Here is a 111089-nt window from a genome sequence, read left to right as displayed (position 1 = left end):
TTATTGGGTCATAAACATCTATAAGGTTCAAATAATGATGATCCACGCTTCTTTGAAAATCTATATAATAATTGATCAAGCAATACAAGACTATTATTATGGTGGGAGATTATAATACAGTTTTAAATACCTCTATGGACCGTAAAGGAAATCACACTACAAACTATTAGCCTCATGCACTTAACAAAATCACAAATATAGATATATTGGAACTAGTGGATATATGGAGGCTTAAATATCCTGACCTAGTGAGATATACATGGCTGAGGCTCAATCAATCTAGTTGTCTTGACTACTTTCTTATGTCATTCTCTCTGGCACCAAAAGTTTAAAAAGTGTTGATGAGACAGAATACGGTCGGACCATCAAATATATATATATATATTTTTACATTTTAGTCATTTAGCAGACGCTCTTATAAAGAGTGACTTACAGTTAGTGCATTCTAAGGTAGCTAGGTGGGACAACCACATATCACAGGCATAGAATGTACATTTTTCCTAAATAACGTAGCTGTCAGTAGAGTCACAGCTAAAAGGGTGGGGTGGGGGGGTCAAGTGCAACTGGTTAAATGTGGTTTGAGGTGGTGGGCCAAACTGAGGTGGTGGGCCGACATCCAAGTTGAGATATCTGCCAGGCACGCAGAGATGCGTGTCGCCACCTGGGTGTCAGAAGGGGGGAAAGAGAAAAGTACTTGATTATCATCCGCATAGCAATATTAGGAGAGACCATGTGAGGATATGGCGGAGCCGAGTGACTTGATGTATAGAGAGAAGAGGAGATGGCCTAGAACCAAGCCCTGGGGGACACCAGTAGTGAGAGTACGTAGTGCAGACACAGATCCTCTCCACGTCACCTGGTAGGAGTTGCCTGCCAAGTAAGATGCAATCCAAGAGTGTGCATAGCCTGAGACGCCCAGCCCGGAGAGTGTGGAGAGAAGGATCTGATGGTTCACGGTGTCAAAGGCAGGGGATAGATCCAGGAGTGTAAGAACAGAGGAAATAGAAGAGTCAGCTTTCGCAGTGCAGAGAGCCTCCGTGACACAGAGAAGAGCAATCTCGGTTGAGTGACACGTCTTTAAGCCTGACTGGTTGGGGTCAAGAAGATCGTTCTTAGTGAGATAACGAGAAAGTTGATCCAAGACAGCATGCTCAAGTGTTTAGGACAGAAAAGAAAGAAGGGATACAGGTCTATGGTTTTTGACGTCAAATGAGTTGAGTGTTGGTTTATTGAGGGGAGGAGCAACTCGGGCCATTTTGAAGTCAGAGGGGACACAGCCAGTGGTCTGAGATGAGTTGATGAGGGAAGTTAAGAATGGGAGAAGGTCTCCAGAGATAGTCTGGAGAAAGGAGGGGATGGGGTTGAGTGGGCAGGTTAAATAGCGGCCAGACCTCTGGCAGGATGTCATCTGGAGAGAGACGGGAGAAAGAGGTCAAGGCGTAGGGTAGTTCTGTGTGAGTGAGACCAGTGGACTCAATAGGCTGAGTGAATGAGTAGCAGAAGTCGTCAACCTTTTTTTCAAAGTGGTTGACAAAGTCATCCGCAGAGAGGGAGGGGTGGATTAAGGAGGTAGAAGGTAGAAAATAGTTTCCTAGGGTTAGAGGCAGAAGCTTGACATTTAGTGGTAGAAAGTGGCTTTAGCAGTGGATACAGAAGAAGAGAAGGTAGAGAGGATGGAGTGAAAGGATGATAGGTCCCACAGAAATGTAGTTTTCCTCAATTTTCACTCAGCTGCCCACAGCCCTGAGCAGCCCACAGCATGGAGCAGGAGGGGAGGGCCGAGCCAGTCAGGAAGTAAGGAGACAGTGCGAGTTATAGGATGCGGAAAGGGTGGAGAGTAGGGTCGAAGAGGCAGAATCAGGAGACAGAAGGGAGAATGATTTAGCAGAAGGGAGAGATGATAGGATAGATGAGAAGAGAGAGCGAAGATTACGACTGCACATGACCATCTGGGTAGGGTCTGAGTGGTTAGGGTTGGAGGAAAGGGAGACAGAAAAGGAAACAAAGTAGTGATCAGATACTTGGTGGAGGGGTGTTGCAGTGAGATTAGTAGGCGAGCAGCCTCTAGTAAATATGAGGTCAAGCGTAGTTGGAAAGGATTGGGAAATGGTGAGGTCAAAAGAGGCAAGGAGGGGAAAGAGAGAGTTGGAAATAAATGAATCGAATGCAGACGTCGGGAGGTTGAAGTCGCCAAGTACGAAGAGCAGTGAGCCATCGTCAGAAAATGAGCTTATCAAGGTGTCAAGGCACTCTCCAATGGCACCTGGTGGGCGATAGATGACATTAATGTTAAGCTGGAGTGAACAAGTGACAGGGACAGCATGGAATTCAAATGAGGAGCTGGACAGATGAGAAAAGAGAAAATCTCCACAGGAGAAATTAGTAGACCTGTGCCACCACTGCGATGACCAGATGCTCTAGGATAGGTACAATGCTGTCGGGGGTACGCCAAATAAAAATGTGATACATTTTCAAACAGTACATTTATATTTTCAAACGGGGCTATACATTTGATTGAGTTTGTTTTCCTCACCTGAGTAGCCTCGTTTCACTGCCAAAAACAAAATGAAACCATCTAGTGTTCAGCGAAATAACAACACAGTGTCAAATACAGGTAGCTTAGTCAAATAATTAACATCCAGTCACATTAACCGTTACTCTCTCGTGAGAAACCTTCACTCTTGCGCAGACATTTAGAAACGAAACATGACAATTTGAAAAATAAGCCACATGACTCTGAGCGAGAATGAAGACGACTTTCAAGTACTAAGACATGTATAAAAGCAACAGATACCATTAATAAGAAGGGTCTAGAAGCGTCTTATATGGTGAGCTATCGAGTGGCTAGGACAGGCAAGCCCCATACTATTGTGGAGGACTTAATTATTCCTGCTGCCGTGGATATGGCTGGGACAATGCTGGGGGAAAAGGCCCCAAAAAACTATACAAACAATGCCTTCATCAAACAACATTGTTTCACGACACAGTGACATGGCAGGAGATGTTTTCGTGGTCCCGTGTGGCTCAGTTGGTAGAGCATGGCGCTTGCAACGCCAGGGTTGTGGGTTCAATTCCCACGGGGGGACCAGGGTTCAATTCCCACGGGGGGACCAGGATGAATATGTATGAACTTTCCAATTTGTAAGTCGCTCTGGATAAGAGTGTCTGCTAAATGACTTAAATGTAAACAATTACTGCTCCGCATACAAGCCAGTGAATTATATGTGTTACAGCTGGATGAGTCAACAGACGTGGCGGGCCTGGCACAGCTCCTGGTATATGTCCGTTATGTTTATGGGAGTCAATTAAGGAAGACATCCTCTTCTGCAAACCAGGACAACATGAGAGGATATTTTTAAAGTACTGGACAGATTTGTGACATCAAATGGACTTTGGTGGTCAAGATGTGTTGGTATTTATACTGATGGCGCAAAAGCCATGACAGAGAGACATAGTGGAGTGGTAACGCGCATGCAAGCAGTTGCTCCCGATACCACTTGGGTACACTGCAGCGTCCACCAAGAGGCTCTTGCTTCCAAGGGATTGCCTGACAGCTTGAAAGACGTTTTGGACACTACAGTGAAAATGATTAACTTTGTTAAAGCAAGTCCCCTGAACTCTCGTGTATTTTCTGCACTATGCAATAATATGGGCAGCGACCATGTAACGCTTTTACAACATACAGAAGTGCGCTGGTTATCAAGGGTCTAAGTATTGACACGTTTTTTAAAAAATTGAGCTTAAAGTTTTCTTTACTGACCATAATTTTCACTTGTCTGACCGATTGCATGATGACGAGTTTCTCACACGACTGGCCTATCTGGGTGATGTTTTTTCTCGCCTGAATGATCTGAATCTAGGATTACAGAGACTCTCTGCAACTATGTTCAATGTGCAGGATAAAATAGATGCTATGATTAAGAAGTTGGAGAACTTTTCTGTCTGCATTAACAAGGACAACACACAGGTATTTCCATCATTGTATGATTTTTTTGTGTGCAAATTAAGCTTACGGACAATGTCAAATGTGATATAGCGACGCACCTGAGTAAGCTGGGTGCGGAATTACGCAGGTACTTTCCTGAAACGGACGACACAAAAAACTGGATTCGTTATCCCTTTCATGCCCTGCCTCCAGTCCACTTACTGATATCTGAACAAAGAGAGCCTCATTGAAATTGCAACAAGCGGTTCTGTGAAAATTGAATTTAATCAGAAGCCACTGCCAGATTTCTGGATAGGGCTGCGCTCAGAGTTTCTTGCCTTGGCAAATTGCGCTATTAAGACACTGATTCCCTTTGCAACCACGTACCTATGTGAGAGTGGATTATCGGCCCTCACTAGCATGAAAACTAAATACAGGCACAGACTGTGTGTGGAAAATGATTTAAGACTGAGACTCTCTCCAATACAACCAAACATTGCAGAGTTATGTGCATCCTTTCAAGCACACCCTTCTCATTAACCTGTGGTGAGTTATTCACAATTGTCGATGAACAAATAAAGTTTTACATGTAAGATGGCTAAATAACGAGCACATTTATTGATTATTATTATTATTATATTATTATTTGAGCCCTGGTCCTATAAGAGCTCTTTGTCACTTCCCACGAGCCAGGTTGTGACGACAACTCACACTCATTCTTATGTTTAATAAATGTATCATATAGTGTGTGTGTGGCAGGCTTACAATGATGGTAAAAAACAACATTTGAGAGTGCGCTGACCCTGGTGCTTCAATCAAAGCCTATTGGATGATAACTTGTTTTTAACTAGGACAGAAGAATTTATAACTAACTTTTCCCGAATTAACATAGGTACATTAGATCCCCTTATTGTATGGGACACTTACATGTGCCTTTAGAGGCCATGCAATTTAGTACTCATCTCTTAAACAAAACCAATTTAGGTCAAAAGAGTCCATATTAACAAAAGAAATGGAAGGACTAACAGTACAGATAGCTAGCAGGCTCAGAATAAGTTAGAGGAAAAATAAATGGAGGAACTTATTCAAGAAAGATAAAGTGTAATATATTATAAAAAATAAAGTGAACTGGATGGAATATGGGGAAAAATGCACCAAATATTTTTTTTTGTCTTCAACATAGAAATGCTACCAAAAATAATTTACTGAAACGTATTAAAAATGGAGTCTCCCATGATTCACCAAACGATATTTTGAAAGAGGAAGTACTTTAAGCATATGTTTTCATTTTCAGTCTCCTTCATCTCCACTAACTGAAGCTAATTGTATGGATTTTCTATTAATAATGTAAAATTAACATCTGTACAGAAAGACTCATGTGAAGGCCAAAATACAGAGGAGGAACTTCTTTATGCAATTCAAGCCTTTAAGTCCAGGAAAACTCCAGGGCTGGATGGCATACCAGTGGAGGTATACCAAACCTTTTTTGATATACTCAGAGGACCATTATTAGCATGTTTTATCAGAGACTCAACAAGAAGGTCTGATTTCACTATTACTGAAACAGGATCCAAGTGGTAAATATAAAGATCCAGTCCATTAAAAAAAATTGGTGGCCCCTTCTAGCAAAAATTCGAGCAAAATGCATAGCGCATAGAATTAAAAAGGTATTGTTGGATATTATTCATCCTAATCAGACAGGTTTCTTACATGGACCATACATTGGAGATAATATAAGACAAGTACTGGAAACAATAGAACACTATGAAAAATCAGGGAAACCAGGCCTTGTATTCATAGCTGACTTTGAAAAGGCTTTTGATAAAGCATGACTGGAGTTAAGACCCATTTGCGACCAAGCTTTAACTTCCTGACTGATGTCTTGAGATGTTGCTTCAATATATCCATATAATTTTCTTTCCTCATGATGCCATCTATTTTGTGAAGTGCACCAGTCACTCTTGCAGCAAAGCATCCCCACAACATGATTCTGCCACCCCCGTGCTTCATGGTTGGGATGGTGTTCTTCGGCTTGCAAGCCTCTCCCTTTTTACTCCAAACATAACGATGGTCATTATGGCCAAACAGTTCTATTTTTGTTTCATCAGACCAGACGACATTTCTCCAAAAAGTCCGATCTTTGTCCCCATGTGCAGTTGCAAACCGTAGTCTGGCTTTTTATGGTGGTTTTGGAGCAGTGGCTTCTTCCTTGCTGAGCGGCCTTTCAGGTTATGTCGATATAGGACTCATTTTACTGTGGATATAGATACTTTTGTACCTGTTTCCTCCAGCATCTTCACAAGGTCCTTTGCTGCTGTTCTGGGATTGATTTGCACTTTTTGCAGCAAAGTATGTTCATCTCTAGGAGACAGAACACGTCTCCTTCCTGAGCGGTATGGCAGCTGCGTGTGGTCCCATGGTGTTTATACTTGCGTACTATTGTTTGTACAGATGAACGTGGTACCTTCAGGTGTTTGGAAATTGCTCCCAAGGATGAACCAGACTTGTGGAGGTCTACCATTTTTTTCTGAGGTCTTGGCTGATTTCTTTAGATTTTCCCATGATGTAAAGCAAAGTAGGCCTTGAAATAAATCCACAGGTACACTTCCAATTGACTCGAATGATGTCAGTTAGCCTATCAGAAGCTTCTAAAGCCATGACATAATTTTCTGGAATTTTCCAAGCTGTTTAAAGGCGCAGTCAATTTAGTGTATAAACTTCTGACACACTTGAATTGTGATACATTATAAGTTAAATAATCTGTCTGTAAACAATTGTTGGAAAAATTACTTGTGTCATGCACAAAGTAGATGTCCTAACCAACTTGCCAAAACTAGAGTTTATTAACAAGAAATTTGTTGAGTGGTTGAAAAACGAGTTTTAATGACTCCAACCTAAGTGTATGTAAACTTTCGACTTCAACTGTATGTGTACAGATAGTATCTAAACTGGTTACATGGTTTCAAAGAAATTCTGGAAAAACTCCAAGCCCTAGGGAAGATGAAAACCCTGCAAACTGCAGCAACCTTGTACTTGTTAATATGAATTATATTTTTAAACTAGACTTTCCTTTACACAGACACAACCACTACAATTGGATAATGTAACTCACAGGGCTGAGCTTGCTTTATGCAGGTTTGCATCATATAGGCCTATGCAACTCCAATTCAAAAGTAACTCACAGTCTATTTAGGTAATCAGTATTGTGTTGATTCAGTTTATAATTTGGATTGAAAAGGTCAAGGTAGCCTAGCTAGTCAGCCCAAGTTTGAATATAGCTTAAACGACATTTGATCACACTCACATTTGATCCTAAACACAAATAAATGGGCTATAAATAGACTACATACATTACCACTTCGATTACCCTAGCCAGAGGGCAGGAGGGGACAGGGCCCATTGGCTGTAGCCTATGCAGCTGTGGGCTGCTTGTTATCAGTAGCCTAGTTGATCAGACTGAGAAATCGTCTTGTTTAGGCTGCTGCAACATTTCTGTGAAGAGTTCTTGCTTGTGGTTGTTGGGAGTGATGTGTTGTCAAGTTTAGCTAAATAAATAACAGAGGACAGTCGAGCGGTGCATGCCTTGTTAGATGACATGCTTTGTGCCCGGTCTGCAGAACTTGTAATGTCCGTGAATCTGATTGATCAAGACACAGAACTAAACGCACAGAACCTGCAGCACTTCGATATATACGACAGATAGGCTTATGTAACAGTATAACTTTAGACCGTCCCCTCGCCCCGACACGGGCGCGAACCAGGGACCTTCTGCACACATCAACAACTGACACCCACGAAGCGTCATTACCCATCGCTCCACAAAAGCCGTGGCCCTTGCAGAGCAAGGGGAACCACTACTTCAACTCAAGGTCTCAAAGCGAGTGACGTAACCAATTGAAACGCTATTAGCACGGACCACCGCTAACTAGCTAGCCATTTCACATCCGTTACACTCACCCCCCTTTCGACCTCCTCCTTTTCCGCAGCAACCAGTGATCCGGGTCAACAGCATCAATGTAACAGTATAACTTTATGGCATCCCCTCGCCCCGGGCGCGAACCAGGGACCCTCTGCACACATCAACAACGGTCGCCCACGAAGCATCGTTACCCATCACTCCACAAAGGCCGCGGCCCTTGCAGAGCAAGGGGAAACCCTACTTCAAGTCTCAGAGCAAGTGACGTAACCGATTGAAATGCTATTAGCGCGTACCCGCTAACTAGCTAGCCATTTCACATCCGTTACACCTACATAGTGCGCGAGATGAGTCATAAAGCTCAAATTCAAGTTAAGTCACGAGTCATAGATGCTCAAATCGAAGTCGAGTAGTTTTTTTCTTTTTGCGACTGGAGTAGTTCTGGAATCCAAGTCACGTGAGAGTCACATCTCTGGGATTACTCTGTCCCAAATCTGTTTTTGTATTGAGGTCTATGAGAGAGTGTCGAATTACGTGATGTTTATTTGATCGAATAGAAGTTTCGTAATGGTTAGGCTGTTACAAATGTACTAATATAGAGTGACTTCAGAAGGTATTCATACCCCTTGACTTATACCACATTTTGTTGTGTTACAACCTGAATTTAAAATGGAATAAATAGATTGTTTTTCTCCCCATCTACACAGCGATTACAGCCAGTGGTGTAAAAATACTTGAAAGTACTACTTAAGTTGTTTTTTAAGGTATCTGTACTTTACTATTAAAATTTGACTACTTTTACTTCACTACATTCCTAAAGAAATGATATACTTTTTACTCCATACATTTTCCCTGACACCCAAAAGTACTCGTTACATTTGAAATGCTTATGTAACAGTTTAACTTTAGTCCGTCCCCTCGCCCGACCCGGGCGCGAACCAGGGACCCTCTGCACACATCAACAACAGTCACACACGAAGCATTGTTACCCATCGCTCCACAAAAGCTGCGGCCCTTGCAGAGCAAGGGGAACCACTACTTCAAGGTCTCAAAGCGAGTGACGTCACCGATTGAAACGCTATTAGCTCGCACCACCGCTAACTAGCTAGCCATTTCACATCGGTTACACTTAGCAGGACAGAAAAATTTACTAATTCACACAGTTACCAAGAGAACATCCCAGGTCATCCCTGCTGCCTCTGATGTGGCATATTCACTAAACACATGCTTCGTTTGTAAATGATGTCTGAGTGTGGGAGCATGCCCCTGGCTATCCGTAAAAAAAAAAAATCCTGTGATGTACTGGGCCGTACGCACTACCCTCTGTACTGGCTTGCGGTCGGAGGCCGAGCAGTTGCTGTACCAGGCAGTGATGCAACCAGGCAGGATGCTCTCGATGTTGCAGCTGTAGAACCTTTTGAGGATCTGAGGACCCATGCCAAATCTTTTCAGTCTCCTGAGGGGGAATAGGCTGTGTCGTGCCCTCTTCACGACCGTCTTAGTGTGTTTGGACCATGATAGTTTGTTGGTGATGTAGACACCAAGGAACTTGAAGCTTTCTATCTGTTCCACTACAGCCCCGTCGATGAGAATGGGGGCGTGCTCTGTCCTCCATTTCCTGTAATCCAATCATCTCCTTTGTCTTGATCACGTTGAGGGAGAGGTTGTTGTCCTGGCACCACATGACCAGGTCTCTGATCTCCTCCCTATAGGCTGTCTCATCGTTGTCGGTGGTGGACACTGTTGTGTCATCGGCAAACTTGATGATAGTGTTGGAGTCATGCCTGGCCATGCAGTCATGAGTGAACAGGGAGTACAGGAGGGGACTGAGCACGCACCCCTGAGGGGCCCACATGTTGAGAATCAGTGTGGCGGAACGTGTTGTTCCCTGCCCTTACCACCTGGGGTTGGCCCGTCAGGAAGTCCAGGATCCAGTTGCAGAGGGAGGTGTTTATTCCCAGGGTCCTTAGCTTAGTGATGAGCTTTGAGGGCACTATGGTGTTGAACGCTGAGCTGTAGTCAATGAATAGCATTCTCACATTGTCACGACTTCCGCCGAAGTTGGCTCCCCTGCCTGTTCGGGGGGTGCTCGGCGGTCGTGGTCACCGTACAACTAGCCGCCACCGATCCCTTTTTCGTTTGTCTGTTTGTTTTGTCTTATTAGTTTCACCTGTGTTTCTGCTTTCGGTTAATGAGCTTCCCTATATGTAGTAGGTAGACCCGCCCTTGTTTTGTGCGGGATTGTCTTTATGTTACGTGTGTGTGTTTTAGGTAGAGGTGTATTTATTTTTCTAATTACTTGGCACCCTGTGTTTTGGGTTATTCAAGTTGTTCGCTGCGCCCTGTATGTTTGGGCTTATTCATTTTTTGTGTGCTATAGTAAAGGAGCACTTTTCGCAATTGGAACTCTCTGCGTCTGATTCCTTCACCCACCTAGTCCCGCGTGACAGAATCCCGCACCTGTTATGGAATCAGCAGGAGCAGCAGCATCTCCTCTCCCATCGATGGAGGAAAGGGTCCTCCATCATACCAGTGTTCTCCACAGGATTGGTTCAGCTATGGACCAAATGATGGAGAGGATGGATCGATGGGAGAGGAGTGGCCTTCCCACCTCATCTCCAGCCCCCCTACTCCAGCACCTCCTGTTCCTGCTACCGCATCCAGCTCCGGGTCTCTTCGGCTGACGCTCCCACGGGAGTATGATGGAACGGCGGCTGGGTGTCAGGGTTTCCTTCTCCAACTGGAACTTTACCTGGCAACCGTTCGTCCTACTCCCTCCGAAGAGGAGAGCGTGAGCGCCCTCGTCTCCTGTTTGACTGGACGAGCTCTCGAGTGGGCCAACGCAGTGTGGAATGGCCCAGACTCGGCGAGGGATCATTACCATGAGTTCACCCGCAGATTCCGAGCTGTGTTTGACCACCCACCAGAGGGTCGTGCGGCGGGTGAACGGCTGTTCCACGGCCGACCGGTGCTGGAGGAACTTGTCTGGGGGTCGGGAGGGCAGGCGGAGCACTACTCGATCACCCCAGGTGAGTCAGCACCAGACTTACCCAGAGCTTCCTGTCGGTCATATGTATGTGTTAACCTCTTTCCCCGGGTTTTCTCCCTCTCTACAGCATAAGGCGCTAGTCGATTCAGGCGCAGCTGGGAATTTCATAGATCGGGGGCTCGCGTTAAAGCTAGGGATTCCCCTTGTGTCGTTAGACCTACCTTTCCCTGTGCACTCCTTAGATAGCCGACCATTAGGGTCAGGAATGGTCAGGGAGGCCACGGTACCACTGGACATGGTAACGCAGGGTAGTCATAAGGAGCAGATTAGTCTGTTCCTTATCGACTCACCTGCGTTTCCAGTGGTGTTGGGAATTCCCTGGCTAGCTCAGCACAACCCAGTGATTTCCTGGCGACAGGGGGCTCTTAAGGGGTGGTCAGAGGAGTGTTCAGGCAGGTGTATAGGAGTTGCCGTTGGTGCGACTACGGTGGAGAGTCCAGACCAGGTTTCCACCGTGCGCATTCCCTCTGAATATGCCGATTTGGCTATCGCCTTCAGTAAAAAGAAGGCGACCCAATTACCGCCCCATCGTCGAGGGGACTGCGCGATAAACCTCCTGGAGAACGCTGCACTTCCTAGGAGTCACGTGTATCCTTTGTCCCAGGAGGAGACAGTGGCTATGGAGACATATGTTACTGAATCACTGGGACAGGGATACATTTGGCCCTCTGCATCACCTGTCTCCTCGAGCTTCTTTTTTGTGAAGAAGAAAGATGGTGGTTTACGCCCGTGCATTGATTATCGAGGTCTAAATTCCATCACAGTGGGGTTTAGTTACCCACTACCTCTCATCGCTACGCCGGTGGAATCATTTCACGGGGCGCGCTTCTTCACAAAACTGGACCTGAGGAGTGCGTATAATCTGGTGGTGCGTATCCGGGGAGGAGATGAGTGGAAAACCGCATTTAGTACTACATCTGGCCATTATGAGTACCGCGTCATGCCATATGGGTTGAAAAATGCTCCAGCTGTCTTTCAATCCTTCGTAGATGAGATTCTCCGAGACCTGCTCGGGCAGGGAGTGGTAGTGTACATCGATGACATCTTGATCTACTCTGCCACACGTGCTGCGCATGTGTCTCTGGTGCGTAAGGTACTTGGGCGACTGCTGGAGCATGACCTGTATTGTAAGGCGGAGAAATGTGAGTTCTTCAAACAGGCCGTTTCCTTCCTGGGTTATCGTATTTCCACCTCCGGGGTGGTGATGGAGGATGACCGCGTTACAGCCGTGCGTAATTGGCCGACTCCGACCACGGTGAAAGAGGTGCAGCGGTTTTTAGGGTTTGCCAATTACTACCGGAGGTTTATCCGGGGTTTTGGTCAGGTGGCTGCTCCCATTACCTCACTGCTGAAGGGAGGACCGGTGCGCTTGCGTTGGTCAGCAGAGGCGGACAGAGCTTTCAGTCGTCTGAGGGAGCTGTTCACCAATGCGCCCGTGTTGGCGCATCCGGACCCCTCTTTAGCGTTCATAGTGGAGGTGGACGCGTCCGAGGCGGGGGTCGGGGCCATGCTGTCCCAGCGCTCGGGCGTACCATCCAAGCTCCGCCCTTGTGCCTTCTTTTCGAGGAAGCTCGGTCCGGCGGAGCGAAACTATGACGTGGGGGACCGGGAGTTGTTAGCTGTTGTCAAGGCTCTGAAGGTGTGGAGACATTGGCTTGAGGCTGCGAAACACCCTTTTCTCATCTGGACTGACCATCGTAATCTCGAGTACATCCGGGCAGCGAGGAGACTAAATCCGCGTCAGGCTAGATGGGCCATGTTTTTCACCTGGTTTCAGTTCACCATCTCATACCGACCAGGCTCCCAAAACACCAAAGCCGACGCGCTATCCCGCCTCTATGATACCGAGGAGCGGTCCGTTGAGCCAACTCCCATCATTCCACCTTCATGTCTCGTGGCACCGGTGGTATGGGAGGTGGACGCGGAGATAGAGAGAGCCTCACGGTTAGAGCCGGCCCCCCCTAACTGTCCAGCGGGGGCTCAGTACGTGCCAGGGGGGGTCCGGGATCATACTCTCCCCTCCTCGGGTCATCTTGGCATCGAGAGGACAGTGCGGAGTCTTAGAGGGAGATACTGGTGGCCCACGTTGGCTAAGGACGTGAGATTTTATGTCTCCTCCTGCTCAGTGTGCGCTCAGAGCAAGGCTCCTCGGCACTTGCCTAGAGGGAAGTTACAGCCCCTCCCCGTTCCACAACGGCCGTGGACACACTTATCGGTGGATTTTCTTACCGATCTTTCCCCGTCCCAGGGAAGTACTACGACCTTGGTCGTTGTGGATCGGTTTTCTAAGTCCTGCCGTCTCATCCCGTTGCCCGGTCTCCCTACGGCCCTGCAGACTGCGGAGGCCTTGTTTACCCATGTCTTCCGGCATTATGGGGTGCCTGAGGACATCGTTTCTGATCGGGGCCCCCAATTCACGTCCAGAGTTTGGAGGGCGTTTATGGAGAGACTGGGGGTCTCGGTCAGCTTGACCTCGGGTTTTCACCCCGAGAGTAATGGGCAGGTGGAGCGCGTAAACCAGGATGTGGGCAGGTTTCTGCGGTCATATTGCCGGGACCGGCCTGGTGAGTGGGCGAGGTATGTTCCTTGGGCTGAGCTCGCTCAGAACTCCCTCCGCCACTCCTCAACGAACATGTCCCCTTTTGAGTGTGTTAGGTTACCAGCCGGTCCTGGCCCCATGGCATCAGAGCCAGACCGAGGCTCCTGCGGTAGAGGAATGGGTACAGCGCTCCAAGGACACCTGGAAAGCCGTCCAGGAATCGCTAAGGTTAGCGGGACAACGGCAGAAGAGGAGCGCTGACTAGCACCGCAGTAAGGCCACCGTGTTCACACCAGGGGACAGGGTCTGGCTCTCGACCCGAAACCTGCCCCTCCGCCTGCCCTGTCGGAAGCTGGGGCCGCAGTGTGTGGGGCCGTTTAAAGTCCTGACGAGAATAAACGAGGTGTGTTATAGGTTACAACTTCCTAGGTATTACCGTATTAACCCCTCGTTTCATGTGTCTCTCCTCAGGCCGGTGGTGGCTGGTCCTCTGCAAGAAGGTGAGGTGCCTGAGGTCCCTCCGCCCCCTCTGGATATTGAGGGGTCCCCGGCGTACACAGTACGTGGCATTCTGGACTCGAGACGCCGGGTGAGGGGCCTACAGTACCTCGTGGACTGGGAGGGGTACGGTCCGGAGGAGAGATGCTGGGTTCCGGTGGGGGACATTTTGGATCCTTCTCTACTGAGAGACTTCCACCGCCTCTACCCGGATCGCCCGGCGCCTCACCCTCCGGGTCGTCCTCGAGGCCGGTGGCGGCGCGCTGCGGGAGCCTAGCGTCAGGAGGGGGGTACTGTCACAACTTCCGCCAAAGTTGGCTCCCCTGCCTGTTCGGGGGGTGCTCGGCGGTCGTCGTCACCGTCCTACTAGCCGCCACCGATCCCTTTTTCGTTTGTCTGTTTGTTTTGTCTTATTAGTTTCACCTGTGTTTCTGTTTTCGGTTAATGAGCTTCCCTATATGTAGTAGGTAGATCCGCCCTTGTTTTGTGCGGGATTGTCTTTATGTTACGTGTGTGTGTTTTAGGTAGAGGTGTATTTATTTTTCTAATTACTTGGCACCCTGTGTTTTGGGTTATTCAAGTTGTTCGCTGCGCCCTGTATGTTTGGGCTTATTCATTTTTTGTGTGCTATAGTAAAGGAGCACTTTTCGCAATTGGAACTCTCTGCGTCTGATTCCTTCACCCACCTAGTCCCACGTGACACACATACAGTAGGTGTTCCTTTTGTCCAGGTGGGAAAGAGCAGTGTTGAGTGCAATAGAGATTGCATCATCTGTGGATATGTTGGGGCGGTATGCAAATTGGAGTGGGCCTATGGTTTCTGAGATATTGGTGTTGATGTGAGCCATGACCAGCTTTTCAAAGCACTTCCCGGCTACAGACGTGAGTTCTACGGGTCGGTAGTAATTTAGGCAGGTTACCTTAGTGTTCTTGGGCACAGGGACTATGGTGGTCTGCTTGAAACATGTTGGTTTTACAGATTCAGTCAGGGACAGGTTGAAAATGTCAGTGAAGATACTTGCCAGTTGGTCAGCGCATGCTCGGAGTACACGTCCTGGTAATCCATCTGGCCCTGCGGCCTTGTGAATGTTGACCTTTTTAAAGGTCTTACTCACATCGGCTACGAAGAGCGTGATCCCACAGTCGTCCGGAACAGCTGGTGCTCTCATGCATGTTTCAATGAAACTTGCCTCGAAGCAAGCATAGAAGTAATTTAGCTCGTTTGGTAGGCTCGTGTTACTGGGCAGCTCGTGGCTGTGCTTCCCTTTGTAGTCTAATAGTTTGCAAACCCTGTCACATCCGACGAGCATCGGTGTAGTATGATTCGGTCTTAGTCCTGACGCTTTGCCTTTTTGATGGGTTGTCAGAGGGCATAGCGGGATTTCCTATAAGCTTCCCGGGTTTGCGTCCCGCTCCTTGAAAGCGGCTCTACCCTTTAGCTCAGTGCGGATGTTGTCTGTAAACCATGGTTTTTGGTTGGAGTATGTACGTATGGTCACTGTGGGGACTACGTCATCGATGCACTTATTGATGAAGCCAGTGACTGATGTGGTGTACTCCTCAATGCCATAGGAAGAATCCCGGAACATATTCCAGTCTGTGCTAGCAAAATAGTCATGTAGCTTAGCATCTGCTTATCTGACCAATTTCTATTGACCGAGTTACTGGTGTTTCCTGCTTTAGTTTTTGCTTGTAAGCAGGAATCAGGAGGATAGAAATATGGTCAGATTTGCCAAATGGGGGGCGAGGGAGAGCTTTGTACGCGTCTCTGTGTGTGGAGTAAAGGTGGTCTAGAGTTTTTTCCCCCCCTCTGGTTGCACATTTAACATGCAGTTAGAAATGAGATAAAACTGATTAGAGTTTCCCTGCATTAAAGTCTCCGGCACTAGGAGCATCGTTTGTGGATGAGGGTTTTCCTGTTTGCTTATGGCCGTATACACCTCATTGAGTGCGGTCATAGTGCCAGCATCGGTCTGTGGTGGGATATGGACAGCTACGAAAAATATAGATGTGAACTCTCTTGGTAAATAGTGTGGTCTACAGCTTATCATGAGATACTCTACCTCCGGCGAGCAAAACCTTGAGACTTCCTTAAATTTCGTGCACCAGCTTTTGTTTACAAATATGCATAGGCCACCGCCTCTTTTCTTACCAGAGGCCGCTGTTCTATCCTGCCGAAAAATATTAAAACCCGCCAGCTGTATGTTAATCATGTCGTCATTTAGCCACGACTCGGTGAAACATAAGATATTACGTTTTTTTAATGTCCTGTTGGTAGGATATACGTGCTCATAGTTCGTTTATGATGAGGGCCTTGTCATGTGTCTGGAGTAAATCCTTCCCGTCCGACTAGTTGAAGAAGAAGAATTCCTCCAGTATGGGGTGAGTAATCGCTGCTCTGATATCAAGAAGCTCTTTTCGGTCATAAGACACGGTGGCTGAAACATTATTTACAAAATAAGTTACTAATAACGCAATAAAACATACGCAATAGCACAATTGGTTACAGGATCGTAAAACGGAGGCTATCTCCTTCGGCGCCATTATTGAATATATTGCTGTGTCTGTTGGAAAGGAGACTGAAGCAGGTTTTCTTCTAGGATTTTGCATGTGCTTATAGTTGTATTCCATTTATTCGTATCCTAAAAAACTCCTTAGTCCTTGCCGATGACAAGCATACCCGTAACATAATGCAGCCACCACCATGCTTGAAAATATGAGGTGGTACTCAGTGATGTGTTGTGTTAGATTTGCCCCAAACATAATGCTTTGTATTCAGGACAAAAAGGTAATTTCTTTGCCAAATTCTTTGCAGTATTACTTAAGTGCCTTGTTGCAAACAGGATGCATTCTGCACAGGCTTCCTTCTTTTCACTCTGTTATTTAGGTTAGTATTGTTGAGTAACTACAATGTCGTTGATCCATCCTCAGTTTTCTCATATCACAACCATTAAACTCTGTAACTGTTTTAAAATCACCTTTGGCCTCATGGTGAAATCCTTGAGCATTTTCCGTCCTTTCAGGCAGCTGAGTTAGGAAGGACACCTGTATGTTTGTAGTGACTGGGAGTATTTATATAATATCCATAGTAGAATTCAGCATATGCTTTTTTAAATGTTCACACCTTTGCGAGTCATTGAAAAACCTCCCTGGTCTTTGTGGTTGAATCTGTGCTTGAAATTCACTACTCTATTAATCTGTGCTTGAAATTCACTACTCTATTAAGGGACCTTACAGATTATTGTGTGGGGTATAGAGATGAGGTAGTCATTCAAAAATCATGTTAACCCAGGGGTTCCCAAACTTTTTTTAGTCCACGGCCACATTTTGATGTCTTAAAAAATTATGTAATTAACAGCCAATGTTTACTTTTTATTTGGGACTATGGCAGTCAATTGAAAAACATTCTAACAGTATTTCTGGTTATCTTCTCAACTCACCATTACATACTTTTAATGTGGGGCTATGACAGTCAATTGCAAATTAATCTGACATAATGTCTCTTATCTCACCACCACTAATGAGATCGGTGTCCGACCAATCAACGCTGGTCCGACCAATCTGATTCCACGCTTCAAGACTGCTTCGATCACGTGGATTGGGATATGTTCTGCATTGCGTCCAACAACAACATTGACGAATAAGCTGATTCGGTGAGCGAGTTCATTAGAAAATGCATTGACGATGTCGTACCCACAGCAACGATTAAAACATTCCCAAACCAGAAACCGTGGATTGATGGCAGCATTCGCGTGAAACTGAAAGCGCGAACCACTGCTTTTAACCAGGGCAAGGTGACCGGAAACATGACCGAATACAAACAGTGTAGCTATTCCCTCCGCAAGGCAATCAAACAAGCTAAGTGCCAGTATAGAGACAAAGTAGAGTCGCAATTCAACAGCTCAGACACAAGAGGTATGTGGCAGGGTCTACAGTCAATCACAGATTACAAAAAGAAAACCAGCCCCGTCGCGGACCAGGATGTCTTGCTCCCAGACAGACTAAATAACTTTTTTGCTCGCTTTGAGGACAATACAGTGCCACTGACACAGCCCGCTACCAAAACCTGCGGTCTCTCCTTCACTGCAGCCGAGGTGAGTAAAACATTTAAACGTGTTAACCCTCGCAAGGCTGCAGGCCCAGACGGCATTCCCAGCCTCATAGCATGCGAAGACCAGCTGGCTGGTGTGTTTAAGGACATATTCAATCAATCCTTATCCCAGTCTGCTGTTCCCACATGCTTCAAGAGGGCCACCATTGTTCCTGTTCCCAAGAAAGCTAAGGTAACTGAGCTAAACGACTACCGCCCCGTAGCACTCACTTCCGTCATCATGAAGTGCTTTGAGACACTAGTCAAGGACCATATCACCTCCACCCTACCTGACACCCTAGACCCACTCCAATTTGCTTACCGACCCAATAGGTCCACAGACGACGCAATCGCAACCACACTGCACACTGCCCTAACCCATCTGGACAAGAGGAATACCTATGTGAGAATGCTGTTCATCGACTACAGCTCAGCATTTAACACCATAGTACCCTCCAAACTCGTCATCAAGCTCGAGACCCTGGGTCTCGACCCCGCCCTGTGCAACTGGGTCCTGGACTTCCTGACGGGCCGCCCCCAGGTGGTGAGGGTAGGTAACAACATCTCCACCCCGCTGATCCTCAACACTGGGGCCCCACAAGGGTGCGTTCTGAGCCCTCTCCTGTACTCCCTGTTCACCCACGACTGCTTAGCCATGCACGCCTCCAACTCAATCATCAAGTTTGCGGACGACACTACAGTGGTAGGCTTGATTACCAACAACGATGAGACGGCCTACAGGGAGGAGGTGAGGGCCCTCGGAGTGTGGTGTCAGGAAAATAACCTCACACTCAACGTCAACAAAACAAAGGAGATGATTGTGGACTTCAGGAAACAGCAGAGGGAGCACCCCCCTATCCACATCGACGGGACAGTAGTGGAAAAGGTGGAAAGTTTTAAGTTCCTCGGTGTACACATCACGGACAAACTGAATTGGTCCACCCACACAGACAGCGTTGTGAAGAAGGCGCAGCAGCGCCTCTTCAACCTCGAGAGGCTGAAGAAATTCGGCTTGTCACCAAAAGCACTCACAAACTTCTACAGATGCACAATCGAGAGCATCCTGTCGGGCTGTATCACCGCCTGGTACGGCAACTGCTCCGCCCACAACCGTAATGCTCTCCAGAGGGTAGTGAGGTCTGCACAACGCATCACCGGGGGCAAACTACCTGTCCTCCAGGACACCTACACCACCCGATGTCACAGGAAGGCCATAAAGATCATCAAGGACAACAACCACCCGAGCCACTGCCTGTTCACCCCGCTATCATCCAGAAGGCGAGGTCAGTACAGGTGCATCAAAGCAGGGACCGAGAAACTGAAAAACAGCTTCTATCTCAAGGCCATCAGACTGTTAAACAGCCACCACTAACATTTAGTGGCCGCTGCCAACATACTGACTCAACTCCAGCCACTTTAATAATGGGAATTGATGGAAATGATGTAAAAATGTATCACTAGCCACTTTAAACAATGCCACTTAATATAATGTTTACATACCCTACATTACTCATCTCATATGTATATGTATATACTATACTCTATATCATCTACTGCATCTTGCCATCTTTATGTAATACATGTATCACTAGCCACTTTAAACTATGCCACTTTATGTTTATATACCCTACATTACTCATCTCATATGTATATACTGTACTCTATACCATCTACTGCATCTTGCCTATGCCGTTCTGTACCATCACTCATTCATATATCTTTATGTACATATTCTTTATCCCTTTACACTTGTGTGTATAAGGTAGTAGTTGTGGAATTGTTAGGTTAGATTACTTGTTGGTTATTACTGCATTGTCGGAACTAGAAGCACAAGCATTTCGCTACACTCGCATTAACATCTGCTAACCATGTGTATGTGACAAATAACATTTGATTTGATTTGATTTGGTGTGTTTGATGCATGTCACGTCAGAGCTTCTCAAAGTCAGGGCGCGTGGTTGATAGCGCACACCTTATCTCTGCTGTCACATCTAACCTGGATTGATATTTGGTTTTAATGCAGAAGAGAGAACTGAATCCAGCTTCACACAGATGTGAGCTGGCGAAGGGTACCATGAGTTTTATGGTACTTTCAAGACAACTGGGAACTCTGAAGAATACGAGGTCAAATCATGACATCAGTGATCTTCAGGTTGGAAGGTCGGAGCTCTAGAAAGAGGCCCAGTTCCCGAGTTGGAATTCTGAGTTGGATGACCATTCAAAAAAAGAATCCCAGTCAGAGCTCGTTTTTTCCCCCTGAGTTTCCAGTTTTCTTGAACGCACGGAAGTCAGAAGTCTGAGATTTCCCAGTTCCCAGTTCCGTGTTCCCAGGTGTTTTGAAAGCCTCATTAATGCTCAGCGGGAGACGGCAGGGTATTCTCTTTGATCAGAAACCAAAACTCCTCCGTAGTGACCCGTGAATGTGTTGTCTGCAGCATTCGGTCACATGACAGCTCGAGCAACTGTTAGATTTCACGGACCTGCATGTCAACTGAGCCAGGATCACAGTCAAACGGATTGGGAAGTAAGTCCCAACCCAGCTAGCACAGTGGATCTGGGCCGATTTCGGCAGAGAGTCAGACTCGGTCGACGTCATGTGGCCCGAGTCTAGGCCGCCTTCGGCAATATTACTTACAATATGGCTGCGGGGGATGCGGGGATTGAGCTTGGGCCCGGGAACGGGCCCATTCCGGTGTGAGTTATCTGGCCCAAATGTATTACTTGGGGCTCGGGCCGATTGTGGCTACTCTACAGATGATTACACGGGGTGCTTTATAATTAACATTTCATTATTTATTTTTCCATATTTTCTCATTGTTTCTGTGATCAAAAAATACAATTAACATTTAAATGAAATTTAAAAGTCCTGTAGTATTTTAGTATTCTGATAATTTGTCCAAGGCAATTGATAAGCATTAAAAACTTTGGGGATGGAGCCTCCTGAGTGGCTCAGCGGTCTAAGACACTGTTTCACTGTGCAAACTGCGTTGCTACAGATGCAGATTCGAGACCTGTGCCGGCCTTGCCCAAGAGACCCATGAGGCGACGCACAATTGGCCTACCATCGTCCGAGTTAGGGGAGGGTTTGGCCGGCCGGGATGTCCTTGTCACAACGCGCTGTAGCGACTCCTGTGGCAAGCCAGGCACATGCACAGATTCATGGTCATCAAGTGTATGGTGTTTCCTCCCATACAATTTTTTTTTTTTTGTGGATTGGTAAAATTTGTATGTATAAAATGTATAATAGTAATATTTAAAATTACTAAATCGGGTAAATTTAATTACATTTATTTAAATTTGCATCGGGCCGCTTCTGGGGAGATTCTAGTAAGATGCCGGAAAAGTCAGCTGAATTACGGTAGACGGAAACGGCCTGATGTACTTGGGCCGATTCTGGGCAGTCATTCATTTTGATTCCGGGCCGAGTCCGACACCCGATTCCGGGCAGATTCAATCAGGGGCCGCTACTGGGCCGATTCCTCATTGCTAGCTGGGAAAGTGCTCTTCCAGGCGTTGGAGATGAGCAGTCACCATTCATGTGGGACAATAACAGTTATTGACTTACTGATGCTGTTTTCTGTGCACAGCCTAGGGAAGGGGGCATGGTTTGCTGTGGAAAGACTCTCCAATAAGAATTCGTTCCTCTGATCTGAATCCACTGATTCGCTACTCATCTAAAGAATGTTTTTGTATTCCCCCTGCATGCTTGTGTTCATTCAGTTCATTCAAATATGTCTATTACATAGGCAAGGAGACACATTTTCTTGCACAGAAAGTCAACCAACTCTTTTTTATATCCACTGTGAATGACAACAGTTCCTCTCTCAATGCTAAAAATATTTCCAACACTCCCCCTCAATAACCACCCAACCTCGGTGTGAAATAGAACATTGTCATGCTCTGATCCCATATCTCCACATAGTTTTGCCAACAGGCGTGCGCTCAGTGGATGTGGTTTGATGTAGTTTACAATCGAAGTTGCCTGCTGCAGCATATCTCAGAGTTCTGTGCTCAGTTCTTTTGCTGCCAGTTGCTCTACGTGTATCATATAATGCGTCCTTATGGCAGAAGGAGACACATTCATAACTAGTGTGCAGAGGCCTGCTCGCCGCCCCGCCATAGATGGAACATCTGTGCAAAAGCCCACCATTCGATCCCATGGAATCAGTTGTTCGTCAATATGGCCACGCAGCACACAAAACATCCCCTGTGCCTTTTCATGCTCGGGAATCGTGAGACAGAACAATTATGTCCTCGTGAATAGCATCCCCTGACATGTATAGTGAACAAAAGTCAATGCATGGGCATTTCGGCCCTCACAGCTAACGTCCATTTGGAGAGCATAAGCTGGGGAGTTTTTGAGTTGCTCAGTCAGTTTTCTCTTTATTGATAGCAATAGCATAAATTCTTAATTTAACAGTGTTATCTGACAAAGGTGTTGATGTGAATTTCTGTGCCTCTGCCTCCCCTCACCATATCAATTGCGGACAGTAATAACAAAGTCTTTGCAATAGTGTAGCAGGCCTAGCCATTCATCTTGGGAATGATTCAAGTGCAACAGTCAAATGCGGCCTTTTCCCATAAGGGCACTCTGGTTGATTGTTATGGTTAACCAATTACAATGATTTTGAGATACAAAGACGGTATTATAATGTATATATATTTTTGTTTATATATATTTTTTTCTCCAGGATTTTGGGAATTCTCCCACGACCCCATTTTCATATCAAGCGACCCTGACCGCTAGTTTGGGAACAGCTGTGTTAACCACTATTATTGAACACGGAATGAGTCCATGCAACTTATTATGCAATTTGTGCAGCACATTTTTACTCATGAACTTATTTAGACTTGCCATAACAAAGGAATTGAATACTTATTGACTCGAGACATTTTAGCTTTTAATGTTTTATTACTTTCTAAAATGTTCTACAAACAAAATTCCACTTTGACATTATTGGGTATTTTGTGTAGATCAATGACACATTCTCAATTCAATACATTTTAAATGGCTGTAATAGAACAAAATGTGGAAAAAGTTAAGGGTGTGAATACTTCATAAAGGCACTGTAAATGGATACATGTGGCATTCCGGCAACATTGAGAAAAATACTTTGTGTGCTTGTTGTTCACATGCGTATCTGCCTTCTCATTGGCTAGAATGGCCCCACCTAATCTCGCCTGCCTTCAATCATTGAAGACATGTATTTCTATAGTTAGAGCGGTCACTTGGCTATCTTGTCAATATAATAGATTATCTTTGACTGCACTGAAAAGCAGAAGGGAATGACATGACTACTTTAGGCAGCCCACCTTCCACTGATTCATGAAAGCTGAGTTAGCCAGCCCACTTTTAAGGGTGGTAATAGGACTCCTCAATAAGTCCCAATGTAACATTAAAGGTTTTGTTAATGGAATATGGACATCAATACGATGCTATTCGTTTTTCTTATAAAGAGAGTATGGAGGTGCCTAAATAACAGAAGGATTAACTTGACATGATTTCAATGGTCGAAATGGAATGAAATGCAAATCAGAGGTCGCTGACATATTCACCCAAATGTTGTGACTCACTGTAATAAAGTCTTGGGTGAGCTTGCTGCAAAACATACCAATTCCCTTGTTTGTGTAGTGGCTTCCGACAACCCATTGCCCTCAGTCAAATTAAAATCCCTGATTGCAGTCGTTCATTTGCTCTTGGGAACTCGCTGAAACGCACAAGAGACTGGCTCTTATTTGAACGAGGTGGTGAGATGGCATCAGATGAGCATCATTTGAAACAGATAGGCACATTTAGCTTCTCCTACATAATTATCTGTAGGAGAATGACAGAATATCATAGCATTCATAATGGGTCCAGACTCAGAGCTCACCATGGGTTTATTCTGCTGACCACCACCCTAATAATATTCTATACTCAAGCACCATCTAGTGGTCAGTTAACAGACATTTACTGGTATCTTGGCTTGGATGGTCTTTATTTCATCTGAGACCTCAAGAGCACAGCCCTTTAAGGTGTGAATAGTTCTCTGCCCGTAGTACAATGTCTGTCTGTAGGCCTATAATTGGCAATTATATACAGATATAGCATTTCTACAGACCAGTCCTATTAATACAATTGAATTGGTAGGGACCAAATAAACAATATTTACTGTAAATCAGGTATTTAGTTTATTTTATCATATCAATAGCTGTGTTAATATTTTTCATCAGTTCCAACACATTTATGACACCATTTAAATAAAATTGAATTTACTTTTGCCTGAATTAAGGCGTGATAACGGGGATATTGATATATTCATTGAAAAATACGTGATCAATGTGGGCAGCATGATATCATCGTGTCGATTATCCTTTTCTTTTTATTCTCCCATAGAAAAGTACAATGAATAATGTTAATGAATTGGTGGAATGAATGTTGAAGAAACCTGGGCAATTACCGAGTAAATAAAAGAGATAGACAAACAAGCAGGCTATATGCACGAAGCCCACAATTATGCACCTTTCAATCATTATTTCTAGCTCTTTGTTGGACAATTATATCGAAATCCCAAGGTGGAATGTACAAGAAATGTAGCTAGCCCAACTGAACGTGTAGTTGATAAACTGAAACTATCGACCCTGAGAGAGAGAACCTATTCCTTTGGCTTAAAAGAAATTGAGGTGGGCCTATCACGCTGGCCAGGACAAATGATTAATGTATACTTTAGAAGGGTCTCATCTATCTCAGAAGTTAGAACTAGCCATAGACAGGAGTCCTTAATAATAATCAGTATATTTACTTCACAAACACTAATTATACTAGTTGACTGCACATAGCATGGACACATAGTACTGACACTCCGCAGTGGTTTGGAACGGGCTGAACACCAGGGCCCAGACCACTTTACTATAGGAGACTACACATACTTACTCCCAAGAAATGTAAATACTGTTTCATTTAGTCCTAGTTGGGCATTACCAATGGAATGATAAGTCATTATATTATACAGTGGGCTCCAAAATTACTGGCACCCCTGACTGGCAATGCACAAACAATGCTTAAACAAATATAAACAATATAATTATAGAGATAAACTCAAAATACCAACATGTGAGAAATACTGTACTTTATTAATGTTTCAATGGAACCAACCAAAATAATTTATTGATTTAATTAAAAATCAATGTCCTCCAAATCAAGGTTTCACAATTAATGACACCCTTAAAGATTATTGTAAATAACATCTACCAAAATTAAACCACAAATTAAATTCCACTTATTTAAGTTTATCTAAGTCTTAAGGAACTATATTGAGCCATTACATCACTTCCTGTTTCACTAGGGTATAAAAATTAGGTAACACACATGCAATATCTCTTTGTCATCCAACACCATGAAGAAACAAAAGAACTAGCAGTTCAAAAGAGACAGATGGTCATAGACCTTCATAAATCTGGTCATGGCTACAAGAAGATCCACAAACAATTGAATATACCACTGAGCACTGTCAGGGCAATTATTAGAAAATTCTAAAGATATGGAACAGTTGAAAACCTCACGGGTAGAGGACGCAAATGCATTTTGCCCCCCAGGATAGGGAGGAGGATGGTGAGAGAAGCAACAAAATCCCCAAGAATCACTGTGAAAGAATTGCAGGCCTTGGTGGCGTCTTGGGGTCACCAGGTTTCAAAAAGCACCATCAGACGCCACCTCCACATCCACAGGCTCTTTGGAAGGTTTGCCAGAAGAAAGCCCTTTCTGACCCCAAGACACAGACGCAAGCGCTTGGAGTTTGCCAAACGTCATTTAAATTATGACTGGAAGAAGGTGCTCTGGTCAGATGAGACCAAAATTGAACATTTTGGTCAGATACAGCATCGGCATGTTTGGCGTCGAAACAGAGATGCATACAAGGAGAGGCACCTCATACCCACGGTGAAATATGGAGGGGGGTCAGTGATGTTTTGGGGCTGTTTTAATTCCAGAGTTCCAGGGGCACTGGTTAAGATTGATGGCATAATGAGTTCTACCAAGTATCAGGCAATTTTGCCTGACAATCTGGTTGCCTCTGCCAGAAGGCTGGGACTTGGCCGTAGGTGGACTTTCCAACAAGACAATGACCCGAAACATACCTCAAGATACACAGAGAAATGGTTCTGTGACAACAAAATCAATGTTCTGCCATGGCCATCTCAGTCGCCGGACCTCAATCCAATCGAAAACCTGTGGGCTGAGTGGAAGAGTGCAGTTGATAAGCGCAAACCCAAGAATGTGAAGGATCTTGAAAGGATCTGCATAGAGAAATGGTCCAAAATCTCTCCAAATGTGTTCCTTAACCTTGTCAAACATTACAGGAAAAGACTCCATGCTATTATCCTTGCCAGAGGTGGTTGCACTAAGTACTAAATGAGGAGGGACAATAATTATGAAACTTTGATTTTGGTTAAATTTATTTTGTATTAAATAATTGAATGATTTTAGTTGGTTCCATTGAAACATTAATAAAGTACAGTATTTCTCCCATGTTGGTATTTTGAGTTTATCTCTATAATTATATTGTTTATATTTGTTTAAGTATTGTTTGTGCATTGCCAGTCAGGGGTTCCAGTAATTTTGGAGCCCACTGTATATACAGTGCCTTCAGAAAGTATTTATACCCCTTGACTTATTCCAAATGTTGTGTACAGCCTGAATTCTAAAATAATAAACATTTTTTTACCCATCTACACACAATACCCCATAATGACAAAGTGAAAACATAATTTTATAAATTTTTGAAAATGTATTGAAAATGACATCCAGAAATACCTAGTTTCCAAAAGTATTCACACCCCTGTCAATACTTTGTAGAAGCACCTTTGGCAGCGATTACAGCTGTGAGTCTTTCTGGGTAAGTCTCCAAGTGCTTTCCAAACCTGGATTGTGCAACATCTGCCCATTATTCTTCAAAAAAAGTTAAGCTCTGTCAAATGTGTTGTTGATCATTGCTAGACAACCATTTTCAGGTCTTGCCATATGGTGAAATCCCTGAGTGGTGTTCCCCTTCCTCTCTAGCAACCGAGTTAGGAAGGATGCCTGTATCTTTGTAGTGACTGGGTGTATTGATACACCACCAAAGTGAAATTAACTTTACCAAGTCTGCTTTTTAAAATGTTTACCCATCTACCAATAGGTGTCCTTCTTTGCGAGGCATTGGAAAAACTCCCTGGTCTTTGTGGTTGAATCTGTTTGAAATTCACTGCTCGACTGAAGGACCTTACAGATAATTGTAAGCGTGGGGTACATAGATGAGGTAGTCATTCAAAAATCATGTTAAACACTTATTGGACACAGTTCATGCAACTTATGTGAATTATGCACATGTTTACTCCTGAACGTATTTAGACTTGCTATAACAAAGGGGTTGAAGTCTTGACTCAAGACATTTAATCTTTTCATTTTTAAATAATTTGTAAAAATGTCAAAAAATAATTCCACATTGACATAATGGGATATTGTCTGTAGGCCAGTGACCAAAAATATTAATTTAAAATTCAAGTTGTAACACAACAAAATGTGGAAAAAGTCATGGGGTGTAAATACTTTCTGAAGGCGCTGTCTGTGCTATAATTTAATTTTGTCTAGGAATTTATCTCCACGATTATGTCGTGTCTTGGTGATGTCGTGTCTTTGGCATCATTAAAGTGAAGACTGTTATTTTATCAAATCAATTCTCTGTAATTATTATTACGCGATTAAACGAATCATGTAAATGTAATTAACTAGGAAATCGGGGCACCGAGGAAAATCTTCAGATTACAAAGTTATAATTTTCCTAATATAACTTCAGATATTTTAATATCTGATCAATTAGTCTTCTAATTAATGACTTATTCTTACCTCACGTTAGTCTCATTTCAAATGTCGTAAATTGTTGGTTATCTGCACGAACCCAGCCTTTACTATGAATCATCCATACATCAATTGTCTTAATCATTTATTTCCTAACTAAATAATCACAGAAATGCATAAACAAACAGTAGATATGGTTACAAGGAAATGATAGGGGAGGTTCCCTAGTGGGCTAAGCCGATATGATGGCTTGGTGGACAAAGGGAAGTGGGTGTGTACTGAGAAGGCAGGGAAAGACAAAAAGGAGTCACTACACAGTTAATTATATTAATTGAAATGCTAATCCTTTGCACATGAACGCGCACTCGTTCGGAAATAATTGCAATCAATATATATTTACGCCCAGTGTGTCGTAGTGATCCCTGTTGGAATCGTCAGTCCTCTGTTGGAGTCAGCTCATCATCGTCTCTCTCTGCCTCCCTGAAGATCGTGTCTTCTGTGGTTAGAATGGATACTTCAGAGTAACATTCAGAAATGTTCTCATAGAATAGAAGTTTCGGCGGTTGTCGGTCTTCGCATCCCAGGTTGACATTTCTAGCTGCAGACTAGTAATTAGTATCTAAGATTTGCTCTTATTCTGTCGGAATCGATAGTCTGAGTTTAACCATTTCCACCCGTGTAGCCAATGCTCCACGTGGTATGGTTATGGATTCAACAACCATTGCAACCTTAGCGGAAGCTGAGGTTTTTGTGGTCTAAACTCAACCTGTGCCCCCTCAGCTGACCGAGGTAAGCATGGTCTGAAGAGGATTTCCTCAAGAGGGGGATTTATTCATAACAGTAGAAAAGGGCTGTTACATGACGCCAGATCATGTCTGTGCTCACGGGGGCGGGCCAGTGACTTAGTTTAATGAAAGAGAATTGTATTCCCTTTAACGTTTAAGGTTTAACATCCTTACATCATTTCACAAATAGTTTAATCTTTACTCATTTTTATACAAAAATTAGATGCAAACCCCATAATTGAGAAATGTACATTTCAGAGATATAGTCATGTGTGTTTCCTGTCCTCTCTGAGGTCACCAAATGAAACACACTCCTCATACCCATCCCTTAAATGTCCACGGACCATTCCCACAAGTGGACATTTTGTATCAAATCCTAATTTTGGGGATTTAGGAGTTCGCCATGTGAAATCCTTTGTTCTCTCTATTTCTGAATGGTGAGGGGGAGAGTCTCCTCCAGGAATTTACAACCTGAGATAACAGAACCTGGGTGTAGGAGAGAGGGGGAAGTCACTAGCTATACCCAAAAAGGGCCACGCCATGACAGTGATCAAGAGAAAGTTGTCATCTAGGTCTAATTGCTGCAAAAAAAAAATGTATAGCCATCAATTGGAAAGCCTCATTCACCCTCAATAACAACTGGATGACTGAACTATCTAGCTACTGTACATACTGTTGGATTTTGTATATTCTAAAGTTAAACAAAATCTGGAAGTGTTTAATGAAATTTGGAAACCATATGTTGATATCACCTTGGGTAATGTGTTGTATAGTGGGCGTTTCGTTTTGTTTGTGAGGTGCAATGTAAAAACAAAACACTAATTGTCAAAAGAAATTATTCAACCATTCACTGATTTGGGAAGATAGTCTTTATTGAATGAAGCAAAAATAATAAAATGGAAAGAATCTTAATCCACTATATGAAAATAAATAAATCATTTGCTTTCTTGTGGAGCCATTCAAACAAAAGGTGATATCCTGTTTTTTATTATTAGTTATGCAGCTAAAAAGACTCCTGTGGCAATTCATTCATACACCCTCAAAATTATGCTAAATGCTTGAAAACAAATTTGGCACAGGGGTTGCAAGAGGAAAATGAGTACATGAGTTGTTGAGAGACATCTAGAGGTGCCAGGTCTAGTTTATGTCATCTGGATGAGATCAGTGTTTAGCTAGAGTCATGAGAGGACTACATGTAGAGGGGGGGGGAGAATCAGCTCCAACCTGCTTGCCCTGTTCTGCAGTAGGACAACAAAACTAGTGGCCATGTATCTAAAGACAGAAGTTGCCCTGACAATGCTGTATGAACAATCCTTTACAAACGTCTCCTATGTGAATTTATATACAAGTGCAAACATGGTACCAACTCATTTGACCAGTTCAACCCTCCTTATATATAAATGCAAACATGGTACCAACTCATCTCACTGGTTCATCACTCCAATTTCCCTTATCTAAGTCTCAGCCTCTTTCGCGAGAAATGGTGCAAGATGGATAAAAGAGCATTTGTCATGTTAAATGTACTAGTATTTCACTGAACACAATGTGACAGTGAAAATATTTCCCGTTTCCCGCATTCAATACCTCTTATTCTAATAGGCATTACAAGAATGAGAAAGTTGATTTTAAACTGGTTGCAACAGTTGCCCCGTCCTTTGGCTATGTAAGGAGACCTGGGATGAAACGTGTAAGTTACGCTTTTCAAAAGGATGACATCATTGTGACAGAAACAGAATGAAACACACAGAAAAATATATAAAGCTTTATAAACAATGTGCTTTGGTTATACACACACACACACACACACACACACACACACACACACACACACACACACACACACACACACACACACACACACACACACACACACACACTGGGCTTAAGCAACACCCAACACAAGAAGGTTATAGTGTTGGTGAGTGGAGTGTTAACCAGAGAAATACAGGTATAGAAAATAAAAACCAAGATAAGGATCACTGACTGTACAAAGGTTCGCTTTCCTGACCCCTGACTGGCTGTCTACTGCTAAATGTGTGGTCTTGAGGCATGTGTCTGATGAAGGTGGGCTAGGGCACGCTGAGACAGGACTAGGGGGAGTCGATGAAGGAGGGCCTGGGTAGGGGAAGTTAGCAATGACTTAAATGAACAGGACTGTTGCCGTTGAGGGCTAGAGACAGAGACACCCACTAGGAGAGTAGGCTTGCTCTGAGCGCCAAGTCCAGGGGGTATGTGGGCATATGGGACGGAGGAGGAGAGGCCTCTGGGTTGCAGTGGAGGGTGAAGGATACCCCTTATCCTGGGACAGAGGAAGCGGGAAGAAAGAGTTACATCTGGTCCTTGAAGGCGTCCAGATCGAAGGCAGTGTCCAGGAAATTCTTCAGCTCCACCAGGTGGGCCTTCTTGTTTCCTGTGGCTGGGGCCGCAGCAGGAGGGCGACCAGCATACCTGAACACACACGTAATGGGAGAGAGTTTAATAAGAGTTTAACTAAACACAGACACACTTAGGAGAGAGGATAAGAGCAGATGAAGGGTTTGTTTACCAGACTGGCTTGGCGCGATCGATGGTGGTGCGCATGCGGGGTTTGACGTAGTCGTAGTAGCCCTGGTTCTTATGCTCCTCTTGGCACCACACCAGGTCGGCATTGGGGTACTTCTCGCTCTCAGCCTTCACCAGGTCAAAGGGGAAGGGGGACAGCTGCAAACAGAGACCACGTCATGTCATGAAGAAGAGTAAGGTAGCTCGGAAAGCCAAAGGGAGCACCAGTGGTGTTAGGGTGCCGTACACACAGACAATGTGTCAAACGCATTAGGTCAGGCAAAAGTTCAACTCCTTTCGGCTAAGCATTTTTCTAGAGCATACTGTGGGGGAGCCCTGAGGTGTTGAGTGTGTATGTAGCTACCTGCTCCATGCGAGCAATGGCGACCGTGTCCTCCATGCCGTGGGCTTTGCGTTCCTTGGTGAGTTCGTAGTACACCTTCCCTGTGCAGAAGACGATGCGCTTCACCCCGGCTGGGTTCTGGACCACTGGGCCATTATCTGGGATCAGGCGCTGGAAGTCTGTGCCTGGAGCACAGCAGGAAGACACAGCAACACTCACCCACTGCCAGACATCCAGAGGGCGTATACACCAGCACTGTCCTTCACAGACATACACACGCCCACACCAAACACACAGTCTTACCTGGCAGCATCTCGTCAAAGTTGGACCTTGCCTCGGGGTGGCGCAGCAGGGATTTGGGGGTGAAAACGATGAGCTAGGAAAAGAGGACAGATCAGAGGACAATGAGCTCTAATAAGCAGCTTTAGGGTAAAAATTTTGTTATTGACGGGGACTCACAGGCTTCCTGAAGGGCGCCAGAATCTGCCTCCTCAGCACGTGGAAGAAGTTGCCAGGGTTCGAACAGTTGACCACAATCCAGTTGCAGTCATGAAGCTGACGAATGGCAAAGTCTTCTGTGATGGTCTGGTGGAGAGGAGGGTGAGAGGAAAGGGTAAGGACTAAGGCTGTAACGGTGATTCCACGTGACCTGCGTGTCAGAGTAACTAGGCTTCTCAAAAACTGTGCTTTGATGCCGCTGATGGTCATTAGTAGCCTACCAAACTTGCTAACGGCCAGTCGCTAATGCTGGTACTCAGCACTATTGTCCATCTAATCACTATGCTGCAAATGCAAAAACCAAATCAAACACTTCATGAGAGTCCTGGCATTCAGAGTTTGAGTGGAATAGGATCACCTGTTGCGCAGCGAGAGCGAGCTCCTCATAGCTGGTTGACACATGGAATGAAATAAGTGTTCCTGTTAGGCAACATTTTTACAGGCAATGCTATGCAATTGCATGATAAAACAGAGTTGACCTCTATTAAAAAGAGGAGGATCCCATCAACTAGGCCTACTATATTTATTTCTTAACTTTCCATATATTAAGCACATTACTTCGCTTTTCAACCGGAGTAGCCTACATGGCTGGCATGAAAATGAACTGCGGAGAAAAGCTTTCTTCAAATACTATTCAAGTGCATATGGATGAAGTCTTTTTACCCTGTCCCAACAGGTGCATGATAATGGCCCATTCTAAATCAAAACTAATTTCACACATACAGTGCATTCGGAAAGTATTCAGACCCCTTCCTTTTCCCCACATTGTTACATTACAGCCTTATTCTGAAATAGATTAAATAGATTGTTTTACTCAATCTACACACAATACCCCATAATGACAAAGTGAAGAGTTTATTATAACTTCTGCAAATGTATAAAATGAAATAGTATTCTTTGCTATGCCACTCGAAATTTTGCTCAGGTGCAACCTGTTTCCATTTATCATCCTTGAGATGTTTCTTCAACTTGTAGTCCACCTATGGTAAATTCAATTGATTGGACATGATTTGGAAAGGCACACACATGTCTATCTATATAAGGTCCCACAGTTGACAGTGCATGTCAGAGCAAAAACCAAGCCATGAGGTCGAAGGAATTGTCCGTAGAGATCCTTGACAATATTGTGTCAAGGCACAGATCTGGGGAAGTGTACCAAAACATTTCTGCAGCATTGAAGATCTTCCATTCTTAAATGGAAGAAGTTTGGAACCACCAAGACTCTTCCTAGAGCTGGCCGCCTGTCAAACTGAGCAATCGGGGGAGAAGGGCCTTGGTCAGGGAGGTGACCAAGAACCAAATGGTCACTCTGAAAGAGCTCCAGAGTTCCTCTGTGGAGATGGGAGAACCTTCCAGAAGGACAAGCATCTCTGCAGCACTCAACCAATCAGGCCTTTATGGTAGAGCGGCCAGACGGAAGCCACTCTTCAGTAAAAGGCACATGACAGCCAGCTTCGAGTTTGCCAAAAGGCAACTAAAGGACTCTGACCATGAGAAACAAGATTCTCTGGTCTGATGAAACCAAGATTGAACTCTTTGGCCTGAATACCAAGCGTCATGTCTGGAGGAAACCTGGCACCATCCCTACGGTGAAGCATGGTGGTGGCAGCATCATTCTGAATTCGGCATTAACTCTGAATGGTCAAGGTAAGGGTTAAGGATTGGGATAGGCTTAAAACAAACATGGAAAGGTGGCATCCTATGAAGGTGCCACATTGAAAGTCACTGAGCTCTTCAGTAAGACCATTCTACTGCCAATATTTGTCTGTGAAGATTGCATGGCTGTGTGCTCGATTTTATACAACTGTCAGCAACGGAAATAGCCGAATCCACTCATTTGAAGGGGTGTCTACATACTTTTGTATATATAGTGAATATTAGTAGGCTATATGTAAAGACCAGATTAAATTGAGAATAGTCAGTGAAAATATTATCAAGTGCTTGTCAAATTGTGAATGATTGTGTTTGTGCAGCCCGCACAAGAAACAGAGCAGAGCGCTTGTCATTCATGACTCTTTTCAAATCATTAGTCGCAAAATATCCTTTCTATTTTATTCAGCTCATATTGGTCTTACTATAAAATAATACCACGGGAATTAAGCAAATCTTACCTGCTAAATGAACTAGTGTAGCCCACAACCATATGGCATAGCCAGATCAGGGCCTAACATAAGGACAACTCAGAATATGTTATGCTGTTCTTCTGAAATAGGCTACATTTTCTTCATGTCATAATGTTTCTTTACACCTGCCTAAAATAATGGATTTATTGTGATGGTGTAGGCTATATTAAATTGATTTATTAGACTTAAAAAATGTAGAGGTTGAAAAAGGTATGCATCAGCGGCTAATAGGTTATGCGTGGAAGCCAGAAATGCTAAACGTGTTATGTTAATTAATGGTCAATTACCGTGAGACTGGCATTTATTTGCATGACAATCACTGACTGACAAAATTTCAGAACCTCTACAGTCCTAGCAAGGACCAGTTCCGGTTTCATCCACATGCAGTCTTACATTTCCGCCGATTCTTTATTGTATTCTCACATTAAGTACCATGCCACTGAAGCTTTGGGGGTGTTTAAATTTGAATTTCATATTCTGTTTATGGCACTTCTATATTGTACCCCCTCAGTAGATGTGACCGACGTATACATTTGCTAGTACACAGTGTGCCGGAGACACTTCAACCACCTGTTTCCGTTGCAAAATTACCTTAATATTACCCTAGAGCAGTGGTATACAAAGTCGGGGTCGCGAGCCCCCCCCCCAAAATGTAGTAATAATAATAATAACAAAAAAAATACAGATTATTCTATGGGAAAATATACAAATGTTTTTGAAGATAATCTGAAGAATATAATTTTATTGAGTAAATATATTTATTGGTTTCTTTTCATGTTGATAAGAGATGAAAATGCAATAAATCGAAGGTTATTTGTTGATGTAAAAATAGAAATGTATAGATTTTAAGATTGTGTCATTAGCTTTGGGTTGCGAGAAATTCGTGGGGGAAAAATGTGGTCCCTGCTGAAAAAGTTTAAATACCACCGCCTTAGACATAGATTCCACTCTATTTGGAAGGAAATGTCAAGATATGTCAATGTCAGGCATGAACTAGAATACATGAACAGCCTTTTGGATACAAGAGGCAGTGCAGAATGATTAGGAGTGAGGGTTTGACCTACCGGGAGCACGTCAGGATCATCGTTGCACATCTGGAGAAATCTCTCTGGACGAGCAGAGGAGTGTTCTGGGCCCTGTGGAGGAGAGCAGTGAGGTCACTAGGGCTGGCACAGAAAACCAACGATTATGGAGGAATAAAATAACCATCATATTAACAATGTTTTTAAATCAACTTTATTTTCAAGTACAGTACCAGTCAAAAGTTTGGCCATCTACTCATTCAAGGGTTTTTCTTTATTTTTTACTAATTTCTACAATAGTAGTGAAGTGAAGACATCAAAACGATGAAATAACACATATGGAATCATGTAGTAACCAAAAAAGTGCAAAACAAATCAAAATATATTTTAGATTCTTCAAAATAGCCACCCTTTGAGTTGAGTTGAGTTTATTTTTTACAGGGACAGTGCACATTAATAATCAACGTTTCAGTAAAAGTGCCGGTTTTAGCCACCCGGCTAATTTTCAACCGCAGTCCCTGGGCAGGTTATTAAAAACAATTACAATTTAGACAATCATTGAGCAGTGAGCACACGCAGAGCAACATAGGACAAGCAAGACATAGCATACAGACAGAGCAACATAAGACAAGCAAGATGTAGCATACAGACAGAGCAACAAAAAACAAAAAGCAGCAAGACAAAATTCATAAAAGCAACAAAGTGTTTCCACACCTCACAAGCTACAGACAACAGACAACATGGAAAGCGGCAATACACAGCTAAGGATTATGTTCACAAATCTGATTGACCTTTAGCCATGTCTTCATGCATTTTGTGAAAGTGTGATATGTGGTGCAGTTATGTGTGTCTGATGGCAGTGTATTCCAGACATGGGAAGCGCTCACAGAGAAAGCGGATTTACTAATGGCAGACCTTGTGGATCTGCTGCCATATGTTTGGGTTTTCTGTTGAACAAAAATACTGAGTGGAGGGGGAGCCAGGCCATTTAGGATCTTGAATACAAGACATGCGTCAGTGTATTGCACAAGACTTTCCCAACTCAGGAGCTCATGCTTTCTGAGGATGTAACAGTGATGATGGCTATTGGGCTTCCTATCAAGCACTTTGAGAGCCTGTTTGTAGACAGATTGAATAGGTTTTAATGTTGTACAGCAAGCTTGGGCCCAACTAGTCAAGCAGTATGTTAAGTGGGGGAGAATCATAGATTTGAAGTACAGTTTTGCTACCTCTGTAGTCAAAATTTTTGTATAAATCGGAAATTAGCTAGGTTGAATTTGGTTATCTGAATTACCTTTTTCACATGCTTTTTAAAAGAGAGGTTGGAATCAAGTATGATGCCAAGGTACTTAAAATCAGATACCACCTGGAGCTTCTCCCCTGACACATAGACATCTGGCTCAGTAGCATCTATTGCCCTCTTTGTGAAGCACATGCAAACTGTTTTTTTCACATTGAGATGCAAACACGAGTCACTGAGCCACTTTGTAACCTGGACCATTACAGTAGTGAGTTCTTGTGCAGCTTGTTGTTTGCTCTTTGCATGCACATATATCACTGTATCATCTGCATACATTTGAACTTCAGACCCAGTACAGACAGAAGGCAGATCATTAATGTACAGGCTGAACAGGAGGGGCCCCAGTATTGACCCTTGGGGCACGCCCACATCATAGCTAAGAGTGGGCGACAGCTCATTGCTCACTGACACACTGAGTTCTGCCTTCAAGGTATGATTTCATCCATCTCAAGGCATTGTGGGAAAAGTTGAACTTGGACAATTTTGTGATGAGAATCTCATGGTTAACAGTATCAAAAGCTTTCCTTAGGTCCAGCCCCAACAACGCCCCCTTTGTCCATCTTGGACTTCACATTTTCCAGAAGAAAGCAGTTGGCCGTTAATGTTTCTTTGCCTTGACAGCTTTGCACACGCTTGGCATTCTCAACCAGCTTCCCTTGGAATGCTTTTCAAAAAGTCTTGAAGGTTCCCACATATGCTGAGCACAAACCATCTCAGTTGGATTGAGGTCGGGTGATTGTGGAGGCTAGGTCATCTGATCCAACACTCCATCACTGTCCTTCTTGGTCAAATAGCCCTTACACAGCCTGGAGGTGTGTTGGGTCATTGTCCTGCTGAAAAACAAATGATAGTCCCACGAAGCCCAAACCAGATGGGATGGCGTATCACTGCAGAATGCTGTGGTAGCCATGCTGGTTAAGTGTGCCTTGATTTCTAAATAAATCACTGACAGTGTCACCAGCAAAGCACCCCCACACCATTACACCACCTCCTCCATGCTTCATAGTGGGAACCACACATGCAGAGATCATCCGAAACAAAAACCTCTAATTTGGACTCAGACCAAAGGATTTCCACTGGTAAAATGTCCATTGCTCGTGTTTCATGGCCCAAGCAAGTCTTCTTATTATTGGTGTCCTTTAGTAGTGTTTTCTTTGGAGCAATTCAACCATGAAGGCCTGATTCACGCAGTCTCCTCTGAACAGTTGATATTGAGATGTGCCTATTACTTCAACTCTGTAAAGCATTTATTTGGGCTGCAATTTCTGAGGCTGGTAACTCTAATGAACTTATCCTCTGCAGCAGAGGTAACTCCGGGTCTTCCTTTCCTGTGGCGGTCCTCATGAGAGCCAGTTTCAATACAGCGCTTGATGGTTTTTGCGACTGCACTTGAAGAAACTGTCAAAGTTGTTGAAATTTTCCGGATTGACTGACCTTCATGTCTTAAAGTAATGATTGACTGTCGTTTTGCTTTGCTTATTTGAGCTGTTCTTGTCATAATATGGACTTGGTCTTTTACCAAATAGGGCAATCTTCTGTATACCACCCCTACCATGTCACAACACAAACGATTGGCTCAAACTAAAGAAATTCCACAATTTAACTTTTAACAAGGCACACCTGTTAACCTCTCTGGTTAACAGAGCGTCCCACATGGCCAACATCCAGTGAAAATTCAGAGCGCCAAATTCAAATAATTTACTATAAAAATTTAACTTTCATGAAATCACATGCAATACACCAAATTAAAGCTACACTGGTTGTGAATCCAGCCAACGTGTCAGATTTCAAAAAGGCCTTATGACGAAAGCACACCAAACAATTATGTTAGGTCAGTACAGTCACAGAACAACACAGCCATTTTTCCAGACAGAGAGGAGTCACAAAAAGCAGAAATAGAGTTAAAATGAATCACTAGCCTTTGATGATCTTCATCAGATGACACTCATAGGACTTCATGTTACACAATACATGTATGTTTTGTTCGATAAAGTTCATATTTATATCCAAAAATCTGTTTACATTGGCGCGTTACGTTCAGTAATGTTTTGCTTCCAAAACATCTGGTGATTTTGCAGAGAGCCACATCAATTTACAGAAATACTCATCATAAACATTGATAAAAGATACAAGTATCAAACATGGAACTTTAGATACACTTCTCCTTAATGCAACCGCTGTGTCAGATTTAAAAAAAAGCTTTACTGAAAAAGCACACCATGCAATAATCTGAGTACAGCGGTCAGACAACAAAACAAGCCATACAGATATCCGCCATGTTGTGGAGTCAACAAAGTCAGAAATAGCATTATAAATATTCACTTACCTTTGATGATCTTCATCAGAATGCACTCCCAGGAATCCCAGTTCCACAATAAACGTTTGATTTGTTCGATAAAGTCCATCATTTATGTCCAAATACCTCCTTTTTGTTTGCGTGTTTAGTACACAATCCAAACTCACGACGCGCGGGCAGGTCCAGGCGAAAGTTCAGACGAAAAGTCATATTACAGTTCGTAGAAACATGTCAAACGAAGTATAGAATCAATCTTTAGGATGTTTTTATCATAAATCTTCAATAATGTTCCAACCGGAGAATTCCTTTGTCTGTAAAAATGCAACGGAACACAGGTCGCTCTCACGTGAACGCGCATGACCAGCTCATGCCACTCTGGCAGACCTCTGACTCATTCAGCTCCCATTCCCCCGTCCTTCACAGTAGAAGCATCAAACAAGGTTCTAAAGACTGTTGACATCCAGTAGAAGCCTTAGGAAGTGCAATAACTGTATATTCGATAGGCAATGACTTGAAAAACTACAAACCTCAGATTTTTTCTCTGGTTTTTGCCTGCCATATGAGTTCTGTTATACTCACAGACATCATTCTAACAGTTTTTGAAACTTCAGTGTTTTCTATCCCAATCTACTAATAATATGCATATATTAGCAACTGGGCCTGAGTAGCAGGCAGTTTACTCTGGGCACCTTATTCATCCAAGCTACTCAATACTGCCCCATAGTCCCAAAGAAGTTAATTGAAATACATTCCAGGTGACTACCTCATGAAGCTGGTTGAGAAAATGCAGAGCTGTCATCAAGACAAAGGGTGGCTACTTTGGTAAATTGGTTATTGGTTACTACATGATTCCGTATGTGTTATTTCCTAGTTTTGATGTCTTCACTATTATTGTACAATTAATAAAATAGTAAAAATAAAGAAAAACCCTTAAATGAGCATGTAGTGTAAAGGAATGATTATGAACAATTGTTTGAAACGCCATCTCCTCCCTTCAACTGGTGCTCTGGGGTACTCACCATGCCCTCCATGCCGTGGGGCAGCAGCAGGACTATGCCATTCTGGCGGACCCACTTGGCCTGGCCGGGGCAAATGAACTGGTCGATGATGCACTGGGCTGTGTTGTGGAAGTCTCCGAACTGGGCCTCCCACAGGACCAGGGCATTGGGACTGGCCATGGCAAAGCCCAGCTCGAAACCTGACAACAGAGACCGAGGGAAAAAGAGAGAATGAGTGAGAATGAGAGAGAAAGAGAGGTTCCTAACTCAGGACTCATTTGCCGAGATAGTCAGCGATCAAGGTTAAAATCTCTCCGGGTTGGTGTATCGTTCAAACGGCATACATGAAGGCAGTTTTGTTGTTAATGCCAATCTCAAAGCTTGCTAGCAAGAGCTGCCCCCACCCAATTGGCTGTCGCGTCACTGAAATTTGAAATGTTGAATGTTGGTTGCTTGCGCTCTCGTCGCAGACAATTAGGTCGCTGTGTGTCTCCTTTCATACAAAATGACTGGTCGCTAGGTCCCCGATTATCTCGCCAAGTGTGAGTCCCCAGTTAGTAGCGGGTGGAGATAGTAGTAAGGGATTATTTGAATGAGAGTTACTGTGATATTTCCCAGTTTCTCTGAATCTGTTTCCATAGTAAATGTTTCCACAGTAAATGTGAGGGAGAGAGCGACTGACCCAGCACGCCGTACTCAGACAGGGAGCTGTTGCAGACGGTGTAGGGGGCCTGGTTGGGGGCCACGTGGTTCATGGGGATGCAAACTCTCTTGTCCACGTTCTGGTCGTGCAGCACATGGTGTCGGTGACTGGCAGGGAGGGAAACACACAGCAGGGACAATGAGGGACAAGAGACAAGATCTACATCCCAAATTGCAGCCTGTACCCTACTTTTGACCAGAGACCATCATTTGGGACACACTCAAGATGACATGCTCAAAAATGGAAACATTTTGTTTGCCTGGGACTGAAAGTCCCTCTCTCTCTCTGTCTCGTCACCTGAAGGTGCCCCTCTCTACGTCCTGGCCGCTGAGGCGAACGTGGATGCCCTCTTTGAGCAGAGAGCCAAAGGCCATGTATTCTCCCAGGGCCCAGTCTACCGTGCGGTTCTTGATCATCTCCCCTCGGGCCTTCAGGATACGGCTCAGACCTACGGAGGAGTGCAAACCAGACACTTGTCACCGGGTGTAAATCTTGCTGTGTGTACACAGAAAAATGTGTGTTTAAAGCCAGAGTTATTAAAAGAGCCATGTCTTCACTCTGCTCTTTAGCTTTTGACTCTCCCTCCATCAGAGGATTTAAAAGTTAAAAGGCATAGAGATGCCTAATATTATTATGTTCTTAATTCTATGGTTTAGAGTAGGTTTCCCACCTCCATGGATGGTGAAGTCTTCGACTGGCACTGAGGAGGCCACCTGTCCGATGTGGGTCAGCTCCTCCTCAGTCAGGCCAGTGGACGGACAGGTCAGGCTCTTGGGCTGGCCATCCAGGTTGAAAAAACCTACACACACACAGACACAGGTCCATTATTCACAACACACACACGGCATTGTGTATGTGTGTCTGTGAGCTGTTAACCCACTCACCAGGCCAGGGAGAGTCCAGCCAGTGTTTGATGTGGAGGATCTTCTCATCCTTGGAGCGAACATGTGCCTCCTCACAGATCTTATCATACTTTGCAATCTCCTCCTGTAGAGAGAGGGAAGGCAGAAGTGGAGAGGGTGACTCCTCGGCTCTACTCTATGGAGAGTGTGTGAGATATAGTCGAAGGGTTGAGCTCTGACCTCGTACTCCTGTCTCGTGACGACCCCCTCTGCGATGAGTTTCTCGCCATACTTCTGCATCACTCCCTTCTGCTTCTTGATCTGCTTGTACATCAGGGGCTGGGTGAACATGGGCTCGTCCATCTCGTTGTGTCCCAAACGCCGGTAGCACACCTGCCGACACACAAACATTGTTAATAAACACACACACAGACACAGACAGACCTGCCAACCTTGAAGAATTTTTATGAGCACCAGATCAACGCCGTGGCGGGACCCCCCTGCGACGGCGTGCGCGACACCCACACTGCCCAAATAATACGATTTTTTTAGGCCTAATAAGGTGGTTGGCACTGCAGGCTATAGACTTTATGGGTTCTTGATAATTAGCTGCTCTTCAGTAGCTAACTAGAAATACGTTTAAATGTACAAATCAGGGCTCTCACTAGGACTTTCTGACAAGGTGGTGCTGATGTAGGACTAAAGTTGGATAGAGGAGAGGTCCAGAGGGGGTTACTCAACTGTAACTGCCATTTCCTGAAACCTAAAGTCTTAAATTATATCAAACAACGTAGCCAACACAGAAGACTTGTGTATGATCCTAAATTAAATGGAGGTGGTCTCAATGACACATTTTTCTAGGTTAAATGTAGGGGTAATGACTATTCTAATTAATAGGTGTCTATGTGGATAGTCTAGTGTACTACGAAACAACTGAACTAGGCCTATAAACTTGTTTTAGATCTCCATCCCTGACCTAATCCATCAAGTTAGGTTTGACTATTGGCTACCATTCATTCAACATTTGTGAACTGACTATTATCACATCATTAGCAGTCTACTGTTGACATACAGATATATCAAGAGGACAGATCAAGAACTGATTAATTAACATTTACCTACTAATCTTTAAGTCCAATATAACTTCCTGTGAAGGACGCCATGAGCGGAACAGGTCTTCCATCCACGCAGTGACGCACACTGAACTACCGCAACAGCGCACATGTTTCCTTGCCCGTAAATGAGCTCGCGCCTACTACCTGGCAAGAAAGTGTTCTCGCTTAGTTGACTAAACACTGTAGCTAACTACCTTGTCGTATGACGCCTTAGCTAAGGTGCTAACTATGAAATAATAGTGGTTATGTGCTTGACTAACACAAAATTTAGGAAAATGTATTTAGTAAACAGTCATTCTCCATTTCCCCCCACCCTTTTCCCTCACACATCAGAGGTATCAGACGAAGTGAGGAGCTGCCGTCCAGTTCGAGGGAAGAAAATAGTACTAAGACGACGGGGGTCAGGCTGGAGCAGCTCAGCTAACTTCAGACGGTTGAGTCAAATATCACAATGTGCCAACTAAAAGCCTATTTTTGTGTATTTTAAATCACTTTGTCACATGCGCCGACTACAACAAGTGTTTACCTTACCGTGAAATGCTTACTTACATTTGCTTACTGATTTTAGGGTCGTTTTTCGTATCAGCATACTTTAACCTCAAATTACATGCATGGTACGCAAAATGCGTGCAAGTTGGCAGGTCTGCACACACAAACACACTGGTACTGACACTGATGTTGGCTGCTGTGGACGTCATAAGGCGGGGCTAAACTAACTGGTACTACTGTGTATGTGAGTAAGAAGCCTTCTTTCCCTATATATTTCCTCCTAACCTCTACTTAAGCAGACAGTGGGTTGATATGAACCATTGGGGAACTTTGGAGTAGGGTGAAGTTGCCCCTGATCTTGGGTCAGTTATGAATTTTCCCCCATGAATGGCTAAGGTTAGGATTGGGGGAAGGGAAGCTGATCCTAGATCTGTACCTAGGGAACTATACTCACCAGGTCCACCACCACGTCCTTGTGGAAGGTGGCTCTCCACTCGGCGGCCACGTTGCACACGTACACCACAGCCTCAGGGTCGTCAGCATTCACGTGGAAGATGGGAGCATTGACCACCCGGGCCACGTCAGTGGGGTACGGAGAGGAGCGCGCCATACGGGGGTCAGTGGTGAAGCCAATCTGGGGAAAGTTAGAGGTTGTGAGGGTTAGCACACCAGCCATTCACACAACCACTGGTTTTCTACCATGGCTGGAACAAAGACTATTTGTATCTTCTCCAGACCAGGTGTGGTCAGTGGTTAGATTGGTGTGTGTGTGCGCACACCTGGTTGTTGACAACCACATGCACCGTGCCGTGGGTGGAGTAGGACGGCAGGTCACTGAGATGGAAGGTCTCGTACACGACGCCCTGACCGGCGAAGGCAGCATCACCGTGCATTAGGATGGACATCACCTGGAACATAAACAATCCAACATCAAATGCAGAACACTTACAATCCATTCTTGAGGTAATAACTCATCAAATAAAGTCGGATTGGTGAAAGCGATATGGTGGAAACCATAGTTTCACTCATCCGGTACAGATCAATGTGTAAGTGAAGGGCAGAAAAAGGGGCGTCTTTCTTTTTATTTTTGTTGGTGCCTAAACCTGGGATCGAACCGAAAGGGTGCCTTTCTACAGTACATAAAAGGACTATGATCTCTGCAAGTACTCCCTTGTCACTTTGAGAAAAATAAATACGCCGGTATTGAAACCGTGTTCAAAATCAGCGGTGTCGGTCGGTACCTTGTGTCCCTCGGTGTCTCCGCAGTAGAACTGCTCGGCCTTGGTCTTGCCCTGCACCACGGGGTCCACAGCCTCCAGGTGGGAGGGGTTGGCCATGAGGGACAGAGTGATGTTGCGGTCCGTCACACGGTTGATCCTCCTGTGGTACATCCCCAGGTGGTACTTGACGTCACCAGAGCCCTGCAACAACAGAGTCAAACATACTAGCAGTAGAATACCGCTAGGCATCTACAATAGACCCACACATTCAGGCAATTCAGTAGTTGTGTTCCATTTAGTGCAGTCAAGAATTGTAGTGGGTGGGATAGATGGGACTCGCCTCATCAGCAGCCTCCAGCTTGGAGTCAAACTGGCAGAAGATCTGCTCCAGCTCCTTGCGGATGACGTTGGCCAGCACGTTCAGACGACCCCTAGGAGATTGTGAGCATGTGTCAGAGGAGAGAAGGCTGAAAGTCAAACCATGTTGCAGAAACTCAAGCATCCCCTCCCCTTGTGCTCCTTTTGTTATTACCCACCTGTGTGGCATGCCCATGACGACGTTCTCCACACCCTTCTCGCTGGACTTGTCGATGATGGTCTTGAGGGCGGGGATCAGAGACTCGCAGCCCTCCAGGCCGAAGCGCTTCTCTGACGACCACTTCCTCTGGAGGAACTCCTCGAACCTGTGGTACACAGCGCACGTCGTCAGCACACGGCCATATCCCTTTGGAGAGAAGGACTCCAGAAATCTCCTATGATATTAGTTTGCAGGAATGGTCCAATTCAGGGCCCCAGACAAAAAAAATCCCCTGGTGGCACTAACTTTTTCAGTTGGTGGTGCCACCCCATGATTTGTTCACACCAAAAATAATCTGTGGCGTGACGCAATAGAAAAATGTGTAATCATTTTATAAAGTCATTCACTGTGCTTTATTAGGGGTGTAAGACTAAGATGCTATTCAAGAAATATGTTGTTTCATCTAACATGTCCATGCAGGAATACATGACCAACAATATTTTTATGTGCAACCTAATCCAGTGACTGTCATGTATTTTGGATTGACAATTAGGCTATTGATATTACATTTTTTGTTCAATAGAGATTAATTTGCCTACATTTGTATTTGCACTATTATCATAGGCTAATATATTTGGGGCTAATTCACCTCCTGAGTAAGTAAAACGCAAAACACATTAGCTATATTGCTAACTCTAAACATAATACCCACTGCTGGTAGCCATGTATTAATAAAACAGTAAATTCAAAACCTTGGCTACTGCCCAATGACACCTGCACTCGCAAGGGCCGATGTGCATTTCGCACACTCAGCATCTCAAAGCCGAATCAATTATCTTGCTTGTAAAATAGTTGCTAGAGCTCAATATTTAGAGTTGAGAAATAAAAATGATTGACAGAAAGTTGACTCTCTCGTCATCAACATTGACAACAGTAGTTGCTTCTAGGGCTGCACAATGAATAGAATTGTAATCGAAATTGCAATATTGATGTGTGCTACTCAGTCCATTTGTATAGTTTATTCCATTTGATGTCTCTCTCCAGTCTCCACGTCTCTCAACTCAATTTCACTTTAAGGGGCTTTATTGGCATGGGAAACATATGTTTACATTGCAAAAGCGAGTGAAATATATAATAAACAACAGTAAAATAAACAAAAAATTAACAGTAAACATTACACTCACAAAAGCTCCAAAAGAATAAAGACATTTCAAATGCCATTATGTCTATATACAGTGTTGTAATGATGTGCAAATAGTGAAAGTACAAAATGGAAAATAAATAAACAAATATAGGTTGTGTTTACAATGGTGTTTGTTCTTCACTGGTTGCCCTTTTCTTGTGGCAGCAGGTCACAAATTTTGTTGCCATGATTGCACACTGGTATTTCACTCAATAGAAATGGGAGTTTATCAAAATGTGATGTTTTCGAAATCTTTGTGGATGTGTGTCATCTGAGGGAAATATGTCTCTCTAATATGGTCAAACATTTGGCAGGAGTTTTGGAAGTGCAGCTCAGTTTCCACCTCATTTTGTGGTCAGTGTGCACATAGCCTGTCTTCTCATGAGAGCCAGGTCTGCCTTTGGTGGCCTTTCTCAATTGCAAATCTGTAAGTGGAGTCAAAGATCCCCTTAATTTTGGGTCAGTCACAGTGGTCAGTTATTCTGCCACTGTGTACTCTGTTTAGGGCCAAATAGCATTCTAGTTTGACTTTTTTTTTTGTAAATTCTATCCAATGTGTCAAGTAATTATAGAAAGCGATGACGTGGCAGGTGGCAGCGTGGTAGGCACAGCTTGTCCCATGAATTAATCAAAAATTGAGGATGAACTGATAACTACGAAACAAACATTCTGTATAATATAGAGAATCTGGAACTATTTACTGATCAGCATTTTTATATGCTCGAAAAAGAAATGGATACATCGAAGTGAACAAGAGAAGACCTTTCCTCGAGTTCTGTGAGCGAAACGGGAGGAAAGCCGCAGTCTAAAATTCCAAACTTAACATTAGAGGGGACGTTTTTATAACCATGTTTCCAGAATATGGAGCATTGCTTACAAGCGAGCAGTTAAAAAAAACGGATTTATTGCCTGGGCTACTGGGGGAGGCTGAGGCCTTAAAAACAGGAATGGATTACAGTACTACAATGATGGAAGAAATACGAACGGAAAATAAGATATTGAAAACTACCGTGGACTCCCTAAAAGACACTACAGAGGCGCTACGGTATGATAAAACAACGAAAGCCGAATTACTTGATCTAAAGTGCAGAAGTATGAGAAATAATATTGTTATAATGGGAAAAAAGGAGGATGAAAACTATCAGTCAACGGAGGAAAAAGTCAAGGTGTTCATGAAACGTAATCTCAAGATGACGGACGAACAGGTGCAAACCATTGATTTTCAAAGAGCTCACCAGTTGGTGGCAGAGTAGAGGGAAGGCCCCGCCCGATCGTAGCTATGCTAACCCACTACAAAATTAAAATTGCCTTGTTACAACAGGGTAGAGAATTGAAAAACACCCCATTCTCTATTAATGAACCATTTCCTCATGAAATAGTGGAGTGACGACGTGCCCTGTACCCCACTTTCAAAAGGCTCCGAGCAGAGAAGCAGTGGTTGTGAGTGATAGCTATTTCCTGTGGAAGTAGTCCCCGATACATACTTGCACCGCAATACACAGGACAAATATGGATTCAGAGTTTATTTTTACAAACACATTTTTTGCATTAACAACTTTTTTGTTGTTTTTATTCATGCATTATGGAACCGTGGACTTAAAACAAGGTTGGATTTATGGTAATGTAGAATGGGTATGATGAACTTATCCTTTTTCTATTTAGGCAATATGGAACTTTGGACTATATGGACGTAATATCAGGTTTTGATTTAGGGGAAGGCGAGGATGGGTAAGGCTGACGTTTTCCCCCCCTGATTTTTTTATGCATTTAATTTGAAGATTGTACATTAGAAATACCAAGGTACTTTTTTGTTTGTTTAATATGATATGTCCTAATTGTAGAGGTCGGTTATATTATGACTTAAAACCTGTTATATAGTGCGGCCCTTGTTTGCCGATGAGAATCGGAATGATTAGCTTTTAAGATAAAACTTAATAAATATAAATACATGAATTATAGGGCTAGGATAAAGGATTATATAGTTAAAAACCTGCATAGGTTATCTATTGGAATAGGCCTACACGATCCTAAAATAATTGGTATTATCCTTTTACAGGGGGGCAGGTAGCCTAGTGGTTGGGCCAGTAACCGAAAGGTTGCTAGATCGAATCTCTGAGCTAACAAGGTATAAATCTGCTGTTCTGCCCCTGAATAAGGCAGTTAACCCACTGTTCCTAGGCCGTCATTGTAAATAAGAATTTGTTCTTAACTGACTTGCCTAGTTAAAGGTTAAATAAGTAATAATTAAAAAAGAAACATTTAAAAAATAATTCTCAATATAAAAAATATAAAGGGTGATTATTCTTCCGATACACACCGGCAAATGGATGTATTAGGTATTGTCAACAGGGTTGTTGTCTCTAGTGTGTGTGGACTGGTTAACACTGGGATAAAGTGATTAAAGTTAACGGTAAAACTAATGCAATAATTGGCTTATGCACTTCTCTAAGCGAGAGACGGGTGGGTGTATTATATATTTCTATATAAGCTATTTATGCTACCTTTTATATTCTTGATCCTAATGATATTGGCCTAGGTATAAAACAGCCGAGGTGATAGAGCAACGACCCTGGAATAAAAAACAATGTGTAGGGTGGAGAGAGGGTTGGTTTTACAGGTTTACTCGCTCTGGATTGTCAGTACTGCATGTGTTCTTGCATGTCGTGCCGTGGCTGTGTCGGAATCGATTGTGAGTTGAACTTGAGTATGCCTTCCCATAATGGAGTGATGTTTTTTCTTGCCTGAATGATCTGAATCTAGGATTACAGGGACTCTCCTCTCTCTCTCTGTCTGCATTAACACACAGGTCTTTCCATCATTGTATGATTTTTTGTATGCAAATGAACTCAAGCTTACGGACAATGTCAAATGTGATATAGCGAAGCACCTTAGTGAGTTGGGTGCGCAAATACTTTCCCGAAACGGATGACACAAACAACTGGATTCGTTATCCCTTTCTTGCCCTGCCTCCAGTCCACTTACCGATATCTGAACAAGAGCGCCTCATCGAAATTGCAACAAGCGGTTCTGTGAAAATGGAATTAAATCAGAAGCCACTGGATTGGGCTGCGCTCAGAGTATCCTGCCTTGGCAAATCGCGCTGTTAAGACACTGATGCCCTTCGCAACCACGTACCGATGTGAGAGTGGATTCTCGGCCCTCACTAGCATGAAAACTAAATACAGACACAGACTGTGTGGAAAATGATTTAAGACTGAGACTCTCCAATACAACACAACATTGCAGAGTTATGTGCATCCTTTCAAGCACACCCTTCTCATTAACCTGTGGTGAGTTATTCACAATTGTTGATGAACAAATAAAGTTTTACATGTAAGATGGCTAAATAAAGAGCAAATTTATTGATTATTATTATTTGTGCCCTGGTCCTATAAGAGCTCTGTCACTTGCCACGAGCCGGATTGTGACAAATCTCACACGCATTCTTATGTTGAATAAATGTGTCGTATCGTGTGTGGCAGGCTTAGAATGATGGGAAAACAACATTTGAGAGTGTGCTGACGCTGGTGCTAGAGGGGGTACGCCGCTGGAGGTTGAATGTTTTAAGGGGTACGGGACTATAAAAAGTTTGGGAACCACTGCTCTAGGGCAGCGGTGTCTAGATGGAATTTGATTTCATAGTCCTGGCAACTGGACCTTTTTTGGAACACCATTATTTTTGCCTTACTAAGATTTACTGTCAGGGCACAGGTCTGACAATCTGTGCAGAAGATCTAGGTGCTGCTGTAGGCCCTCCTTGGTTGGGGACAGACGTACCAGATCATCAGCAACAGTAGACATTTGACTGCAGCTGGGTGCTGCAGACTGTTCTAGTGCCCTCACCAATTCGTTGATATATGTTGAAGAGGGTTGGGCTTCAGCTGCATCCCTGTCTCACCCCTCGGTTATGTGGAATGAACGTTTTTTTTGTTGTTGCCAATTTTAACCGCACACTTGTTTGTGTACATAGATTTTATAATGTGTTTTTCCCCCAACACCACTTTCCATCAATTTGTATAGCAGACCCTCATGCCAAATTGAGTCAAAAGCTTTTTTGAAATCAACAAAGCATGAGAAGACTACCTTTGTTTTGGTTTGTTTGTTTGTCAATTAGGGTGTGCAGGGTGAATACGTGGTCTGTCGTACGGTAATTTGCAAAGAAGCCAATTTGACATTTGCTCAGTACATTGTTTCTGCTGAGGAAATGTACGAAATGTACATTGTTTCTGCAGAGGATTTTCCCAAGGTTGCTGCTGACGCATTTCCCCCGGTAGTTATTGGGGTCAAATATGTCTCCACTGGGCCTCCCGGGTGGCGCAGTGGTCTAGGGCACTGCATCGCAGTGCTAACTGCGCCACCAGAGTCTCTGGGTTCACGCCCAGGCTCTGTCGCAGCCGGCCGCGACCGGGAGGTCCGTGGGGCGACGCACAATTGGCATAGCATCGTCTGGGTTAGGGAGGGTTTGGCCGGTAGGGATATCCTTGTCTCATCGCGCTCCAGCGACTCCTGTGGCGGGCCGGGCGCAGTGCGCGCTAACCGAGGGGGCCAGGTGCACAGTGTTTCCTCTGGCTGGCTTTTCCTCTGGCTGGCTTCCGGGTTGGAGGCGCGCTGTGTTAAGAAGCAGTGCGGCTTGGTTGGGTTGTGCTTCGGAGGACGCATGGCTTTCGACCTTCGTCTCTCCCGAGCCCGTACGGGAGTTGTAGCGATGAGACAAGATAGTAATTACTAGCGATTGGATACCACGAAAATTGGGGAGAAAAATGGGATACAAATTTATATATAAAAAAAATATATATATATATGTCTCCACTTTTGTTGATTGGGGTGATCAGTCCTTGGTTCCAAATATTGGGGAAGAGGCCAGAGCTGAAGATGATGTTAAATAGTTTAAGTATAGCAAATTGGAATTTGTGGTCTGTATATTTTATCATTTCATTTAGGCCTTTTTGGGTTGGAGTGCTTTTTATTTTGTCCTGTAGTTCATTCAATGCAATTGGAGAATCCAGTGGGATCTGGTAGTCTTTAATAGTTGATTCTAAGATTTCTATTTGATCATGTAGATGTTTATGCTGTTTGTTCTTTGTTATAGAGCCAAAAATATTGGAAAAGTGTTTTACCCATACATCTCCATTTTGGATAGATCATTTTTCGTGTTGTTTGACCAGGAAATTGTCAAGGGATTGAATTTGTTGTTGCCGAATAGTTTGGTAGATTTCCACACTATTTTCCTTCCATTTATAGCATTTCTTAATATTATTCAGCCTCATGATTGAGCATAGCTCTGTTCAAGTTGAGTGTGATTTTGCTGTGTTCTGATAGGGGTGTCAGTGGGCTGACTGAACACTCTTGAGACTCTGGGTTGAGGTCAGTGATAAAGTAGTCTACAGTACTACTGTCAAGAGATGAGCTATAGGTGTACCTACCATTGGAGTACCCTCAAAGTCTACCATTGACTATGTACATACCCAGCTTCCGACAGAGCTGCTGGAGTTGTGACCCGTTTATATTGGTTATGTTGTCGTAGTTGTGTCTAGGGGGGCATATGGAAGAGGGAATGCTGTCACCTCCATGTAGGTGTTTGTGTGCTGAGTTCTTGTCCAGTTCTGGCATTTAGGTCACCACAGATTAGTACATGTCCCTGAGCCTGGAAATTGTTGATCTCCCCGTCTCCTCACTGCTTTCCCCACACACACCAAGCCTCGCCCACTATCACTCAAGCAGGCACAGTTAGAGTCAAGAATGCATGAAGTCAATAAACAAGAACGAAGCCGGTTTCAAATTTGGTTCTTCATATAAATCTAAGTTTTTCTGAGTTATACTATTGGTTTGTGTATCTTTATCTCTGCAAAACTTTAGTTTTAGCAAGCTTCACATGTTAATAGATCGCTTGTTGTATTACTTGTGAGGAAAATTGCAATCATTTGCGTTTTATTTTAGACTGATGGTGCCTGCATCTGATGGTCAGTTTTAGGAGAAAGAACATGAGCGAGTGAGAAGCAAAGAGGCTGCCTTTGACAGTCTCCTCCTTCCTCTGCGGACTGACCAAAAAGGGGACCCAGTCGTCCACACTTCATTATTTCTGACTCATGCACCAATTAATGTTGTATACTTACTCGTATGACCAAATAACCTTTGAATGAGTAGGTGTGTCCAAACATTTGACTGGGAATTAATGAATGAATACAAAATATATTAAGGGTGAAACGGTACGTGTATTCGTATTGCACGGTTCGGTACGCACTGTGAACAATCATATATTATATCATATATTATCGCTAGGGGAAAATATATATTTCATTGTAAAAAAAAAAATTGTGCATAAACCAATGGCGTATAAATGAAAGTGGGAAAAATATCCACATAGTAATAAAGTTGTCTTTAAAAAAAAAGAACAGAGCTGAGACCGTCGTAGCAGCAATTAGCTTATGAACGAATTAGCAGTTAGCTAAATGCAAAGGAGCAACATGGCGAGCCAGAACTAGAAGACGCCCCAGTATCATTCAGGTCTGCCATCTGGGAACATTTCGGTTTCCCTGTAAACTATAAGGGGCATTGCCAACGAGTGGTGGATAAAACTCCAACATGTAGACTCTGTTCATTGCCGATAGCCTATTCGAGTGGCAATACGAGTAACATGACTACTCATTTGCGCCGACATCACCCCAAAAGGGACAATTGGTAGGACTTGGTGAAAAAATAAACGGCAACCACTTCTTCCCACAGCCTTCGGGCAACAATATGCGGCCGACTCTGGTAGGGCTAAAGAAATCAATGCAGCGATAGCAAAATTCATAGATGGGCAAAAGAACACAGACACTGGACAGAGGAACTCTGCCTAGGCGGCCAGCATCCCGGAATCGCCTCTTCACTGTTGACATTGTCATTGCAGGCAATATCAACGCTGTGCGTTACAGGGAAGACATCCTCCTCCCTCATGTGGTACACTTCCTGCAGGCTCATCCTGACATGACCCTCCAGCATGACAATGCCACCAGCCATACTGCTTGTTCTGTGAGTGATTTCCTGCAAGACAAGAATGTCAGTGTTCTGCCATGGCCAGCGAAGAGCCAAGATCTCAATCCCATTGAGCACGTCTGGGACCTGTTGGATCGGAGGGTGAGGGCTAGGGCCATTCTCCCCAGAAATAACCAGGAACTCGCAGGTGCCTTGGTGGAAGAGTGGGGTAACATCTCACAGCAAGAACTGGCAAATCTGGTGCAGTCCATGAGGAGGAGATGCACTGCAGTACTTAATGCAGCTGGTGGCCACACCAGATACCGACTGTTACTTTTGATTTTGACACCCCCTTTGTTCAGGGACACATTATTCAATTTCTGTAAGTTACAAGTCTGTTTAACTTGTTCAGTTTATGTCTCAGTTGTTGAATCTTGTTATGTTCATACAAATATTTACACGTTAAGTTTGCTGAAAATAAACGCAGTTGACAGTGAGAGAACGTTTCTTTTTTTGCTGAGTTTATGTATTTGCCATTTAGCAGACGCTTTTATTCAAAGTGACTTACAAATATTTGTGCATACATTTCTTAACTATGGGTGTCCCGAGAATCGAACCCACTATCCTGGCGACACAAGTGTGTTGATCGAAATCGCAGTATTTTTTTGAGCAATTACATTTTTTTTGTCCATATCGTGCAGCCCTAGCTGCTTCCAAAGCTGTGCTTTTCCCGCAATTGGATTTTAAAACATCACATCCTACAATCAGAACAACTTTTATTTTTATTTTTTCCTAGAGTGTGGGGGAGGGGGTGTGAGTGGCTCGCTCTTCACAGCAGCAGGCCCAGAGAAACAGGCATGGGGCATTACAGAGACTTTCACTACAGGAATCATGAGGATAATGCACATTACTGTTTGACGAAATCATGGTTTCAGTAGCTTAAAAAAAATACTAAGGTTGGAGTGAGGTGAGCATGTAGAATGTGCAGCTCGCATCGATGCGACCAATAAATGTTTTTACTTGCACAGCTAAGTCAAAGGGTCATAAAATGTGACAAAATGGGTCGCAGTCTGGAGCCCTGCAATGACTGAAATCTGGACAAGCACTATGACAAGGTGGACTGTGAAAGCAATTCGTGACAACTGCTGACGTGAAAAGGACTTTATAAATGCATTTGATTAATTGATATTATTTGATGGGTAAGTGGGGGATGGAACTTTTTGGGGGGGGGGGCGTGGCTCTGACCTGGTGGAGCGAACCATGCGGGCCAGCAGGGTCCTCTTCTCCTCCAGGGTGAACTGCATGACGCCGGGCTTCTCAAACTTTTCCCGGATCCACTGGCACTGGTCTAGGTCATTGATGAACATGAACTCAACCCCGATGTGCTGGCAGTAGGCCATCTGAAAAAAATGGGACAGCGTGTCTCGTCACTGACTATGAAAATGAGCCTGAATGTACACTTTTCACTCGTTCAAGAGAAACGATTGGCAAGAACCCTACTTCGAGAGACAGACCGGTGTATGCGTGTGTGCGGTTTAGTTTGGATACCTCCAGGCGGCGGATTATCTCCCTCAGGGGCAAGGCGGTCTCAGTGCCCCCGATAAAGGTGGTGGTAGGCAGGCGGAACACTTTGTCCAAGTCCGACTCGTCCAGTCCATAAAAGCCTGTTCAGCACGCAGGGGGCAGCAGACCATCCAGAAGGGCAGAGTGGCAGGAGGGAGGGGGTGGCGGGGGTTGAGGGGGGCAGATGCGGGGACAGTCAGTCCAGAGGAGGAAACACAGGGGAAAGAATGTAGGCCACAAAGACATTCCCCATGGAAAGAAAACGAAACAAAACAAAACAAGCAGAGATGAGTTAGGGAGAAAAAGGAGGGCAATGATGGATGAAAACACAGGAATATGCCATATGGTTGATGGCACCATAACGGCAACATGGAGGCAATGCAGCAAAATCAAAGGTGGTGCAGCATCACAGGCAAACAAACAGGACAAAGGTGGAGGCATGCAACATGAAAGGATACACCGTGGATAGGAAAAGTAAATGAAGGGATGAGACATGAGCAGAGGGGAGCAGTGGGTAAAAACAAGCAGAGTATATTTGTGGGGTCCAAAAAAACAAAAAACAAACAAGAAAATATCATTAGTGTCATTGAAGCAAGAGTACTATTATCAATCTGATAAATGTTATCTATTCTAAAGTGGAATATTCACGCAAACTGCCCTTCCTGAACTAAACGGGGTGGCAGACAGATGAGTCCTTGTGATCTTAACACAGATGTAAACAGTCACTATTCTGGTATTTACAGGGTCTAGGAGAATGCACATGACTTAGGAAAAATATAATTTAAATTATCAATATCTTCTACACTTTAAGATCCAGTGAATCACGTAGGCCTATATATGTTCTGAAAATAGTGGTAACTGTCATTTACAAAGCTAATTTCAAAATGGTGTTTCCTGTGATGCGAGTCTGAGCCCATGTCTCTATGGTTTCAGTGCTTCTCTGGTATATGGCCATGATTTCGGTTGATTTGAGTTGAAAGCATATTAAAGAGAGGGTATGGAGTGGGTGATAGCATCTAAAATACGCAGATTGTCAATGAAGTAAGGGAAGGCTACCCCAGTTTTAGGTCACCAAATATCCACTTTAGGTTCTGTTTTTCAAAGACATATGGGCCTACCCTGGATTAGCGCATTCTCTACAAAACGTACAGACACTTTGAAAATCTGTTATTAAAACACTCACCAGGCAAACAATAGCTGGTAGGGGAAACATGAACGTGTTAAAACTCTACCCAACAATGCAAGCGTGGGGGGAAAACACACCTAACCAGCCACACACACGTCAATGCCTGCTTAAAATGAACAATTTAGATTTCCCCCATATTTTTATGGGGACTAGATTCTCCAGGAGATGAAAGCCAATTAAAAAATATATTTTGAGGCAGTCAAGAAAGGATGAGATGTCATGAGCTGAATTTGTAGTGTGGTATCTATGTGCCAGGAGGATAACTATAATTCAATTGATTGTTGATTTATGGTAGAGGTGACTCTTAGTTAAAATGCTGGTGCCAAAAAAGGTAATGAAATAGAATTCAGGGCAATCTAAGATAAACAGAGACACTTAATTTAATCTTATTTGATTGCCTCAAAAAAAAGAGAAAAGCAACATGTTGCAATCCCAAAATTAACAACTATGGAGTAGGCTAGTCGACGCATCAATGGCAAAGGATGTGTGAGTATTGGTGATACAGGAAATTAGAATTTAATAATGTTAATAGCTCTAGCAAGAAAAGGTTGGCAGTAATAGGGATTATATTAAATAGAAGAGAATAGCTCAAAGAAAAGAGAAATGAAAAATAATGTGTGTGTGGGTTTGTTCATGTGTGTTACTGAAATGTGTGTCAACGATGGAGACTTGAGTGATATCAAAGAGTATCCACGCAAAGAATAAGTTGAATGACAGAACAAAGGTTCAAATGACTGGACATGAGGCAGGAAAAACTATGGGTATCCTATAACGCTGAGACATCAGAAAAAAACAGCAATTAGCTGACCTGACAAGTAGAAGTAGAGTTTCTCCAAGGACATGGAGAGCAGCTTCTTGCAGACTCTGCACACTCACTAGCAAATTCACTTCCAACACCGCCAGCCCACAAGGCAACAATATGGCTGTTCCTAAATGCCTCCTAAACGCCACAGACAGAAGCACACTGCAAGGAATACACACTCTCTCGCTACATAGTGGAGAGAAGTGGCTCCCCAATGACCAGGTCATTGCCATCACCAGCCAGATGGCACACATCATCTATATACATTGTGTATCATGGGGGTTCCATGGAAGCCATCGCCTCGCATTAGTCTGGACCCAAGAATCATGCAGAAGTACAAAAGCATAATAGGTGCACCGAGATGTGGGTGATTTTATCGTCGCAGGGCAGCTGGTATCCTAGCGGTTAAGAGCGTTGGGCCAGTAACCAAAAGGTCGCTGGTTCATATCCCAAAGCCCACTAGGTGAAAAATGCCCTTGAGCAAGGCACTTGACCCTAATTGTTCCTGTAAGTCGCTCTGGATAAGAGCATCTGCTAAATTAACAAAATTTAAATATTCAAAACGTTATTCAGAGGCAGAATCCTGCTTTTCTACAGTATGTCGTCTTACACCAAGCGCAGGAAGTAAAGTACAAGAACATTAGTGTACATTTCCAAAAACAAAGCATCAACAGCATTTGGGTGCATGTTATGAGTAAGGAGTTGATTATACATAGAAACAAAAATATAACAGGTAACATGTAAAGTGTTGGTCCCATGATCTGATATGAAATAATCCCAGACATTGTCCATACGCACAAAACGCTGATGTTGAGATGTGTCTGTTACTTGAACTCTGTGAAGCATTTATTTGGGCTGCAATTTCTGAGGCTGGTAACTGTAATTAACTTATCCTCTGCAGCAGAGGTAACTCTGGGTCTTCCATTCCTGTGGCGGTCCTCATGAGAGCCAGTTTCATCATAGCATTTGATGTTTCTTGCGACTGCACTTGAAGAAACGTTCAAAGTTCTTGAAATGTTCCGTATCGACTGACCTTCATGTCTTAAAGTAATGATGGACTGTCGTTTCTCTTAGCTTATTTGAGCTGGTCTTGACATAATATGGACTTGGGCTTTTACCAAATAGAGACATTTCTGTATACCACCCCTACCTTGTTACAACACTACTGATTGGCTCAAACACATTGAGGAAAGAAATTCCACAAATTAACTATTAACTACTACCTCATGAAGCTGGTTGAGAGAATGCCAAGAGTGTGCAAAGCTGTCATCAAGGCAATTGGTGGCTATTCGAAGAATCTCAAAGGATAAAATATATTTGGATTTGTTTTAACAATTCTTTGGTTACTATATGATTCCATATGTATTATTTCATAGTTTATGTATTCACTATTAATCTACAATGTCAAAAATAGTACAAATAAAGAAAAACCCTTGAATGAGTAAGTGTTCTAAAACTTTTGACCGGTAGTGTATATACGTGCACACACACACACGGTCAAAAGTTTTAGAACACCTGAATACTTTCCGAAGGCACTATAATAAATAAATATATATAGTGCCTTCGAAAACTATTCAGACCCATTGACTAATTCCACTTTGTTACGTTACAGCCTTATTCTAAAATTGATTAAATGCTATCTACACACAATACCCCATAATAACAAAGTGAAATACCTTCTTTACGTAAGTATTCAGACCCTTTGTTATCAAACTTGAAATTGAGCTCATTCAATTGATTGGACATGATTTGGTCCCAAAGTTCACAGTGCATGTCAAAACAAAGACCAAGCCATGAGGTCAAAGGAATTGTCCATAGAGCTCCGAGACAGGATTGTGTTGAGGCACAGATCTGGGGAAGGGTAGCAAAACATTTCTGCAGCATTGAAGGTCATCAAGAACAGTGTCCTCCATCATTCCTAGAGCTGGCCGCACAGGCAACCTGAGCAATTGGGGGAGAAGGGCCTTGGTCAAGGAGGTGACCAAGTACTTGATGGTCACTCTGATTGGAGCTTTAGAGTTCCTCTGTGGAGATGGGAGAAACTTCCAGAAGGACAAACACCTCTGCAGCACACCATTCAGGCCTTCATGGTAGTGGCCAGACAGAAGGGATTATATTAAATAATGACAGCCCACTATACTACCAAAAAGCACCTAAATACTCTCACAGACCATGAGAAACAAGATTCTCTGGTCTGATGAAACCAAGATTGAACTCTTTGGCCTGAATGCCAAGCATCACGTCTGGAGGAAATTTGGCACCATCCCTACGGTGAAGCATGGTGGTGGCAGTATCATGCTGTGGGGATGTTTTTCAGCAGCAGGGACTGGGAGAATAGTCATGATCGAGGGAAAGATGAACAGAGCAATGTAGAGAGATCTTTGAAAACCTTCACCGTCGGGATGGTGCCAGGTTTCCTCCAGACGTGACGCTTGGCATTCAGACCAAAGAGCACAATCTTGGTTTCATCAGACCAGAGAATCTTGTTTCTCACGGTCTGAGTCTTTTGATGCCTTTTGGCAAACTTCAAGTGGGCCGCCATGTGCCTTTTACTGAGGAGTGGCTTCCATCTGGCCACTCCACCATAAAGGCCTGATTGGTGGAGTGCTGCAGAGATGGTTGTCCTTCTGGAAGATTCTCCCATCTCCACAGAGGAACTCTGGAGCTCCATCAGAGTGACCATCGGGTTCTCTAGGAAGAGTCTTGGTGGATCCAAACTTCTTCCATTTTCAGAATGATGGAGGCCGCTGTGTTTTGGGGGACCTTCAATGCTGCAGAAATGTTTTGGTACCCTTCCACAGGTCTGTGCCTCGACAGAATCCTGTCTCGGAGCTCTACGGACAACTCCTTTGACCTCATGGCTTGGTTTTTGCTCAGACATGCACTGTGAATTGTGGGACCTTAGACAGGCGTGTGCCTTTCCAAACCATGTCCAATCAGTTGAATTTACCACAGGTGGACTCCAATCAAGTTGTAGAAACTACACCTGAGCTCAAATTTGAGTCTGATAGCACAGGGTCTGAATATTTATGTAAATAAGGTATCCGTTTTTCATTTTTAATATATTTGCAAACATGTCGAAAAATCTGTTTTCGCTTTGTCATTATGAGGTATTGTGTGTAAATTGATGAGATTTTTTATTTTATTTAATCCATTTTAGAATAAGGCTGTAACACAACAAAATGTGGAAAAAGTTTTTAATACTTTCTGAATGCACTCGATCTATAATGCGTGGGAATATTTTGAAATGCTTGAGAAATATTTGGTACAGATTTCCTAAATAAACATTTGAGCTGATTTTGCTGGTGTCTTTAGTCTTATGTCAAAACTATTTTAAATAATAATTTGATTTGTTTTTGCTTAAAACCTGTGGGACAAAATAAAAATCTCCCACAGGACACCAGATGGGGATACCTGACCTAGTGTTTACCGAGAATGGTGAAACAAACAAAAAACATCCAGTCAGAGGAAGTCCTGTGGGCAAAAACAGCTAGTTGATGTTATTTTGAAGGAGAATGGCAAGAATCGTGTAAGCTAACAGGGTGGCCACAAAGAGGCAAATAACGGCGCAGTACAACAGTGGTGTGCAGAACGGCATCTGGGAATGCACAACTCGTTGGTCCGTGTCACAGATGGGCTATTCCCGCAGACGACCACACCTGATTCTACTTTATCAGCGAAAAACAACAATTAGTGGCTCCAGTTGGCACGCGGTCACGAATACTGGACAATTGAGTCTTGGAAAAACATTGCCTGGTCCGACAAATCAAGGATCCTGTTGCGTCATGCTGATGGCAGAGTTAGGATTTGGCGTAAGCAGCATGAGTTCATGGCCCCATCCTGCTGGTGTCAACAGTACAGGCTGGTGGCGGTGGTGTAATGGTGTGGGGAATGTTTTACTGGCACACGTTAGGTCCCTTGATACCAATTGAGCAATGTTTCCATGCCCCAAAGAATTCGGATGGGTGTACCGTAATTTCCGGACTATAAGCCGCTACTTTTTTCCCACGCTATGAACCTCGCGCTTTATACAATGACGCGGCTAATTTATGGATTTTTCCCGCTTTCACAAATTCATGCCGCCAAAAAACTGAGCACCGTCACATAATGTGACGCAAATCGAGCGCGCTCAAACTTGCCATCATTCTGATTACGGTAGTCATTTTGTCACCCTCATCATGGCAAAGACACGGAGAAATGCATATGATGCAGCTTTCAAGTTGAAGGCGATCGATCTGGCTGTTGGAAAGGGAAATAGAGCTGCTGCACGGGAGCTTGGCCTTAATGAGTCTATGATAAGACGTTGGAAACAGCAGCATGAGCAACTGACTCAGTGCAGAAAGACAACAAAAGCTTTCAGAGGGAAGAAAAGCAGATGGCCCGAACTAGAAAATGAGCTTGAAGACTGGGTCAACACACAGAGAGCAGACGGCCGAGGTGTTTCAACTGTGCAGATCCGACTGAAAGCCAAAACAATCGCCACTGCAATGAAGTTTGAGGATTTTAGAGGTGGACCATCGTGGTGTCTAAGATTTATGAGACGTAAAGGCCTGTCCATCAGGGTACGGACGAGTCTGTGTCAGCAGCTCCCTCCCGACTACGAGGAAAAAGTTTCAAACTTCCGTAAATTCACTGATGCAAAGATAGCGGAGCATTCCATCGGCCCGCACGACATCATAAATATGGACGAGGTTCCTCTGACGTTTGACCTGCCTCTCACTCGGACTGTCAACAGGAAAGGCGAATCATCCATCACGCTGAAAACTGGGCATGAAAAAACGCACTTCACCTGTGTTCTGAGCTGCACGGCATCGGGAGAAAAGCTTCCACCGATGTTGATTTTCAAACGCATGACGATGCCAAAAGAAAAATTCCCGAGAGGAATTGTTGTGAAAGTCAACAAGAAAGGATGGATGACGGAAAGCCTAATGCATGAATGGCATACGGAGTGTTACGGCAAGCGACCGGGAGGATTCTTTCACAAGAACAAGGCATTGCTCGTGTTGGACAGCATGAGGGCCCACATAACGGATTCTGTGAAAGAAGCCATCAAGAGGACAAACTCAATTCCAGCTGTGATTCCTGGGGGCACAACAAAGTATTTGCAGCCACTCGACATCAGTGTAAATCGTGCATTTAAGGTGGCGCTCCGTGTTCAGTGGGAGGCTTGGATGACAAGTGGGGAGAAATCCTTCACTAAAACGGGCCGCATGCGAAGAGCAACTTATGGTCAAGTCTGCCAGTGGGTCCTGACAGCGTGGAGCATTGTCAAAAGATCCACTATCATCAACGGGTTTCGAAAGGCTGGACTGCTGCGTGTTGAAGAGGGCAGCATGAGCTCAGCGGGGAATTTGCCTCCGGATGAAAGTGACGAGAGCGACAATGAAAACGATCCAACATCGGATGAAGCAATTCTGAGGCTATTCAACTCCGACACCGAAGGAGATGACTTCAGTGGTTTCAGTGCACAGGAGGAGGAAGATAGTGACCAATGACTTTCTTGGTAGGCTACTGTTTACTGCTATTTTTTTAATTTTTGTTACAAGCCGTGTTTCGTTAAAGCCTATTTATTTTTGTTACAAGCCGTGTTTCGTTTAAAAGCCTATTTATTTTTGTTACAAGCCGTGTTTCGTTTAAAGGCTGTGTAAAGTTCATTTGTTTCAATGTACCGGTAGGCACCTGCGGCTTATAGACACGTGCGGCTTATTTATGTACAAAATACATATTTTTTTTAAATTCAGTGGGTGCGGCTTATATTCAGGTGCGCTTAATAGTCCAGCAATTACGGTACCTAATAAACTGGCCACCGAGTGTATATATCTCCCAATGTTTGTCAGCTCTGAAATGTGATACGCAATCTGATTCTGAAACAAAGTTGTTTTACATGAAAATAAATGTATAATGTATTCTTCAACTGCGATCCAACTGGGACTTTGTGGTTGAAATGTTCTGCCAGATAATGTAAACAAATTTCACCACAGTTTGAGAGGAATGTGACTAGGTACTGTACCACTACACTAAACACTTTTGTAGTTTGAAATAAGCTTATCTATTACCTACCACTCCAAAACTGTCTACTCAGCTAGAGCTTCAACAGGAAAGCACTAAAGGAGTACACTGACATAAAGAGGAACATATTGTCTTAAGATGTTCGTGTTCTCCGACACCCACACACTGGGGCTGCTAGAGAGAGGCTCTAACTTTCTCCTATATTTCAGGGCTGCTGATGGCTTAGAATCCGATCATGTGATAAATAACCAAACATACCACCGAGAACACAAGCAGTTGTTTATCAAGTGTATTCCACTGAAAAGCCAACAAAAAAAAGATGTGAGAAAGATATAGCAAAAATTCCTACGCAAACAATACAAAAAGCAAATATTCAGGCACAGAGAAAGGGACAAAACTACAGGGAGACTTGTGTTTCCATACCTCCGACAGTTAGAATACTGAGACGGTCCTTGAACATTGCCAGGTCTGGAGGAGGCATCAGGGGGAGAGAAACCCGGAAAAGGTTAGTGACCCATGCCCCCATTCTCCATCATGGACATCAGGGTCAACTCTACCACTACTCAAACACACTGAAGGGGTCAGCAAACTAGAATCGAAGTGAAACTTTGGGTGGTTCTCGCAGACAATAAGAAGTCCTTCTCTCGAATTATACTCTCGGCGAAGAAGAGTTCTCGCCTACCACACACAGACTAAATGGCGCTACTGGCGCCGCTAGTATCTATTGCTGGTGATGTGTGTTCGTACGTAGCTAACTTGACTTGGTACTATTTAATTGATTTCTTGCCGGAAACCCTTTTTTTTTTTTTTAAAGGGACTAGGTGTGTTGATAGTTTAAAAAAAAGAGAGATTTGCTACTAGCAAAATAACCTAAGTAGGCACATTTATGGAACATTACGATGCCAGCTAACTATGGCTAAAGTTAGCTAATGTGATAAAAATAAATATACGGTGACATGTAACCAACAACAAAGTAGGCCGCTAGCTAGCTTGCCAAAACCACGTTTACGTCTAGTCAGTTTTCCAAAATACAACTTGTATAACTCGGAGCAACGAAATACGTTCATTCATGCGTTTCAAACTTGTTGAGAACGCTAAAGTACTGCCGAAGTAATTTCCTTAGTAGGGGACATTAGATTTTAGCATTTTGAATAACTCTGGGTACAGAGATGATTCCAACTTGTATTTACGACTAGTAAGCAGGTGAACGGTTTTCCAGACGGCCATAAGCTGATTTGGGCATTTTCCTACCAACTACATATAGCTAGCTAGCTATGCCGAGTAGCAAACCACAGCAAAGTTAGCTTGAAAGACTATAGCTAGCTACCTAGTTATGGAAAACTGCTTGTGTGAATGTAACACAGAGATAGTTTGATAATGTTTCCACCGTCTCTGCATACCAGAGGCCACCATCGTGATTTCTGCAGCCAGGGAAGGCAGAAGCCATCTGGAACCCTCCCACCACAGATGGTGGTGGTTTGGCATTGGCAAAGTAAAATTTCAGCTGCGCACTCCGCTGCGAGCAAACACCGATAGCACTTTATAAAGAGAGGATGGCAGTGGGGAAAGATAGGAGAGTTGTGTCAAAGGGCAGTAGGCCGGATTCAAATTTATGCAGACACTATAGACATGTGCCAGAGGCAGCGGTTTAGACCGCTAGGCCACTGGCTTGTTCTTTTAACTTCGATTTGTTTGCGAGAATCCCCCCCTCACAACGTCAATCACCACAGCAGCACCACTGACTGACTGCTTCTGAACTCTAGCGACAGCGCAGCACCAACCACAACAAGGGTGGCAAACACAGCTTTAAGTGCCAATTACATCTAGAAAATGCTGTACCTGCCTTGCTGCAGAATGCACAAATACAAACATCACACCCGGATCACAGCCAAACTGAAAAACGTCCCATGCAGACCGAGACGTGCTGTACTGGAACTAATAACCATCAGACATGCAGAAAGTATACAGATCTTGAGAGCACCACTAATTAGACTATTCAGTCATCAAGAAGAGGGGTACAAGGTTTAGGGGTATGCTGGTTCATAGAAATGTCCCTTCCCTCCCCTTTTTTCTTATAATCCATGTTGAAGGTGATTTACCTTTCCAAACAGTTAATATCTTACTGTTAAGAGTCATACTGTAGCTGTTGTTGTGAACAGTGAGTGAGAACTAAGGCCTAAAAGTTAGAGTTGGCAGCAGAGAAAACTCCTGCCCCCCCCCCTATACCGTACTTCAGAAGGAAACTACAAATGCGTTGAATAGCTGTTCATTTTTACTGAGAAGTAGATTGAAAGACGGGATTTTTTGGCCATACCCAAGAAAGGGTGTGAGTAATGTGAGGGAGAATGTGGTCCGGTCAAGCAAGATGGTTAGTAGATTTAGGAGATATGCCAGAAAATCTAGGAGGACTCTAAATATGTCCCGCCACTGATAGACAGGAGTGTAATGGGACACTTAAATCATGTCATTAAAACCAGTGATGCGACACTGGCTTCAAACTGGGGATGTAGCGGTGTCACTCAAGAAGGCTACTGTATGTGAACTTAATGGAGCACTCTAGACAATATTGTTATAACGGCATTTAACTTTCATTTCAATTTGTGCTTGGCTGCCTGCAGACAGAGAAGTCATACAGTACAGATCTGTCCTACAAAGAAGTGCTACCTAAGAAACTGCTATTTGTATTGATGCTTTTTGGACTGTCACTTTGTCGTGGTAAGAGGGCTTGTGTACCTCAACGACCGCTCAGAGCTATGCCAGTGGGAGATAACTCCCGGTAGGTCCAGACAAACTGGACAGGTCTAGAACGAGAGGTCAGACAAAGCACAGTCTTGATCATAGAGCATTGTAGAAAAATGATCGATTACCACTTCGGATAAGTTTTAATGTCACATTCACTAGTACAGTGAAATGCATTTCTTGCAAGCTCTAAACCCAACAACGCAGTAATCAATATCAATGTATTACTAAAAATAACATTAGGTGGAACAAAAACACACGAGAAATAAAAATAAGAACACGAGAAAGCAAGTAAGCTATATACAGGGTCAAATCCATGACCATATTTACCATGTGCAGGGATGCTGGAGTGATAGAGTTTGATATGTATAGGGTTAAGGTGACACAGCATCAGGATATATGACAGAATAGCAGCAGTGTATATGGTGGTTGTATGCGAGTAGTGTGTGGAGTCAGTATAAATGTACACTACATGAACAAAAGTATGTGGACACCTGCTCGTCAAACACCTCATTCCAAAATCATGGGCATTGATATGGAGTTGGTCCCTCCTTTGCTGCTATAACAGCCTCCACTCTTCTGGGAAGGGTTTCCACTAGATGTCGGAACATTGCTGCGTGGACTTGCTTCCATTCAGCCACAAGAGCATTAGTGAGGTCAGGCACTGATGTTGGGCGATAAGGCCTGGCTCGCAGTAAGTGTTCCAACTCATCCCAAAGGCCTTCGATGGGGTTGAGGTCAGGGCTCTGGGCAGGCCAGTCAAGTTCTTCCACACCAATCTCAAAGCATTTCTGTATGGACCTCGCTTTGTGCACGGGGGCATTGTCATGCAGAAACAGGAAAGGGCCTTCCCCAAACTGTTGCCACAAAGTTGGAAGCACAGAATCGTCTAGAATGTTATTGTATGCTGTAGCATTACGATTTCACTTCACTGGAACTAAGGGGCCTAGCCCAAACAGCCCCAGACCATTATTCCTCCTCTACCAAACTTTACAGTTGACACTATGCATTTGGGCAAGTAGCGTTCTACAGGCATCCGCCAAACCCATATTCGGACCACGAGATGGTGAAGCGTGATTCATCACTCCAGAGAACGCGTTTCCACTGCTCTAGAGTCCAATAGAGGTAAGCTTTACACCACTCCAGCCGACACTTGGCTTTGTGCATGGTGATTTTAGGCTTGTGTGTGGCTGCTTGGCCATGGAAACCCATTTCATGAAGCTCCCGACGAACAGTTATTGTGCTGTCGTTGCTCCAGAGGCAGTTTGGAACTCGGTATTGAGTCTAGCAACAGAGGATATATGATTTGTACGCGCTACACATTTCAGCACCTCGGTGGTCCCGTTCTGTGAGCTTGTGTGGCTTACCATTTCGCGGCTGAGCCGTTGTTGCTCCTCGACATTTCCACTTCACAATAACAGCACTTACAGTTGACTGGGGCAGCTCTACTATGACAGAAATTTGACAAAATGACTTGTTGGAAAGGTCGCATCCTGTGATGGTGCCATGTTGAAAGTTACTGAGCTCTTCAGTAAGGCCATTCTACTGGCAATGTTTGTCTATGGAGTTTGGAGTTTCTGTCAGCAACGGGTGTGGCGGAAATGTCCAAATCCATTCATTTGAAGGGGTGTTCACATACACTACATATACAAAAGTATGTGCATGTTAAGTGTGTGAGCAAATTAATTGAAGGTGTGTGAGTTGAAGTATCAGTGTGTGAGTGGAGTGTGCAGAGTCTTTTGAGTGTGCATAGAGATGGTGTAAAAATATAAATAAAATACAAGGGTCAACTCAGATCATCCGTCTAGCCATTTTGTTAGCTGCTCAGCAGTCTTATGGCTTGGGGAACAAGATGCTGTTCAGCAGCCTGTTGGTGTCAGATTTGATGCAACGGTACAGCTTGCCGTGTGAAAGCAGAGAGAACAGTCTATGGCTTGGGTGGCAGGAGTGTTAAACGATTTTCCGGACCTTCCTGATATGCAGGTCCTGGATGGCAGGGAGCTTGGCCACAGTGATGTACTGGCCTGCCGCACCACCCTTTGTAGTGCCATGAGATTGAGGGCGGTGCTGTTGCCATACCAAGCAGTGATGCAAACAGTCAAGATACTCTAAATTGGTAGAACTTTTGAGGGCCCATTCCAAACCTTTTCAACCTCCCAAGGAGTGTTTGTGGACCATTTTAAGTCCTTAGTGATTTGGACACCTAGGGCTCCCGAGTGGCGCAGCGGTCTAAGGCACTGCATCTCAGTGCAGAGACGTCACTGCAGTCCCTGGTTTGAATCCAGGCTGCATTACATCCGGCCGTGATTGGGAGTCCCATAGGGCAGCGCACACAAATGGCCCAGCGTCGTCCGGGTTTGGCCAGGTTGGAAGTCATTGTATTTGTTCTTAACCGACTTGCCTAGTTAAATAAATGTTAATGAATAAAATGTACAAAAATAAACTTGAAGCTCTTGACCCGCTCCCCTGCAGCCCCGTCGATGTGGAAAATAGCAAAGTAGGGCCAGAGCTCGCAAAACGGCGGCCATACAGTACGGCGACATCTTTATACAGAGGAAGGCCGGCGTAGGCCACACAAAAACCAGCATTTCATGCCAAACAGAGCTTGCTTAGCTACCCAGTCGACGGCGGATCTGTGAGTGGCTCATAGTGAGTGGCTCATTCTACTCACCAAGTTTATCCGAGGATGTTATAATGTAAATGGGGACGTGAGAGTCCAGATGGGCATCCATAATCCCCAGAGGGTACAGCTGAGCAACATGATAACAGTAGGCCCAGCTGTCTGGGCTAAATCACCCACCCAACGGTGAAAAAAAATTACTACAAAAACTGAACCATGGACACTCCTACGGTGGACGCCCTATACTCCCAAGGTGGCAAAGAGATTTAAGTCAAGTAAGTCAAAAAGCATCAATGCAAATATGTGGCATTTCAGGAAAACAAGGGGCAAGGAGCCCTTTCAGGGACAAATGGGCACATGTTTACAGAGAAGGTCAGTGTAGACCATACATAGACCAGCATTACATGCCAAACAGCGATTGCTCAGCTACCCAGCCGCCCGGAGGATCTGTAGTGAGTGGCTCATTCTCCTCACCGAGTTTATCCGAGGACGTTATAATGTCATTGGGGACGTGAGAGTCCAGATCGGCATCCATAATCCCCAGAGGGTCCAGCTGAGCAACATGGTGCCCACGGATCTAAAGAAACAGGTCCGAGGGGAAATGGAACAAAACATCCGACAGGTGGGGGTGAGAGGGGGGGGGGTGTGAGTGTAGAGAGACATAGAAGTGTTGAAAGGGATTTGAAAGAAAAATAAGAGAAGAGAGAGAAAGGAGGGAGGAAATGGGAAAGCAACATTAACACAAACAAGCTCATTATTGTCTCGCACAGATGTGAGGGAACATTTCTCACCGACATTCTGAACCCCAGTAGGTACTGGGGCATCATCAAAATTTATACAACTGATGCCAAGAGGATCGAGATCTGCGTTGTGATGGCCATTCAACTGGAAATAAGGTAACATTAGTCACATGGTAAAACAAGGTTTCAATTAAAACCACAACAATACAACAAAATAGAAATAGGAAACATTCAAGTGCACATTATAATAGGCATTTCAGTTAACATCATGAGGTCACAGTTCTTTATGGTATAAAAACAGACATCTCACCTTTGTCCCAGCTTTCAAATATCAACCATTTCAGCACAGGTACTTTACATCACTAAAATGTTAGTCCATTATCAGCATAGTTGGTATCATTAAGTCTGACGGTCAACTTTGTGGAAATATTTAGCTATGCTCACAGACAACAAAGATGGTCTATTTTAAACATCAAACTCAAAAGGTAGAGATTACTCAAATAGCGAGGAGGCAATATTGGTTATTTTCTTTGACTACAATAGTTTACTAACAATAGGTTCTGTGTTCTTGTCTTGTGTGCCACCACTAGATGCATTTTATAAAATATTTTTGTTAAACAGTCATAGCTTTCTGGCTGCTGAATGTTTTGTAATGGTAAAACTACTTGGCATGCTTACTAGTTGGCTCCCGAGTGGCGCAGCGGTTTAAGGCACGGCATCTCAGTGGTAGAGGCGTCACTACAGACCCTGGTTCTATCCCGGGCTGTACCACAGCCGTGGTAGGCCATCTTTGTAAACTAAGAATTTGTTCTTAACTGACTTGCCTAGTTAAATAAAGGTTAAAATACTAAAACCTTATAGACATGGTTGTCCTTGTTTTCAAATGTTGTAGCTCTGTGAGAGCCAGTGGTGGCTGACTGGTCTGACCTGGTAGGCACGAATGAGGGATTGGACAGCCAGGTGATCCTCCACCAGCTTCTCCACGTTGGGCTGAGCCCCCGCCAAAGACTGGGCTTGAGGGAGACCGGCCAGGCTCAGAGGGCTCTGGTGGGCCATGCCCGGGGGAGCACCTGCATTGGCATTGCGGAAGAAAACGTCCCAAGACTGCAAGAAAGAAAGAAAGAAAGAAGAGAAATGAGAATTGGGATTAATGAACATTGGTATGAAAGGAGATAGCCAACAAATCCATCTATGACAAATTTACATTTTATAAGAAGGTATAGCTTCATGACCTTTAGCAATGCTAGAAATATTAAATAAAAGTAACCTTATGTTACAGTTTCCATTTTCCCTTTGTGATGAAAACAACCTGTGTGATCAGTCTTATGCCATTCAAAACAACAATGGATGGCAAATTCCAACATTTTCCTGTTCTCCAACTGATTTGGTCATTCTAAAAAATGTCTATCAAGTCTCATATTAAGCAGCCAACAGCTTCCTTGGGGAAAATCTACTTCAATGTTTTATGGTAAACTGACAAAACTAGTAAGGCCCTCACTTATTCCACAATATGAAAACCAAAACACAATGCCATCCTCTGGTATTCGCTAAAAAAAATTGTTTTAATTTTTTTTAAAGTAATTTACTTCATACCAAAGGGATACTTGAAACTAACGCTAGTCACAAGATCCTTCATAGTAAACCTATATTTACATTTTAGAGATGCAGGAACGACAGTCCCAGCACCTGAATTACCACCCACCTGGTCAAAGATTTATACCAGTGCGATTAATGGTCAGCTGTGGCTGAAGTGATAGCATATCAGGCGGAAAGATTCCCTGGGGGAATCTTATAGGTTCAGCGTCACAGCCTCGGCTTCATTCAGTCAAATTTCCTCTCAAGTGGCTTGAGTTTAAGAAAACATGATGAGCTGGAACCATGTAAGGGCTTTACAAGCTGTGCATGAATCAAACTGAATTAGAGTTTTGAAGTTGGAGTCAAGAAAGTGGGTGTTGGTGACATCACACACATTTGCCTACTTTGTGTTGATACATTTACGCTACCTAAGAGTGAAGAGAGCCAAGAGCTGCGACCCAACTGACACCTTCTTCCCTATAGACTGAAATACTTTGATCAGGGCCCATAAGGGGATAGGGTGCCATTTGGAACACACACATGATATTCATCTTCCTCAGATAATAGGCCAACTGACCTTCAGCTATGCCCAATTCTAGTACATCGTTAAAACAAGTGGCAGGTTTTTTCTGCGTAGAAAAGTAGATGCGGGCAGCCTAAGTGTTTTTCGGGCCACCTATGTCCACCCAAAAAATGCAGGTTTTGGGGGGGGGGGGGGGGTAAAAACCTTTTCAGTGAAATCTCAAGACAAACCAAATAAAGGGTGTAGAAAAGATAATTGACCTATATATATTTTCTAAATAAGATATTTTAGAACCAACAATCACCAAAATAAAAGTTAGTCAGGGAGAATCTTTTATTCCAAAACTATGCATTCAGGATAAAAAAAAATATATGGCATGAGCCCCCAACTATACATTTCTCTCTCAGCCCCAGGGCTTGAAATTCACTTTAACCAACTGTCCTTTGGACAAGTAGGACAGATTTTTTTTAACTTGACCAAAAGCTAAAGTCACTTGCCCCCCCCCAAAAATGGTCTGTAACATCTAGGGCTGTGGCGATCACGAAACCGTTAATTAACATAAACACATTTAGCATCTCTTGGCTTCCACACAGCCTACGAGCCATTTTAAAAAGTCTAATAAATCCATGTATTATAGCCTACACCTTCACAATAAATCCATTATTTATTTTAGACAGGTCTAAAGAAGCATGATATGAAGAATATGTAGTCTATTTCAGAAGAAAAGAATAGCATACCCTGAGTTGTCCTTATGATGGGTCCTGATGTGGCTATGCCAAACGGCTGTGGGCTACACTAGTTCATTTAGCAGACAAGAATTTCTTATAATTCCGTGGCATTATTTTATAGTATGAAGAATACAATTGAACAAAGATTTGAGGAAGTGCGCGGTATTGAGCCGTTAAAACCTGTTTGGGATAGGGGGCAGCAGTTTCACTTTGGATGAATCGCGTGCCCATAGTGAACTGCCTCCTACTCTGTCCTAGATGCTAATATATGCATATTATTATTACTATTGGATAGAGAACACTCTGAAGTTTCTAAAACTGTTTGAATTATGTCTGTGAGTATAACAGAACTCATATGGCAGGCAAACTTCCAAACAGGAAGTGAGAATTCTGAGAAGGGTCGATGTTAAAGTTATCGCCTATTCAATTCCCTGTAATATATGGATCTGTTTGCACTTCCTACGCCTTCCACTAGATGTCAACAGTCTGTAGAACGTGGAATGAAGCCTCTAGTGTGATGTAGGGCCGGATGGCAGCTATTTGAGTCAGTGGTCTGGCAGAATGCTAGTTCCTGGTCACGTGCGCTAGTCATGATATGGCCATGTGTTCCATTACTTATACAGCCATGAAGAAATGCTCCGGTTGGAACGTTATTGGATATATATGATAACAACATCCTGAAGATTGATTCTCTACTTAATTTGACCAGTTTATTCGACCTGGAATATGACTTTTTGAAGTTTTCGTCCGAGTTCGCCTGGACCGGCACCAGCGTTTGGACATGTGAACTAAAAGTGCTAGCAAAAGTAGCTAATTGGACACTAGTAATGGACATTATCGAACAAAACAACGATTTATTGTGGAACTAGGATTCCTGGCACTGCATTCTGATGAAAGATCATCAAAGGTAAGGGAATATTTATGATGTAATTTCGTATTTCTGTTGACTCCAACATGGCGGAGAAATGTTGTGTATTTCTGAGCGCCGTCTCAGATTATTGCATGGTGTGCTTTTTCCTAAAGTTTAAAAAAAATCTGACACAGCGGTTGCATCAAGAACCAGTGTATTTTTAATTATATGTAAAACATGTATCTTTCATCAAAGTTTATGATGAGTATTTCTGTTATTTGACGTGGCTCTCTGTAATTACTCCGGATATTTTGGAGGCATTTCTGAACATGGCGCCAATGTAAACCGAGATTTGTGGATATAAATATGCACATTATCGAACAAAACATAAATGTATTGTGTAACATGATGTCCTATGAGTGTCATCTGATGAAGATTATCAAAGGTTAGTGATTAATTTAGGTTAGTGAAATATCTCTATTTCTGCTTTTGTGTGACTATCTTTGGCTGGGAAAAATGGCTGTGTGTTTTTTGGATTTGGCGGTGATCGCTGTAAAACATTTTTTTATTTATTTATTTATTTTTTTAAATCGGACACGATGGGTAGATTAACAAGATGTTTATCTTTCATTTGCTGTATTGGACTTGTTAATGTGTGAAAGTTACATATTTCTAAAAAATATTTTTGAATTTCGCGTGCTGCCTTTTCAGCGGAATGTGGGTGTTCAGCTAGCGTAACCCCTGGGCTAGAAAGGTTAACAAAGAAATAGGTACTCACATTTGCTTAATTTTGAGTTAATGTAACTTTAGTTCTACAAACATTTTGCTTTCCGATTAAATGTTTAATACATTGTAAGGCTGCATGATGAGACTAATGATGATTTTTTTAAAGTAGCTTGAAAGGCATGAGCACTGCTTAGTTTTTTGCGCAGGCTGTACACACTCCAATAGTCTCTTATTCACAATTTGACAAGCACTTGACAAGGCCTCAAATTTCACGGCGGTATCCCCATTGTGGCCGCAATGCACCCTAAAAAATCCATGCCTTTTGCGGCCGGAGTGCTGCATTGTGCCCTTCTGCCCGAGTGAGCTGCGCAATCCGAAGCGTCTCCGTCACGTGATTGGATCTCTCTCACAGGCTACATACAAGTGAAGACAGACATCGGGAATGCAACTACGTTCGTCCTTATCCAATTCCGAGGAGCATATTGAAGATATTGGAAGAACTGTCCACATTCACGTTTCGTCAGCCAACAAGAGGAGTAGGCCTAATGATCAGCAAAAGCACAAGCCTATGTCACTACTATCCCCCATAGTAAAAATGTTGACCTATTATATTCTGTGCGAGAAATAAATATTCCAAACAGTCTAGATGTGGGATGCGATAGATCCCAAATTAATTCAAAAAACTGTCGCTGACACAACAGATCAGAACATTTAGCTTAAAATGTTGATAAACTATTAGGCTATTTCTTCACATTATAAGCACAGCAATGTGCACATGGTAGTGGGTTATACGCGCGAATGTTCCATTTGAGGAAAACCCCATTATCAAAAGTGAACGCAAATACAATTACGCATTCCCAAACTTGAAACTAATGCGCTGCTTACGTATGCCAGTTAGACACAACACTAGAGCTCGACCAATCAGCATTTTTTTATTTTTTTTATTTATAATAATAACAATTACAACAATACTGAATTAACACTTATTTTAACTTTATATAATACATAAATAAAATATATTTAGTCTCAAATAAATAATGAAACATGTTCAATTTGGTTTAAATAATGCAAAAACACAATGTTAAAGAAAGTAAAAGTGCAATAGGTGCCATGTAAAAAAGCTAAAGTTAAAGATCCTTGCTCAGAACATGAGAACATATGAAAGCTGGTGGTTCCTTTTAACATGAGTCTTCAATATTCCAGGTAAGAAGTTTTAGGTTGTAGTTATTATAGGACTATTTCTCTCCATTTCTATACCATTTGTATTTCTTAAACCTTTGACTATTGGATGCTCTTATAGGCACTATAGTATTGCCAGCTTAATCTCCGGCGTTGATAGGCTTGAAGTCATAAACAGCGCTGTGCTTCAAGCATTGCAAAGAGCTGCTGGCAAACGCAGGAAAGTGCTGTTTGAATTAATGCTTACGAGCCTGTTGCTGCCTACCACCGCTCAGTCAGACTGCTCTATCAAATCATAGACTTAATTATAATATAATAAACACACAGAAATACGAGCCTTAGATCATTAGTATGGTCAAATCCGGAAACTATCATTTAGAAAACAAAACGTTTATTCTTTCAGTGAAATACGGAACCATTACGTATTTCACCGAACGTGTGGCAACCCTATGTTTAAATATTGCTGTTACATTGCTGTTACATTCAATGTTGTCATACTTACGTAAAATTGTGGCAAATTAATTAGTCTTTTTTAGGAAGAAACAGTTCGCAACTAGCCAGGCGGCCCAAACTGCTGCATATACCCTGACTCTGCTTGCACTGGAACGCAAGAGAAGTGACACAATTTCCCTAGTTAATATTGCCTGCTAACATGAATTTCTTTTAACTAAATATGCAGGTTTAAAAATATATACTTGTGTATTGATTTTAAGAAAGGCATTGATGTTCATGGTTAGGTACATTGGTGCTACAATTGTGCTTTTTTCACAAATGCGCTTTGGTTAAATTATCGCCCGTTTGGCAAAGTAGGCTGTGATTTGATGATAAATTAACAGGCACCGTATTGATTATTTGCAATGCAGGACAAGCTAGTTACACTAGTAATATCATAAACCATGTGTAGTTAACTAGTGATTATGTTAAGATGTTTTTTTTTGTTTTGTTTTTTTTACAATTAGTTTAATGCTAGCTAGCAACTTAACTTTGCTCCTTGCTGCACTCGCATAACAGCCTGCCTGATTGGACTGATGTCCAATCAAAGTAGGTCAACCTAATACTTTTAAATCTTAGTTAGCAAGCTAGCTAGACAAGCAGTCATGAATCGCATCAACAATTTACTAGCAAATCCTTATCATATGAAGAGAATTATAGATCGAATGTATAGGTGCTCCTCGGCCATAAACTGCAAGCATTGCAAAACAATCACTATTTGTCTTCCCCTGCCGGCTATTCAGTGGGGAGGGTGTGTGGTCCAAGTCTGGGTTTAACTTCTTATGGCTGCAGGGGCAGTATTGAGTAGCTTGGATGAAAGGTGCACAGAGGTGCCCAGAGTAAACGGCCTGCTCCTCAGTCATAGTTGCTAATATATGCATATTATTATTAGTATTGGATAGAAAACACTCTGAAGTTTCTAAAACTGTTTGAATTATGTCTGTGAGTATAACAGAACTAATATGGCAGGCAAAAACCTGAGAAGTTCCACTTCCTGTTTGGATTTTTTCTGAGGCTGGTGGATTTTCAAACAAGCTCCCATTGAAATTACAACGAGATATGGATGAGTTTTCACTTCCTACGGCTTCCACTAGATGTCAACAGTCAATAGAACTTTGTCTGATGACTCTACTGTGAAGGGGGGCCGAAGGAGACAGGAATGAGTAATCACTGCCATGAGGTGACCACGCATTGAACACGCGCGTTCACGTGAGAGGGAGCTCCGTTCCATCGCTCAACTGAAGTCAATGTAATTCTCCGGTTGGAACGTTATTCAAGATGTATGTTAACAACATTCTAAAGATTGATTCAGTACATCGTTTGACATGTTTTCTACTGACTTACGGAACTTTTGGACATTGTCACGTTATAGTGGACGCGCTTTGTGACTTTGGAATTGTTTACCAAACGCGCTAACCAAAGTAGCTAATTGGACATAAATAACGGACATTATCGAACAAATCAAGCATGTATTGTGGACCTGGGATTCCTAGGACTGCATTTATGAAACATTTATCATGTATTTTCTGGTTTCTGTTTACTCCAACATGGCCGCTAATTTTACTATTGTTCTGAGCTCCGTCTCAGATTATTGCATGGTTTGCTTTTTCCGTAAAAAAAATTTGAAATCTGACACAGCGGTTGCATTAAGGAGAGGTATATCTATAATTCCATGTGTATAACTTGTATTATCATCTACATTTATGATGAGTATTTCTGTTGAAACGATGTGGCTATGCACTACCACTGGATGTTTTTGGAACTAGTGACTAACGCGCCAATGTAAACTCCGATTTTTGGATATAAATATGAACTTCATCAAACAAAACATGCATGTATTGTGTAACATGAAGTCCTATGAGTGTCATCTGATGAAGATCAAAGGTTAGTGATTAATTTTATCTCTATTTGTGCTATTTGTGGCTCCTCTCTTTGGCTGGAAAAATGTCTGAATTTTTCTTTGAGTTGGTGGTGACCTAACATAATCGTTTGTGGTGCTTTTGCTGAAAAGCCTATTTGAAAATCGGACACTTTGGTGGGATTAACAACAAGATTACCTTTAAAATGGTATAAGACACATGTATGTTTGAGGGATTTTAATTATGAGATTTCTGTTTGAATTTGGCGCCCTGCACTTTGTCATATCGATCCCGTTACCGGGATTGCAGCCATATGAAGTTAAGGATTTAAAACATCTGTCTGAAAGGGTATCTTTTCAAAGCTTAAAACAAACATTCACTCAACACCATGGGCCATAAAATGTTGAATACATTGGCCATGCTATCAATCCAGCATGACTTCTGCCATGTTAAAAACAACTGGGAACTCAGAATTGGTAAATCTCAGACTTCAGAGCGTTCAAGACAACTAGGACCTCAGAAAAGAACTAGCACTGACTGGGAAAGTACGTTTTGAACCGTCATCCAACTCGGAATTCCAAGTCGGGAACTTGGGTCTCTTTCTAGAACTCCGACTTTCCGACCTGAAAATCACTGACGTCATGATGAAGCGGTTGTAGTCTTGACAGTGTCCCTTGCAAATTTTTGTCCCACAATCTTGTGCTCCTTAACCGCAAGGTGTGTTCCCTCCCTCAGAGTCAATTACAAAAAATGCCGCCGCTTTGGGGCATTTTTCAGCAGGGCCCGTGGAAGGACTCCAGATAACCTGAGTTTTACAAAGTGAAAAGGTCAAAAGAGAAAATGGGTAGACTAAATTGGTCTGGAAGGTACGCTGTGGTCCTCAAGCTACATCTAACTAGCTGTAACCCCACAACACAAACCCATGCAAAAGCTTCCCAATTCATGTTTATGCCATGCTTACTGTAATTCGTCAACGTGTAAATATTTTTGCCCATTTACCTTCCCCTTGTGCAGAGCAAGGGGTTGGAAACACATGCTGGTGGAATAAAATGATGTACCACCTACAACAAAAACACAATTTAAATCACCCCACTAAATTGTATTGATCTCTATTAAATTGTCTATCTTAGCACACCTAACATGGACATTTCAATATTATCAGCGAGTTAGCATCACTACATTGGCAGAAAGATTGCTAGCCAGCTGAGAACCAACTTACCACCCATAGCTATTTATCATTACTACCAACACACCGAGAGCGAGTTAGCTATTTCGACAATTCTATTTTTTTGTAACAGAGCGTTTTCCATAGAAGGGTGGAATAGATGGCTACCAGATTAAGTTACTCTTATTTTCTAACGTTAGCTAGCTTACATCAGCTAATGTTAGTCCGAAAGGCAGAACGAACAGACAAACATGTTTACTCTGCAGAAGGTATCTAGCTAGCTACCAGTCTAGAAGTGACTACCATGGCATGCGGGGAAATGATTTTCAGTGCGTATTCAAAAGATAACTAGCTATATGATTTAGTTGATGGATTTCAGGACTGTAACGTTAGCTAGCTAACGTACCTAGTCCAGCTAACGTTATGTTACCTCTACTGTAATTGAAAATCTTCGTTTTGAAGGGAGAAAACAATGGTACCGCATCACTTCTCAGGTCTCGTCGAAATGGATTCCCCATCTGTTCAGCCTGAAAATACTTATGATAATCTTTGGTCACCATAAGGATATAAGTATCATTCTTGATAGCCGAAAAACCACTGGCAGCATTGGGGTAAATACCTGGTATGTAGAACGGGACCTAATTTTTGTGCTTATTTGTAATTAGCACAGCCAGAAGGAACAAATGTTGTGTCAAGAAGCAGTGTGGCTTGGCAGGGTCGTGTTTCTTCGCCTCTCCCTAGTCCGCACGGGAGCTGCAGCGATGGGACAAGACAAACTACCAATTGAATATCACGAAATTGGTGAGAAAAAGGGGGTAAAATAAGTTACAAAATGAAAACGTATAAAATGCCTAGAGAAGTTCTGAGATTGTTTACTTAAAACAGCCAACACGCAATAATGTCGTTTCTACGAATGCTGGACTTTGTAGTTCACTATGAACAGATGAATAAACAGGAAGTCGAAACTTCCCAATTCTACCAGTGAAATGAAGATGCGCTCGTTCCAGCTTGGTGTTTGGATTAAGTTGATGTTAATGACAAAATCGTAATGTTGCTAATTTAGTAGAGACTAAATGCTGTGGCAGAGCCAGAGTAAAATTCACCTTTAACTAATTTCCTGCATGGTGATGTCACCATGGAACGCCAAAACTCCCTTTCACCGAAGTAGGCTGAAATTTCAGGCAGTCTATTCGAACAGCTCTTACACTAAAAAGGCATTATCTTCACAATTCTCCAGTATTATTCCAACCTCAGTGTGAAAAAATAACACAAAAAACATGATGTTCACTTTGACTGCACTGGGCCTTTAACAAAAAATTCAAAACCTGTTTAATACAGATGTAGAATGGGCAAATTCAGGAAAGTAGCCTCCAAATATTTTTTGCTTGGTATTGCTAGCAGTTTTTAAAATGAACAAAAAAAATTACCTCTGTGACCCGATTCAGGAAACTAGGCATATGTCGCAAGTCACGACTTCACAGGAGAGCTGTTTGAAAGTAAAAAATATTTGACCAAAATGTGTTTTTTGGCAGAAATGCCTTCTCGAACATGTGAACCTTAATATCAAACTTGTATGCCATCTGTACATACGAATAAAATTGTTAAATTAAGAGCCTAGCTGGTTAGCCACAGAAAAGGTGAGCAACCTTCCCGCTAGCCATGATTGGCTGAGATGAGTGGGCTGGACATGCCGAGAGATAAGTTTGGATTGGTCTGCCACATAGCAGGCGTCTGTCTATTGGAGCTGGTCAGTATGTTTAGGTAATCGTGTCAAACGCAGCTTTAAAAAAAAAAAAAAAATTGCATAAACCTAATGTCAAGTTAGTGTACTGTTAGCTAGCTAAGGTTAGCTGGCTGGCTTGCTAGCTAACGTTATGTGTATGCTCTCCACTTTCTGGAGAACCGAGTTTTGAAAGTAGAATTCGAGTATGATAGCTAAGGAGATGGAAAAAACAACAGTCTGGATAACATCGTAAAACTAAGGCAACCATGCATGGCATCACACAGGAGGCATCCAACCATAATGTATACTGGTAAAATTCAGATATTTCACGTTTCTAATTTTGACAGAAAGTGGTTTAATTTCAAGTGTACTGTTAACAAATTAACATTAGCTGTCTGGGTCGCTAGCTAACGTTATGTGTATGATCTTATTCTTTGCATCTCAGACACATTTGCTTAACTAGTTATAGCCATAGAACCTGGTTGGTTAGCTACCTGCATTCACGCAAGGTAGTAATGTCATGAGTTGTGATTATGGTCCATTGTTTAGCTAGCTAGCTACATATCTTAACAAAAGACTCCACTAATTTTGACAAAGTATTTTCATTTCAAGTTAAAGTGTACTGTTAGCTAGCTAGCTAACGTTAGCTGGCTGGCTTGCTAACTAATGTTACATCATGCGTTGGGATTCATTGTTTACCTAGCTAGCTAAATTTCTTAACAAAAGACTCTCGTCTTAGTGTGCCAGAGCGCAGAATAACTGATGCCTTTTTGAAAGCTCAACACCCGTTGAATATGTCTGGTGTCAGTGAACTTCGTCTACAAAGCGTTATTCAATTGTTGACAACAGCACAGTTACAGTCACCAACGCTCTGGATAACATGAAAAAAGCCTAACCAGCTCTGCTAGGGCAAGTAAAACGGTCAGAGTGGGGTGATCTCTCATTATGTGTCTGGAAGTAGCTAGCCAATGTTAGCCAGTTAGCTTAGGTGCTTGACTGTCGATGTGAGGTCAGAGCTTTCAGAACAACCCTACTTATTGGCCAGAGCGTCCAGTGTGCGCTCTGAACGTGAAACCACAGATAACGTGAGTAATGTTCAGTGAGCTGTTCGCTCTCTCTTAGATGTCTGGAAGTAGCTGGCAAGTTTGTACAGAACAGTGGGATCAACCCTCAAAGAGATGGGTGTGGCTAAGGCTTAAGAGGGTGTGAACAATGCTGAATGGGTATAGACAAAGAAGGGCTCTCCTCTCCAATAGTAGTACCAAAACATTGAAAGACCGTTCTCTCAATAACGAGGTGATCAGCTTTCAAAGCAGAATTACTTTCCCATTGTTTCCTCAAATGCAGTGTATGATAACCATTTTGTAGCTCTGAGTTTCTACTTCTATCCAATGTAAAAAAACAGAAATTCAAATGTTGCTACATAAGACCGAATCCAGGTGGTGAGTCACATATGCTGGGCTAATTATTGTCGATGTGTTAACAAAGCTGCATCTACCCCCCCCCCCACCCCAGAGACAGAAAGTGCAGGAACATCTCACTCTATAGGAGCTGGATGCCCATAGAGCACCTCACTCCTCCAGGGTTAAAGGGCCTTACCTTATGAACACTCTTGGGGTCCTCTAGCCATGAATAGTACATCTCCTCCACATAATTGGAGCTTGTTCCATTGAGGAAAGGCTCGGCAGCCACAGGTGCGGTGTAGCACCTAAATGGCTGAAAAGTCCTTGGTACGGCCGCACGCCTCTGCTGTGAAAAGTTCTGAGCAGTCTGAGAGGCTGTCAGCGGCCGCAGCCGGGCAGCGCAAGTCCTTAAGCGGTACATCGCAGTCCTTTAGCACACAACTCGCCTGTCTCTCCAAAACAATCACAGAGTGGGATGGAGACTCCTTTCACTTCAACCAAACTGCAGTCAAATGATCCACAGGAAAACTTTCTCCAGAGGGGCTTTGGTTTTCACTTGTCAGCGGTGTTTGTTTCCTAACCTGCAAAAGATTGAGAGGTTGTGTGATTATATAGGCAATGTGTAATGAGTTAGAGTGAAAGGGACAGCCTGATACATAACAAAAAAACAGGGCAAAGCAAACTGATGTCACAGCCAGCACCTGCATATACACAGAGTAATGAAAACTGTCAATATTAAATTGCATTATTGGTTTTAAGGGCATGAAAGTACTATTTAATGAGTGTCATCACTGATCCTCCAGGGATGTGAATACTGCATGCACAATGTTGAACTGTGTTATGTTTGCTTTACTGGTCAAAGAGATGACTGAGCGCTCTGGTTAATGCGAGTGTTGGCAATGTTAGTCTAGTATGTGTTGTGTAGCATCAGAATCTTCATTACTCATGACAACATACACAGGTTGGGCTCAACTATGCCGGTGCAGCTGTATGTGAACTGTTGGGCATTTGCAATAATACATGGCCAATTTAAGCAGTGAGTTGTGTAAAAATAGTAATGTGCGGGTGGGCTGTGAAGGACACAGGGATTCTTATGTTGATCTGATAGCTAAGTGTGTTATTCTAGACAGAAACTGACATGTTTGTCTTGTCATTAGCAGGATAAATTGATGGAAGGGTAATCAGTCAGTGTAAAATGAATCTGCATTCTTATTTTCCTCATAATATTGAGGCAACTATCCCCACCTCAAACTAAATACAGGAACCTGCTCGCATGAGTGACAAGCTAGCCAGTTAGCTGCATGCTTAGCTAGCTAGCTACTTCTTGACAAGTTAGATATCATGCTAGCTAGTATGGAAATAGCTGGAGAGAACATGTTATCTGTAAACAAAAAAAAGGTAGTAAAGAATCCATTTCAACAATATATGTGGTCTTCCTGTATCTACAAGAACATGTATCCCTTCCTGAAGCTACACCTATGTTTTGAGCGTATCCATACTTGTAACCTAACATAGCAGGACCACTGTGAAGCAGGCAAGAATAACTAAGTACTTCCAGGTCATGGATTTTTGGAATCCTTCAGAATAAAATTCTTGACCTGTGTACTTTGTAAATTAATAATTAGGGTGAAAATTATGGAAAATGTGCACAATTATCCATATATTTTATACTAGTTAACATGAAGAATAATTTAAAGTATATGATAAACGATAAATATTTTAAAAAGTCATTTATTTTGGTGTGAAAATTGTGCATATAGGCTCTGACTTAAATATTAAATACAAATTCAACGAAAAATGACTTGTTAGTGGCTTTGAATTCATTTTTAGAAACACAAGTTTTGCCAGTCTGTGGCTTCAGGCTGATGCGATGGTGCCTGGAGAGCCGGCCAGCAGCGGAGAATATCCTCTCCACACTTGCAGAGCCACTGGGGATGCTAAACACCCTTTTGGCCTGTCTTGCCAGGCTGGGCAAAGATGAAGTTTATTTTTCTATAGGTAGGCCTAAAAAGGTTTTTAGGCAAAATAACCCAATCAAAATGGAAATCTCCTTGAACGTTAGGCCAGGCCTAATGGGCCAAAATCAATTATGGCCTATTGTATAGAAAAAAAACAAAAATGAACAAAACGAATTTTGTTTATAAATTCATTGCTACAATGACACAGTTATCTACCCACCTAATTTGTTTTAGCATGTGCAGGTAGTAAGTACACCATCATACTTTTGGGATAAGTGTCTTTTCAGATCCCACAATGATTCTTTAGTTGTGGACACTCTTGCTCTTTGTCCTCAACTTTGTAAAGTCACCTTGATTTAGCACCTGTGTGTTTTATCAGTTTCTTTATGAAAATATTTAGCGAACTCCATAACGGTAGCTAAAGCATTCTAATTTCACCAGCATGCGTTTCCAACCCCTAACTCTGCACAAGGTGAAGGTAAATTGGCAAAAATATTTACAAGCTGACAGCTAAGATAGATCAATTACAGTATGAAAAAACTACCCCATCTAGTGTCCATTTAAAAGCACAACTAATGATGGAATTGAACTCACACCCCTAGGTGGCCCATAAAGGGTGGGAAATCAGCTGAAAAGCAGTCAATTTTGCAAAATGGACTCGGAATATATGGTTTGTTGCTGTTGCATTTTATTGTGTTGTAACATGCGGTTGGATACCTGCAAGGCCTGGGAAAGGATAAAATAGTTGGTTGTGGGTGATTGGTGTTGGCCTATGTATTAAAACCTAATGAAGAGTTTCTACTCTATAAATTGATGTAAAAGTGTGTTTCTTAAAACATAAAGACAAACATGTCTATACCTTTCAGCTCTTTAATACTAGGGTTGGGCATCGTCATACCATCCTTCTGTCACCAAGGGATTTACACTATTACCAGCTAAGTACACAAGGGGGCGCCCAAAAAATGCCAACAAGCCCATTGGGCGTCTATTACCAGAATGCTAACAAAATTAGCACAATAGCGAATTTCCAAGGAGGCTGTTAGCTAGATATGCTAACGAGGCAATCCAGCTCAAAGTTATATCTATAAGTAGACGCTATCAAAATGTCATTTTTTGGTGAGTTTGGACATTTACAAGCGAATGTGAATGAGAGATAATATGCAAATCAACAACGATTTGACGCATTACTGGCTCTCCAGCAGCATGTCTACAAGCTGTGTCTTGGTGGAGTCTGGAGTTGCTGGTAAGTAAATAAGCTTACAATGAAAAAGCATTTTTTTACTAAATTGATGCATGGCTATCCCATTTCTAATGTTTAGGCCTATCATAGAAATCTACATTTCCTAATGGTTTGCTTAAAGTTAATCTTGCAATTTACCAGAGAAAAATAGTCTGGCTACACCGAGAAAAGTACCGGCGAAAAGTAGCTACACATCAATCAGAGCCCCGCCTGCTGATAGAATGCAAGTTTGTGAATTGTTGTGAATTGAGTTTAGAAGTACAACTGAAGCACAAACTTAGTCTGATGCCGAGCAGAAATTGCAAACATTTAAAATCACCATTTACAAAACTCAACAAGACAATTCTGCATTAACACGACTCCACGCCATCCCCGTTATTTGCAAGAGGAAGCGACGCAGGTACAGAGGACAAAGAGCCGGATGCCTGGTCAGGACCCGGAGAAGGCGAGTGGGACAGCTGCCATTACCGTCAATACTACTCGCCAACGTGCAATTATTGGACAATAAATTAGACGAGGTACGAACACGAATATCCTACCAACGGGACATCAAAAACTGTAATATCCTATGTTTCACGGAATCGTGGCTTAATGACGACATCGATATTCAGCTATCAGGATATACGCTGCCCCGGCAAGATAGAACAGCAAGACAGGGGGGTAAGGTCTGTGCATATTTGTAAACAACAGCTAGTGCACGAAATCTAAGGAAGTCTCTAGATTTTGCTCGCCTGAAGTAGAGTATATTGTGATAAATTGCAGGCCACACTACTTGCCTAGAGAGTTCTCAGTTATACTTTTCGTGGCTGTTTATTTACCACCACAGACAGATGCTGGCACTAAGACCGCATTCAGTCAGCTGTATAAGGAAATAAGCAAACAGGAAACCACTCACCCAGAGGCGGCGCTCCTAGTGGCCGGAGACTTTAATGCATGGAAATTAAAATCAGTTCTACCAAATTTCCATAATATGTTAAATGTGCAACCAGAGGGAAAAAAATTCTAGATCACCTGTACTTCACACAGAGATGCGTACAAGGCTCTCCCAAGCCCTCCATTTGGTAAATCCGACCACAACTCTATCCTCCTGATTCCTGCCTACAAGCAAAAATTAAAGCAGGAAGCACCAGTGACTCAGTCTATAAAAAAGTGGTCAGATGAAGCAGATGCCAAACTACAGGACTGTTTTGCCATCACAGACTGGAACATGTTCCGGGATTCTTCCAATGGCATTGAAGAGTACACCACATCAGTCACTGGCTTTATCAATAAGTGCATCGAGGACATCGTCCCCACAGTGACCTTAAGTACATAATAGAGGTCGACCAATTAACCGGAATGGCCGATTAATTAGGGCCGATTTCAAGTTTTCATAATCGGAAAACTATTTTGGACACCAATTTGGCCGAATATTTATTGAATTTTTTACACACCTTTATTTAACTAGGCATGTCAGTTAAGAACACATTCTTATTTTCAATGACGGCCTAGGAACGGTGGGTTAACTGCCTTGTTCATGGGGCAGAACGACAGATTTTTACCTTGTCAGCTCGGGGATTCAATCTTGCAACGTTACGGTTAACTAGTCCAACGCTCAACTAGTCCAACGCTCTAACCACCTGCTTTACATTGCACTCCACGAGGAGCCTTCCTGTTACGCGAATGCTGTAACAGGCCAAGGTAAGTTGCTAGCTAGCATTAAACTTATCTTATAAAAAACAGTCAATCATAATCACTAGTTAACTACACATGGTTGATGATATTACTAGTTTATCTAGCGTGTCCTGCGTTGCATATAATCGATGCGGTGCGCATTTGCGAAAAAGGACTGTCGTTGCTCCAACGTGTACCTAACCATAAAAATCAATGCCTTTCTTAAAATCAATACACAAGTATATATTTTTAAACCTGCATATTTAGTTAATACTGCCTGCTAACATTAATTTATTTTAACTAGGGAAATTGTGTCACTGATCTTGCAACAGAGTCAGGGTATATGCAGCAGTTTGGGCCGCCTGGCTCGTTGCGAACTGTGTGAAGACTATTTCTTCCTAACAAAGACAGCCAACTTCGCCAAACGGGGGATGATTTAACAAAAGCGTATTTGCGAAAAAAGCACAATCGTTGCACGACTGTACCTAACCATAAACATCAATGCCTTTCTTAAAATCAATACACAGAAGTATATATTTTTTAAAAACCTGCATATTTAGCTAAAAGAAATCCAGGTTAGCAGGCAATATGAACCAGGTGAAATTGTGTCACTTCTCTTGCGCTCATTGCACGCAGAGCCAGGGTATATGCAACAGCTTGGGACGCCTGCCTCGTTGCGAAGTAATTTGCCAGAATTTTAGGTAATTATGACATAACATTGAAGGTTGTGCAATGTAACAGGAATATTTACACTTATGGATGCCACCCGTTAAATAAAATACGGAACGGTTCCGTATTTCACTGAAAAAATAAACGTTTTGTTTTCGAGATGATAGTTTCCGGATTCGACCATATTAATGACCTAGGGCTCGTATTTGTGTATTATGTTATAATTAAGTCTATGATTTGATAGAGCAGTCTGACTGAGCGATGGTAGGCAGCAGCAGGCTCGTAAGCATTCATTCAAACAGCATTTTGTGCGTTTTGCCAGCAGCTCTTCGCAATGCTTGAAGCATGGGTAACGCTGCTTCGAGGGTGGCTGTTGTCGATGTGTTCCTGGTTCGAGCCCAGGTAGGAGCGAGGAGAGGGACGGAAGCTATACTGTTACACTGGCAATACTAAAGTGCCTATAAGAACATCCAATAGTCAAAGGTATATGAAATACAAATCGTAGAGAGAGAAATAGTCCTATATTTCCTATAATAACTACAACCTAAAACTTCTTACCTGGGAATATTGAAGACTCATGTTAAAAGGAACCACCAGCTTTCATATGTTCTCATGTTCTGAGCAAGGAACTTAAACGTTAGCTTTCTTACATGGCACATATTGCACTTTTACTTTCTTCTCCAACACTTTGTTTTTGCATTATTTAAACCAAATTGAACATGTTTCATTATTTATTTGAGGTTAAATTGATTTTATTGATGTATTATATTAAGTTAAAATAAGTGTTCAATCAGTATTGTTGTAAATGTCATTATTACAAATACACATTTAAAAAATATATTTTTTATTTTTTATATCGGCCGATTAATCGTTATCGACTTGTTTTAGTCCTCCAATAAATCGGTATCGGTGTTGAAAAATCATAAATCGGTCGACCTCTAGTACATACCCCAACCAGAAGCCATGGATTACAGGCAACATTCGCACTGAGCTAAAGGGTAGAGCTGCCGCTTTCAAGGTGCGGGACTCTAACCTGGAAGCTTACAAGAAATCCTGCTATGCCCTGTGACGAACCATCAAACAGGCAAAGCGTCAATACAGGTCCAAGATTGAATCATAATACACCGGCTCCGACGCTCGTCTTATGTGGCAGGGCTTGCAAACTATTAGACTACAAAGCACAGCCGCGAGCTGCCCAGTGACACGAGCCTACCAGAAGAGCTAAATCACTTCTATGCTCGATTCGAGGCAAGAAACACTGAGGCATGCATGAGAGCATCAGCTGTTCAGGACGACTGTGTGATCACGCTCTCCGTAGCCGACGTGTGTAAGACCTTTAAACAGCTCAACATACAAGGCTGCGGGGCCAGTCGGATTACCAGGACATGTGCTCCGGGCATGTGCTGACCAACTGACAGCTGTCTTCACTGACATTTTCAACATGTCCCTGTTTGAGTCTGTAATACCAACATGTTTCAAGCAGACCACCATAGTCCCTGTGCCCAGGAACACAAAGGTAACCTGCCTAAATGACTACAGACCGTAGCACTCACGTCCGTAGACACGGAGTGCTTTGAAAGGCTGGTCATAGCTCACATCAACACCAATATACCAGAAACCCTAGACCCACTCCAATTTGCATTACGCCCAAATAGATCCACAGATGAAGCAATCTCTTTTGCACTCCACACTGCCCTTTCCCACCTGGACAAAAGGAACACTTATGTTAGAATGCTATTCATTGACTACAGCTCAGCGTTCAACACCATAGTGCCCTCAAACCTCATCACTAAGCTAAGAATCCTGGGTCTAAACACCTCCATCTGCAACTGGATCCTGGACTTCCTGACGGGCCACCCCCAGGTGGTGAGGGTTGGTAGCAACACATCTGCCACGCTGATCCTCAACGCTGGAGCGTGCTCAGTCCCCTCCTGTACTCCCTGAAGGCAAAACTATAGGAATAACTTTGAGGCTATTAAATCCTTTAAGTCTAGAAAAACACCAGGGCTCGATTGAAAACCAGTACAGGTATGTCAAGCATTTTTTGATATACTCAAAGCCCAATGATTAGTATGTTTTAACTACGCCTATAGAAATGGTAGCCTGTCATGAACTCAGTAGGAAGGTCTGATTTCAATATTATTAAAACAAGACCCAGATGGCAAATATAAAAGATCAAGTACATCTAAAAAAAAAACTTGCCTTCGATAAAGCAAGACTGTATTTTAAATATAAATGCTTGGATTTTTTTCAATTTCAGTGAGTTTCTTATTCAAATGGGTAAAAGTAATGCATTAGCAACCCCAGGTGTAAAATAATAAATAGCGGCTACTTCTTATAGAGAAGAAGAACAAGAAGGTTTGCTGTGTCTGTCAGCGTAGTGTCCAGAGCATGGAGGCGCTACCAGGAGACAGGCCAGTACATCAGGAGACGTGGAGGAGGCCGTAGGAGGGCACCAACCCAGCAGCAGGACCGCTACCTCCGCCTTTGTGCAAGGAGGTGCACTGCCAGAGCCCTGCAAAATGACCTCCAGCAGGCCACAAATGTGCATGTGTCTGCTCAAACGGTCAGAAACAGACTCCATGAGGGTGGTATGAGGGCCCGACGTCCACAGGTGGGGGTTGTGCTTACAGCCCAACACCGTGCAGGACGTTTGGCATTTGCCAGAGAACACCAAGATTAGCAAATTCGCCACTGGCGCACTGTGCTTTTCACAGATGAAAGCAGGTTCACACTGAGCACATGTGACAGACGTGACAGAGTCTGGAGACGCCGTGGAGAACGTTCTGCTGCCTGCAACATCCTCCAGCATGACCGGTTTGGCGGTGGGTCAGTCATGGTGTGGGGTGGCATTTCTTTGGGGGGCCGCACAGCCCTCCATGGGCTCGCCAGAGGTAGCCTGACTGCCATTAGGTACCGAGATGAGATCCTCAGACCCCTTGTGAGACCATATGCTGGTGCGGTTGGCCCTGGGTTCCTCCTAATGCAAGACAATGCTAGACCTCATGTGGCTGGAGTGTGTCAGCAGTTCCTGCAAGAGGAAGGCATTGATGCTATGGACTGGCCCGCCCGTTCCCCAGACCTGAATCCAAATGAGCATATCTGGGACATCATGTCTCGCTCCATCCACCAACGCCACGTTGCACCACAGACTGTCCAGGAGTTGGCAGATGCTTTAGTCCAGGTCTGGGAGGAGATCCCTCAGGAGACCATCCGCCACCTCATCAGGAGCATGCCCAGGCGTTGTAGGCAGGTCATACAGGCACGTGGAGGCCACACACACTACTGAGCCTCATTTTGACTTGTTTTAAGGACATTACATCAAAGTTGGATCAGCCTGTAGTGTGGTTTTCCACTTTAATTTTGAGTGTGACTCCAAATCCAGACCTCCATGGGTTGATAAATTTGATTTCCATTGATAATTTTTGTGTGATTTTGTTGTCAGCACATTCAACTATGTAAAGAAAAAAGTATTTAATAAGAATATTTCAAGAATATTTCATTCATTCAGATCTAGGATGTGTTATTTTAGTGTTCCCTTTATTTTTTTGAGCAGTGTATATTTTATATTTGAAATTCATCAAAGTAGCCACCATTTGCCTTGATGACAGCTTTGCACTCTTGACATTCTCTCAACCAGCTTCATGAGGTAGTCACCTGGAATGCATTTCAATTAACAGGTTTGTTAAAAGTTCATTTGTGTAATTTCTTTCCTTCTTAATGTGTTTGAGCCAATCCGTTGTGTTGTGACATGGTGGGGGTGGTATACAGAAGATAGTACTATTTGGTATAAGACCAAGTCCATATTATTGCAAGAACAGCTCAATCAAAGAGAAACGACAGTCCATCATTACTTTGAGACATGGTCAGTCAATGTGAAAAATGTCAAGAACTTTGAAAGTTTCTTCAAGTGCAGTCGCAAAAACCATCAAGCGCTATGATGAAACTGGGTCTCATGATGAAACTGGACCGCCACAGAAAAGACCCAGAGTTACCTCTGCTGCAGAGGATACGTTCATTAGAGTTACCAGACTCAGCAATTGCAACCCAAATAAATGCTTCAGAGTTCAAATAACAGACACATCTCAACATCAACTGTTCAGGGATAATCTGTCCTTTGGTCTGATGAGTCCAAATTTAAAAATGTTGGTTCCAACCGGCGTGTCTTGGTGAGATGCAGCGTAGCTGAACGGGTGATCTCCGCATGTGTGGTTCCAACCGTGAAGCATGGAGGAGGTGGTGTAATGGTGACACTGTGATTTATTTAGAATTCAAGGCACACTTAACCAGCCTGGATACCACAGCGATACGCCATCCCACCTGGTTTTTGCACTTGGTGGGACTATCATTTGTTTTTCAACAGGACAATGACCCAAAATACACATCTAGGCTGTGTAAGGGCTATTTGGCCAAGGAGAGTGATGGAGTGCTGCATCAGATGACCTGGTCTCCACAATCACCCGACCTCAAACCAATTGAGATGGTTTGGGATGAGTTGGACTGCAGAGGGAAGGAAAAGCAGCCAACAAGCAGCCAACAAGGAACTCCTTCAAGACTTGAAAAGCATTCCAGGTGACTTCATGAAGCTGGTTGAGAGAATGCCAAGAGTGTGCAAAGCTGTCAAGGCAAAGGGTGGCTACTTTGAAAACACTCAAATATATTTAGACTTGTTAAACTATTTATTTGGTTACTACAGGGATCCATGTGTGTTATTTCATAGTTTTGATGTCTTTACTATTATTCTACAATGTAGAAAATGGTAAAAAAAATAAAAATCCTTGAATGAGCAGGTGTCTAAACTTCTGACTGCTATTGTATATTTATATACAATTATATGTTGCTTTTGTTAAGGGGAGTGAGGTGTTTCCACAAGTATAGGGTATAAAAGGATGTATCTGCTCAATTTGTATTTCTTTATATGTCCAATAAAAATATTAGGGATGCACGATAAAAAAATATATAAAATCGGTGAACATATTGGACTTGGCCGATATGTTAGCTAAAAATGCCAAATAATAGCTAAAAATGCCAAAATCGGTATCGGCTGATGTCTAGTTTAACACCAATATAAAAAACCGATGTCACAGCTGCCATGTATACCTATATAAAGTAAAGTAAGGTACATGACGTAATAACGGCACGTAAAATTTTGCGCTGCATGTGTGACACAGCATTTCTAACCAAGTCCACACAATGTCTGCTGTGTGGATCGAGCAGTCATTTGAAAGAGTAAGAAAATTTCAGCGAGACAACTCAAAGGCGAAATCCATTAAAGCCAAGATAATGGAATTCATTGCCCTTGACAATCAACCGTTCTCTGTCGTGGGTGTTGTTGGTTTTCGCCAACTGGTCAAGCACCGATACACACTACCAACTGCGCTATTTTTCAGATGTTGCCCTACCGGAGTTACACAGTAATAGCGTCACTGTTATTAGCTTCACGACATATATACTATGGAACGCCGTTTGCGTCTTTGCGTGTCAAAAAAGATAAAGTAGCACTGTCAAAGCTGTGCAAAAAAGTCTGCAAACACCGACCACGAACCATGTGTTCACAATACCGCGTTGGTAATAAAGCATAATTTGTTCGACCGCAACTTCTGGGGTAGCTAGTTTTAGCTTGGTACCTAGCTAGCGCCAACACAACCAGCCTGAAAACAATGACCAGCAGAAACTGCAGTAATTTTCATTATTCTTAGCAATGATTTAGGAATCCTTGTGAGTAAGTATTAGCTAGGTTGCCACTTGTTGCTCGCCTATTGAAATTGAACATCAGTTCATGAAAATAAATAGCAGGCCAGCTACTTAACTCTGTTGCCCAAAGCTAACGTTATAAGCAGCCAGCTAGCTTCATCTGGCTAGTGAGGGTCAGTGGACCGAGTTGTGTTGTGAAGCTAGCCACAATAAGGAATTTGTGGTTAGCCTTCAAATGCCATTCTTGAGGTGGAGTAACTCTGCATGATCGAACCTGTTTTTAATTTTCTTTATGGGGGCATGTTTGTTAACAATACCACTGAAAATATTTTTTTTAAAGGTCCAAGCTGATCATACCATTTTACAGAGGCCAGTTCATGAAGGAAGGCTTGCTCATTAAAGTTTGACAAATCAGGACAGGTTGTTTCACTGAGCAGCCATTACGAACACAGGCTGTAAAACAGTGATCACTGAAGTCATCAAAACACCAGACTGATTATTTGTGAGGATAACATCGAGGAGAGTAGCCTTTTCTGAGTGTTTGGAGTCACACCCGGTTAGCCAATGTGCGGGACCAACCAGTGCTCCCGCACATTGGCTAACCGGGCTATCTGCATTGTGTCCCACCACCCGCCAACCCCTCTTTTTACACTACTGCTACTCTCTGTTCATCATATATGCATATTCACTTTAACCATACCTACATGTACATACTACCTCAATAAGCCTGACTAACTGGTGTCTGTATATAGCCTTGGAACTGTTATTTTCAAATGTCTTTTTACTGTTGTTTTATTTCTTTACTTACCTACACACACAACCTTTTTTTCACACTATTGGTTAGAGCCTGTAAGTAAGCATTTCACTGTAAGGTCTACATATTCGGCGTATTCGGCGCACGTGACAAATAAACGTTGATTTGATTGGTAATAATCTGAGAAATATTCAGGGGGTCCCATTGCTTTAGGACTTGGTCAGGTGGTTTAAGCATGTCCCAGTTTAAGTCACCAAGCAGGACAAATTCAGACTTAGTGTAAGGGGCCAGGAGAGAGCTTAGGGCAGGTAGGGTACAGGCCGATGCTGATGGAGGACAATAGCACCCAGCAACAGATAAGTTATTTGAAAGTTTAATGCATAAAACCAGCTAATCACATTTTTAGTGTACAGACTTGGTTAAGACAACCGAGCACTGAAGGTGATCCTTGGTAAAGATTGCCACTCCTCCACATTTGGAAGATCTGTCTTGCCAAAAAAGGTTATAACCAGAAAGGTTAACATCAGTATTCAAAACACTCATCTCAGTAATGACCAACACATCTGGATTGGAGCTGTGAACACACTTTCAATTGATCCATTTTAAGTAATAAGCTTCTAGTGTTAATGTGCAGGTCCAAAATGAAAAACATACTTAACATAGTGTAATACAAATGGGCTAAATAACAATGGGATTTAAAATGTATAAAATGGATTATAATAGCATTATACATCATGTTTTGTAATTTTAATTACTGTTACCATAATAACAGTAATCCTTCATTTTAATGCTGTTAAAAAATGTCAATGCTATAATATTATTTGTGCTATTAAGGCTATTCACTTTGACATTGTTAAACAAAATGTTAAGTCTGCTAACATTTCCTAATAAAATGTGATGTCGGCCATTTGTATAATTTTTTTATCATCTTTGCGTGACTTATATTTTGAAGGAAAATCGCCAAGGTCAGCGCTTTATTCTTGCAAGGTCTTGCTTATTCTTGCTGGCTTCTCAGAGGTCATAGCAGGTGTAAAATGACGCCTACGCAGAGTCCCTACTTCCGTTTTCAGGAGAAACGGAAGTTGTAAAATACTTAGCAGAGATATTAGAGAAATGAGATAGAAATCATATTGTATATGTATGGAGGAACATATAACGCCTCAGCTAGCAGACTGTTGATCAATCGCGTGCACATTGTCATACTGCGTCACTTGGTTGATAAGATAATCGTCACGCACTCACTTCTCAAAGTCAGGCTATGGATCAAGAAACCTGCCCATTTTCCTCAAAAGTAGGTAATGTCACGCCCAATTGACTCCCATTCCCTCCTTGAAGGAGAGCTCGCCTTGTCTCGTAATCTCCCAGAATGCACCGCCCAGCCCGTGGCCGACGCATGGGCAAAGTACACAATGGGGCCGGGGCTTGTAAGACACAAATGAAGTTTCCCCATCTCCTCAAATGCATCTCTGACAGAAAACCGGATGTTAGCGCTTTGTGGAACCGCATAGGTTACCATACTTCAAACATTCTCCACTCCCCTTCATCGCCCAATGCGAACCCGCCCAAGTTCTTTTCTGAGGAGCACACTGGTTCTCTAAACGAAATCCCGGTTAAAAATAGGACCAGACCATGTACCAATCGTCCTGCAAAACGTCAATCACTTTATCCTTTAGACGTTGGTTTTCAAAAATATTTCTAGCTAACAAGCTAGCAACTGTTTTATTCTCACAACTGTTGGTCTGTATCTTCATATGAGTTATATAGTTTACTATATAACTTGACTAAGTTATTAAACAAAGGCGAGGGACCTGCTTCAATTACATTCTCACTCACACCAGATAGCTAACGTTAGCTGGCTAACTATCCAGCTACTACGCTAGCTAACCAACGTCGTTACCTAGCTAGCTTGTAGCCACTAACTATTAACGTTAGTTATCTACTATGACTGACCACAAAACATAACGTGTGAATGTTTCTAATTAAGAGATACAATTGGAAAATGTGGGAAAAAATATGACTTGCTAGTCTCTTTTGATTCGCTAGTTTATCTAACGTTAGCTAGCTAGCCAACTCCTCGAGAAACGCTAACGTTAGTTAAGCTAACGTACTTTATGGCAGTGACTGCTGTACCGGGCCGACAATGTTCCTTGTTCAAGCAACAAAAGCACTTACTTCAAATATCCAGTCGTTTAAAGATTTAAATCACGGCTCACCCACCTCTGTTCTGCCGCGTTGCCCTCTGTCCTAATGGAAATGACAGCGAGTAGCAACACCAAAAGCAACTGCGGTGTGAGAGTCGAGACACCTATGTGAAGCTAGCCACAATGAGTATTGGCCACATTAGTGCAATTTGCGGTTTGCCTTCAAAGTAAAAGTTAGTCATTGAAAGTGATGCAAATGATTAGAAAAAGTGGAATCATTCCATATTTGGACTAGAATATGCTAAACAAGGTTGGAGTGTTATATAAATTCAACAAAAGATAATTAGTTAATTTGACAAAAGAAATCACATTGTGGCTGTGACTTCAGAATTGCATTGGGGGCATACTATTTCACTGCACAACCTTACCTATGGATTGTGACTCAATGAAAATAGGTATCATTCTACTCAGGGACACCCACAGAACACAACTGTGAACAATTTACACAAATATTAGCGTTGTAGCTCTTATTGCGGGACCTTTGATGTGGGAAATCATCTCCCAAGTCAGAATATTGTGCGTATTGACATTCATATTGCACTGTACAGCATTAGCTATGGATTGTGGATCAATGAAATGGGGTATCAGTGCCTGATTTCCTCCAGATGTGACGATTGGCAGTCAGACAAAAGAGTTCCATCTTGGTTTCATCAGACCAGAGAATCTTGTTTCTCATGGTCAGAGTCCTTTTAGGTGTTTTTTGGAAAACTCCAAGCGGGCTGTCACGTGCCTTTTACTGAGGAGTGGCTTCAGTCTGGCTACTCTACTGTAAAGTCCTGATTGGTGGAGTGCTGCAGAGATGGTTGAAATTCTGGAATATTTTTTTGGTACCCTTCTCCAGATCTGTGCCTCTACAAAATTCTGTCTCAGAGCTCTACGGACAATTCCTTCAACCTCATGGCTTGGTTTTTTCTCTAACATGCACTGTCAACTGTGGAACCTTATATATCAATTGAATTTACCACAGGTGGACTCCAAACAAGTTGTAGTAACATCCCAAGGATGATCAATGGAAGCAGGATGCACCTGTGCTCAATTTCGAGTCTCATAGCAAAGGGTCTGAATACTTATGTAAATAAGGTATTTATGTTGTTTATTTTTCATACATTTGCCCAAAAATCTAAAAACCTGTTTTCGCTTTGTCTTTATGGGGTATTGTGTGTAGATTGATGAGGACATTTTTTTATTTAATCCATTTTAGAATAAGTCTCTAACATAACAAAATGTGTAAAAAGGGAAGGGGTCTGAATACTTTCCGAATGCACTGTATATAACTTACTGTACCATCAGTGTCAATCTCGAAAAAGTTGTAAATTACTGGAGGCCTGTGCTACACAATGCTACAACCATTACACTATAAACCCCCAACATGTAATCTAACATTGACCGAAACCAACTAGCCTAGGGCTAGCTAGTGCCCAGCCAAGCTAAACTCTGTAAGCATCAAGCTAGCGAACTGTTAAACGTTATTTCTGTACAAATATCAACACTTTACCACATTTTATTGTCACATCACAAATATGAGCTAAAATGATGTTTTAAAAAAGTACAAAAAGTTCAGGCGCCAGCAGTCTAAGGCACTGAGAGGCGTCACTACAGACACCCTGGTTTGAATCCAGGCTGTATCACAACCGGCCGTGATTGGGAGTCCCATAGGGCGGCGCACAATTGGCCCAGCGTCGTACGGGTTTGGCCTGTGTAGGCCGTCATTGTAAATAAGAACTTGTTCTTAACTTCTACTTGGTACTCATCCCGGATCCGGGAGCACCCTCATCAGTAAAAAAGCTGACTAGCATAGCCTAGCATAGCGCCACAAGTAAATACTAGCATCTAAATATCATGAAATCACAAGTCCAAGACACCAGATGAAAGATACACATCTTGTGAATCCAGCCATCATTTCCGATTTTTAAAATGTTTTACAGGGAAAACACAATATGTATTTCTATTAGCTAACCACGATAGCAAAAGACCCAACCGCATATTTTCACCATTTTTTTACTGCATAGATAGCTATCACAAATTCGACCAAATAAAGAAATAAATAGTCACTAACCAAGAAACAACTTCATCAGATGACATTCTGATAACATATTTATTGTATAGCATATGTTTTGTTCGAAAAATGTGCATATTTCAGGTATAAATCATAGTTTTACATTGCAGCCACCATCACAAGTCTCACCAAAGCAGCTAGAATAACTACAGAAACCAACGTGAAATACCTAAATACTCATCATAAAACATTTATGAAAAATACACGGTGTACAGCAAATGAAAGACAAACATCTTGTGAATCCAGCCAATATTTCTGATTTTTTAAGTGTTTTACAGCGAAAACACAATATAGCATTATATTAGCTTACTACAATAGCCTACCACACAACCGCATCCATTCAAGGCACGTTAGCGATAGCGAATAAACCAGCAAAAGATATTAATTTTTTCACTAACCTTCTCAAACTTCATCAGATGACAGTCCTATAACATCATATTACACAATACATATATGGTTTGTTCGAAAATGTGCATATTTAGCGGTACAATTCGTGGTTGAACAATGTGAATACTAGCCAAACTGCACAAAATAATCCGGATATATTTCTGACACTCACATCATCTAATCAAATAACTAATCATATACTTTACTAAAAAATACAGGTTGGACAGCAAATGAAAGATACACTAGTTCTTAATGCAACCATCAGAATATTGTACAAGGTGTCCTTTTTCCAGAATAATCGTTGTTCGGTTGTAGAATGTCGTCTTCATCTGTCGATTTAGCTAACAAAGCTGGCCATGCGGCACGGAAGTGTCCAACTCACCAGAACGCATAACAAACAAAATACCGAAAATCGCAATCAACTGATATAAACTGATATAACTTCTTCTGGCTGCAAGCCCGAGGTCGGTACACTTATGACAACAGCCAGCTCAAGTGCAGGGCGCGAAATTCAAAATATATTTTTTAGAAATATTTAACTTTCACACATTAACAAGTCCAATACAGCATTTGAAAGATAAACATCTTGTGAATCCAGCCAACATGTCCGATTTTTAAAATGTTTTACAGCGAAAACACCACATATATTTATGTTAGCTCACCACCAAATACAAAAAAGGACAGACATTTTTCACAGCACAGGTAGCATGCACAAAACCAACCTAACTAACCAAGAACCAACCAAACTAACCAAGAAACAACTTCATCAGATGACAGTCTTATAACATGTTATTCAATAAATCTATGTTTTGTTCGAAAAATTTGCATTTTTGAGCTATAAATCAGTTTTACATTGCAGCTACCATCACAGCTACCGTCAGAAATGGCACCGAAGCAGCCAGAGTAATTACAGACACCAATGTCAAATACCTAAATACTCATCATTAAACATTTCTGAAAAATACATGGTGTACAGCAAATGAAAGACAAGCATCTTGTGATTCCAGCCAATATTTCTGATTTCTTAAGTGTTTTACAGCGAAAACACAATATAGCATTATATTAGCTTACCACAATAGCCAGAAACACAAGCCATTCCCCAGCAGCAAAAGTTAGCGATCGTAACAAACCAGCAAAAGATATATAATTTTTGACTAACCTTGATAAGCTTCATCAGATGACAGTCCTATAACATCAGGTTATACATACACTTATGTTTTGTTCGAAAATGTGCATATTTAGAGCTGAAATCAGTGGTTATACATTGTGCTAACGTAGCATCTTTTTCCCACAACGTCCGGATATTTTTATGACACTCAACTATTCTGACCAAATAACTATACATAAACGTTACTAAAAAATACATGTTGTATAGGAAATGATAGATACACTAGTTCTTAATGCAATCGCCGTGTTAGAATTCTAAAAATAACTTCATTACGATATGCAGTTTACGTTATGGCGAGAGCGTGCCCAAAATCTGGGCGCAAACTACTAGTACAACATGTTCGACAGATATATGAAATAGCATCATAAAATGGGTCCTACTTTTGACGATCTGCCATCAGAATGTTGTACAAGGGGTCCTTTGTCCAGAACAATCGTTGTTTGGATTTAGAATGTCCTCTTCTCCAGTCAATTAGCACGGAAAGCTAGCAAAGTAGCGCGAAGCTCTCCTTCCTGAACAAAGGCACACAACGCAACACGCCTAACGTCCCGAATAAATTTCAATAATCTAATAAAACTATATTCAAAAAACATACTTTACGATGATATTGTCACATGTATCAAATAAAATCAAAGCCGGAGATATTAGTCGTCTATAACGACAGCTTATCAGAAGGCAAAACCAGGTCCCTTCACGCGCTCTCCAGAAAACAGGAAACTGGTGACACGTCATACAAAGAGCTTTTATTCGACCCCAGATCAAGTTATACACTCCATTTCTTCACTCACTGCCTGTCGACATCTAGTGGAAGACGTATGAAGTGCATGTATTCTAATAAATATCAAGGACATTTATAGGCAGGCCCTAGAACAGAGCATCGATTTCAGAGTTTGCTGCAAAATGAGTTCTGTTTTACTCACAGATATAATTCAAACGGTTTTAGAAACTAGAGAGTGTTTTCTATCCAATAGTAATAATAATATGCATATTGTACGAGCAAGAATTGAGTACGAGGCCGTTTGAAATGGGCACCTTTTATCCAGGCTACTCAATACTGCCCCTGCAGCCCAAACAGGATAAGTCGGTTTAATATAACTAGTTTATGATGTTTTTAAAACATAAAATCAGAGCCGGAGATATCTAACGTCGATAACGTCAGCTTTTCAGAACGCAATCCAGGTGACCCTTTCGCGCCATGGTGAAGAAAGGAAAGAGTGGTCGCGTCATTCCAACAGGTCTTATTCGGCCTCAGATAGAGCTATACACCCCATTCCAATTCTCACTGCCTACTGACATCTAGGGGAAGGCGTATGCAGTGCATGTAGACCCATAGATTCCATGCAAATTAATAAACTGACCCTGGAACAGAGCCCTCGATTTCAGATTTCTCACTTCCTGACAGGAAGTTTGCTGCAAAATGAGTTCTGTTTTACTCACAGATATAATTCAAACGGTTTTAGAAACTAGAGAGTGTTTTCTATCCAATAGTAATAATAATATGCATATTGTACGAGCAAGAATTGAGTACGAGGCCGTTTGAAATGGGCACCTTTTATCCAGGCTACTCAATACTGCCCCTGCAGCCCAAACAGGATAAGTCGGTTTAATATAACTAGTTTATGATGTTTTTAACACATATATCAAATAAAATCAGAGCCGGAGATATCTAACGTCGATAACGAAAGCTTTTCAGAACGCAATCCAGGTGACCCTTTCGCGCCATGGTGAAGAAAGGAAAGAGTGGTCGCGTCATTCCAACAGGTCTTATTCGGCCTCAGATAGAGCTATACACCCCATTCCAATTCTCACTGCCTACTGACATCTAGGGGAAGGCGTATGCAGTGCATGTAGACCCATAGATTCCATGCAAATGAATAAACTGACCCTGGAACAGAGCCCTCGATTTCAGATTTCTCACTTCCTGACAGGAAGTTTGCTGCAAAATGAGTTCTGTTTTACTCACAGATATAATTCAAACGGTTTTAGAAACTAGAGAGTGTTTTCTATCCAATAGTAATAATAATATGCATATTGTACGAGCAAGAATTGAGTACGAGGCAGTTTAATTTGGGAACGATTTTTTACAAAGTGGAAATAGCGCCCCCCCTATTGAGAAAAGGTTTTAACTGACTTGCCTAGTTAAATAAAGGTGGGACATTTTTTTAAAAATCCTTTCTTACATATAAACCATTATCAACCTAGCACACCTCCATTACTTACGATGGGGAAAATACCAACAAGTTTTTTAACTCGATTAAAACTCTCTCCAATTGCCTTCAAACATCACCAAACTTATGGATTATGTAAATAACCATGTTACCTCAATATTTTGAGAGTCATATTGCACTTTTGTACATTACATACCTGAATTAAACAGAATAAAATGATGAGACGGAGAAAGGTTAGAGGTGTTTAGTAGTAGGCATTCTCCAAGATTGAAGAAGAACCTCCAAGCAGTGTTTCCAACTCCTCAGTAAGGAAAGTAGCTATTGTCTGTCCTAAAAGTCGCTAGAAGTCACTAAATGACGTCATCACATAATTTGCATAATTGGCCATGTGCATGTAATTGTGATGTAGGAGAGAGGAATAACATTGTGGGAGAGACAAAAAGTGAGTAAAAAACACCCTAAATATGTTTCGAACTGCAAATTAACTTTCTTCTGTCGATTCTTGTTTTTTTTAATGTCACAATTCCAACCCTCCTCCTTTATCCGGGCTTGGGACTGGCAAAAGTGACCCAAAAGAGACTCTGAGTTACTTCGTTTTTTAGTTTATTGTTTTTTAGTTTAGTTTTCTTAATTTGGTTTGGTTTTTAACCTTAGGAGCCTACAACAAGTCACAGTAAAACATGAACATTTATTTTTTATTTTATTTTTTAATACAGTGGGGAGAACAAGTATTTGATACACTGCCGATTTTGCAGGTTTTCCTACTTACAAAGCATGTAGAGGTCTGTAATTTTTTATCCTAGGTGCACTTCAACTGTGAGAGACGGAATCTAAAACAAAAATCCAGAAAATCACATTGTATGATTTTTAAGTAATTAATTTGCATTTTATTGCATGACATAAGTATTTGATCACCTACCAACCAGTAAGAATTCCGGCTCTCACAGACCTGTTAGTTTTTCTTTAAGAAGCCCTCCTGTTCTCCACTCATTACCTGTATTAACTGCACCTGTTTGAACTCGTTACCTGTATAAAAGACACCTGTCCACACACTCAATCAAACAGACTCCAACCTCTCCACAATGGCCAAGACCAGAGATCTGTGTAAGGACATCAGGGATAAAATTGTAGACCTGCACAAGGCTGGGATGGGCGACAGGACAATAGGCAAGCAGCTTGGTGAGAAGGCAACAACTGTTGGCGCAATTATTAGAAAATGGAAGAATTTCAAGATGACGGTCAATCACCCTCGGTCTGGGGCTCCGTGCAAGATCTCACCTCGTGGGGCATCAATGATCATGAGGAGGGCATCAATGATCATGAGGAAGGTGAGAGATCAGCCCAGAACTATACAGAAGGACCTGGTCAATGACCTGAGGAGAGCTGGGACCACAGTCTCAAAGAAAACCATTAGTAACACACCACGCCGTCATGGATTAAAATCCTGCAGCGCACGCAAGGTCCCCCTGCTCAAGCCAGCGCATGTCCAGGCCCGTCTGAAGTTTGCCAATGACCATCTGGATGATCCAGAGGAGGAATGGGAGAAGGTCATGTGGTCTGATGAGAAAAAAATAGAGCTTTTTGGTCTAAACTCCACTCGCCGTGTTTGGAGGAAGAAGAAGGATGAGTACAACCCCAAGAACACCATCCCAACCGTGAAGCGCGGAAGCATTCTTTGGGGATGCTTTTCTGCAAAGGGGACAGGACGACTGCACCGTATTGAGGGGAGGATGGATGGGGCCTTGTATCGCGAGATCTTGGCCAACAATCTCCTTCCCTCAGTAAGAGCATTGAAGATGGGTCATGGCTGGGTCTTCCAGCATGACAACGACCCGAAACACACAGCCAGGGCAACTAAGGAGTGGCTCCGTAAGAAGCATCTCAAGGTCCTGGAGTGGCCTAGCCAGTCTCCTGACCTGAACCCAATAGAAAATCTTTGGAGGGAGCTGAAAGTCCGTATTGCCCAGCGACAGCCCCGAAACCTGAAGGATCTGGAGAAGGTCTGTATGGAGGAGTGGGCCAAAATCCCTGCTGCAGTGTGTGTAAACCTGGTCAAGAACTACAGGAAACGTATGATCTCTGTAATTGCAAACAAATGTTTCTGTACCAAATATTAAGTTCTGCTTTTCTGATGTATCAAATACTTATGTCATGCAATAAAATGCAAATTAATTACTTAAAAATCATATAATGTGATTTTCTGGATTTTTGTTTTAGATTCCGTCTCTCACAGTTGAAGTGTACCTATGATAAAAAATTACAGCCCTCTACATGCTTTGTAAGTAGGAAAACCTGCAAAATCGGCAGTGTATCAAATACTTGTTCTCCCCACTGTATATTTTTTTAACCCCCTTTTTCTCCCCAATTTTGTGTTATCCAATTGTTAGTAGTTACTGTCTTGTCTCATCGCTACACATCCCGTACGGGCTCGGGAGAGACGAAGGTCGAGAGCCATGCGTCCTCCGAAACACAACCCAACCAAGCCGCACTGCTTCTTAACACAGCGCGCATCCAACCCAGGAGCCAGCCGCACCAATGTGTCGGAGGAAACACTGTACACCTAGCGACCTGGTCAGCGTGCACTGTGCCCGGCCCGCCACAGGAGTTGCTAGTGCGCAATGAGACAAGGATATCCTTACCGGCCAAACCCTCCCTAACCCGGACGACGCTAGGCCAATTGTGCGTCGCCCCATGGACCTCCCGGTCGCGCGCGAGGTCGGCTGCAACAGAGCCTGGGCTCGAACCCAGAGTCTCTGGTGGCACGCTGTGCCACCCGGGAGGCCCTCTCATGAACATTTTTAACCATACATTTTTTTTTTTTTTTTGTATATAATCTACATTAACAATCTAAATGGACCAAAAAGAGACAATAGAAAAAACTGTCAATGGCAATGTGAGAAAATTATGGTAGCTAGTCTGGCCCTAATTCAGGTTCATTTTTTATTTTTTTTATTAACCCTCCCGTTGTCTCGGCGGGTCAGAGCGACCCCGGGCAGTTCCGAGTTGATTGCCCGTGTCTGTGTGTGGGTCGGAGTGACCCCGGCAGCGTTAGCAAGGTGTATGTTGTAACCCTCCTGCCCCTGTGTGGGCGGGGTCATAGTGACGTCAGAGGGGTCAGAGTGACCCCGGCGGCGTTAGCAAGGTGTATGTTGTAACCCTCCTGCCCCTGCCCCTGTGTGGGCGGGGTCATAGTGACGTCAGAGGGGTCAGAGTGACCCTCGGCAGCGTTACCAGTCGCTTCCCCCGTGTCTGTGTGGGTCAGAGAGACCCTGGCAGGCCGGGGTCACAGTGACCCAACACCACCACCTGCTGGATACTAGTAAAAGGTCCTGCCCCAAAATTGACACGCTCAACATTCCGGGCAAGGGCCTGTGTCGAATACGGCCCTCTGTCCCAAGACATCGGGCCCTTGGGCCCCGTGTGAGTTTGGATATCGAATCTAAAAACGCCCCCCTACAAACTACTTTCCCTTGGTTGTGGAAATTGTGCCTTTCGGGTATGGCTGTTGTTACACAACCTTCCCCTTGCCTCGGCGGGTCAGAGTTACCCCCGGCCAGCGTTACGAGTCGATTCCCAGTGTCTGTGTGGGTTAGAGAGACTCTGGCAGCGTTAGCAAGGTGTATGTTGTAACCCTCCTACCCCTGTCTTGAGCTGGGTCACAGTGACCCGGGCCCTGTTGTAGGCCCTGCGTTATGAGTTGTTCCCCTCTGTCCCGGGGGCCTGGGGTCAGAGTGACCCCGGCGGCGTTAGCAAGGTGTATGTTGTAAACCCTCCCCTCCTACCCCTGTCTGAGCTGGGTCGGAGTGACCCGGGGCCTGTGTTAGGAGTTGTTCCCCTCTGTCTGGGCCGGGTCTGAGTGACCCCGGCAGGGACCAGTTGTCCCCAACAACTCAGTGCACGACCTCGGTGCTATCACACGGGGAGGCCAGCCGAGCGTCCCGGATGGGACCGAAGGGGCCGAAGGGCCCGAAGGAGCAGGCAGGGCCGACCACGCGCCTCGTCCATTCGCGTGCCTCGTCCCATTCACGTGGCCACCGTAAGCAGGGCGTAGAGAGGCTACTAATATCGTCAGGAAGAAGAAGAAGAAGAAGAAGAAGAAGAAGAAGAAGAAGAAGAAGAAGAAGAAGAAGAGGACGAGGACGAGGACGACGACGAGGAGGAATACGACCCCGCCGAGCGTGAGCCCTCCGCCTACGACTGTAAGCAGGGCGTAGAGAGCCTACTAATATTGTCAGGAAGAAGAAGAACAAGAACAAGAACAAGAAGAAGAACAAGAAGAACAAGAAGAAGAAGAAGAAGATGAGGACGATGATGAGGACGACGACGAGGACGACGACGACGACGAGGAATACGACCCCGCCGAGCGTGTTGCCTCCGCCTACGACGCCTCGCAGTCCCGGTTTCAGCGCGGCTCAGGTCCTGGAACAGATATCCTCCAGCGTCGACCAAGAAGACGAAGAAGACTACTGCGATTCCGAAGAGGAGGACGTTTCGGAAGATGAAGACGGTGAGGAATACAACCCCGAGCGCGACGCGGACGACTACGAAGACGACTCGGCCTCGCGGTCGTGCTCCTCTTCGGAGGAAGAGCCGGAGGGAGAGCGAGAGGGAGACGCGGCCGCTGGCCGAGAGCGAGACAGAGAGCCAGACAGAGAGCGAGCCAGAGACAGAGAGCGAGAGCGAGACAGAGCCAGAGAGCCAGAGCCAGAAAGGGAGACGTTGCTGTCAAAAAACGGCAAAATCAAATGGTCCTCCGTGGCCTATCGCGGCCCGGACCGGCCCCGCGCCATCCGCCCGCCCTGCCCCGCCGTGACGCCGGGCCCCACGGCCTACGCCGCGTCGCGAGCGCTCGACATCGCGTCCGCCTTCCGTCTGTTTGTCACACCGGCGATAGAAAGGATCATCGTGGACATGACGAATCTGCAGGGGGTGAGAAAATACGGCGACGGCTGGCGACCCATGGACTCCACCGACCTGCGCGCCTACGTAGGGCTGCTGATCCTAGCCGGCGTCTACAGGTCCCGAGGCGAGGCCGCGGCCAGCCTGTGGGACGCCGAGAGCGGCAGGACCGTGTTCCGCGCCACCATGCCGCTCAAGGCGTTTCACAAGTACTCGAGGCTGCTGCGATTCGACGACCGCCAGTCGAGACCCGCGAGACTCGCCACCGACAGACTGGCGGCCGTGAGAGAGGTGTGGGACCTGTGGGAGGAGCGGCTGCAGGCCCTCTACAACCCGGGGCCCGAAGTGACGGTGGACGAACAACTGGTCCCGTTCAGAGGTACCGTCTATGCATCTGTGTACGTACGCGTAGCGTAGAGAGCACGGGCAGTCTATGTATCTGTGTTTGTACGTGTAGCGTAGAGAGCACGGGCAGTCTATGTATCTGTGTTTGTACGTGTAGCGTAGAGCACGGGCAGTCAATGTATCTGTCTATGTACGTGTAGCATAGAGAGCACGGGCAGTAGTAGCACGGGCAGTAGTAGCAATCGGCAAGAGTAGCAACGTGGAGCACGGGCAGTAGTAGCACGGGCAGTAGTAGCAATCGGCAGTAGTAGCAATCGGCAGTAGCACGGGCGGCGGAGGCGGCTGCGTGTAACGTAAACGCAGTGCGCCCCGATGGTGAGCCGGTAACGATGACGCTGGTATCTGTGTTTGTACGTGTAGCGTAGAGAGCACGGGCAGTCTATGTATCTGTGTATGACGCTGCTAATCTCCTCTCCCTCTCCTCTCCCTCCCCTCTCCCTCCCCTCTCCCTCGCCGAAAGGACGCTGTCCTTTCCGACAGTACATTCCCAGCAAGCCGGCCAAATACGGCATCAAGTCGTGGGTGGCCTGCGACGCCAAGTCCAGCTACGCTTGGAAGATGCAAGTGTACACCGGCAAGGCGGCCGGCGGAGGCCCCGAGAAGAACCAGGGCGCGCGCGTCGTCCTCGATCTGACCGAGGGACTGCCGGGCGGTCACAACGTCACGTGTGACAATTTCTTCACCTCCTACGAACTCGGGCAGCGGCTCCTCGAGAGGAACCTCACCATGGTGGGCACGGTGCGAAAGAACAAGCCCGAGCTCCCTCCCGCGCTGCTCCAGTCCAAGGGCAGACAGGTCTCGTCCTCCAGGTTCGCCTTCACGCCCACCGCCACTCTAGTGTCCTACCTGGCAAAGAGAAATAAGAACGTGCTGCTTCTGAGCACGCGGCACGCGGAGCCCGACGTTAGCGATCGCCGAGACCGGAAGCCGGCCCTCATCCTAGACTACAACTGCAACAAGGGCGGCGTGGACAACCTAGACAAGGTGGTCGGCACCTACAGCTGCAGACGGATGACCGCCCGCTGGCCCCTGGTCATCTTCCACAACATCCTCGACGTGTCCTCCTACAACGCCTTTGTCATATGGCGAGAGATCAACCCCGACTGGATGCCCGGGAAGCGGAACAAGAGGAGGGTGTTCCTGGAGCAGCTCGGAAAGGCGCTCGTGAAGCCCTTGATCCAAAGAAGGCAGCGTCTCCCCCGCACCGAAGCCGCCTCAGCACTTGTCAAAGTCATACGGGGCCGAGCGTGTATCCGCCGAGGCTCGTCCGCAAGCCCTTGAGCAAGCCGTCGGCCCGGCCGCCGCCTCCGACCCAGCCCCGGCCGCCCGGCTGGAGGCGAGTAAGAGGAAGAGGTGTCAGCTCTGCCCACCCAAGAAGGACGCCAAGACACACACCGCGTGCTGCAGGTGTAAGAAATACATCTGCAAAGGCTGTTCACACCCATACTGTCACACTTGTGCCCACTGGGCCTTTAGCCAAGACGGGACAGGGTGACCCGGGGGGGACACTGTGTGCTAGGCATAATAGGAGGACAACGGGAGGGTTATGTAACAACAACTATACCCAAAAGGCACAATATCCACAACCAAGGGAAGGTAGTGCAGGAGGGGGGGGCGTTTTTAGAATCAATACCCAAACTCACACGGGGCCCAAGGGCAGTACGGGGGACAGCCTGTCACTTCGCACACAGGGCCCTTGGCCGGAATGTTGAATCTGTGAGTGTCCACCACAACCTCTCAGTTATCCAAAAACTTTATGTTGTATCCTGTCTGTGGAATGTGGAGGCTGTGACAATAGATCCAGCTTTCAGTAGTGTAGCAAACCACGTATCAGTTATCCAACACTTGATGTTCTAGCCAACGTACTAATACAGGGAAGTACTTATAAGTCAGTTTGGGTTGTTACAAGAGTTTACATTTATCAACACTGGGGAAGAGGTATCAGCTATAACAAGTAGGACTATTATGGGTAACCTGTTCATCTTCGTTGCAACAATCCACTTGTCTCTATGTATGCATCTGTACGAAAAGCACAGTGTAATCAGTGATGGACATGTGCTTGAAGAAGACTACCTGGGTGTGGATGGGGGACTTGACCTTGACGGAGAATATCGTGGTATGGATGGGGGACCTGAGTTTGACGGAGAAAATGGGGTTGTGAACGGAGTCCCTGAGTTTGACAGACCCGGATTACAAGGGAGATCTAGAGTGGCCCGCTCTATCCAAGGTGGTTCGGATGACAACTCTATGCCTGACCTCATTGGGGTAGAGAAAGGTTATTGCTACAGGAACATTTGTAGGCAATTTGACACCTGGAACGTTACTTACCGGGTGACATTGATGAAACCATACCAAGTGTATAAACTTGATGGTAAATGTCTGCCTATCACTCTAGTGAGCTACTACGGAAAAGGAAAGCCTGACGTCTCAGTGTTCTCTGTGGTGTTTAACTGGAAGACAACGTCTACTCAGTCTCTAATACCCAGTGGATCACAATACAAGGCAGGTGCACAGATCTTGGTGAACTGTGCATCTGGAAGAGACATGGATGGTCCCGGAACAGCCGTGGTAGATCGGCCTTACTACGCAGCCTGTCCTGTGGACTGTACCGGATACAACGTGAACACTGGTGCCAGACTACATTCCCTGGGTCTCAGTGTACTGAAGACTGAAGGTGTGAGGATGATGGACTTGTCATCGGTGTCACTGAATCTGACACTGCTCCGAGAAAGTATGGGGGAGATGTAATTATCCTAACAGTTGAAATGTTATATTGTATTCATTTGGTACTATGGTGATGTGGACCTCTTTTATCAATAAAGTACAGTGGTAACACTTGACAGTTGCTTGTCTGAGCATACTTTATTTTTTACTTGCATTCAACAGCATTATAAACTATAACATGGCTACCCAAGCCCAAGCCCTCACAGTGAGCAAGCCTGGAAGCCTTATAGGCTCCTGTGGCTTCTGTCAAGCTCTGTGTGTTTGATGACGCTTTCCTTAGGTCCGCCCTATCATTACTCAGTCAGCAAGCATGGAAGCCTTATAGGCTCCTGTGGCTTCTGTTAAGCTCTGTGTGATTGATGACGCTTTCCTTAGGCCCGCCCTATCATGACTCAGTCTGCAGAACTGTGGGTCTTTGACAATAGGGGCCAAAGCGATATATTAATGACTATACTGACGTCTCTCAAGAAGCAGAACAGAGTGTATAATGGCACATGGGAAATCAGAGTCTTTCTATACACTCAGATATTGTAATACAGCAAAGGAGAATGACAGTAGCGACGACTCGGACATTGACTTTGTTAGTGGCAGCACATGCAGAGAGCTGCAGTTCAACCCTGTTACAGTTGAAGATGCCCAGCTGCTGTGCACTAGGCTGAAGGTGCAGTGCAAGAAGAGGTCTCTCAGTCATACTGCGTCTGGTGTGTTAGGTGCTCCGTGTAAGAATGTGAAAATAAAAGGTGACGGAAATTGTTTCTTCAGAGCGGTCAGTGAAGCACTATGTGGTACAGAGGAGTACCATGAGCCAATTCGAAATGCGGTGGTGCAGCAGCTACAGAGCAAACAACATATGTATAGGACCATCCTGAGAGTGTGTTACCGTTCAGTGTCAGAGTACATTACGGAGTCCAACATGAATTGTTTAGGTAGTTGGGCGACCGAAGTGGAGATTCAAGCAGCTGCAGACATGTTGGGGGTAAGCATATATACATACTATACCAACCGTTGGATTGAATACAGATCTAATGGTTTAGAGGTGTCTAAGCAGGGCATATATTTGGAGAATAGTCGGAACCATTACGAGACAGTCGTTTGTGTCAAGAGGCCTCAGACTCAGTCTTGTTACGGTTACTGCCAGGGTTATGAGATTGGGAACAGCCATATACCACAAGCAGTTAGGTCCTCAGGCTCCAAATCATCTGATTCCGAAAGCAGTTCGGGAGCGGACATGGCAGGTGACTACGAGGATTGGATGTGTGATGATTATCAGGACAATTGTCAAGAGGACTATACCCATAACCGAGATACTCCCGGTGCTGACATGGAGGATACCAGAGACCAAGAGGCTGAAACCAGTCCCCGTTCAACCGATAGTCTTGTGGACTACGACATTTACGATTCCGAGGAGTCAGACTACGAGGTCCACACCCAAGACGTCGACAGTGAACAGCTCTACAGTGAACAGGTTGACGACGAAGAGGTGGTCTACTGTGAAGAGGTCTATGGTGAAGAGGTTGACACCGGCGCTGTCGTGGAATGTGAAGAAGTCGATGATGACGAGGTGGTGGACTGTGACGACGTGTACGATGAAGAGGTTTACGACGACGAGGTGGTGGACTGTGAAGACGTGTACGATGAAGAGGTTGACGATGGCGAGGTGGTGGACAGCAACGAAGGCTACAGCGAAGAGGGTGGCGAGGTACAGGTTTACTGTGAAGATGGTCACGACTCGATTCCAGCTGTGGAAGATTCGAGAAAGCAACATTCGATGGAAAGCATGCTTAGTTGGTCTATACTGAACACATCATGGCATTCCTTCCTAGAATGGCTGGGGGAGCGCTGGTGGGGATCAGTCTCTAAAGAGCAGATTATCACATTCATGGATACATCTAACAGTCGCAAAGGGGACATTGTCGTCGCAGCACACTTCGGTGGCATGCAAGGAGGAGTGTGTTCGATTATGGTGAAGACACAGGATTCAGTCATGACCTTTACTGTTGTTATTAGTCGAGGCAGGTACATCTGTACCGATATGGTACAAGGTCTATTTTCAACTCCTATTGACATTATGAAAGTTCTGTTGCGTAAACTGGGAGAAGGACAACTTGCTACGTAGACCCAGGTGGATGGCTCATAACCCAAATACTTTGCTATGACACAAATTGTGGACGAGCTGCGTTATATTGTAAAGCTGATAAAAGGCTCATGGTGGGGAGCTGCATTCCTCAGTTTGGAAATGTCCCCACCACATGGTAAAGTGATAGAGCTTCTACGAATGAGGACAAACAAGCACACCAACCCAGCTGCCGCAATCCATTATGAATGAGGACAGTTTGGGATACCTGTTTGATATTGTAACTGCCAAGGGAAAGAGATTCAAGGTGACGTTTGATAACTTGGGTTTTACGATTGGGACAGGTGGTACACCTTTCCGATCTATTCTTCCGCGAAAATCTTCTCATCGACTTTCG

The 111089-nt window shown here is 43.5% G+C and overlaps 1 protein-coding gene across 3 annotated transcripts; it reads right to left on the bottom strand.

Moving 5' to 3' along the window:
* Positions 1 to 29467: 29467 nt before the first annotated feature.
* ogdha (oxoglutarate dehydrogenase a) lies at positions 29468 to 94939 on the bottom strand. Of its 3 annotated transcripts, none has more exons than XM_038989800.1 (23): positions 94828 to 94939; positions 80839 to 81223; positions 69347 to 69523; positions 68471 to 68564; positions 54309 to 54424; positions 54006 to 54160; positions 44643 to 44789; positions 44447 to 44537; positions 44128 to 44307; positions 43666 to 43794; positions 43341 to 43520; positions 41523 to 41675; positions 41325 to 41427; positions 41111 to 41239; positions 40738 to 40888; positions 40420 to 40547; positions 39759 to 39937; positions 35186 to 35257; positions 31960 to 32085; positions 31804 to 31876; positions 31522 to 31685; positions 31162 to 31316; positions 29468 to 31064 (listed from the first exon to the last, which is right to left on the bottom strand). In XM_038989800.1, the coding sequence occupies exons 2-23, from the start codon at positions 81061 to 81063 to the stop codon at positions 30944 to 30946; spliced, it is 3048 nt and encodes a 1015-aa protein (XP_038845728.1). In that variant the 5' UTR covers positions 81064 to 81223; positions 94828 to 94939; the 3' UTR covers positions 29468 to 30943. The 3 variants fall into 3 exon arrangements, with proteins under 3 accessions (XP_038845728.1, XP_038845709.1, XP_038845719.1); XM_038989781.1 differs by lacking the exon at positions 68471 to 68564 and adding an exon at positions 68154 to 68256; XM_038989791.1 differs by lacking the exon at positions 68471 to 68564 and adding an exon at positions 68154 to 68256 and having other exon boundaries at positions 94783 to 94888.
* Positions 94940 to 111089: the final 16150 nt, after the last annotated feature.

The sequence above is a fragment of the Salvelinus namaycush genome, chromosome 1 (assembly GCF_016432855.1).
Source record: "Salvelinus namaycush isolate Seneca chromosome 1, SaNama_1.0, whole genome shotgun sequence".
NCBI classification, from domain to species: Eukaryota; Metazoa; Chordata; class Actinopteri; order Salmoniformes; family Salmonidae; genus Salvelinus; species Salvelinus namaycush.
This window is presented reverse-complemented; position numbering and strand designations above follow the sequence as displayed.

Bases quoted from the DNA above. Each gene is read 5' to 3' on its own strand.
- ogdha (XM_038989781.1), bottom strand. From the start codon at position 81,063: ATGTACCGCTTAAGGACTTGCGCTGCCCGGCTGCGGCCGCTGACAGCC. The intron at 41,676-43,340 runs GTGAGTATAGTT...GTGTGTCGGCAG, and splicing joins AGGACGTGGTGGTGGACCTG to GTGTGCTACCGGCGTTTGGG. The intron at 31,317-31,521 runs GTAGCTACATAC...CTCTGTTTGCAG, and splicing joins CCATTGCTCGCATGGAGCAG to CTGTCCCCCTTCCCCTTTGA.